Genomic DNA, 144,179 nt, shown 5'->3' with positions numbered 1-144,179 from the left:
GACTAAATAAGGCGACTGAAAACAGTCGCCAAAGTAAATTTGGCGACTGACAGTGGTCACCAGTAACCAGTCGCGGGTCTTAGTCGCCTAATGCAATTCGGGCGACTGATTTCAGTCGCTAAATTTGGCGACTGTCAAATTAGTCGCCAAATAGCAAAACTGGCGACCGACATGTAGACGCCATATTGGCGACTGATTGTCATGGTAGTCGCCAAATTGGCGACTGAAGTCAGTAGCCAATGTCTGACATTCAGTCGCCACTTTTGGCATTAAAAAAAAAACCTGCAAACGTGTAGATCTGCACAAAGAAATCCATTGATCTTAAAAAAAACCGCCACAAATCACCAATTTATATACTAAATTTACATTAAAATCAATTTCTATTTACATATTTCAAAAGTCACTACAATCAATTTACATACTACTTTAAAAAATTTACATTAAACTACCAACACCATAAAGATTAACAACAAGTTCAAGAACACGGAAAAAAAAACCCGAATTTTCAACTTGCCCTTTCCTCGTCGAACATCGCGCTTCTTTTTCCTCTAGTTTCTTCTTTGTTTCCCTGTTCATCTTCCTCCTTTTGCACCAACTACCACAATAATTTTTGAAGTAAAATCAATTTCAATTCAAGATTTAAATAAAAATTGATATGAATGTTAATTTAAAACCAAAATACTTTGAAATTATCAAATCTGAAAAAATGAATTTATAAGATAAATAAAACAATACCCTTTAATTACCTTTCCCCCTCTTACCCTTTCTTATAGACCCCCAACCAAACGCCCCCTAATTAAATTGAGATTGGATAAAAGAGAAGTTTGGATTTTTTTTTGTGGGTTAGCAGGTTAAAAAATAAGATGAAGGAATTTTTAATATAATGAAAAGATCACATTAAGAATAAAATAGAGAGAGTGGGAAAGTTATGTGGAATTTGTTAAAGAAAAGAATGAGGAGGCGTGTTTTTTTTGTTTGTGTAAAGGAAAAAAGTGAGGGAGTGAGGTACTGGGGGAGGTGGGATCTAGTGTGTTGTTTGTGTCCACATAATTTGGCGACTGAATTGCTATCGTCGCCAGTTTTGCGACCGATTTCAGTCGCTATTTTTAATAGTCAGTCGCCATTTTTAATTAATATACGAAAAAGTTCAATCGCCAATTTGGCGACTGAATTTAGTCGCTCGAATTTAATTTCAGTCGCCAAGTTGGCGACTATTGTATTCAGTCGCATTTTATAGTCGCCCGAAACCAGATTTCTTGTAGTGAATGCTAGGGATCCTATAGAGGTAAATGAGGTGAATACAATCATTGTGGACGGAGAAGTGGTAATGGAAGAAGCATGCATGTCCCTTAATCTTGGTGACGAGTCAATGCCAATATCATTTGAAGTGAGTGAAGAGAATAATGACCCGATTGTATCAACTACCCCCGAAATTGGTGAGCAATGAAGGTGTGAAATTGATGATAAATTTGTTCTTGAATAAATAGTGGGGATAGAAGTTGAGAGGAAGGAAGTTGAAACCGATGATGAAGAAGAAGAAATGGTAATGTGGGAGGAAAACTCCTCGGGAAAGCAAGAAGTGGGTGAGTTGGTAATTGAGGAACCCGAGGTTACACCAAAACCTTTTTATGTGCCACCTTTACCTTTTCCTCAAAGGATGAAAGTGACCAACGGAGACTCACGGATCGAGAAATTTACTAACTTGGTGAAAATGATGGAAGTCACTCTTCTATCCACGGAAGAGACACCTCATTACACTAACTTTCTAGAGGAATTTATCTTAAAGAAAGAGAATATCAATGACCACGAGCTTATTGCTTCTACGGAAGTGTGTTGGGATATTTATGATGATGATGAGGAAAACCTCCCACCACTGATTCCTACCAAAATTCGGAAAAATAAAGTGAGTGCCAATGGCAAGTGTGGGGAAGAGGTTAAGACTTGGAAAATGGAGGTTGATGAATTTGAACTTGCCATACTTGGGGAGTTGAGGAGCCGTGAGAAAAACTATAATATTTGTAGTTTTGACACTAGCTTGGAAGATATTGAAACTCTGCTCTTTGGAAGTGGTTCGATTCATTTGGAGGGTCAAGAAAATGGGGATAAGAATGACACCACCATGAATCTCAATGTTGAGAAGTTGACTCCTCCACCTCCCTCCTCCTACCAATTTACTTGCCTTGATGAGCATGAAGAGATTTTCCGACGGGAAGAGTATAGCTCGGTCACATCAAGTAAAGAAACCCCAAAAAAGATTGATAAGAAAGGGGAAGGTGATTTGTTGATGATAGAAGATGAAAAAGGAAAAGGGGAAGTGGAAGCTTATGGTTGGAGAGGATCACCCCAATGTCATCCCTCCCAAATTTGATTTTAGCACTAATACCCCTCCAAAAAAGAAGGCAAGAGTTGATAGAAGAAACCAAAGAGATGGAGAAAGAAACCAAAGGTTAAAGGGAAATTTGACCCCAAACTTGAAAAGGAAGAAGCTCTTGCCCGTGACAAAAAGAAACTTGAAGAAGAAGTTGCCCGTAAATGGTTGGAGATACAGCATGCAATGAATAGTGTGTATGAAATGTTGTCTAAGCTCAGAAACTCTTGTGCCTTGAAAATGAAGAAAGTTGGTAAGGAGATGGAGGGATGCCTAGATGGTGATCCCGGTTGATTGAATCCTCCTTGATGAATAGTTTTGGTGGAGTTACTTAAAAACCACCACATTGTATATACTCACTCCTACTCTTTAATTAGGGTTTTACCGCATTTTGTATTTAGTGGCATGATCCGAATAGGAGCTAATCTAAATTAGCTCTCTTTGCATTCATGTAGTGTAATTTGCATTGTACTTTCAATTTAACATATAGGATAGTTCATGCATTTCATTCACTAAACAAAAGAAAAAAAACCACTAAAAATTTGAAAAAAAAAAAAATCTTCAAAACCATGTATTTCATTTCCAAATTTCCTCCACACATTTATTTCCATTGGAAATATGTAAATAAATAAGTGTGGGGAGGAATTATATCATTTTAAAATACAAAACCATGTTATTTATTTTCAAATATTCAAAAAAAAATCCAAAAACATGTTCTTTAATTTTAAAAAATTCAAAAAACCAACAAAAATATGTTATTTCATTTCAAAATCCAAAAATATGTTATTTATTTTTCTTATTCTCTCCTCATACTTTGTTCCATTGAGGACAATGTAAATTTCAAGCATGGGGAGGAAAATATCCACTTTGTGCATATTGTTTATATTTGTATTTGTATATATTTACTTGTTAGTTTGAGAAAATTATAAAAATGCCTAAAAATTTGAAAAAATTATAAAAATTAAAAAAATTTGCATTGTTAATATATATATATATATATATATATATATATATATATATATATATGAGAAAATTGTTGATTACAGCCTTTTATAAACCTCATTTTGAAAATTACAGCCTTATATAATTTTTTTTGAAAATTACATCCAAAATATTACTTTTCTTCTAAAATTGCACCAACTTGAGGTTTTTGGTGATTTTTGATGATGTTTTTTATGATGTACCCTTTATTATTTGAGAGCCTACTTACCCAAATTTCTTACCTCTCCTTAACACAAACCAATTAATCACCCCAAACATCATAAAAACATCATAAAAATTCACCGGAAAACTCAAGTTGGTGCAATTTTAGAAGAAAAGTAATATTTTGGATGTAATTTTCAAAAAAAATTATATAAGGCTGTAATTTTCAAAATGAGGTTTATAAAAGGCTGTAATCAACAATTTTCTCTCTCTCTCTCTCTCTCTATATATATATATATATATATATATATATATATATATATATATATATATATTACATTTGTCCTAAACATTTTGATAGGCAACACATGAATTATCGGAGAAGACGCTTGGTAAAATTCTTCCAATTCTTTCCCCTTTATCCTTCATCCTTCTTTTTCTTTTTGTAAATATAAGCATGGAGGAGGACGAGATATGTGATGTGGGTGTTCACTTTGGGAACCGTTTTGGATATGCGTGTGTTGTTATGACTAGATATTTGTTGCATATAGAATAGAATTGTATATATGTGTTCACTCTTGCATTCACGTAGTTTGTTCATATGTGTAGTTTGCATCCATACATGTTGCATTTCATTTGTAAATATTTGCATAGGGAGTCTAAATGTGGAGGGCATATGTTGCCAATGATGATAATTTGTTTTGCCCGTGTCATTTTCTTTTTGATAGCTCGTACCTCTTGATGACACATGTTAGGGTTTTTGCTTGCAAAATCCGGAACTCTAGCTTAACAACCAAGTTTCGACCACCTTGTGAGACCGTATTAGGCCCGAGACTTGACCTAGGTTCGACATAGCTACTAAAATGTGAAGATAGAGTCTCCATATGGCTGGTCCATCAAAACGGCCCCGTTTAGGTCATGAGAGTAGTTCTCCTTACGTGGTATGTCATGTCAAAACGTATGAGTATGATGTTCATTCCTTACCATAGAAGTGTCGATGTGCATGTTGAGACAATTTTGTTCAAATAAAGTAGCCTCTCATAGCCAAATAAGCTTATTTTTTGCCATTTGATCATCTTTCCTATTTGTTTGTCCAATTTGTGCCTAAGCCTTGTCATTTCATTTGCCAATAGAATAACTACATTCCATAAACATCTCACCTTTGTTGAGTAGTTCGTCTTTGTAGTTATATTAAGGAGTATAATTGGGAAGGAAATATGATTTTTGTTGAGGTGAACGGTCCGAAATATCACAAAAGTGAAATGAAGCTTGATGGTTGACCAATTTTTGCATTATTAAGAGGTTTACAAGAAAAAGAAGAAAAGAAAAAAAAAATGAAAATGAAGAAGAAAATCAAATAGAAAATGAGAAAAATGAAATGAAAAATAAAAAGAAAAGAATGCTGTATTTGTGTTCAATGAAGGGTTGATGGATTTGCAATTGATCTTGTTTCGAAAAGAAATGAATGATTTTTTGGAAATGGCAATCTTTGCCAAATGTTGTGGAAGAATTCTTTTGCATTGGTACGGTTTAGTGAATTGGTTAGATGTGGCGACTACTCGATCCGATAGCCTCATATGTCATAAAACGGTGCTTGCACCGATCCCTTTTTCTTGCGAATGTTGGATATAGTACCATATTAGATTGCGGGCATGCTTCATAAGTCGAGTTAAGAGAGTGATTTTGGTTACTTTTTGTCACAAAAAACACTCCGTTCTTTCATTTGAGTGACTAGTGAAACCCGTGAGAGTCAGCCTTTGGTCTCCTTTTGGTCAAGGGTTTGATATGGAGTTAAATCTTGCGTGTGTCGTGTCTTTCTTGGGAGTATAGCTACATACTTCCCCTTTCCCGCCTAGAATTTGTTTCTTTAGCATCCCGTGTTGTCAATGTTGGTTACATGAGCTAGAATTAAGGATTTGACACCTTGGTAAGTGATGCGTGTCATTTATATGATGTTTTACATCTCTTTTTACACGCATTTCAGAGCTCATTTGTTTAGTTTATGCTACATTTCTCCCTATTTCCGTCTACTTCCGTATTTTGTGCTTTGTTGCAGAAATGTGAAGAATCCGATGGGAAATCAAGCCAAATCCGTCCCCGAGTAAGCTGCATTGTAAATGACGTGAAGAAATTGCTTAAGGAACGAGCTTGGTGCGCGATCCAAGGCCCAAAAGACAAGTCCACGTAGAATAAAGAAGTCAAGTAGCAGCTAATCCGTTCGATCGACCATCCACATCAGTCGATCGACCACCTATCGGGTTCCAGAAGCTACTGTTGCTGAGGAGCAGTCGATCGACCAGCCTGAGTAGTCGATCGACCAGATTTCGATTCCAGACGGAATTAAAAGATTGAGAAACTCAAGGCCCGTGAAGTTTAGGTTTTAGGAAATAGTTGTTGCGCTTATTTGCTATATAACGTAACATAACTTTCAGTTTTTATCATAAAAATTTCATATCACATACAGTACTTTTAGTTCTAGCTTATTTCCGAGTTAGGGTTTTGGGTTATCGACTTTAACGTTGGATTTCTGCCTTTGCTCTTAATCTTTCCTCTGAAATTCTCGGTAATCATTCTGCTTTAATTCCATTTATTTGTTTCGCTTTTTCATTAGTATTAGAATTGCTAGATTTGTGCCCAAAGCCAATTATTGTTATTGTTATTTGTTATCTATTTCAAATCATGAATTCAGTACCCTATTGTCTTAGTTTATTTGTTGTTTTTACCTTCGTCATGAATAGCTAAACCCATAGTGCTAGGATGTAGGCAATTTATGGCTAGGCGGCAATAGGTTAGACACGGACTGAACCCGCGTGTCGATCGATCGATCGACATTGTTGGTCGATCGATCGACCTTGTAAGGATATCTTCGTTTTAATTGTTTTTAATCTTGTATCGCGAGTTGAATGCATGCGACCAGTTAGATACCTATTTTGTGACCGACCCATTAGACCGAAAGGTAGGGTAGGTTATTTGACCGTCAATTAATTCGACTAAACTGTGCTAAAGATCGAAAGATAGGTATAGTTTAGACCATTAGTCACTTTTCAGGACGAAAGTTAGTATTAGTGACATTAGGGACCTATAGCGAGATCGAGAGATGCTATTTGTTAGGAGTGGACCGAGAGGACCTCTTATTTCCCGCCTTACCTGTGTTTGATTCGGACCGACCTAGTTTGCTGCCGCCGAAGCTGTAATGACCCGACCATCCTAGTACCTTTCTTTTATCTGTTTAAATCATATCTTTAGTTCATTTTCTTCTTATTGTTATTAGTTATAGACCAATTCAATCAACCCCCATAATAGTTACCTCAGACTGATCATAGAACAACTAGAATTTACAACTGCCTCCTTGCGGATCGACCCTGTTACCACTAGCCTAGGTTAGTCTTAATAGGAGATTATAAATATTATCTTTGGTACTCACAGCGACGGGTATCAAATTTTGGCGCCGTTGCCGGGGAGGCAATAGTCCTAATTTTAGTTGTTTTTATTTTTTAGTCTTTCTTAGTTTAAGGAACATCCGTTCCTTAAACTGTTCTTATATTTTGTTGTAGTTTCCTCTTATGCGCAGGTCTCAGGGTGGTCCATTACTGCCGTTTGACCCAGAGATTGAAAGATCTTTGCACGTTAAGAGGAGATTATTTCAAGAGCAACAGCTGGAAGGGCCAAGTTCTCATTCTAGCTTTTACGAGAACGAGCTGTTCGAGGAAAATCCACCTTCTTCACCCGTTTCTACATCTTCAGCCGAGACAGTTACTTCTCCAGAAATTTCAGTCATGGCCGAGGAAGCGAGTATAGCTAGTTTTTCTGAGCCGACAGCCGCCGACTTGTACAAAGGGTTCGAATTACCGGGAGAAGCCAGGAAATTCGAACCAAAGCCTGCCTACATTACTATGGTCGAGAGAAACCAGTTTGGGGGAGCTGCAAATGAAGATGCAGCTAAGCACATGGAGACTTTCATTGACTACTGCAGCGCCATTCCCCCACCAGCTGGCGTCACCCAGGATCAAATCAAGGAGACCATGTTCATCTTTTCCCTTCGTGATGCCGCAAGGGAATGGTATAGGGATTTGGACAAGACCGTTCGGAGATCACCGATTGGAATACACCGGCATTGGCGTTCTACAAGAAGTACTTCTCGCTTCAAGGACGATCGCCATTAGAGCTCAAATTACGGGCTTTAAACAAGGGCCAGATGAGAATTTCCACGAGGCATGGGTCCGATTCAAGAAGTTGGTGCGGACCATACCGCATCATGGGATTGCAAAGTGGAGTTTGTGCAATCATTTCTACAATGGGTTGTACGACGATCAGAGGGCCATTTTGGATCTCTTTGCCAATGGGAGATTCGGCTGAAAATTTGGGAGCAACCAAAGGGTGGAAGATCATTGATGATCTCGCTACCCACAAGGCCGAGTATGGGAATTCGAGAGGGAACCGGAGGAGAGCCGCGAGTCTTCCTCTGTTCTTTGCACTTGAGGCTCTTCTGCAAGATTTGACAAATATGAGCTAGGAGGAGTCTCTAAGGGTGGGATATACCAAGTCAATCTTTGTGTCGACGGTCCCTTCGTGCGTGAAAGGTGTGGAGTTGAGGGCCATGTCTCGAAGAACGCCTAGTCCCTTTGAATCTCGCTGCCTTTCAACACTATAAGCAGAACAACACCTACTACGAGCCACCGCATCCGAACTTGAGTTGGAGGAGCCAGAATGTCCAAAACCCAACTCAACCTCCGCCACAGCAGCAGCCATATGTGCCTCCGCATCAAAAGCAACAGCAATACCAAAAGCCCCCTTATGTGCCGCAGCAGCAACAAACACAAAATTCTGAGTTTTCTGAGCTTAAGAATCTGTTCTTTGAAGGAGTCCCAAGCAAGAGAGGCGGGATGAAGTTACTTGAGAGCCAAATTGCTCAACTAGCTAGCAAAAGTAACACTCGAGCCCCCGGACACCTACCCACTCAACCCGAACAAAAGGAGACCCTAAATGCCATCACCTTGAGGAGCGGGTCCACCCTTGACGGTCCTGCCATGGTTGAGGATCTTTGTCGAGAAAGATGAGCCAGAAACAAGCCAAGAGAAAGCTTCAACGAACAATTCAAAGAAAAGACGTCTGCCGGGAAAATCGATCGATCGACATACCTAGTCGATCGATCGAAACACGGGTTCCAGGAGCTAAGGAATCATGCAACCCGATCGATCGATCGAGGAGGGCGGTCGATCGACCATAATCACTGCTGATCTTTGAAGAATCTCGTCCTTTAATGCCAAATAATCTACGAGACTACTTGTTTCGGGGTACCACGATCCGAAGATTTTGGGGCGGAACCGAGTGCTTTGATGGGTCGATCCGGCTCAAGTTCGACCCAATGACGGTCAATGGGTCTCATTTGAGACGGTCTGAGGAGGGATCTAGCTTCAACAAAGAGAAGGTGACGGACTTTCAGCCTAAGTCCAAGGACGCCAAGCACACGCGACTTAGAAGAGAGGGCTAAGGTGCTCCTTACTGCCCCATATCCAGAGAGGCTCGTGCCGACCAAAGAACAGGTATCTTTCAGTAAGTTTGAGAAAGTTATCCGTAGTTTGAATGTGCAAGTCCCCTTCCTTGAGCTAGTTAACCAAGTACCCGCTTACACTAAATTTATGAAACAACTGTTGTCTAAAAAGCGGTCACTTGAAACAGTGCACACTGTCGCACTCACCAAGGAGTCTTGTTCTTATCTGTCTCACACTGCGCCCCTTAAGTTAGAAGACCCGGGCAGCTTTTCCGTCCCTTGTAGCATAGGTACCTTTTCTATCGAAAAGGCTTTATGTGACTTAGGAGCTAGCATAAGTGTCATGCCCTTGAGTCTAGCTAGGAAGCTTAAAGCGACCGGGTTTGCTATTACCGAGATGACAGATTCGGATGGTCGACCGATCTGCGGTCGAGCCCATAGGAGTCCTAGAGGACATACCCGTCCAGATAGGGAAGTTTTTCTTCCCTGTCGACTTTGTTGTCCTTGACATGCCTGAGGATGACCATATTCCCATCATTTTGGGAAGGCCATTTTTGCACACTGCTGGTGCGGTCATCGATGTCGGTCTAGGTACCTTGACCTTCAAGGTGGGAAAACACTCTATTGTTTTTGCTCAGCCGGCTAAGAAAAAGGATCCTATGTGGCCTGTCACTTGTAACACGGTCTATGAAAAGAGATCGTACTTTGTACTTCCTGACATGCCTATTACTACTGCTGTATTAACCCCTCCGCCCCGGATTGGGAGCAAGATGGAGGAAGAATCTGTTGTTTTAAATAATGCAGGAGCTGGTTTGGGGAAGGGAGTACTACAAGCTGCGCCAGCTGTAAAGCGGCCGATCATTCAAAGAGGAGGCCTAGGACGCTTAAGCTATGGGACTGATGAAGAAGTAGAGGATGAGCCGGCCAAGGTGAGATGGGCTGATTTGGACTCCGATGATTACGAGGGAGTCCTTGATTGGGGAGATGACGACGCCGATCGGTGAATCCTCCATTGTCAATCTTTGAGAAGGGTGCAAGCGATAAGATGGGCACCATTGAGGCTACCTCTAATAGCCAGAAGCCAACGAAGTGGGCCATACCATGGTCCTTTTTGATCAACTACTAGTTGATCAAATTCGTTATAAACTTAAATTTTATTGCTTTCGAACTATTTTTTTATTGCTTTTGTGTGCGCGATAACTTCACTTTTATTTTGTTTTGCTTAGGATTTTAAGTACTTTAGACTTCGTTCTGGGTTTTGCGCAATTTTGGGCGCGTACTATTGTGCATTTGCAGGTATTTAGAGCTTATTAGCTCAAATCATTGAGCAATTACGAGGAAATAAAACACTGCAGCAGTGTTCTCAGTCGATCGACTGGCATCCTTGGTCGATCGACTGAGTTGCGGGTTACAGGAACTACTGTTCACGACCAATTGGTCGATCGACTGCCTCTTTAGGTCGATCGACCACTGCTGCTGCTATATTCGCTCACGACCTCTCCCCTGCTGTGTTTGGTCGATATGCGGACTTCAGGGAGTTTTTCTACTCCACTTCATTTCCGTCGCATTATCTATTTCTTCTTTTGTCTCATTTATGCACAATTTTTAAGTTCAAAATTGTTTTCTTCGGTCTTACGCGTGGTAATTTTTGTCTTTCAGGTACTCTTATCGGTAGCACTGCTGGCTACTGAAACCTCCTAGCTCACGCTGGTTTGGGGAGGTTTCCCTTTGCTGCGCTTAAAGTCTTGTGAGTTCCCAAGTCTTTCCTTTATGTCATTATGTTTTTATTTCCCTTTTCTCGCAAATTCCCATTTCTCTTTGCTTTCATTACATGATTTTGCACAATGGGGACATTGTGCGATTTGGTTTGGGGAAGGGTTTTGCGTCGCATATCATATGTTTGCATTCACGTTTACTTTTTGTTTTGCATTATTTATTTCATTTCACATATATATACAGAAAAATCAAAAAAAAAAGAATTGAAAAATTTCAAAAATTTCCATAAAATGCATGTCTATTTTAGCATATAGGTCGAGTCGGAACGGTAGTATTTCAAGGATGATTTAGCTTTTGCACTGTTTTGCTCGAGCCTTGCTTGACTTACATGTTATTGGTAGAATCGTATATGCATATCTACGAGTTTCCGTTGAATTACTTGCTGAACTTGAGACTTGACTTTAATAATTGGCAAGCTACATCATATTTCTGAGGTTTAGAGCCTATAACTGGTGTCATCTATGACCAGTTTATTTAGGAATGTGAGTAGTTACTCCTTATGAGACATGTTTCCTTAATTTGCATGAATATGAATTTGATCTGCTTAATACCTGTATGCATTCGGTTTGTGGTTAGTCGACACATGTGGTAGAGGTTCCCTTTTCTCATTTTACCCATAAGCTCCACATCTGCCAAAAATATCCTTTTTTGTCCTATTTACTACATACTACACATAGCCTGCCTTTGTCAAGCTAGTAGCCTAGTTTTTGGGATTGTTACGCGTTTTTGGTAGCATTTGCTCATGTTTGAGATATTGTTGGGAAGATGAAAAGAAGGAAACAAAAGAAAAAGAAAAAAAAAAGAAAATGGAAAAATGATTCGAAAAAAGAGAAAAAGAAAGAAAAGTTCCTGTACTGTTCAAAGTAGTCGATCGACTGATCCTTTAGGTCGATCGACTGACGTTCGAGAAAAAGAAAAAAAAAAGAGAGAAAATCAATTCGCATGATTTAATCCTTATCCTTTGGCGATATTTGCTCCCATGATCCATTTATATCTTGTGGGGAGTTTTATTGATTTGATAGTTGGAGATTGTGAGTTTTGTGCTCGTTATAGCACCGTTTCGTTCGTTATTGAGCAAGAAGTTGGATATTGTCACTTGGTTCCGTTTTGGTACTAGCTTGATCACCTGTACCCCCACTTCACCATAAAATGTTTTGCCTCTTCTTACCCATACCTCACAATTCCATATATATACCTCGGCATGTGTCAATGGTCATTTGTTGGTTGGAATGCATATGTACGGTCGTAGAGGTCATCTTCATATTTTATTGCTGGCATGTTTTCATAGGTCGTAGTTAGGTGAGAGTCTTTACAAAATTAATTCTTTCTCTCTTACGAATATATCACCTATGCTTATTTGAGTGATTTGAGCGACCCGTGAGAGTCCGGTTTGATAAGTCTTTACGATCAACGGTTCACAGACCTTTTAACGACTTTATAATTCGTTTGCATGATTCACATTACTAATTGATTGTTGGTTGTGCATTAAATTGGTTTAGGCCCTACGGTTTGCATTTCGCTCTGAGATTGAACTCGTTCCATTAGGTCATTAGATCGAGTCTAGTTCTTGCTTGGGGACAAGCAAGGTTTGGTTTGGGGAGATTTGATGCGTGTCATTTATATGATGTTTTACATCTCTTTTTACACGCATTTCAGAGCTCATTTGTTTAGTTTATGCTACATTTCTCCCTATTTCCGTCTACTTAGTATTTTGTGCTTTGTTGCGAAATGTGAAGAATCCGACGGAAATCAAGCCAAATCCGTCCCCGAGTAAGCTGCATTGTAAATGACGTGAAGAAATTGCTTAAGGAACGAGCTTGGTGCGCGATCCAAGGCCCAAAAGACAAGTCCACGTAGAATAAAGAAGTCAAGTAGCGACTAATCCGTTCGATCGACCATCCACATCGGTCGATCGACCACCTATCGAGGTTCGAAGCTCTTTTATCGTTTGAGAGAAGCGATCGATCGACCACTGAGTAGTCGATCGACCAGATTTCGATTCAGACGGAATTAAAAGATTGAGAAACTCAAGGCCCGTGAAGTTTAGGTTTTAGGAAATAGTTGTTGCGCTTATTTGCTATATAACGTAACATAACTTTGAGTTTTTTATCATAAAAATTTCATATCACATACTGAGTACTTTTAGTTCTAGCTTATTTCGAGTTAGGGTTTTGGGTTATCGACTTTAACGTTGGATTTCTGCCTTTGCTCTTAATCTTTCCTCTGAAATTCTCGGTAATCATTCTGCTTTAATTCCATTTATTTGTTTCGCTTTTTCATTAGTATTAGAATTGCTAGATTTGTGCCCAAAGCCAATTATTGTTATTGTTATTTGTTATCTATTTCAAATCATGAATTCAGTACCCTATTGTCTTAGTTTATTTGTTGTTTTTACCTTCGTCATGAATAGCTAAACCCATAGTGCTATGATGTAGGCAATTTATGGCTAGGCGGCAATAGGTTAGACACGGACTGAACCCGCGTTTCAGTCGATCGACTGACATTGTTGGTCGATCGACTGACCTTGTAAGGATATCTTCGTTTTAATTGTTTTTAATCTTGTATCTGACGAGTTGAATGCATGCGACCAGTTAGATACCTATTTTGTGACCGACCCATTAGACCGAAAGGTAGGGTAGGTTATTTGACCGTCAATTAATTCGACTAAACTGTGCTAAAGATCGAAAGATAGGTATAGTTTAGACCATTAGTCACTTTTCAGGACGAAAGTTAGTATTAGTGACATTAGGGACCTATAGCGAGATCGAGAGATGCTATTTGTTAGGAGTGGACCGAGAGGACCTCTTATTTCCCGCCTTACCGTGTTTGATTCGGACCGACCTAGTTTTTGCCGCCAAAGTTTGTAATGACCCGACCATCCTAGTACCTTTCTTTTTATCTGTTTAAATCATATCTTTAGTTCATTTTCTTCTTATTGTTATTAGTTATAGACCAATTCAATCAACCCCCATAATAGTTACCTCGCATCGATCATAGAACAACTAGAATTTACAACTGCCTCCTTGCGGATCGACCCTGTTACCACTAGCCTAGGTTAGTCTTAATAGGAGATTATAAATATTATCTTTGGTACTCACAGCGACGGGTATCAGTAAGACCCAGATACGACATCCTCCACTAATGACTCTCTTTGTTCGGTTTTTGAAATAAAACGGCCGCTTAGATGAGGAAAACTGTAATACTCCGTATTTATAGCCTTGGGGGTACTCTATAGAGTAGCTCTTACTCTGTCGAGTAAGGGTAAGTGTCGCAGCAAAATAGTTTCTGACCTGTTGGGCACTCGATCGAGTAGCTCGGGAACTCGATCGAGTAGGGGGTACTCGATCGAGTACCTTGGGTACTCGATCGAGCGCCCGGTTTTACGGGGGAGTTTTCGCGGGTTTTGTTAATTATGCGATTAGGGTATTTAAACCAATTCGTCTTTGTTTTAAAACACTTTTACCAAAACCTAAAAACTGTTTAAGAGAGAAAGCAGTCAGTTCTTCTTCCTAATCGCATCCTTAACGATTCCGGAGTTCGACGGTCGATTCTCGTTGTTTTTCGTGTTGTTGGATTCCTTGCGTCGAGGGTAAGCTTCTAGCATAATTTTTATAATGTTTTGCTAGTTTTGGTCAAACCCTAATTTAGGGTTTGGGGGTTTTATGAGTAGTAAGTAATTGGTAGCCTTTATGTGTTATGTGTGATAGGAGGAGAATTCGTAGAGGAGCCGTTTTGAGACAAATTGTTTAGATCGTCTGCGTGTTTGCTTTCCGGGTAGGATTTCCTACTCGGTATTAGTCCCATAATGGGATATTGGTGATGTCTTTGTAGTTAGGTTGTTTGATTGTGATTGTGATTGTGATTGTGATTGTGATTGTGTTTGGTTGTGATGGTTCTCGAGATGCGTTCTCGGCTGAGTGGGGTCACTTGCGGGAGTGATCTCACGCCCTAGTTTCGCCCTTCGTGGAACCCGCCACGAAAGGGGATGTGCACATTAATGATACAGGGTTATCGCTCGTACGATGAGCGGGGCTTAGGTGGGAACGGCTGCGGTCCCCCAGCTGGGGGTGGTGGTCCGGTGGACGGTCGGTGTTGAGATGATGATGGGAGTTGGTGTTGTGTGTATGTGTGTGATTCAATTTTGTCTGTTTGCCTTATTGTTATTATCTGTTTTGATTGTGTGATTAGTATCGACCCGGTGTTGTTTTGTAAAACTGCGGTGATCCATTCGGGGATGGTGAGCAGATATTGAGCAGGTATAGAGATGGTACTTGGATAGTCGGGGATGGCCACGACATGACGATAGAGTCTTCCATTTGTAGTTTAGTCTTTATTTATATTTCATTTGAGAACAGTCAGTTGGAATAATGTATTGTACTTTCAGTTGGTTTGAGGATTGTAACTTTTCATTAAAGCACTTATAATAAATGTTGTTTCTATTTTGTCTATTTGATTATCATACCTCGGGCAACCGAGATGGTGATGTCTCCATACCTGAGTGGTCCTGGTAAGGCACTTGGAGTATGGGGGTGTTACAAATGGTATCAGAGCGACGATCCTGAAACCTGTAACCAATGAACTTAATGAACATTGGGAGTCAATTAAAATGAACCCGGGGTAAAAGTTGTAGGAGCTAGTGCAAAGGCTTGGGAGACGTCCTAAAGTCGCGAGGGGTCGCCCTACAGGTTTGAACCGGTCACGTGGGGTAAATACGTGTTGAGTCATGTGTGTGCTTAGTAACTTGTGTAACAATGTGATGGAATGTGATGATGGATGGATGTTTAAAATTGAAAGTTGATGAGATGAAAGGAAGGTGATGATATGTATATAAACATTGTTGATAGCATGATGGAATGTTTTATAACGTGGCAATTAATAGCATGAATGTTATGATGTAATGTGATTTTATAAAGTTATCATGTTAGTATATGACGTAATATGCGGGTAGCTTTTACGTATTAGTGATACTTGATCGAGTGAGGCTGACTCGATCGGGTAGGTTTTTGGCAATTTCGAGGCCAGAATCGAGTTTTGGGGCACTCGATCGAGTAACTGGGGGTACTCGATCGAGTATAGCCACTCGATCGAGTAGCCAAGATACTCGATCGAGTGGGTTAGAGATCAGAAGGTCTGTTTGGTTCTGGAGTTTGGGTACTCGATCGAGTACATAGGGGCACTCGATCGAGTAGCCTGTCACTCGATCGAGTGGGTTTGGGTACTCGATCGAGTGGGTTCTGGGCATCGTGTTTTCGTGTTTTGAAGTTTAGTACGTATGTTCATATCTACCCTTTCTTATATATGTATAGTTTCAAGATGCCGCCCAAGAGAAATGCCTTGTATGCACGAGCTGAGGTTATGACCCCAGATGATATCGTTAAGATGCTAGAGCACCAGGATGCTCTTACTGAGACCTTGAAGAGAGTGAATGAGGAAAAAGATAAGAGTAAGGAGAGGGAGGTTGATCCTTCTAAGATCAGTCTCTACATTGCGAGGTTTAACCCGAAAGAATACAAGGGGATTGAGGAACCTAACTTTCTTGATAGTTGGTTGAGGGAGATGGAGAACATACTGGATTTGGTGCGTTGTCCTGATGAGATGAGAGTGGAGCAGCTGCATTTTATCCGAGAGAGGCGGCAGGCAAGTGGTGGGATTCGGTGAAGGTGAGCACTAAGGATATATACATCAACCAAGGCTTACCTGCAATACCTTGGGGAGAGTTTCGTAGAGATTTGTGAGGAAGGAGTTCGTACGGAGCATGTGAGGAGTAAGTTGAGGGAAGAGTTTGATAAGTTTAAGATGTCAAATTTGAGATGTACGTGGCCGAGTACTACGGGCGGTTCAATGAGAAATCTAGATATCGAGGATATGGGTTTGAGTGAAGAGAATCGGCTTTGAGGTTTGAGCGAGGGCTAAGCTCGCGAAAATTATGGATAAGTTACCCGTGGGAGTCCTTGCGACGTAAAGGAAGCATATGAGAGGGTGGGAGAGCGAGAGGCTAGTGGAGATGGCTCGGGAGAGGTCGGGAGGAGAGAAGAGGAAGTCCGAGAGTGAGGGTGGTGGCCAATCTAATTTCAAGAAAGGCAACCATAATCAATCTAAGGGATTTTCTTACGGATGCGGATTTAGTCTTTGGAACTTCCTTTGGGCGTGGCCGAGGGAGTGTGAGTAATAGTTGGGGAGTGACCTGCTTTGGATGTGGTGGCGTAGGCCACAAGAGGCATGAGTGCACGAGTGCACCCGGATCTTTTCGAGAGACTGCATTGAGCTTCGCGAGCAATGCAGGCCGGGCTGGATCATGGCCAAACCGAGGAGGCCGAGCTACCGAGTGGAGGCAACCGCAACGGCGGTAATTCTTATCGAAGACACCGACGAACAACAACAATCAAGGGTCGGGTGCTAAGCCGACCGCATCGCCTAATCTTGTCCGGGGAGGTGGGCGGAAGACCGATGGCAAGTTGTTCATGATGGACAAGACGGCGGTGAGGAGGATGCGCATGTTATCACCGGTACATTCCTTGTTAATGGTATTCCTACGTTTGTTTTGTTTGATTCGGGGGCTTCTCAGTCGTTTGTGTCTTCGAGTCATGTAAAACAGTTGGGTTTGAGAGTATATGAGTCGGTTAGTGAGCAAGTTTTCATACCTTCGGGTGAGTCTGTACCATGTGGGAAGTTATTTAGAGATGTGTCTTTGATAGTTGGGCAAGTCGATTTCCCTGTAGACTTGTTAGAGTTTCCTTTTAATGGCTTTGAAATGATAGTTGGGATGGATTGGTTAGGAAAGTATAAGGCTAAGATAGACTGTCATCAAAAGAAAGTGTCCCTAAGAGGTCCTAAGGGTGTTAGTGTGTCTTACCGTGGGTTTTTAGTCAAACCCAAGGTTAAGTTGATTGCGGTTTGTTACCTTGAAGTCTTATACGAGGAAGGGATGTCCTTTGATCTGTGCCATGTGAGAGATGATCGGATAGTGAGTCCAGAGTTGATGAGATACTGTGGTGGGAGAGTTTGCGGATGTTTTTAGGAGGAGATTCCGGGGTTGCCACCGAAGAGGGAGATAGATTTCACCGTAGAGTTGAAGCCAGGGACGGGGCCAATCTCTAAGGCACCGTACCGTATGGGTCCTAAGGAGATGGAGGAGCTTAGGAAGCAGTTGGATGATTTGATAGAGAAGGGATACATTAGACCAAGTGTATCGCCTTGGGGAGCACCAGTTCTTTTCGTGAAGAAGAAGGATGGAACTTTGAGGTTATGCATAGATTAGGGAGTGAACCGTGTGACGATAAAGAACAAGTATCCTTTGCCAAGGATAGATGACTTGTTTGATCAGTTGAGTGGTGCAACGGTCTTTTCTAAGATCGATTTGAGGTCGGGGTACCATCAGGTGAAGATTAGAGATGTGGATATACCGAAGACGGCTTTCACGTCGAGGTATGGCCACTATGAGTATGTGGTGATGCCGTTTGGGTTATCTAATGCACCAGCTGTGTTTATGGATTTGATGAACCGAATCTTGAGACAGTTCTTGGACCGATTCGTAGTGGTGTTTATCGATGATATCTTAGTCTATTCTAAGACTAAGGAGGAGCATGAGGAGCATCTGAGGATCGTGTTGCGAGACCTTGAGAGATCATGAGTTGTATGCTAAGTGTCCAAGTGCGAGTTCGGTTAGAGGAAGTTGCTTTTCGGGGCATGTAATCTCTAAAGATGGAGTATTGTGGATCCGGCAAAGATTGAAGTGTGACAAAGTGGGAAGCAGAAGAATGTCGAGGTTAGGAGTTTCTTGGGTTTAGCCTGGATATTACGGACGGTTCGTGAAAGATTTCTCCAAGATAGCTAGACCGATGACGGCGTTGATGAGGAAAGAGAACAGGTTTCGTTGGGATGAGAGTTGTGAAAAGGCGTTCCAAACCTTAAAGGAGCGTTTGACCACGCTCCGTCCTAGCATTACCCGAAGGAGCGAGAATTTCGAGGTTTATACGGACGCTTCGAAGAATGGGCTAGGATGTGTGTTGATGCGAGAATGGTAAAGTGATTGCCTATGCTTCTAGGCGAGTTGAAGCCTTATGAGGAGAATTACCCTACTCATGACCTGGAGTTGGGTCTTTGTGGTGTTTGCTCTCAAGATTTGGAGACATTACCTTTATGGAGCAATCTTTAAGGTATTTTCGGATCACAAGAGTCTCAAGTACATCTTCACGCAGAAGGAGTTGAACATGAGACAGAGGAGGTGGATGGAGTTGATTGGCGACTATGATATGGAAATCATCTACCATGAAGGGAAGGCCAATGTTGTTGCTGATGCTTTGAGTAGAAAGAGTGTACATTCCTTGTGTACGGCTCTATCTTTGATGAGGCTGAGGGAGGAGGTAGCGAGTTTTGGAATTCATATGATGCAGAAAGGAGATGCCATGGGTGATATGACGGTACATATGGAGTTTTATGATGACATTCGGGATAAGCAGGCTTTGGATCCTATGATAGTTGAGTGGAGAGCTGGAGTAGAGAAAGGGACAGTGTCCCGGTTTTCCATTCATACAGATGGTAGTTTGAGGTTTGATGGTAGGTGGTGTGTGCCTAATGATGAGGAGTTGAAAAAGACAATCATGACAGAGGCTCATTGCACACCATATTCAGTTCATCCGGGTGGAGACAAGCTATATAAGGACTTGAAGAACACGTTTTGGTGGCCTGGGATGAAGAAAGAGAAGTGAGTTTGTGTCCCGTTGTTTGACGTGCCGAGAGTTAAAGGGGAACAGAGAAGACCACAAGGTAAGATTCGGTCTTTGGAGGTGCCTGAGTGGAAGTGGGAATCCATTTCCATGGATTTCATTGTGGGTTTGCCGAGGAGTCAACAAGGTAACAATATGATTTGGGTGATAGTGGATCGTTTGACCAAGTCAGCTCACTTTGTTCCAATGAAAGATACATGGACTAAGGCACAATTGGCTATGGCCTATCGAAAGAACGTGCTTAAGTTACATGGAGTCCCTAAGGACATAGTGTCTGACAGAGATGCGAGGTTTATATCGAGGTTTTGGAAGGAGTTGCAGGAATCGTTGGGAACGACTTTGAAGATGAGTACAAAGATTTCATCCTGCGACGGATGGGGACAGAGAGAACAATCAAGACCCTTGAGGATATGTTGCGGGCCTGTGTGATGGATTTTGGTGGCAGCTGGGAGCAGAGGTTGGATTTGATAGAGTTTTCTTACAACAACATGACTATCACACCAAAGATTGGTATGGCGCCGTTTGAGGCTTTGTATGGGAGGAGATGTAGGAGTCCAACCTGTTGGGACGATAAGCGGCGAGGCGATGGTCTTAGGACCAGAGATGGTACATGAGATGGTGGAACAGATTAAGATGATCAGGGAACGGATGAGAGCGCCCGGGATCGACGTAAGAGTTATGCGGATCTACATCGTCGGGACATAGAGTTTCGGAGTTGGGGACAAGGTTCTTCAAGGTATCTCCGATGCGTGGAGTTATGAGATTTGGGAAGAAAGGCAAGTTAAGTCAGAAGTTTATAGGGCCTTATGAGATCTTAGAGCGAGTCGGGGAAGTTGCTTATCGTTTGGCGTTACAGTGCATTGGAGAGAGTGCACAATGTGTTTCATGTATCGTTGCGGAAGTATGTGAGCGACCCGTCACATGTGTTAGAGGCAGAGAGCTTAGAGCTGGATGAGTCCTTATCATACCTTGAGGTGTCTAAGAAGATCCTAGACCGGAAGGTTAGGAAGACCAGGAGTGGGGAGACAGTGTTGCTTAAGATCCTTTGGTCTAACCACGAGACCGAGGAAGCTACATGGGAGTGCGAAGATATCATGAAAGAGCGTTACCCTTTTCTCTTTGATCAGGTATGTATGGTTACGAGGACGTAACCTTGTTTCTTTTAGGGGGGTAGGAGAGGATCGCGAGAGTTTTTAAGAGCTTTTACACCCTTCTTTTTCATGTTGTGTCGGTATGTTGTCGGGATAAGTTGGGTTAGTGTCATGCTTTATGTTGTGTTTTGTTTGACCTTCGAGTCGGGAGGCTTATGGGAGTACCTTTGTTTAGTAGTGGTTTGAACTTCGGGGACGAAGTTCCTTTTAAGGAGGGAAGACCGTAATACTCCGTATTTATAGCCTTGGGGTACTCTATAGAGTAGCTCTTACTCTGTCGAGTAAGGGTAAGTGTCGCAGCAAAATAGTTTCTGACCTGTTGGGCACTCGATCGAGTAGCTCGGGAACTCGATCGAGTAGGGGGTACTCGATCGAGTACCTTGGGTACTCGATCGAGCGCCCGGTTTTACGGGGGAGTTTTCGCGGGTTTTGTTAATTATGCGATTAGGGTATTTAAACCAATTCGTCTTTGTTTTAAAACACTTTTACCAAAACCTAAACCCGTTTAAGAGAGAAAGCAGCAGTCTTCTTCCTAATCGCATCCTTAACGATTCCGGAGTTCGACGGTCGATTCTCGTTGTTTTTTGTGTTGTTGGATTCCTTGCGTCGAGGGTAAGCTTCTAGCATAATTTTTATAATGTTTTGCTAGTTTTGGTCAAACCCTAATTTAGGGTTTGGGGGTTTTATGAGTAGTAAGTAATTGGTAGCCTTTATGTGTTATGTGAGATAGGAGGAGAATTCGTAGAGGAGCCGTTTTGAGACAATTGTTTAGATCGTCTGCGTGTTTGCTTTCCGGGTAGGATTTCCTACTCGTATTAGTCCCATAATGGGATATTGGTGATGTCTTTGTAGTTATTGTTTGATTGTGATTGTGATTGTGATTGTGATTGTGATTGTGATTGTGTTTGGTTGTGATGGTTCTCGAGATGCGTTCTCTACCGAGTGGGGTCACTTGCGGGAGTGATCTCACGTCCTAGTTTCGCCCTTCGTGGAACCCGTCACGAAAGGGGATGTGCACATTAATGATACAGGGTTATCGCTCGTACGATGAGCGGGGCTTAGGTGGGAACGGTGCGGTCCCCCATCGCGTGGTGGTCCAGTGGACGGTCGGTGTTGAGATGATGATGGGAGTTGGTGTTGTGTGTATGTGTGACGATTCAAATTGTCTGTTTGCCTTATTGTTATTATCTGTTTTGATTGTGTGATTAGTCTCGACCCGGTGTTGTTTTGTAAAACCTGCGGTGATCCATTCGGGGATGGTGAGCAGATATTGAGCAGGTATAGAGATGGTACTGGATAGCTGGGGATGGCCACGACATGACGATAGAGTCTTCCGCTGTAGTTTAGGCTTTATTTATATTTCATTTGAGAACAGTCAGTTGGAATAATGTATTGTACTTTCAGTTGGTTTGAGGATTGTAACTTTTCATTAAAGCACTTATAATAAATGTTGTTTCTATTTTGTCTATTTGATTATCATACCTCGGGCAACCGAGATGGTGATGTCTCCATACCTGAGTGGTCCTGGTAAGGCACTTGGAGTATGGGGGTGTTACAAAAACGGTTTGATTTTTTGTAGATGCATCCATTGTTTTTTCCGTGCTTCATGATATGATGTGTCAAAATTTTCCGCAAGCCCCTAATCGCCTTGCATCGGAATGCATACGTCATTGTGTTTTGGTGTGAGTTGAAGGGACAAAGAAGGCACGTTAATTGCCTTTCATAGGATATTATTAGTTTAGCTAGTCCTTTTATATTAAGGGTCGTTGTTTAGTTATTGAGGTTACTCGAGGACGAGTAAGGTTTAAGTGTGGGGAGATTTGATGAGTAGTATTTTAGTCGCTTTTTACCTCGCATTTATAGCTTATTCCGACTCAATTTTACGTGCTTGAAAGGTTAAAAAGCTCATTTATTAACTAATTTATAATAATTAGTCGTATTAGTTATATTTAATAATTAATCTTATTTATATATAATATTAGTATTATTATTATTTTATTAATTTTATGCGCAGGTGTAGATACCTCATTTCTGCACCTCCCGCAAGCCACCCGGTGATGATTGGGCTGCATGTTTGGTACGCGGAACGATTTATGACAGTTCGTAAGTTTATCTTCAAGTGATAGCTCAAATACTTGTGTCTACCCCTTGGTTGTCATCTGCGCGCCGATACGGTCGTTTTGACAGTAATTAGAGTTCATTTGGAGTCCGGGTAAAAAACCGCTTCGTTTTCTAATAAACCGTTTAAAATGCCGAGTCGGAATGTTCTAGAATATTTTGGATTTTCTTATTCCATAATTTAATTTTAAATCTTTTGGCAAAGTATATCTCAAAAATCATATTTTAAGGAATAAGTAAGTACAGATCTACCGCAATTCCATAAAAGAAACGCGGAATCATTCTTCCGCAGGAGGAAACCTCTGGGAAAAGGACGCAGCACCTGCTGCGCCTCTTCCCCAGCTCTTTTCTGCATATTTTAAGATCTTTTCGAGATTTGTTTCCAAAGTTTGAGTTATTCTATAGTTCCTCCGTGTGATTAGTATAAATAGGAACCTCCGTCCTACATATTTTTCACGCGAGTGTCCGCCCTTCTCTTCTTCCTTTGCATTCTAAGACCGTGCTCTAAGCTATTGACGTCTACGTACTTGATCAATCGACCACGTAAGCTCAGATCATTCTGAGTATCAGTCACGTTGCAGACCGACCAATTTGACCACTACACCATAATCAATTCAATCAACTTAATCTAAGTCCTCTCACGAGGGCACTTTCTTCATACATTCGAGTCGAGCAATCACTAAAACGTTAACTTAGTTAATCTCGTTTCGTCAAACATGTAGGTCTGAGGGTGTAAACCCCATCTTTTTATGTATTTTATTTTTGTACCAATCAATGTAAGATTTACGTCAAAAGTATATTTAAAACCGATTTCTAAAACCCCTTTATTAAATACGGATTAACAGAAGACAAATGTCGAGAAGAAACGCAGAAACTGCTGCGCCTTTTCGAAGAGTCACAGCATCTGCTGCGCCTCTTCCTGAGGCTGCCACAGTTCCTGCCTTTCTTCTTCTTCCTTTGTTCTTTGTTAATTCGTCTCTTTTGTTTCGTCTTTTCTTATTTTCTTCTTATTTCCTTCGTATAAAATAATTCTAACATATTTTAAATATTTATCATTCGACTTAAATCCCTAATAACCAATATTTGCGGGTTTTCGTCATTAAATCAAACCTGGTTTCTAGAGACTCGATTTGTTCATGTCAAGTTTCTGGAATTCGACTTTTGTACATGTTTTCATTGCTGTCTATCACGTCTTTTGCATCGTTTCCATCTTCATAGTTTAACCTAATTCGTTTTAGTTAATTCTAACTCGTTTATAATTCGTTTTAATTAGTTTTAATCCGTTTTAACCCATGTTTTATTGCTTTCATGACGATTTCATATGTAATTAATGTATTAAATCACTTTCATCCGAGTCAAATAGCGATAATCAACAATTAAATACACCAACGAGCATTAACCAATAGCAGTTCTGACTTCACACCTAGAATTCACCTCAGGAACAAACGCAGTAACCACTGCGCTTCTTCCAAGGGACGCAGCAGTGATGCGCCTGTTCCGGGTTGATTTCTGTCTCTGAACATCCCTTCTTGCTTTGACCTAATTCATTAGTTTACGTATTAATCGACTAATAATTATAGTATCACCATTAATCTGTCCGTATTTTCTAACCTATTTTATTTTCTCTTGTTTTTCTCAAATTATCCGTCTTAAATATATTTTTGACGTAAATCAATTAATCTGTTGTAATTATTGCATTTATTTATTTTATTGTATGATTTATTTACTTGTCTTCACATGTAATTAATCTAAGCCCTAATTCGACATTAATGAGTGTTAATTACTTGTTAACCGACATAGTCTAATCTCACATGCTAGGATTAAATCTGTGTTTGTTGCATTGCATGCATTACATCGACAACATATCAAATACGAACGATTTCCCTAATCATTAGTAGACGCCGCTATTGAGGCGGGCGGGATTAGGTGTTCAGTAAAAAGGACTTCCTAATATGTACCCTCACCCCTTACTCCAGATCTCTGTGAACATCCGTGTTCAATGGCATCCACGAGAGTCATTCTAGACATAGAATGCTAAGGGTAACGAGTTCTTAGTGTTCATGTCACTACTTTTTGTCTTGACATGACGCGAGGTATTCGAACGGTTCCAATTTCCCATAAAAATTGGTGGCGACTCCACAAATACAAACGCTTGTTCCCAAGTGCCCTATTGGGCTCATGTTCACAGTTTGGCGACTCCGCTGGGGAGAATACACTTACGTGTTGCAAAGGGAGAAACTTGAACAAGGTTAGGGAATAGTTTATATGAGACAGTTGTCAGTTTTTCATTACTCGATCTTCTTAGATCGTTATATTCGGCCTTCCTAGGCCCAACTCAACCCATTCGACCAATCGTGCCGTCTGGACGGTCCAAATTCTTATCTGGGCCTAAAGATAGATAGCGATTGACGTCAACCATACCGTGATGCATACTCATGTTTGTATCAAGGGCTTTCACTACTCGAGGAAATGGACTAGGAACCGACCTTACTCATGTTTGGCACGGACCTCTCCACAGACCAGGGTTTGATTGCTTGGTATGGCAACCCACCTTTCTAGTCAAAACCCTTCTAAATGCACTCAGCATACCTTTATAATACTTGTATCATATGTGATCACCATTTTGTAAACAAAACCATGACAAAATTTCTGTAAAATCAAAAAACTTTTAAAAGTGTAAACCTTTTTCGAAAATGGCCTAAATTAAGCGCAAAATGAGTCGAAACTCTGTCCAAATATCCAGACAAAATTCGGGCCTTAAAACCCATTTCAAAACCTCACTTCGAGTCATCACTCCTACAACTACACTATAATTGTTAGGACAAACATTACAAAACTTTGTCATTTTCAAACCTCACTTAACACAAGTGGCACACTCCCACTTCATAAGTCGAGTCTTTTCTTTGAGTAAGTGTGCTAGAATGGTCGATCGTGTTTTGATTCGTCGTCGATCTCTTATCCAGTTTCCAAGATGCCTGAAACTAGTACCACGAGTACTAGTGATCAACTCCCAAATGGTAATGATCAAATCCTAGCTGCGCTCGCCCGTCTCCAAACAAGCCAAGACCAAGCATATGATCGCCTCAACGCCATTGAAGGCCGAATTGTTGCTGTCGAAACTAGACTCCCTCCTGCAGAAGATGATATTCCTAGTGAGATCGTACATGACAACCTTCCACCCTATTGGACAACAAGAAACCAACCCTCCAATAGGTCTTACAGAAGCTGAAAAGCGATTCCAATACTTGGAGGAGAAACTAATGTACCTTAAGGGAGATGACATCTACAGGGAGAACAATCGCAAGTATAAGGCCGTGAATGCTCAATTGCCAACCAACTTCAATATGATTAACATCCCAAAGTTCAAGGGGCATGAAAACCCTTTGAACCACATTTGTGCTTTTAAAGACTACATGTCTATCAAAGGCATCAAACCAGAAATGTTCTTAAGGATCTTTCCTTCATCTCTCGACACCATTTCTAAACAATGGTTCTACTCTCTAGAACATAAGAAGATTGCTACTTGGGCCGATGCCGCAATCGAATTCACCAAGCAATACGCGGATAATACTGAGATCCAAGTCAATATGCGTACTTTAGAGGTTCTTACCCACAATGAAAAAGAAGGCTTCACCGACTTCCTAAGTAGGTGGAGGAAGACTAGCACACAACTTGTCGAACGCCCAGACAAGGCCACTCTTGTAGAGAAGTTCGTGGATAACCTGAGACCCATTTATGCAAACCATTTGAGATATCAAAACATAAAGTCTTTCAAAGATTTGACTGTACTAAGAACGAGAATTGAAGATGACATCCGTAAAGGACTCTTGTCCAAAACGGTGGGTCGTGGATATCAAGGCTCAATGAGTCATTCTTATGTCTCTACTAGCAAGACTGATGAAGTTAACCTTGTGGAATCATCTAAGAAGAATAATTCACAAAGGAAGTTCACAAACATTGGGGATACATACTCCAATGCCCTGAAAAGGTTGATGAAACAAGGTAAGCTCCAACCCATAGGACCTACACCTGACCCAGAAAAGAAGTCTAAGTTCTCGGACGAAAATGCATACTGCGAATATCACAGAGGCAAGGGACACGACACAGAGAAATGTTTCAAGCTAAAACATGTCCTTTAGGACATGATCGAAGATGGTCGTTTACCTATACCCCCTGGAGGTAAGCCTAACAATACTCAGAATCCTCTTGGAGTTCTGATGATTACGAATGAAGAATCCACCTTGGATTTTTCCCAACTCATGTCTCCAATCGAAGATGAGATTCATGCATTAGAAGATGAGGGGAGTTATTCCACCATTTCTTTTACCATCGCCGACTTTATTACATGGGCAAAGAGCGTGCATAGGCAAGTTTCAGAACTGGAAGAAGTAGTAGCATCCCTCCACGATCCACGCACCATACCCAAGGAAAGCGTGCCACTAAACCTATCTCGAGATGCTACAATGTAAGAGGTAGTCGTTATAGTTGATAGTCTAGTCGATCAAATAGTCAGTTTAGAAGCTGAGATCATCAAATTGTGAGAGCTTACTATCGTCAATGGAATATGGGCCGATGACGATGAAGATGAATACTGTGGGATTAATCTGTATGAATCCCTTTATATTCAAGGATTATAACGAATTTTATGAAGATGATCACTAGTCATAAAATAAAATTACATAAACAAAAGTAAAGGATTAAGAAGTAACCTTCGGTCCTAGCAAATACGGCCTATGAACAATATCGCAATGATATTCTCCTATCTGTTGCACCCAAGATGATATGAGATATGCCCTTTAATTGTGCTAGAATCGATCCAAATTTTCTGTAAAAATTTAGGTTATTGTGTTTTCTGATGAGAGAGGAGGCTCGAATGGCTTAGAAAAATTAGGTTAAAAATTCTATCCCTCATCACCCTATACAACCGAGTATATAGATGATTAGGGTTGATTTTCTTGTTTTATTTTTCGGCCCATATGCTAACCGAAATAAGAGAGATCCATTCCTCTTTTTTTCGGTTTTTACAAAAATGTACAAAATGTGTTAAATTGTCATCTAGTGAGGACCGAACCCATGACCTCTTGGTTTGTGTACCCTCACTATTACCACTATGACAGATTCATCTTGTTGATATTAAATATAAACGATTACATTTAATTACGAATTAACAGATTAATTCGTCCAAGCTAACATTACATACATTGAATTAAATATAACTTATTATATTCAATTTACGAATTGACAGTTAATTCGTCTCAACTAATATTATTTAATCTTCATTAAATAATTATCTCATCAACACAGTTTATTACGCCAATTACTTTTTCACATACGAATTTTACTTTTTCACATATCATACCCCTTTTCTAAACCTAATCAAATTTATTTTTCTATGTACCTTTTCTTCTAAAATCGTATTTAATTGATATAAAAACTTGACAATCGATCTTAATTCTCTAACTACTGATGTAATTTAATTGTTATCAATTATTAATATGTTTGTTGTAATTATTAGAGTTTACCATTTAGTGAAATTAATATATTTAGTTATTTATCAATTAGGGTTAGTGATGGTATGTTTGTGGAATGTTACTAATTATCAGTCCATGTACAAATTAATCAATAATTGAGTACCACAATCTTACTCGTTAGATTTGTTGAAGGGGTGGTCTTGCTCCTAAAATTTTAACGTAATTAAATATAGATGCCAAAGCTAATTAATGCAGTGTTACGTGCAAATGTTTATCTTTGCCTCTTCCGAAGGCTTTCTTGAGCATTTTGCACAAGGGTGACTTTGGGAATTGGTATGAATTGTTGAAAGAAATAGAGGAAATAATCAGCATACAAATCTTAGTTTTCAGAATTGTTGAAGGGTGGGTTGCGGGAAGGTGGATTGCCGGAGGTGAGCGGAGGGAGATGAAAACAAATCAATTAGGTGGAGGGAGGGGAAAAATGGATAAGGGTAAAATCGTAAAAAGCGTAGGTGAAAGAGTAAAATGCGTATGTGAAAAAGCACGTCCCTTTATTATAAGTGCCTTTTGTTTAAGTTTACTCATTTTACTTTTATTTAAAACGGTATATAAAAAAAAAATTTAAAGGCCCAAAAAACGAATAGGCCATCAAAGCCCAAAGTGGAAGAAGTTTTATCAAAATATTGGAAAAACATGTTTGGTAGAAGAAGCGAACCTGGGTCTTGTTTCTGTTAGACAAACAACTTAACCACTACACTACTCATGCAATTTGTCTTAGAAAGTACTAAAAATAAATTTTAAACCTACCAGGCCAGGGCCCAATCTGGCCCTGAGGTAGCTACGTCACTGCCGTGAAAATTCACGGATTGTTCTAAATTTTTTGAAATTAAATCTATTTTCCAAAGTTGTTAAATAAATATGTTTCTCTAGTAATTATGAATCTGTTTTTCTTATTGTATGGTGTTGGAGTTATATGCCTCACCTTTAATTCTCTCCTAAAAAGTTAATATGAGATTGTAATGTTTTATGGTAACTTCATGCAATTGAAGTTTGGAGTTAAGGAAAACTTATGCAACAGATGCTAAAGTTACGCATTTGATGGAGTAATGAAGGGTATGTATAGCATAAGTTTTTTTTTGGCAGCCGAAAAAGAAGATTCCTAATAACACTCATAGCCCTGGCACTAATTAACATGAGACAAGTAACATACTAATTTATTCCAAAAGTAAGTGTATAATTGCAAATCGAGTTATTAATTGAATCAAATAAGAGATAAAATATGGGGTTAAAACATGTAAAATAATGTGTTATCAAATCTCCCAACACTTATCTCTTACTCGTCCTCGAGTAAGCTCATTAATTAAACTAAGACCCTTTATATAAAAGGATTAGCTAAACTACAAATATCCGATGAAAGGCAATTAACGAGCCTTCTCCGTCCCTTCAACTCACAACGAAACAAAATGAGGTATATGCTCCGTTGCAAGGCAAGTGGGGGATTGCGGAAAATTGAGCACTTCCTAACATGAAGTACATAACAAGCTGAAGAGTTAAGAACGATTAACACCTAAGAGAGGGAGGAGGTGAATTAGGTGTACCTTTTAAAAAATTTATCCTTAACTTGGTTAATTAATTAACTTAAGCAAGGAACATTGAGGTACAAGACTTGAGAAACTTAATTGAATGTAAGTTCACAAGAAGGTACAGCAGTTCTATGTCACAGTATAGGTGACTGTGACACAGAACTTGATTAGGTACATGCGAGAAATAGCAAAGTGGAAGAAGTAAAAGTAAATGAACAAACAAACAACATTTTAAAAATTGGTTCGGCCTCTACTCCGAGGCCTACGTCCAACCGTTATTTTATTGCTTGTTTAGAAATTTACTCAAACTTACTAAACCCCTTACAATGAAAATAACTCGCCAACCTACTCCGGTTGCACTCAAACTTAAAACTACTCCACTTCAAGAGTTTGTGGGTTCTATCTCAAGGTGTTACAGAATCTTGAATCTCAAGAGTTCACTAAATGAACATGGAGATCACAATTAAGATCTAACACGAGAATCATGGAACAAACTCATTATGTCACATTACAGCGAACTGATACTTGGAGGTTTTACAGCTTTTTCGAAAACAAATGAAGACTTTAAAATCTGAAAAACGTTTTGCAAACACTTGAAGAAGAAAGCTTTAAATGCACAAATGATTTGCAATATTTTACAATAAATGCTTTGGAAGTCTTAAGAAATAAATGTGACTAAGACACTCTATTTATAGTGGATTTAGTCTTAGGTAAGTACAACTTGGGAAAATTAAATCCATTATAAAAATAGTAGTCTTGAGTGATGGTAAGTGTTAGACTATAGGCTTGGGGCTTAGGAAATCAGAAACCTTAAGCTTCTACACTTAACATGTGACATTTTACCAAAATGGCAAAAAGCTTTTCTTACTTTAGAAGTTTGACAAGTCATTCTTACCATTTTAGTAAAAGGTGTTTGCACAAATCTAGAGGCTTAGTCAAGTGGATTTGTGACTCCAAAATTTCAGATTGTTTTTCAAGCTTTTGAAAATTCAAATGTTTAAGGTTTGAAATTTGCAAAGTTTTAACACTTAAAACATTTTGGTCGAAATTCCTCCTCCGTACGGTAGTACCAGAAACCATAGTACAACGTACTATTGCATGGTTTTGCCATAACTTGACTTAAATGAGAATGTTACACTTACTCTTACATTTTTCGACTAAGGCTTAGAAAATATCATTATCTTGACTTTCTTGATTATCTTGATCATCTTGAATCATTGTTGAAAGTCCATTTGATTGCTTCAATCACTAAGCATTCAACTAAGAGCAAACAATCAAATAACAAAGGGGGCTTGGCATCATCAACTCAATGTGTTCTAACAAATTCCCCCTTTGATGATGACAAGTCCAAACATGTGTGATATTCCCCCTTAGCCCATGGTTAGTCGGTCTTTGGTCTTTTCAACATAGAAATAAATCATAAACATGATCAAGGTAGTCGAAGGGTGCAACATGCTTGGCCAAGGTAAAACATCTGATCATAGAAGCTAAGACATAATCACGGTGAACGCTAGCCTAAGAGTTAAAAGATCACACATAGCATAGTTTGAACTACTTCCCCCTCTTGACATCATCAAGGGAGGATAAAACATGTTCAAGTTTAGCAACACGATTTAAAAACACACATAAATTGTTCAAGCAAACTAAATACACAAGCATCCAAAGAGTGCAAAAGAGTCTTAAAACAACAAAGAGCCAAGGTTCAAATAAGAGAGAAACGGGTTAGGAGGGCATGAGTTCAAGTGGAGGAGTTCGGCTTCTTAGCATCAAGACGTTCAAGAAGATATTCATTCATGGTACGAAGATCACCCACCTCATCCCGCAACTTACCTTGTTCTTTGACCAAGCGATTAACAACTCCAAGAAGCTCATCCAACTTTGCGAGCACCACACCCAGTTCAACAGTAGACCCCATTGTAGCACCACTGCCCGACTGATTTTACCGCTCCAATTTCCCATCCTTAATCTTCAAATTCATCCGAGAGAGAAGACCCGGTGTCATTTCATCACTCAACTTCTCAATGGAGGGACTCCCCTTTATCACTAACCCCTCCTTCATAAAGATAATAGAGAGCCACATACCATAAGGCACCACGACATTTTTGTCGAAATTGCCGCTTTGAAATTCAGTGGACATCTTATGAATTCGGTGAAACATAAGGCAAGGGAGGTTTATGGGTTTGTGTTTGACAATGTGATGGATAAGGAGCATATCAAGGAGGGAGCATCTTCCATGGCTATTGTTGCTAGGGACGAGATTGCGAAAAACAAGGTTAAAGATAAACCTAGTGGGTGCGGTTAGTTCAAAGGCATAGATGTTGGTTGGGCCATTGTTATCATGAGGTCGAAGAACCTTCATGACTTGGTTGGATGTGACCTCGTCAATTTCTCCCCAGTCACGTTTGGGAAAGGAGGTAAGCCCGACATTACATACATCAAGATGGGCAGCAAGTTGGTCAATTGTAAGGACAAAGGGTTTCTGATTTATGTAGGCGGAAAGGGTTCTAGATGCAACATCGACCTTGACTGTTGCATAGAATTGAATGATCTCGGACAAGTACATGGGGTTATACTTGTCCAACAGATTCACTCAACCCTGTGCATACATAGCTTCCTTGAAGTATTTGAAGGCAAGAGAAGTATCATACCAAGATTTTTTGTATCTCCTTCCACTATGAAAGCAACATAACAGCATACCGTGGCATAGCTTGAGGGTCTCATCCGGGAGGTCGAGAGAATTGAGATGGTTGAGGACGTCATTCTTGAATGATTCTCTAAAAGAAGCAACAACTAAATCCATGCATGTATTGAGTGGAACCTTCTCCTCAATAATCTCATCCTCATCTATTCTTGGCAAATCCCGATGATAACGAGGCCGTTTGGGTGCCTTGGTCTTTAAACCGGATCCCCTTTTCCTTTGAGTGACTTTGGCTTTTGGAGGCGATGCTTCCGGTGTCACATCATCATCATCACCGAAGATCTCAATCATCTTCCTTTTAGACCGAGTTCTTGATGCCGGTTTCAAAAATAATGGGTCAAACTCATCATCAAACACTTCCTCGGCATCACCATGATCCTCAACATCAACTAATTCTTCAACATGTGCCGTCTTTGTTGAATCACTTTTTGGGTTTTCATCAATTTTTTCAGCATTAGGACCAATTTCACCTTCAACAGTGGAAGCCTTAGTTGCATCCATCTCACTCGTCTCATCCTTATCCAAACTTTCACTCACTAAAACTTTCAAAAGCACATCATTACCATCATTCTTCTCTTTATCAATTTCATCATCACCATCACTCTTTTCATCATCACCATCATTCTTTTCCTTATTAATTTCATCATCACCATCATTATTTTCTTTTGAAACTTTCTTTCCTCTTTTTGATTTTTTCGGACTTTCCTTTGAATCTCCCTCATTTTCTTTTGATTTTTCTTTTGAATCTCCCTCTGATTTTTCTTTACTCTCTTTTGATTTTTCATTTTCAAGTTCCCCCTCTCTCATCTCACTTGAGTGATCCTTCTTTTCACTTGACTGCACAACATCACTTCCTTTTTCAATTTCATCTTTCTCGATTCCCTTAGAACCAGATTCTTCCTTATCGGTGTCAAAGTCCACCTCAGCATCCAATTGGAGAGAAATAGGAGGATTCCTACCTCGACCTCTTCTGCCACGACCACCGCCTCTTTTGGCGGTTGTCTTCTTTCGTGCAACGGTTGGCTTGGCAGTGGCAGGGATGGTCTCATCTGTTTTGGCAGCGGTTTTGGGAGGCATTTTCTTTTTCGCGATATATTTTGGGTTAAAGGTATTTCTGAGTTGGAGAACCTCTTTTGAGAATCTTTGTTTTGGGGACATTTTAAGAGAATGGAAAGGGAAAAGGTGTTGACGGTTTGGGAGTTCGAAAAAGGTGAGGGGTGGTTTTTTGTTTAGTGGGTAATAGGGAGTTTTAGTGTGGGAACATGGAAGTAAATGTGGGTTTGGTGTGGTTAACAAGGTGAGTGGACGATTGAGTGTTGAGAGTTTAAGGCTAGGTAGTAGGCTTTTAGGTGATTTGACATAAAGTAGTTTTGTTGGCTCAAAGCTATTAACTCAAATGCACAAGGAATTTTGATGTTCATTTTTCTCGACCCATTTGCATGCATCAGACGGATTAGCTAATTTTATAAACACGTAGATACATCCTCTAATCAATCATTGCGGAAAATAGTTTAATTTAACTACATGTCACCTAGTAAACCAATTTACGACCGAAGTCTTACGAATTGTTCTCTTTCCAACGGTTTTGTGAAAATGTCCGCAATTTGATTTTCCGTTTTACAAAAGCTTAGACATATATTACCCTTTTCAACTTGATCACGTAAAAAATGATGTCGTATGTCGATGTGTTTAGTTCGTGAGTGTTGTATAGGATTCTTTGATATATTAATCGCACTAGTATTGTCACAAAATATAGGGGTAGTCTCGAAAATACGGCCATAATCATGTAATTGTTGACGTACCCGAAGAATTTGTGCACAACATAGGGCGGCACTCATTCAGCCGTGGACAATGCAACGGTGTTTTGCTTCTTAGAAGCCCATGAAATGAGACACGGACCAAGGAAAGTAGCAATGCCCGAAGTGCTTTTCCTATCCAATGTATCACCGGCATAATCCGCATCCGAAAAACCTACAAGATCAAGTTCTTAGTGAGTTGGGTACCAAAGATATAGCCCTTGTGTTCCAATCAAATACCTAAAAATCCGTTTAACGGCTTTGAAATGTGATTCCTTAGGATTTGCTTGGAAACGGGCACAAGCACACACATTAAATTGTATGTCGGGTCGACTAGCAGTTAAATAGAGTAAGGAACCGATCATACCTCGATATACCTTTTCACTAATACTCTTACCGTTTTCATCCTTGTCAAGTTTGACTTTAGGCACCATTGGTGTAGGCATAGGATTAGAATTAGTCAATCCAAACTTACTTAGCATTTCTTTTAAGTACTTTTGTTGATGGATCATTGTTCCGTTTTTATTTTGTTTGATTTGAAGACCAAGAAAAAATCCAAGTTCTCCCATCATACTCATTTCAAATTCGGAAGTCATTAAATCGGAAAAATACTTATAAAGAATATTGTTAGTTGCTCCAAAAATAATGTCATCGACATATACTTGCACAATCAACAGTTCATCTCCTTGTGACTTGATAAACAACGTTTTATCCACGAACCCACGTAAGAAACCATTTTCCAACAGAAACTTTGAAAGCCTATCATACCAGGCCCTAGGAGCCTGTTTTAAACCATAAAGTGCTTTATCAAGTTTAAAAACGTGGTTGGGAAACTCGTTGTTTACAAAACCCGGAGGTTGTTCAACAAACACTTCTTCATCAAGGTATCCATTTAAAAATGCAGTTTTGACATCCATTTGAAAAAGTTTTATACCTTGATAAGATGCAAAAGCTACAAGCATTTGTATGGCTTCAAGTCTAGCTACCGGTGCAAAGGTTTCATCATAATCAATTCCTTCTTGTTGGTTAAAGCCTTGCACCACTAGTCTAGCTTTATTCCTTACGATTTCTCTAACATCATCTAGCTTGTTGCGAAAGACCCACCGTGTACCAATTACAGCACGTTGGGAGGGCCTAGGGACAAGATGCCATACCTTGTTCCTTTCGAATTGCTACAATTCCTCTTGCATTGCAATCACCCAGCATTCATCAGTCAGGGCTACTGTAACATGGTCTTGTTCGATTTGTGAGATGAAAGCATTGTGTGCACAGAAATTTTGAAGCGAAGATATGGTTTTTATTCCAGACGTTAGGTCACTGGTTAAGTTTGATAGAGGATGTGAGCTTTGGTGTTTCCATTTTTTTGGGGATAAGTGAGTTGGAGGATTCGGTTTGTTCGTCTGCAACAGTAGAGGGGACTGTTGCATGAGGATTGTTTGAAGGAGGTGATTGTGGTTCGTTTATGATTTGATTTGGCTAATCTTCACCATCCTTGTTCCCCCTGGATGAGCTAGCATCATCTTGTGTAGGAGGACGATTAGTTCCCCCTGAATTTTGTACATCCTCCTCATGCAACAGTGGCTCCAATTGTTGCTCAGCTTCTTCCACCACTTGATCCATATCATGTCGTGTCATACCAATCTCAAAATTATCATCATATTCATCATCCTCATCATCAACCTGTGTGTTTGACACAAAAAGACTAGATTCGTCAAATATTACATGAACGCTTTCTTCCATTTTCATAGTCCTTTTGTTATAGACCTTTTTTTTTGGGGGCAAGTAAGCTGATCTCATTAATAAAAAAGATTCCCAATTACAAACTTGTTAGAGACTTATAACAACATCTCTTTTTTTTGTTATAGACCTTATAGGCTTTACTATGATCAGAATAACCAACAAAAACTCCTTCATCACTACGAGCTTCAAATTTGCCAAGGTTGTCTTTTCCATTATTGTGCACAAAGCATTTACTACCAAGGCATTTTAAATGTGAAAGATTAGGTTTTCTTCCTCGTAGTAGTTCATAGGGAGTTTTCTCAATGATTTTTCTAATCATGACACGGTTGTAAATATAACAAGAGGTGTTTACGGCTTCGGCCCAAAAATTCTTAGGAACTTTAGAGCTAATGAGCATGGTCCTAGCCATATTTTCAAGAGTTCGATTCATTCGTTCCACAACCCCATTTTGTTGTGGGGTTCTTGCGGCCGAAAAGTTATGACTAACACCATTCTCATTACAATAAGACTCAAATGACAAGTTCTCAAACTCGGTTCCATGGTCGGATCTCAATGAGACAAGTTTATAACCAAATTTGTTTTGAACATTTTTGACTCAAATTAAGAACTCATCAAATGTTTGGTCCTTAGAACTTAAGAAGAGAAGCCAAACAAATCTTGTGAAGTCATCTACAATGACACAAATATAACGACTTCCACCTCTACTCACAATGCGCATGAGACCACATAAATCAATATGAATGAGTTAAAAAGGTAAGGAAGTGCTAACAACCTTTTTGGATTTAAAAGAGAATTTAACTTGTTTTCCCTTAAGACAATCATCACAAAGTGATTTAAACTCAAACTTAATGTTAGGAATGCCGTCAACTAGATCAAGTCTCTTGAGGGTGTTAAGTGTCTTAGCATTTACATGACCAAGTCGTTTGTGCCAAAGCCAAGGGTCGTTCTTTTGAACACTCATGCATGATAGTGATTGACCCGATAATGAATATAAATTAGTCATGTAGACATCTTTGACACGTTTACCTTCAAGTATGAGTTCTCTAGTTTTACCATGGATGCTAATACATTCACTAGCAAGAAATTCAACAATATTACCTCGATCACATAGTTGTGAAATGCTCAAGAGATTGTGTTTCAAACCTTTGACAAGCAACACTTTGTCCACGCATAATGACTTTGACTTACCAACTTTTCCAATACCAATGATTTCACCTTTCTTGTTGTCGCCAAAAGTCACCATGCCACCGTCGTAGGCTTCTAGCGAGAGGAATTGGCTTTCATCTCCCGTCATGTGACGAGAGCATCCACTGTCTAAGTACCAATTGCTGCTGCCCCTCACTAATGCCTATAAGAAATCAAACATTTAGTTTAGGAACCCAAACAAGTTTGGACTCCTTCTTGACAACGACCTTTTTGACTTCCTCTTTCTTGATCCATACTTGTTTAGCATTTTTAGTGTTTCTTTCTAAGTCACGGACTCTTTTTTCAAAACCATTAAACTCATGACCTATTTTACCACAATAGTTACAAATGATGTACTCAGGAAGACCAGCATAGCTTGGATCCTAGTTTCGAGTGCAACAGTGTGTGCTACTGTTGCATTTGAAACCAAGTCCAGCTTTCTTTGCAAAATTTTTATATTCTTGTGATTGCTTCAAGAGAAACACCAAAACATTCTGACTTCCTTCCCATTTTAAGTAGAAAATCTTAGCCTCATCTAGCTCTTTAGTCAATGTTTCGATTTTAGCAAGATGATTAATATTCAATTTACCTAAATTGTCGAAAGCTTGTTTTGCAAGTCTTGCTTCATCACTAAGTAACATCCCAATTTGTTCCAATTGTTTATTATCCCTTTGACACAGTGTGAGGTCAGCTAGAAGTGAGTCACATTCCTTAGTCAAGGAAGACACTAATTTAGTGAGAGTATCTATTTCTTTTCTTGACTCAGATGCCACAGTAGAGACCTATGTGGCATGAGTCTGTTCAACCCTTTTTAACATCTCAATTTGAACAAGAAGGTCATCATTTGATTTTTGAACACGTTCTAAGGCACTTTTGACATGACTAGACTCATCGTTCAACATTTCAGCAATCTTAACAAGATCATCTTTTTCATTGTTACGAGTAGCTAAGTCAATCAAAAGTTAGTCACGTTCTTGAGTTAGTGACGACACATTTCCTTTGTTAGAACCGGATGCAATAGTGTAGGGATCTGTTGCACCCGTTTCATCGACCTTGTTGGCTAAAAACAAATTTTGTTTTCGAAACTTTTTGATTTCTTTCTCAAGACTCAACATGGAACTAGACTGATCATTCTCATTTAGACTTTCTTTTAAGACGACATTTTCCTCAGCTATGTCCTCAATTTCAATTTTCATAGCTTCCAACTTATTAGTTTGGACACGACATTTGTCAATAAATTGATCTAGGAGGAGACAAACTTTGTCTTTAGAGAAGGATCGAACCTTTTTCTTGATCTTAATTACCTCATAGTCTGAATCAGAGTCTGAATCCGCAGAGTGAGCCATACGACACTTGATGTCTTCTTTCTTTGAGGATTTGGAAGCACTTTTTGGGGAACTAGACGAGATGTAAAGTTTGGCGTCTAATTCATCCTCAAGGACATCGTCCTCTTCAGAATAAGACATGCCCCCAAATAGCAGTCATTACTTTGTTTTTGTACTCACGTTTGGCGGAATCACGTTTTTCTTTGGATTTGATATCGTTCCACTTGGGTATTCTTTGATTTGGTGACCTTTGTCACCACATTTAAAGCAACCAACAGTGGAATTAGACCTTCTCCTAGGAAAACGACGTTTGCTAGAATTATTGCTATACCTTTGAGAGTTTCGACCATTTATCATGCCAACAATGTTTTTAGTGAACATTGCAAACTCGTCATCTTCATTCTCCTCATCAGTTGAGAGAGCATTAAGAGTGAGTCCTTTCCCTTTAGAGCTTTCACTAGAACGTTTCATGAGAGTTAACTCATGAGCTATAAGTGAACCCATAAGTTCATCAAGGGTGAGCAATGAAAGGTCCTTAGCTTCCTCAATAGCCGTAACCTTTGGTTGCCACTTTTCAGTTAAGCTACGAAGAATTTTACGGACTAAATCCTCGGATTAAAAACTTCTACCTAAACTCTTAAGGTCATTGACAATACATGAAAAACGTGAGGACAAACTATTAATTGACTCGTCTCTTTCCATATTGAACATCTCATATTGTTGCATGAGAAGATCAATACGGTATTTTTTGACTTGTGACGTTCCCTCATAAGCAAGGCTTAGGGTGTCCCAAATCTCTTTGGCCGAAGCACATCCAGATATACGATTAATCTCTTGGTCACCGATCCCATATTGAAGAATGGACATGGCCTTAGATTTTTTCTCGATTTTCTTATAGTCGGCCTCAACATACTTATCCTCACTTTTCAAGGTACTAGTGCCATCAGCATTAGTCACTTCGATTTTGAGGGGACCCTTTTGAATGATTAACCAACATTCATAGTCCGCACTTTTGACATAGTGCTCCATGCGATGTTTCCACCAGGCATAGTTTTCTCCCTTGAAAATGGGATAATTAGTGTGTTTTGAATCATCCATAACTATAGGATCAACTCTTTGGATTTAAGCAATATCAAGAGCACGAGGCTCTGATACCAATTGAAGAGTTAAGAACGATTAACACCTAAGAGGGGGAGGGGGTGAATTAGGTGTACCTTTTAAAAAATTTATCCTTAACTTGGTTAATTAATTAACTTAAGCAAGGAATATTGAGGTACAAGACTTGAGAAACTTAATTGAATGTAAGTTCACAAGAAGGTACAGCAGTTCTATGTCACAGTATAGGTGACTGTGACACAGAACTTGATTAGGTACTTGCGAGAAATAGCAAAGTGGAAGAAGTAAAAGTAAATGAACAAACAAACGACATTTTAAAAATTGGTTCAGCCTCTACTCCGAGGCCTACGTCCAACCATTATTTTATTGCTTGTTTAGAAATTTACTCAAACTTACTAAACCCCTAAAAATGAAAATAACTCATCAACCTACTCCGGTTGTACTCAAACTTAAAGCTACTTCGCTTCAAGAGCTTATGGGTTCTATCTCAAGGTGTTACAGAATCTTGAATCTCAAGAGTTCACTAAATGAACATGTAGATCACAATTAAGATCTAACACGAGAATCATGGAACAAACTCATTATGTCACAATACAGCGAACTGATAATTGGAGGTTTTACAGCTTTTTCGAAAACAAATGAAAACTTTAAAATATGAAAAACATTTTGCAAACACTTGAAGAACAAAGCTTTAAATGCACAAATGATTTGCAATATTTTACAATAAATGCTTTGGAAGTCTTAAGAAATAAATGTGACTAAGACACTCTATTTATAGTGGATTTAGTCTTAGGTAAGTACAACTTGGGAAAATTAAATCCATTATAAAAATAGTAGCCTTGAGTGATGGTAAGTGTTAGACTATAGGCTTGGGGCTTAAGAAATCAGAAAACTTAAACTTCTACACTCAACATGTGACATTTTACCAAAATGGCAAAAAACGTTTCTTACTTTAGAAGTTTGACAAGTCTTTCTTACCATTTTAGTAAAAGGTGTTTGCACAAATCTAGAGGCTTAGTCAAGTGGATTTGTGACTCCAAAATTTCAGATTGTTTTTCAAGCTTTTGAAAATCAAATGTTTAAGGTTTAAAATTTGCAAAGTTTTAACAAACATTTTGGTCGAAATTCCTCCTCCGTACGGTAGTACCAGAAACCACAGTACAATGTACTGTTGCATGGTTTTGCAATAACTTGACTTAAATGAGAATGTTACACTTACTCTTACATTTTTCGACTAAGGCTTAGAAAATATCATTGTCTTGACTTTCTTGATTATCTTGATCATCTTGAATCATTGTTGAAAGTCCATTTGATTGCTTCAATCACTAATCATTCAACTAAGAGCAAACAATCAAATAACAAAAGGGACTTGTCATCATCAACTCAATGTGTTCTAACACAAGCAATAAGATGCATCAACAAAATGAATAGCGACTTTCCTCATCTAAGTGGCAGAGTCAAGTAAGAGGGAACAAATATATGGGCATATACTCCGTTGTAGATACCCAGTATCTGCACCTTCCAAAAACCACCTGATGATGATCGGACTATAACGTGTTTTTGATATGCGTGCGTGGATTGGCTATATATGAGGTGGTTTAATGCACTACTCAGATATGAAAAATGATTTCAAAAGTTTTCTAACTTCATTTGCATTAAAATAACACTATTTAGAGTTAAAACCATCTTCGGACCCAAAACCGACTCAGAAACCCGCAACTCGAGTCAACCTGAGTCAACACGAGTCAACCCAAATCTCGAATGTCAAAAATAATGCCATGAGTGTCTTTATCATGTCATATCCTTAAAAACAACACTATTTAGAGTTAAAACCGCCTTCGGAACCAAAACCAACTCAGAAACCCGCAACTAGAGTCAACCCAAATCTCGAATGTCAAAAATAATGCCATGAATGTCTTTTTATATGTCATTTCCATTAAAATGACCCTAATTAGAGTCAAAACCGACACCGAGCCAAAAACCGACTCAAAATTCAAATCCCGACTCACACGGGTCAAACCCGAGTCAAAGACACAAATTACCTACCTCAAGTAACACCAAAATCATCTTATTAGAAGTCCATATTGTTACACGACATATTATATGAATGCCACATATCAACAATGCATGGAGAATTTGCCACGTCCAAATTGAAAGGGACAATACACCCACTTGTATCACTAGGTGGCTCACGCCTAAAGCAGGTGTCTGCTTAGCCTCTAAGCAAACACAACCGACCTACCATCCCACATTTCTCTATAAATACCAACCATCATACATTATAATCTTTACGCTAGTGCCCGCCCCTTCACCTCTCCCTTAAACTTCTAGACCCGACTTCCTAAGTCACAAAATCGACATGTGTTTACGACCTACCGATCGTAAACACAAGCCTTACACATTTTGTTTGGTACCGTCGCCGTGCATTCGACCAACTCAACTCATTAATCAACATGTTTTAATTAACATATTTTCAACTCATTTTCAAAACAAAATCCTTTTTTAAGGCACTCGTTTAAACTTCTTTGATCGCGATTAGTGACAACGAGAAAACCGTCTCTAAAGTCGTCTACTTCGCAAACATCAATACACGCAAGTTTGAGGGTGTAAATATCTCATTTATTTCATGTATCTACAGTTTTTATGAGTTTATATGCATGAACAATGCATAACACGATTCAAATATAGGTTAGACAGGAGCTCCTTGCTATGCAGGGAGGCTCGCGCCTCTTGTAGGTGTCCAGGTCAGACTCATTCGTGTTTGTTCTCGTCTTTCCTCTTTATTTCATCTCTTATTTGCAATCGGTTTTTACCATTTCAAATGTTTCAAATCGTTTTTATGACAAACTTTTTAACCATAAATCATAATCACCCTTGGTTCCTAATACCATGACGGTTTAATCCGTGACTCGGTGATATTAATTGGTTAATTACATTTTAAAAGAAATTCTTTTCTTTTATTTACCATTTTAATTCATTTTTATGATAAACATATTTTGACCATTATAAAAATCATCCTTGTTTCTTTATACCATGATGGTTTATTCCGTGACTCGATGATATTATTGGTTAATTACATTTTAAAGGGTATTTTAACCTCCTTTTATTTTATTTACCATTTTTATCATTCGTTTACATTTGTAAACATATTAGTCATAATCCATAATCATCCTTGGTTCTTTATACCATATCGGTTTAATCCGAGTACGATGACAAACTTGACTAATTACAAAGAAATGAACTTAACACGATTAGTTCAAATCAAACATTTTACATTTTTATTTGTAAACTATACTTTTCAAACATGCAAATCCGACAACGAACATTACTAACGCAGTAGTAATTATTCCGAGCCATGCAAACAACATTTGCAAATCTTCCATCATAAATACGGTTTTAAATAACCTTTTCAAAAACCAGGAGACGCCCCCTTAGGTCGGCTCATGGCTCGCGCCCCAAGCGGCCGTCTGTTTCCATCTTTCAAAACCAGGGCAGAGCCCTTTATCTTGCCAATAGGCTCGCGCCTTAACAAGGCTGCCTGGCACTGTTCTGTCCCATTTTGGTACTTGTCTAGGACGATCTCGATTACGGTTTATCCGAATACGTGACGGATCAGATTGATAAGTTTACGTTTTTTTACACTTTGTCATTTGACACCCTTTTTCAATAAATGGATCGTGTTAAGCATCATAACCCGAACTTGGTAAATGGATGTTTAATTTCCATTTTCACATGCAAATCAATCTAAATCCAACTTGACATCTTATGCTTGATATTTGGATTAACAAACCGACTTAGAAAGCTCCCATGTTGGGTTAACACTTTTGGATGTGCATTCAGGCATTTACACCGTTTTATCAACTTTTGCACTTAAACAACCACGATCGATCAGTAGAGGCGCTAACGCGGGCGGGATTGGGTGTCCGATTAAAGGGCTTCCCAATACGTACCCTCACCCCTTACTCAGAACCTTTGGATAGTGGATGGCCTTATACAGGGCGTACGAGAGTCATTTTAGGCATAAACTGCTAAAAGGGGGACGAGTCCTTATCTTTAGTACTGTAGATACCTCATTTCTGCACCTCTCGCAAACCACCCGGTGATGATTGGGCCGCATGTTTGGTACGTGGAACGATTTGTGACAGTTCGTAAGTTTATCGTCAAGTGATAGCTCAAATACTTGTGTCAACCTCTTAGTTGTCATCTACGTGCCGATACGGTCGTTTTGGCAGTAATTAGAGTACATTTGAAGTCGGGGTCAAAAAACCGTCTTCATTTCCTAAAATCGTCAAATCCCGAGTCAAAGCAATGTGCTTGTCTAACTAAGGTTAGGATGTCATAAAATGTTGAGATTATATCTCATTTTGAGTCACATGTCACTTCATTAGGCTAAACTAAAAGTTTACATTACAAAATGTGCATTTCATTTAGCTAAAATGATAACCCGACCTTTAAGCCCATTTTACGAGGTGATAAAGACTTTTTTGGGTCAGGCCTATTTCACAGAAAGTTCTAGATCTCTTTCTTAGCTTTCCAACGCCACCAAAATCACCTTAATCCGAGTCTTGTAGAGAAAGTTATGCCTAAAATACGACAGGCTGTCGAACGCGCTTTCTTGCGCAGGAGGAACCCGCTGAGGAAAGGACGCAGCAAGTGCTGCGCCTCTTCCAAGGGACGCAGCACCTGCTGCGCCTTTTCCTCAAGACTTTCTTTTTGTCCAAGTTTCCGTGTTTAACCTAAGTCGGTTATTTCCGGATCTTTCTCTCCTTTCCTAAACCCTAATTCCGTGATTAGTATAAATAGAGACCTTCGGTCTCACATATTTCTCACGCGAGTGTCCGCCCTTCTCTTCTCCCTTTGCATTCTAGACCTTTGTTCTTACTTTTTGGCGTCTACGTGCTTGAACATTCGACCACGTAAGCTCGGATCCTTCTGAGTACCAGCCTCGTTTGCATGACCGACCAATTTGACCAACTACACATCAATCAACTTAATTAATCTAATCGTTTTCCTCTTACGAGGGCACTTTCATATTTGCATTATAGTTCGAGTCGAGCATCGCTAATCGATAACTTAGTCCTTCTCGTTTCGTCAAACATGTAAGTCTGAGGGTGTATAATCTCTCTTTTATTTATTGTTATTTACTTTTCGTATTATCATATTGTAAGGTTTATGTCGAAAATACCAATTAAAACCGATTTATAAAACCTTGTTTAAAAACCCTTTTTACGGATTTCCAGTAGACAGACGTCGAGAAAGGACGCAGCAACTGCTGCGCCTCTTCGAAGGAGCGCAGTACCCTGCTGCGCCTCTTCGTGAGGCTGCCGCAGTTCCTGCTTTCTTTCTTCTTCCTTCGTCCTCTGTAATTCGTATGTTTTTATTTGTTTTATTTGTTTTCTTTAATTCTCTGATATCATAGCATAATAGTTCCATATGTATATTGTTCATCATTCATTAGCATATAATTCATCATAAATCCGACTTAAATCCCTTATAATCCAATATTTGCGGGTTTTCGTCATTAAATTCAATCCGGGTTGTAGAAATTCGATTTGTTCATATTGAGTTTTTGGAATTCGATCTTTGATATATTTTAATCTGTCTTTTGTCATATTCATCGCATGTTCGTTATTAATTTGTCATTAATTCATCATATTTAACCTATTTTATTCACCTATGTCACTAATCCATCATTCGTTCATGTAATTAATTCGTTTGTATCCGTCTCATCTGTGTTTTATTGTTTTATGACCCCTCAATCACATGTAAATAACCTATTAACCACTTTCATCCGAGTAAATAATTTAATCAATCATTAAATTTACCAACGAGTATTAACAACACGCAATTCCCGGCGGTGGTGAGTCGAAACAGAACAGACGCAAAGAATCGCTGCGCCTATTCAAGAGACGCGACTCTGCTGCTTTATTCGGTTGATTTGTCTCTAAACTCCGTTGTTGCCTTGACCTAGTTTAATTAGCTTACGTATAATTGACTATTAATCGTATTATCGCCTTCTGATTTGTTCGTTAATTCATTCTTTTATTCTTTTTCTCAAATCGTCCGTTTTAAAGGTATTTTCGACATAAATCGCTAAGCCCAATGTAATTACTATAATTTTCTATTATTGTATTATTTATCGCATTTGTATGATTTATTCACTTGGCATTCACATGTAATTGAGCATTAAATCCTACTTCGACCCAATTGTATGCTAAACTATGTGTCAACCGACTTAGTCTAATTCTCACATGCTAGGATTAAAACTTGGATGTTGCATTGCATGCATATAACCGACGATATATCGAGTATGAATAACTTCCTTAATCATTAGTAGAGGCCGCTATCGAGGCGGGCGGGATTAGGTGTTCGATCAAAAGAGCTTCCTAATACGTACCCTCACCCCTTACTCCAGATCTCTGTGAACATCCGTGTTCATTGGCATCCACGAGAGTCATTCTAGACATAGAATGCTAAGGGCAACGATTGCTTGGTGTTCATGTCTCTACTTTGTGTCTTGACATGGTACGAAGTATTCGAACGGTTCCAATTTCCCATAAAAATTGGTGGCGACTCCACAAAATGCAAACGCTTGTTTCCCAAGCGCCCCCGTGGCCCATGTCCACAGTTTGGCGACTCCGCTGGGGATAATACACTTACGTGTAGCCAAAAGGGTGAAATTTGAACAAGGTTAGGGAATAGTTTGTACAAGACAATTGTCGGTTTTCATAACTCGGTCTTCCTAGATCGTTTCATTCGGCCTTCCTAGGCCCAACCCAACCCATTCGACCAATCGTCCCGTCTAAACGGTCCTAATTCTTATTTAGGCCTAAGGATGGATAGCGATTGACGTCATCCATACCATGGTACTTACTCTTGTTTGTATCAAGGACTTTCACTACTTGAGGAAATGGACTAGGAATCGGCTTTACTCTTGTTTGGTACGAGCCTCTCCACCGACCCCGGGTTTGATTGTTCGGTGTGGCAACCCACCCTTTAAACCAAAACCCTTTTAAATGCACTCAGCATCCCGTTGTAATGCTTGTATAAATGCTTGTACCTTACGTGATCACCATTTCTAAACGAAACCATGACGATTTTTGTAAAACCAAAATCCTTTTCTAATTGTAAATTTCGGCCATGATTAGCGCAAAACCGAGTCGGAACTCTGTCCAAATGTTGAGTCAAACTTCGGGCCTAATACCCATTTCAAAATCCGTGTAAAATAAAAATCCAAAAAAAAACGTAAAAAAAAAAAACAAAAAACGTTTAATTCAAAATATTTTCAAACCGTGTAAATGTAAATGTGTAAATTCAATTGGGCTAAGTTAGAGTCAAAGTTCAAACCGACTATGTCCTAGTCGGAACTCTGTCGAGTCATAAACCCGTCTTCCTTTACATGTTGGGTCTTTTCAAAATTCAAGTCAAGTCCTAAGGCGTCACGCCGTCATTTTGGACTCCCTACCCTAATTCAGTTACGATCTAATCATTTTCGACACATCGAGTCACACGTTTTGAGGCTCAACACACGAGTCTCTATGGGCCTCGTATTTGAGTCTAAACTACAAATAGTCTTCTTAACACCTATAAGCAAACCTCGAATCCAGAATCAACATGTGTCATCAATAAAGTCAATCATATTAGGGTCACTCCGTCAGAGTCAACACTCGAGTCTAAAGTCAAAGTCAAACACCGTGAGTTCAAACACGAGAGGTCACTCACGACATCTCCTGGATTCACAAATCTAGAGTCTAGTCATCGCATCTCGTTGCATGTCCTTTGTTTGTTGCCTTAGTATGCGTGATCCCGTGTCAAATCAAGTTGTAATGCGCTTCATTTTCTTCTCGGTAGGAATTCCGCAATTTCCAATGAAAGTATTCAAGAACGTTTATCTGTCGACAGCATGGGACTAAGTGCTGTAATCATTAAGCTTCAGGCCACCATCGAAGACTTGAGCGCTCGTGTCATCAATATGGAAAACAAGATAGATATGATGAAACCTTTACCATCTTCTCATACCCCAAGGCCAGGGCATAGCTTCAACACAACTAACCCATCTAAGAAGGCCAATGAAGACAAGGGAGTTAACCTCTTGGAAACTCCACCCGTAAGGTGGGACGAGCTTATAGGGAATTCGTTGACCTCGGAACCACATATGAAGTAGCTCTACGAAGACTGGTTTCCCAGGGAAAACTTCATCCAATCGGACCAACCCCAGACCCTGAAAAGATATTCCCTAGATGGAAGGGCGATTCATATTGTCAGTACCATCAAGGTAGGGGACACGATACGGAGGAATGCTTTTGTCTAAAGCATATTATTCAAGATATGATCGAAGATGGCAAGCTTCCTGTGCCACCTTCCGCCAAGAAATCCAAGAAGACCAACCCTCTTGGGTCCAATATCACTAAACGTGATGAAAAATCCTTCCTGGATTGCTCTCACCTCCTCGCTCCACATGGTAGTGAAGAAATAAATGTCCTCGAAGATGAAGATATCCAAAATGGAATGCTCATGCTTTCCATTGCCTTCAACAACAAATTTTCCAAAATAGAGGGAGCTATTGATAGCCTAAACTCTCGGCTTTCCAACATTGAAAACCAGTTCGCCGAAATGGGTAAGAAGCTTGATGCCCAACCTCTTAAGATGAAAAATTTCCAGACAAACCCTCAACTTGACAGTCCTAAGGAGAAAGCAACAAATGGACAATCTATTCTTAGTTCTTATCATCGAGGGATCAAAATCAATAAAGGCATCCTCATGGATCCTTCATCAAAGAAATCTAACAACCCTCCAAGGTCATTTACAAAGGCTTCCGAAAATAAGGGCACACCTCCTAGGAAATTTACCAACATTGGTATTAGATACGCCAATGCCTTTCAGAGACTCATGGAACAACGAATGTTGAAGCCTATAGGACCTACACCCGAACCAGAAAGGAAATCCAAGTTCTGGGAAGAGAACTCATACTGCGAATACCATAAAGGCAAAGGGCATGATACAGAGAAATGTTAAAATTTAAAAAACGTCATTCAAGATATGATCGAAAATGGGAAGTTGTCCCTCTCAACTTTTAACCCACAAGGTAGCTTAGGCAATCCTCATGGATATGCGACTTATCAAGAAACTCTTCTTGATTGTTACCCTTTCAATGTTCCCAATGACAAAGACGGGGTGCTCAAATGGGTGAATGCTCAAAGCCGGATGTTGAAGCCAGTTGCTGGAATAGAAAATGTTCAAGCATGGGCCGATGATTACGAGTCTGGATCTAAGATCGCGTCAAAGTCCGAGTCCGAGTCCGAGTCTTAGGCTTTCTATCCCATATTTTTTCTAGTATCTTTCTTTGTGTCCATTTCATTCCTAGTGACAACCTGGGGGTTGTCCCATGAGTCACATGTCTTCTCGAGTCTATGTTAAATACATTTATTATCCATTTCAATAAAAGCACACTTTTCAATCCACATATTCTATCATATCTCTTCCTCTACCCTTTTCCTGTGACAACAAGAATTGGTTTGAGACATTTTTTAAAATGACAACAACAACACATGACAGTCAATGTGAGTGCACTTATATGATGTTCCGTTCAAAGTTGTAGAGGACCTGAAACTTCGTGTTCTTTTCTTACCTATTCCATGTCTGGCAATAGAAACCACAATATAACCCTAGTCTAGGACGAGCATATCTCAAGAGATTCTAGGACGAATCCAGACCGTCTCCCTTGTTGACGATCCATGACGGAAGGCAAGCCCATTCCCCACAATAAAGAACCTGTGTTACTAAAGACCAACCCGTTTCACACCAAAGGTGCAAGTCTGACCCAAATCCATGATACAAGCAAATCCAAGACGATACGAGCCATGATCAAAGACAAAAGGCTCACTCAAGAGAAACCGAGATCAATATCCAAAGCCGTAGTTATGCCTATAGCCCAAGACAAAAGAGACAAAAGAAGAAGGCTCAATCAAGCAAGTCAAGTCAATATCCAAAGACAACGTTATCCTTCAAAACCTGATAAAAAATCTGAGCAGAAATCCAAGATATACCCTAGACCAAGAATCCAAATCTGAATCAAGAACAAGCCTGGAATCAAATGCTATACAGAATACTGCTGAAGTATAGGTAGAATCAAGACATCAATCAAGATGGTCATTTAGCATCCTCACTTAGCCTTTCACACATCACACACCCTAAGTCCTTCTCGAGACCGTTACGGGGAGATAGTTAGGAATTTTGAGAATCCTCTCGAGCTCGTCAAGTATACCTATCCTTTAAGGCCAAGACATGGAAACTTGATCCCACGTCATTTTAACCTACCTTTATGTGCTCAGGCTACATCAAGCCAAGAGACTCCATTTCCAAGCCATATTACAAGCCATAATCCCTATCAAGCCTTAACACCACAAAATCAAACTCCAGAGATTTGTTCATCAAAGCCTCTTATCTCCAAGCTCCACATTCCAAACATCCAATCCAGTTTCACCTTGACCCATACACGGAGTCTTCAAATACTTTGCTACCTAGGACGAGACATGCCCATATCATCCTTAGGGTCCACTTTTAGGTGTGCTCACACGACAAGGAAATTTTTTACAAACTTAATTATACCTCTTTGGTCTATGATCAGAGGGAGTTATCTCAAATAGATTCTTCGAGTCACCAAAGGAATATACTCTCCTGACCCATGCACTTTAAGGCCCTGACAACATAAGCTTAGGCACACACACACCTGAAATACGATCTGGTTTGATTTCACCTACTCAGGTGGATACGTAGGCAGTCCTTTCTTACCCAAGAAGGATACAACCACAACACCCAAACAAAATTAACCAAACCTCAGAACTACGATCTGGTTTGATTTCACTTCACGTGAATACGTAGGCAGTCCTCAAGGACACAACCATCCCCACTTCCAACTTTCAACCTCTATTTCAACCTTCCAAGCCTCAATTAACATCCCATCCTCAACGAACACCTCTATACTGGGGGCTCCTTATTGTCGCCCAGCCTCGTTTTTTTACCAAAGTCCAGAGTCATCTTCTTATCCTGGGGGCTTCTCTTCCAAGATGCCACCCCTCTTTTATTCCTCTCTCATTTTAAGTCTAGCTAGTGCTCGGTCTAGGCGATGACGAGGTCTTAGATCGATTCTCCAAGTCATCGTGCCTCAAGAGGGGTCTCTTTTACAGCAAACGGTGGTGAAAGAAGTCCTAGTAGACAGCTGCTCCACGGCTCATGCCTTGCCTTTATATGCCTTCATCATTCTTGCAATTCTTATACCTTTGGAACTGATACGCGTTACCACCCACATTTGGCTAGGGGTTGCGCATACTTAAACAAAGTCTGTCAAAGTCATCCCTGTGTCGCGTCAAATCTAAGTTAGTGTCGCGTCAGTCAAACCTAAGTCTACATTTCGCGTCGTATCCTAGTAGGTCTGTGTCATGTCAAGTCTTATGTCTAAAGCCCATTGAATATGCATAACGCATTACAAACGAAAAATTTCTTTGAGCAAGTTTTAAACGACTGTTAAAAAGAAACAACTTTTGGAAAACCTAGGTGTTTCCTCATTCGAGGTCCATGTAATAATCGCTTACGTGCATATATTAGATTGCATTCTTGTGTGGCTACTAACCATGCAGGTAAGTATCAGAAGCAGTACTTTATCAAGACCTCGCTTACCACAACGAGCGAATACTCTTTGACAGGTGTTTCGACACACCTCTATTCTGTTCCCCCAACGAGAGTACACGGACAGACATTCCCTCTCAAGACATGAAGATCAGTTCCCAAGATTTATTCCCCAACGAGAGTTTGCTTGAGGACAGAAACATGCAGATTCCCTAGAGTAATCACCCAACGAGAGTTTGCTTGAGGACAAAAACATGTAGATTCCCTAGAGTAATCACCCAACGAGAGTTTGCTTGAGGACAGAAACATGCAGATTCCCCAAAATCATCGTTTTATTCCCCAGTGAGAGTTTGCTTGAGGACAGAGAGAGGCAGATACCCCCAGGTGATCCTTCATATATTTAGGTAACCCTTTTCAGGATAAACCCTCATATCTTTCAGGTAACCCTTTTTTAGGATAAACCCTTCAGATCTTTCAGAAACTTACTTTCATATCCTTCAGACAACCCTTTAAATAGCCTTTGGGATAATCCTTCCTTGAGCCTTCCTCCCTTCAGATAATCCTTTTTTTCTTCAGACACTTCAGGATAATCCTTTCAGTAACCTTCAGATAACTCCTTTTCAGTTAAGTCCCCTTTCAGTCCTTTAGAGAGAGTTGTCCTTCAGCCTTTCCTTTGGTGAGAGATAGCCTTCAGAGTTAGCCTTCGGAAGTGTTAAGAAGTTTCTTGTAATCCCCTGTGACCCCTAGATTCTTAGATCCCAAAATGGCTTCCCATAGGTTCATAAGCCTTTAAGCTCCCGCACCAACATCCTTAGGTTCATAAACCCATAAAATGCTTTTGGAGTTCTCATACCTCAGAAAGCTTAAGCGCACGCGTTTAAAACAAGAATTAGTAACCCAGCAGTTCCTAAACTTAACCCTAGGATCCCAAATCCTCTTAGGTTCATAAGCCTTTAAGTTCTCATACCAGCCGTCCTTTTAGGTTCATATACCCAGGTTCACACCCCTACCTTCTTTTAGGTTCCCAAAATCCCTAGAATTCATACACTTCTACTCTTAGGATCATATTCCTTAGGATCACCTTATACCTTTAAGGATCATATTTCTTTAGGATCACCTTTTCCTTTTAGGATCATATTCCTTTAGGATCATCACTTCCTTAGAGTTCCTACACTCAAACCTTGGTTACCCCTTAAGTTGAACTTATATTTGACCTCCTTCCCGACGATGCTTTCCTTTAGGGTCCCACACCCTAGCACAATCCTTATATATCTTTTAGGTCTTACCCTTAGCTCCTACGCTTACCCTTAGCTCCTATGCTTACCCTTAGCTCCTACGCAACTCCGGAAACATCTCGAGAAAGAAGTCTCAGGTATGGTCTCTTCTTATGGCTAGCGAGCTTCCCTACGTAGTTTAATGGACTTTAAACGACCCTCCCCGATAGTCGACAGACTCTAAAATGTTCCCGACGACAGGTCCTTGGTTCAGACCCATTGAGCCGCCTCGCGTCGCCATAGTCGTCAGGTTGTAATCTTCGATTGACCTGATGGCTATACTTTGACTTTCGCCTTGTCCAAGCCTTAGTCAAAGTGGGGGCTCTGTAGATACCTCATTTCTGCACCTCTCGCAAACCACCCGGTGATGATTGGGCCGCATGTTTGGTACGCGGAACGATTTGTGACAGTTCGTAAGTTTATCGTCAAGTGATAGCTCAAATACTTGTGTCTACCTCTTAGTTGTCATCTACGTGCCGATACGGTCGTTTTGGCAGTAATTAGAGTACATTTGAAGTCTGGGTCAAAAAACCGTCTTCATTTCCTAAAACCGTCAAATCCCGAGTCAAAGCAATGTGCTTGTCTACCTAAGGTTAGGATGTCATAAAATGTTGAGATTATATCTCATTTTGAGTCACATGTCACTTCATTAGGCTAAACTAAAAGTTTACATTACAAAATGTGCATTTCATTTAGCTAAAATGATAACCCGACCTTTAAGCCCATTTTACGAGGTGATAAAGACTTTTTTGGGTCAGGCCTATTTCACAGAAAGTTCTAGATCTCTTTCTTAGCTTTCCAACGCCACCAAAATCACCTTAATCCGAGTCCTGTAGAGAAAGTTATGCCTAAAATACGACAGGCTGTCGAACGCGCTTTCTTGCGCAGGAGGAACCCGCTGAGGAAAGGACGCAGCAAGTGTTGCGCCTCTTCCAAGGGACGCAGCACCTGCTGCGCCTTTTCCTCAAGACTTTCTTTTTGTCCAAGTTTCCGTGTTTAACCTAAGTCGGTTATTTCCGGATCTTTCTCTCCTTTCCTAATCCCTAATTCCGTGATTAGTATAAATAGAGACCTTCGGTCTCACATATTTCTCACGCGAGTGTCCGCCCTTCTCTTCTCCCTTTGCATTCTAGACCTTTGTTCTTACTTTTTGGCGTCTACGTGCTTGAACATTCGACCACGTAAGCTCGGATCCTTCTGAGTACCAGCCTCGTTTGCATGACCGACCAATTTGACCAACTACACATCAATCAACTTAATTAATCTAATCGTTTTCCTCTTACGAGGGCACTTTCATATTTGCATTATAGTTCGAGTCGAGCATCGCTAATAGATAACTTAGTCCTTCTCGTTTCGTCAAACATGTAAGTCTGAGGGTGTATAATCTCTCTTTTATTTATTGTTATTTACTTTTCGTATTATCATATTGTAAGGTTTATGTCGAAAATACCAATTAAAACCGATTTATAAAACCTTGTTTAAAAACCCTTTTTACGGATTTCCGGTGAAGAGAGGCGTCGAGAAAGGATGCAAAGAATCGCGCGCCTCTTCGAAGGAGCGCAGTACCTGCTGCGCCTCTTCGTGAGGCTGCCGCAGTTCCTGCTTTCTTTCTTCTTCCTTCGTCCTCTGTAATTCGTATGTTTTTATTTGTTTTATTTGTTTTCTTTAATTCTCTGATATCATAGCATAATAGTTCCATATGTATATTGTTCATCATTCATTAGCATATAATTCATCATAAATCCGACTTAAATCCCTTATAATCCAATATTTGCGGGTTTTCGTCATTAAATTCAATCCGGGTTGTAGAAATTCGATTTGTTCATATTGAGTTTCTGGAATTCGTCTTTGATATATTTTAATCTGTCTTTTGTCATATTCATCGCATGTTCGTTATTAATTTGTCATTAATTCATCATATTTAACCTATTTTATTCACCTATGTCACTAATCCATCATTCGTTCATGTAATTAATTCGTTTGTATCCGTCTCATCTGTGTTTTATTGTTTTATGACCCCTCAATCACATGTAAATAACCTATTAACCACTTTCATCCGAGTAAATAATTTAATCAATCATTAAATTTACCAACGAGTATTAACAACACGCAATTCCGCTCACAAATGTATTGGAGTCAAACAGAAATGACGCAAAGAATGCGCGCCTATTCCAAGAGACGCAGCTCTGCTGCGCCTGTTCCGGGTTGATTTCTGTCTCTAAACTCCGTTGTTGCCTTGACCTAGTTTAATTAGCTTACGTATAATTGACTATTAATCGTATTATCGCCTTCTGATTTGTTCGTTAATTCATTCTTTTATTCTTTTTCTCAAATCGTCCGTTTTAAAGGTATTTTCGACATAAATCGCTAAGCCCAATGTAATTACTATAATTTTCTATTATTGTATTATTTATCGCATTTGTATGATTTATTCACTTGGCATTCACATGTAATTGAGCATTAAATCCTACTTCGACCCAATTGTATGCTAAACTATGTGTCAACCGACTTAGTCTAATTCTCACATGCTAGGATTAAAACTTGGATGTTGCATTGCATGCATATAACCGACGATATATCGAGTATGAATAACTTCCTTAATCATTAGTAGAGGCCGCTATCGAGGCGGGCGGGATTAGGTGTTCGATCAAAAGAGCTTCCTAATACGTACCCTCACCCCTTACTCCAGATCTCTGTGAACATCCGTGTTCATTGGCATCCACGAGAGTCATTCTAGACATAGAATGCTAAGGGCAACGATTGCTTGGTGTTCATGTCTCTACTTTGTGTCTTGACATGGTACGAAGTATTCGAACGGTTCCAATTTCCCATAAAAATTGGTGGCGACTCCACAAAATGCAAACGCTTGTTTCCCAAGCGCCCCCGTGGCCCATGTCCACAAGTACCTATGTCAAACACTGCTTTGTGCTTCGTTTGACCGAGATATAAAGTGGATTCGAACGGGTTCCAAGCATCCCACAAACGCTTGGTGGCGACTCCGAACATCTTTGCATCGTTTCGAGACCTTTACCGAGACGAAACCGACCGATCTAAAATGATCCGGTCGAAAGAATTTTTATGCCGCCGAGCGTGGCTTTCAAAAGACCGCTGCATGTCCACAGATTGGCTTGGCGTGCAGGTGGCCCGTGACCGCAGATCGGTAGGTGGCCCAAATCTACATACCGGCCTGTGGCTCATGTCCACATCTGTCACAAATACTAGTTCAACAAACCACTAAGTCTAAGAGAATGGAACCAAATCACCTCCAAATAGTGTTAAACTAGACTACTTTCGTCCTCAATTTCCAAATGCTTTCGTCAAGGGTGATCGGATAGCGTGGAATGATGATCCCCATGATGCTGCTAGTGACATAAGACGCGACAAGTCTCGAATTCTCTACAAATGTAAAGGTCATGGATTGTCCCAAGCTCGACAAGATGGCATAGCAAAACGATTTTTGGGAATGAATGCTCAATTCAATGTACAAAAAGGTGGATTTGACTATCGTTCAAAGTTTGACCTCATTCAACTTTCACATTTCAATATTTAAGATGAGGTTTGTCCCTTTTTGTGCTAGTGTCTTTTGCTTTCTTCAATCGCTTATTAGGCAACTGGTTAACCTCTAGACAATAGCTTTACGGGGTAATATTCACTCTGTCTTTGGTTGGTTGAATTCACAACCATTTGGGGGCCCAATTCAATGGATCCCTCTTCAAATCACATCAAAGTGGTACGCCTCCATCAAAACGACTTACTTTCGCAAATTTCAACCTTTCAAAATACTTTGAGGTTTCATTGGCAATTAAAACGTTTTCACATTACAAAATCTTTGAAATGAGCACTTTAAACTTATTCATGAAAAATATTTTTGGGTTGCCATACCACCAAGTTAATCAAGGTCACCTAGACAAGTTAACCAAGTCCATATCGCATCACGGGGTTGGATAGGTGACTCACATGCAAACCCTTGACTAGGCTTTGGGTCATGGGTCAAAAGACACTAGTATGACACAACCTAGGGTGTTTTAAATCCATTCTAGTAGGCAAAGTCTTAAGTTGAAAAAGTATTTGTAACCGCCTAAACGCTCTTGTCAAAGTTCCCAATTAGGCACTTTTCCAAAATATTTCACCTAATACAACTACATGCCATAGGATGCAACTAGTATATACATGTTACTATACAAGTGCAACAATCAAACTATATGCCAAAAAGACTAATGCAACTAATCCTAACAACACATAGACACACATCACCAAGTTCCAAAATTGGAACACTACTAGAAAAAAGGTCTCTTGCGGCGCTTTTATATGACTTTTAGCAACGCTAAATAGCGCCGCAAAGGGATATACTGATGCTTAAAAAGCGCCGCATTTGCTCATGCCGCTAACCCCTTTCGCGGCGCTTTTCATTTGCGTCGGTATAAGTCATGTAAAGCGTCGCGAAACTAGCAGCGCTATATTCTTGTAGTAGGTGCGCTTTTCAAGCGCCGCTAAATAGAAATCGTGCTTGTTATAGCACTTCAATTGTATTGTTTGGCTACCTTCTCATTACCAGTAGTCGCGCTCTATTCAAGCTTGTCACAATGCCTTATATAATTGACATTCCAATTTATGAAGCTAATTCAAAAATATGAATTCCCATAAAGAAAAATAATATTTCCATCTTATTCATTATCGAGTCAATTAATACGTAAGCTTTGTGTACACATTCCAATCCAAAATAACCAAGTTCAAGTAAAATTGAAAATGTGAAACAATAATTAAAATAATAGCTATGATACTTAATTGAACTACTTGTTCATCACCACTATTGAGATTAATCAAATTAGTCTTCTTTGAGTTCTTGAAGCATCTTGGACGTAGTGTCGTCCGCATAATAGACCTTCCAACCCCTTATAATGCAGCTTGACGATTGAATTTTTAACATTGCTAAGAATCCATGTGAAAATAGCTATGATACTTAATTGAACTACTTGTTCATCACCACTATTGAGATTAATCAAATTAGTCTTCTTTGAGTTCTTGAAGCATCTTGGACGTAGTGTCGTCCGCATAATAGACCTTCCAACCCCTTATAATGCAGCTTGACGATTGAATTTTTAACATTGATAAGTAGAGGTCATATCATCAAAAATAAAAAATTTGACTTCATTTAACAACTCTAAGTACGTGAACATAACAACCAAATGCTCATACCAACATATTATCATCAATATTTTCACCAATGCTGAAAATTAAAACTATCAATTATTGATATATGTTCACAGCAAAATTTCATCACAACAAGCATAATTTAATAACCTACCAAATAGAGCTTTAACAATATAATAAACCACCTGAATACAGTAGCGAATCTATCAGTTTATCTAAAGTTTCAATTCGGAATAAAAATTCAAAAAAAGTAGATATCCACACACATGATTATAGAAATTCAGAAATGAAAATAAATCAATAAAACATTCCAACTTCCGGATCTTGGCATCTTCCCTAACTCCATGAAAAGATCAGAATATTCAATTAGGCCCAAAATGTAAAGCAATTGTACTATAAAACCAGAAGTTAAAGTTTGTGTTAATTAGGGATACTACTTATCATCTGCAAAACGTAACAAATTACACATCCACCATAAGCGTTCAACGAAATTTATTTACATTTTCCACTCAAGAGATAGAAATGGGAGAGGGTGAAAGGATTAAATGACTGAAAGATAGTTAAATACCTCAGTATTGTCATTATAAGAATATTTGTTGGAGGAAGATTCATAGGAACTATATTTGCTAGAGTCAAGATCACTTGAGCTGAAGGCCAGATAGATGAACACAGGGTTACACTGGCTTCCTTTCCATGATGCTGAATTCTAAATGATCGACCTTCAAGGAAAAAAAGTATGCACAATCAGACAGCAAAAACTTGTTCATAATCTTCTAAACAGTTGAAAGAAAGCAACTTTGTCCATCAACTAATGATAAGTATTGCAAAATAATGATCTAGTGCCAACCACCATATTTCAACAAGAACAATATGTAGTTTCTGAGACAACTTAAAAAAAACAAAGTTGTTATAGTTTCTCACTACAGCGAAAACCAAACAGACAAGTCTAGGAGTTCGTCATTTTTCAGGTATTATCTATGAGAACTGTTTGATAGATAACAAAGGAAGATTCAAATATAAATAGTACCATATTCATTTCATTTAAGAAACTACACAAATTAGCTAAAAGATATTAACAACTTACGAATAAGCAATGCACGATGTTTATCTGGATACTAGCATAGGTGCAGAGGAGACTAGAGAAAATCAAAGATAATTTCTTTCATTCACAACGAATAACCAACACATATGGGAGATTATTAAAACAAGCGCACAAAACAAAGAAAACTATCTCACAAAGCATTGTATATACTTCATCCGTTTTTTCATTTGTTTACCTTCCGATTCATCATCAAAGCATCATATTAATGATGTAATACCCCTCACCTCATTTCATATATCTTGTTAAAGACTTAATGAATCCCGCCATTTAAAAAAAAACAAGTAATCCGCAGTATTCAGCACCTCATGAAAACAGTCGCACAATAAGTAGTACTCCGTATATTTCAAGTGACAGGAAAACAAGTAAATCAGCATCTATTGTTGTTATTAGATCATTTTATGGGTAAACTTGTGGTCTTGTACTACTCCAATCATCATATTAACTTAAACCATTGAAAAAAAGAATGCAATTTATACAGAAATCATCAAATTAAAAAAAACCCAAAATTTCAATTGAAATTTCAATTGAAAAACATAAGAAACAATTAATTAGTGCTAAAGATAACTACAACATTGAAAGAGAAAGACAAGTAAGGAATAGTGATACCTGATTGTGCGATTGAAGATCTAGATTTCTAGATCTTGAATGGTTGTGCTAACTTCAGTGCTCCATTCCCGGTGAAAGAGGTTATTTTCTAAGGGTTTTCTAGTATTGATAGGAGTCATGGGAATATGGGATATTATATGGCGCTGAGATTATCCCGCGTTTTGTATTCTAATTTTTGGGGTGGCGTTTGTGTGAGGCGCTATGTATAAGCGCGTCTTTTTTGTGTTAATTAGCCAGACTCAGCACTTTATATTGATAGCGTCGTAATAAAAGCGCCTCAACATCCCGACTTTGTAGTAGTGGAACATCCTCCTCAACATACAAAGCCCAACTTCCTCAATTATAAATAAGAGAAAAGAGAGGGAGAAAAAAGAAGATATAGGAGCGATTATACCAAGCGTCTTCTAACTCCTTAGCACATGTCTCCGATATTCCAAACGTACTTATGCATTTTATTACACAAAAGCAACAATATATACAAGACATGTATGAAAAATTTCCTCCCAATACTTATTTATATACATATAGGAGGAAATTAAAGACACACAAAAACATGTTTTTTGAAAAAATTCAAATTTTTTTGGATTTTTTTTTTTTGAAATTTTATCAAAATTTACAAGTTTAGTTACAAATATATACGAAGTAGATATTTCCCTCCCCACACTTATTATTCACGTCGTCCTCGATGGGATTGGTGTAGGGAGAAGAATGGTGAAAATGAGTAACATATTTTTGTAATTTTTCAAATTTTCATAAAAAGAAGAACATATTTTTGGCTTTTTGATTTTTTGAAAATGAAATACATGTTTTTGGATTTTTAGAAAAATTTATCAAAAAGAAAAAGAATGCATAAAAAGTTTGGGTTACCTCCCAAGAAACGCGGTTTTAAGGATACCGCGAAACCTAAGCTTGGTCCGAAAACTAACCGGGATCCCACAACCTATGAGGAAGGCCACTTAACTCCTTGCCCAAGTCAATAAAGCTCACTTCTTTGAGCTTCCTCCAATCATCAAGGTTGTGATCATTCTCCTCGACATTTTCAAACTCAATTTCATAAAATATTTTCTCCTTCGTTGGAGGAGAATGTTCAAAAACGATGATTTCAGGACAATCAACAAGATAAAAAACTTGGTTAGCCTTCTTGCCCCTCATTCTCTCTTCTTTCCTCTTATCCTCAAATTTCTCCTTCAAGCAACCGCCAAGAGCTAAATAAGGAGCCACAACAACCTACTCGGAAAGATTGTCATACTCCTCCTCAATTATAAACTCGTAAGATGAGGTAAGAAAGTGAAGTGGAAGAAAATCAATGGGAATAAGAGAATCAACCTTAATAAAAGGGATAGACATCGAGGGTTCTTGGAAGAATTTCTCAAAGGTGGGTTCTCCGAAAGAATCAATATCCACAATATCATCATCCCACTTCACCTCAAGACTATCATCTAACATGTTTAGGCTTTCTCTTTCCCAAGACTCATTGAAAATACCATTCTCTTCAAAACACACTTTACTCAACTCCTCCACCATCTCATGGTCTACCTAAAACGACATGCTCTCATACTCACATATGCCAAATTGCTCAACCTCGTCCATAACAAGTGTATCACTCGGGTTACTTAACTCATGATTATCGTGAAACAACATAATCTCAAGCTCACACTCGCCAAATCGCTCAACCACATCTTGGACCAAAGAAAAAGACTTATTAAGCACAATAAGAGCAATTGCAATGGGAGGTTTTTTGTCTTGAGATTTTAAATAAGAACTTTTATAAAGGGTTTGTCCCATTGCGTCATAAAGTTTGTCTTTAAACAAACTATCTCAGTTTGATAAAACAATCTGGGTTCTTCACTTCTTCCAAAAAGAAGAAAAGTTGACTAACACATAAAATAAGACGCGCGGAACATATGTACCAATTATCACAATATGTGTGAGACAAACAACTTGTCAGATTCCAAACAAACAAATTTAAGGAGGGGCCCACGTTCATCATTTTTTGCAGGGTAAATTTTTCCAATTTCCAGTATTCTCAACGTCTATTTTATTAAATGTATCAATTTCTAGCGTCTAATTTTAAAAATTGAAGTGTGTTTTTTAAAAAAAAAAAATTTACCATAATTTCAGTATAAATAGACAACAGATTTTGATGTATATATTCATTATCTACTCATCTTGTATAAGATCCAATATATCAACAAAAAAATATTTATGTATTGTTCATTATAATTTTAACTAGGGAGAATATATAAGAGATAATATAAATTTAAATATTACAACCTCTCAAAACTCCCTAAATCCACAAAACTTGCAAAATATTATAAATTATCAATTTCAAAATCTTCAAAATACCCCATTTCTTCAAAATTTACCATATTTTGGATTACCAAATATCCAAATTTGAAATATAAATCCTAATGTCCAAAATACAGTCAATTCACAAATGGCAATGCTCAATGTACCGAGATTGCACAAGTGGCAATGCTCAATGCACAAATTAAGTTTAAAAAAAAATACACAAATAAAATGTAGATTGTAAAATAAACCATAAAACGATAAACTAAAATTGATAATTAAATAGTGTAGCCCATTCAAGACTTTATTTAAAGTTCTATTGTGATAAAAGGTTCTTAATTCTTGAGAGTGTCAAAATATGACATGGCAAAGGAAGAACTTTATAAAAAGTTCTTCCATTGCACATGCTCTAATATCATCAAGAGGTGACATATTATCATCATGAGAAAGCACATAATATTCCACAAAATCATCACCATTAAACATGTTATCATTTTCCAAGAAAGACAAAGGATATTCATTCAAACCATGTTTATATGTGAGAGAATCAAGAAGCAAGATCACATTATCATTAAGAGCAAATTCACAAGATTTCACAAAACCATTATCATTATCATTCAAGACATCACCCTTAAACTTTTCAAAGTTTTCTAATTCACTTGAGCTATGAGCAAGAGTGTTGATGTATTGTTTTTGTGTTTCAATAAAAAATTTCCATCATGATCTCAAGGTTTGATTTAGGAGGTGAGGTATTCAAATCCCGTTGGCATGTGTCATTAGCCAACTTTCTAAAAAGTTCTCAATTCTCCAAATAATTTGTGTCAATGAATTGCCCACCACACATACAATTGACTATGGTCCAAGTCTCTTGATTCATGTCATAATACACAACAAGGCAAAGTTCCCATGTTTCAAAACAATAATCAAATTGACCAACAAATTCACCAAGCCTTTCATAATAATTATAAAACGGCTCATGCTCAAATTGTGGGAAATGAAAGCTAGCCATCTTATCACAAGTAACAAGTAACAAATACGTAGTCTAGCAAACCTAAGTCTAAATTAATATCAATAATTCGTTGATCTCCCCGGCAACGACGCCATTTTGATAGTGAAGTTTGTCGCACTCTCCCAATCAAACAATTTTAACTCAAGTAACTAATGTAATAAGGTAGTCGATGTCGAAACACAAGGAGATCAATTTTGAGTACTAGTTTTGTCTTAGATTATAAGTTAGCTACGTGATCATGAAATTGGTTGATATTAAACTAATTTAACTAAATTAATAACTAACTAAGACAACTAAAGTAAGAAAGCAAGTAATAGAAATAATAATGGTCTAAGCAATAAAGAAAGGCCTAGGATCCGATTTTCTTCACCAACATGTTCATTTACTATCATAAATACGTCAATTAGTTGTCAAGGAGACGTGTTAAGGGGAAACGCCTCTAATTCGCCTATTAACTCCCTCTCAGACTCATAATAGGACACTAGTCACCCCGACCTACCTCCCTCTCGGGTTCGTAAATCGGACTCCCTAATTAAACACCCAAATATCCGAGTATTGATCAAGGTTATTAAACCCGTGTTGGTTTCCAAGTCATCCCACTCCTTATTTCGAGGGTCGATTTCAAACTCAAGATTAAAGGCACCCTCCCTCGGTTCTCCCTTTTGGGTTCAACCTAGGTCGACAACTAATCTAAATGAGGTGGTCTCACTCCTAATCTAATTGGTTCTTACCAATAATCAAGGGTCAAAAGTCAATCACCAACAACAAATAAGAGAATAACAAGTCAAATCCTCCCATCATCCCTAACCAACATTCCAACAACTAATTGAAATGGATTTAGTCAAGTAAATTACACATGTCGGGGACTAATCGAATCCTAGTGAAAATACTACTCACTAATCATACTTAAATTAACATTAAACATATTACCACTAAACTAATCACAACATTAAATATAGTGAATTCAATAAAGACTAAAACTTTAAAGTAAACTACACTAAGAAAAACATAACAATAACACTAAATATGGTGAGAGCAATAAAGACTAAAACTTTGACTAATTAAAGATGATTAAACTAATTTAAACATAACAACAATCTAAGTAACCATAAGAAAGAGAAGGGAGAAGAATTGATACTAAAACTTAAGAGGAAAGTGCATATAAATGGTAGATCTAGTCTTACAATATGTACAAATTGAAACGTGAACACTTAATAATCTACCTCTACACTAATTAGAGAGTAATTTTTGGGAGAAAACTTGTCTTAAACCCTTATTGAGAACTGAAAATGGGCTCTCTCTTGTCTCTTTGCTTTCGACCAAAAAGTGACAGCTCTCCTCACCTACTGACTTCGAACCACCCCCCTTAAAAATCCCTCTGCTAAATGAGTCATTTTCTTCTTTTTATATGAGAACTTTAGAAGGGCCGCCTTGGTATTCTACTTGTGTTCAATCATTTGTAAGAGCCCAATTTGAAGGCTAGTGGGCAGCAACATGACGAACCAACGAGGCCCAAGTAAGAAATCCACACGTACATCAAACTGCTCCACTTGAATTGCCTTCACTTGACCCGGTTAATTGTTTGGTTTCCGCTTCTCATTTAGTACCTACGAAGTCAAACATACAAAAGCAGTACCAACTCCAAAATAATATATAATTGACACTAGTTAACATAAGACAAGTAACATACTAACTTATTCCAAAAGTAAGTGTATAATCGCAAATCGAGTTATTAATTGAATAAAATAAGAGATAAAATATGGGCTTAAAACATGTAAAATAATGTGTTATCAGATGGCAAGAGTTAATAGAAAAGAATTACATGTCAACAAGAAGACTAGGAATGGTTCTTCCGGTACTCCGATTACACTGTCAAGTTGTACAGCCTTAGGTTAGTTACGTTACTTTTAAAGATTTCGGATGTTCTTCAAGTATTATGTATGCCTATATTAAATTAATGTTGATGTTATTTTTATTTTTATTAGATAGCACTGGTTCTCGACCAAGTTGTCCGAGTTAAAAAGAACCTGATCCCGTAACAAGATTAGTCAATGAATTGATCAACGAGTTAACTACAACCAATGGAGGTTCATCGAGTTGTATTGATCCAAAAGAAGGTTTAACTTCGTATTTTATTTATTTTATCTGATTGAATGGATGTTTTAGTTCTTAAATAGGTATGTGATATTGTCAAAGTCTTTGTCAATGTTTAAGTTGATTTTTTAGGTACCATTTCCCAACCAAACTCTTCACGTCAACAAGCTCTCGATCCTGTGGCTAGATTGGTCAGTGATTTGGTTAGAATTTTAAGCGAAGAATATGGTGATCCATCAAGTAGGGAGCTAACGATAAAGGTATAAGTTCTTAAAGTTGCATATTATTTATTATTACCGTTATACTAATCGTTTATAAGTCAAATGTATCATCCCTTTTTTTTCAAAATTCTATAATTATTTTATTTTTTACTGTAGAGTTTGAAGGATACTGGGATATTGGAGACCTCGACGTTTCATGTAACAAATGCGGTGCAATGTTATGGTACTTAGAATGAGTACGTAAGGAAATGAATAATTTACATCCTACATTCTCATTGTGTTGTTCTGATGGCAAAATTCATCTTCCTCTTCTTAAACAACCACCTCAATTGTTGTTGGATCTTTTAAGTCGGCGACACCTTCTAAGCAACCACTTTATTGATAATATTCGAGCTTACAATATGATAATTTCGTTCACATCAATTGGATAAAAGATTGATAATTCTGTAAATCAAGGTCGAGGACCATATACTTTTAGGACGGGTGGGCAAAACGTCCACCGCATCAGGAGTTTGTTGCCGCCGGATCGAATTACGCCAAAGTTTTGTCAGCTTTACATATATGACACAGAAGAAAAGGCTCAAAACCGTAAGAATGCTCACGGGTATAAATGCAAAGTATATGTTATTGCGAATTTAATATAATATACGAGTGCACCTCATGATAACCTTTATGCGGAGTAATTATTCTTTTAAATTTTGCAGCTCAAATAATCCGGAATGGTTTAATGATGACCTAATTTGTTTGTTTCAAAGAATAATCGATGAGGAAAATATATTAGCTATGAAATTCAGAATGGTGAGAGATAGATTGTCAGCTGATATAGAAAGAGATGTCTCTATTAAGCTTATTTTAAGACGAGAATCCGATGGTAAAACATATAATCGTACTACATCTTCTGAGGTCGCTGTTATTATTGAAGGAGACATATTGAAACGCCGTCGAAAAGAGGGATATTATTATTGAGAAGAAAAGTGGTGAACTGCAGCGTATATCCGAGTTTCACCCTTTATATTTAGCGCTCCAGTATCCTTTGTTTTTTCCGCATGGTGAAGACGGTTGGAGGTCGGGCATCCTACATAGCGAATCTTCTCTCAACAGAAGTAAGAGGAAAAAAACACGTAATCAAGTAACAACGAGAGAGTGGCTTCGATTCGTCTCCAAGACAAATCTCCGTTCCTTCAATCTCTAATTCTTTTGTTACTGCTAAATTACTTCAACAATTTATGTCGATGGTTATATGATGGTGGAGTCACAGAGGTTGTCATTTCTTCGTCATAATCAACCGTTGCTCCGTGCGAAAACTTATAAAAATCTTGCGAATGCGGTCGACCGTGAAGAAACCGAACCATCCTCTACTAGGAGTCATATTTTCATATCTTTGTCGGTTTTGCAATCAGATGGGTAAACTATAGGTAATTTCCAAGATACTATGACCATTTGCAAGTGGTACGGGTATCCATATTTGTTCATTACATTTATATGTAATCCAAAATGGCCAAAAATAATGAAATTTGTCTCTAAAAGAGATTTGAGGCCGGAGGATCGACCTGATATTCTTAGTCGTGTATTCAAGATGAAACTTACGGAATTAATGAAAGACTTGAAAGACCGTCAAATATCCGGACGTGTCATAGGAGGTAAGGTTACACATAAATCTTTCGAGTAATATGATCATTCATGTTTTTTTCTAATGTCGTACGAATAAAAAAACTTAAGATTGTTTTGGCTAATCTTTCAGGCACGTACACTATTGAATTTCAGAAACGTGGGTTGCCACATGCTCATATTCTAATATTTCTTCATCGTGATGACAAATTCCCGGGGACCGCAAATGTAGATAAATTATTAGTGCTGAGATACCCAATCCTGATAAAAACCCATTGTTATATGCTCTTGTGAAGGAGAATATGATACACGGTCCATGTGGCAAAGACTTCCCTACTTGCCCGTGTATGGTTGCATCTAAGTGCTCGAGAAACTTTCCGAAGAGGTGCATCAAAAGCACAACGGTTGACGACGACGGGTATCTTGTATATAAGAGGAGGGAGAAGGGATTTACCGTGGTGAAGAGTGGACGCAAACTTGGCAATGAGTGGGTAGTTCCATATAATGCGCAATTATTGTTGAAATATCGTGCCCACATAAATGTCGAGTGGTGTAATCAAGCTCGATCAATCAAGTATTTGTTCAAGTACATAAATAAGGGCCCTGATCGAGCCACAATGCAATCTTCATATCGTCGTCGAAACGAGGAGAATCCCACCCAAATAGATGAGATACATAGGTTCCATGATTGTCATTATATCTCAGCATGCGAAGCTGTGGGAGAATCTTCGGCTTTGAAATCCATTATAGGACTCCTCCTGTTTAAATATTGCGCTTTCACCTTCCTGATGAGCAAATCGTTGTTTTTAACGACGAAGACTCTATTGATGCGGTCATCGACAATCCCACAATCGGTATGACCAAATTCTTGGCTTGGATGGATTGTAATAAATTTAGTGAGGAGGCAAAACAACTATTATATAGCCAGTTCCCGACAAAATTCGTGTGGAAACAACAAGGACGTGCTTGGCATCCTAGAAAAAGTGGTTTTGCTACTGGAAGAATGCATAATGTTTCCCCCAATTGTGGTGAACTATATTATATGAGAACCCTATTAAACTTCGTCAAGGGTCCTAAATCTTACGAGAATTTAAGGTGGTTTGATGATGTTTTGCATCCTACATTCAGAGAAGCATGTTATGCGCGTGGGCTGCTTGGAGATGATAAGGAGTACATTGACGCTATATAGGAAGCAAGCCGTTGGGGTTCCGGGTCTTATTTAAGAAACCTCTTTATCACTTTATTGTTTGCTACTATCGCGATGTCAAGTAAAGTGTGGGAGAAAACTTGGACGCATATTTCAGATGACATCCTATATCGACAACGTAATGCGCTTCAAAACCAAGGTTAGTTGTTAAACAAGCATTTGTTGAATACTGCAAATTCATATAATATTATAGTAACTCCCCTTTTATTTAAGCACTGTTGTGTAATAATTGCTTAATATACATTTAAAATGGTGTGCGCCTATTAAATTCACAGCCTTGCGATTAACGGAGGATGAACTTAAGAATTATGCGTTGCTAGATATAGAAGCATGTCTTCAACGCAATGGTTGTAGCTTACGTAGGTTTGAAGACATGCCTTTTCCCGAATCATCCAAACCTCATCATGTGAACACGTTAGTTTCCAACGAGCTATCTTATGACAGAGTTGCTTTAGGGGAAGAACATGTGCACCTTTTATCTTCCATGACTAACGAGCTAATTAAAGGTCGTCTACAATGAGATAATGGACGTAGTACGTAATAATCGCGGAGGTGTTTTCTTTGTATATGGATATGGAGGGATGGGTAAAAATTTTATTTGGAGAACCTTATGTGCGGCATTGAGAAGTAGAGGACAGATTGTGCTTCCTGTAGCATCCAGCGACATTGCAGCTACCTTACTTCCCGGTGAAATGACTGCTAATTCGAGACTTAGTATCCCAATCAATGTAGTTGAAAATTCTACGTGTCCAAGGATTAAACCAGGAAGTGATTTAGCCGAACTCTTAATTAGGACAAAGCGTATTATATGGGACGAAGCACCAATAACGCACAGATATGCTTTCGAGGCAGTTGACAGGAGTTTAAGAGATGTCATGCGTTTTTCAAACGACGAAGATGTCAATCAACCATTTGGTGGTAAGATGGTCGTATTTGGAAGTGATTTTCGACAAATACTTCCCGTTATCCCTAAAGACAGCAGATCGGAAATCGTGAATGCGTCACTCTGTGCTTCAAATTTGTGGTCTATTTGCAAGGTGCGAAAAAAAATGCACGAATAAACTGTTTTTAATGTAACGATTATAAATTTACTTTACATTATATGATCTCATAAACTAGATATTTGTTTAATCATACAAGGTGTTGAAATTGACAAAAAAAAACATGCGCCTTCGAGGCGGAGATTCGTGTTTCGAAGTTGCTCAGATAAAGGATTTTTCAGAATGGATACTAAAAGTTGGAGACAGGGAAGCTGGAGACCCGAATGATGGGGAAGTTGAATTAGAGTTGTCGAATGACATTTTTGATTCAGCACACTGTAGATCCTATCGGTTCGATTGTATACGCCATTTACCCATCCCTCGAGAATCAACTATCGAATCCCGAGTAGCTTCAGGAGAGGGCCATCCTTGCACCTACACATGAGTTCGTCGATTTAGTTAATGACTACGTATTATCTCGAATAGATGGAACAGAGAAAATTTACTTTAACTCAGACGAGGTTAGTAAAGATGAGAGCAATATTGGGGTGTGTGATCTGTACTCCACAAAATTTCTTAACTCTATTAAGTGTTCAGGGCTCCAAATCACGAATTAAAGCTGAAGGTTGGTGCTATAGTTATGCTTCTTCGGAGCATTGACCAATCTCGCGGATTGTGCAACGGCACTTGACTGATAGTGACAGATTTGGGATTACGTGTGATTGGAGCAACAGTCTTATCGGGCAGTCATAAGGGCGATAAAGTGGATATTGCCCGTATTACATTTACTCCATCGGATTCCGGTAAGTTCCCGGTACAGTTTGACATAAGACAATTCCCCGTTGCGGTGTGCTTTGCAATGACAATAAATAAGCGCCAAGGGCAATCTCTAGCACATGTTGGGCTTTATCTTCCAAGGTCAGTGTTTACGCACAGTCAGCTCTATGTGGCTATTTCAAGAGTCACAAGCAAAAAGGGATTGAAAATTCTAATTTGCGATAATGATAAACACGTATCCATTAGAACAAATAACGTAGTGTATAAAGAAGTTTTTGAGAAGCTATAATTCAATCAACTTATGACTGTACCCCATGTTGTATTTATTTCTTTCCAATTTCTACTTTTGTTAACTTCTCAAATTTTTGAGAAATTATTTTTATACTTTAATAATTCCGAAATAGATATTATAGTTAAAGAGCACAACCTATTAACAACCCTTACCTCTTCCACCAAAATCAACAACCCCGTGCAATATGCACGGGTACAACAAAATTGATTACTACATTGTTCACTGTATCTCACAGGTTAGGAGTTGGGAGTCATCATCTCAGAAAAGGCAGTGTCCTCAACAAGTTACAGATGTGTAATCTATAAATATAAATGTTTTACTTTAGCCACCTCAACGTGGGTATAACTTTGCGAATAAAACATGTAAAATCGGGTTCAACAACAGCGTTCCCTGAAATGTCAAGTTGAATTAAAGTTAAATCCCTAAAGATGAGAAAAGCGTCAAAGTATTTGACCAGCTGGAGATCATGTATAGAAGAAATGGAAGAAGGATGTGCCTTCCAGTCATTTGACAGAGGTGAAGGGCACAAATAATAGCGGGTGGTGTCGATCGTGTGCTGCCCAATCTCATTGTTTGAAATGTTGAGCACTTTCAGCAGCTTCAGATGTCTTAACGGAGCCAAGGCAGTAAAACTCTTCATCTTGTTGTTACTAAGGTTTAAACATTCCAGAAGTTGCATTGCTTCCAACCCTGATACAGGAATACGTACCATTTCTTAGCATTTGAAGCATAATGGAAATAAAGTATCACAAATTCCAGCGCAACCAAGTAATGCCGTTACCTTCAAGAGATCCAAGTTCGTTGTGGCTGAGATCCAGGTTTTGAACCCACAACAATCTCTCTATGCACCCAATCTGTGATAGTGATTGGTTATTCAGTCGAACCCATACCACACTCCTGTCATTTAATAGCCCCGAGTTTTTGTAGCACCCCAACAATATCTCAACAATCTATCCTTGCTGCTTGTAATCTGATATCAACAATTCACTCATGTCATCAAACAAATAATACTACAATATAGAGATGAGATACATCCATTATTAAGTCAAACTAAGGAGCACCAATTCAGACTTCACATGCTATCAAATATTGTCAAAACTTGGTTTATAGAACAAAGATACTGGACGACTTGGGAATATGAAGCTTGATGCATTCATCATCATTACACCAATGCCTATACAAGGTTCCCATTACAAGCATCAACTACCTAAAATGTGAGCTAACAGTTCTCGTGCAGTTGGAGAGGCTACGAAAACGGGACAACCACCATCAACTACCTTTTGGAAAGCAATTTTATAAGGTACCTAAGTTAATTTCAGTTGATTTCAAAAAAAAAAAAAAAAAAAAAAAAGTCAATTTCAGTTGGTCCATAACCTCCTTCTTTGTATATGTTCTTTATCGGTTTTCAAACACTCTCTCTTTTCTCTCTCTCATAAGTCACCCAAGCATCCTTCATTAAACATCTATCTACTGCTTTTACAGGAAGAAGAAACTTGATCAAATGTTCAAAACCAATGAAATGCAAAGACCCAAATTAAATTTTCTTGTATAAGCAACAAGGACGCAGATGCCAGCTAGTTTCCAAAACAGAATAGACATGGCAAAATAAGTGAGTAAAGTTTAGCACCAAAAGTAAACTACAACAAAAGGTCTTGAATAACCTACATGAACAGCTTGAACCAACATTTAAATATTTGATAACCCAAGGTCAAAACTCAAAAGCTCCCATGAGGAATCGATTTAGACTATCCACGATCCAAGAAATCTAGCTAATATCTTAACTTTCACACATTGTCTTGCTCCTCAGACTAGCAACAAAAGAGAGGGAATGAAGACTCCAAATATAAGGTGTCACAGCTATTTTATTCCTATTAAACATAGAAAACATGGGAACATGACACATTAAGTACTCACCTGCTGCAGTAATGCCAAACTGTGTTGTTCTTTATAATAATGCAAATGGGTTGGGTCCAATTTCATTAAATCGCTATACAAAGCCAAAATTTCTTCAACATGAACCATTTTATAAGACCTTGAACCACTGCTCTCAAAAAACATTGTTTCAAGAGCCATCAACAGCTTGGCAAGTGTCAGCTTCCCAATTTTACTACAAGAAAAAGTAGGAATGCAAAAGGTAAAGATGCAGTTTTATAATATCCTTGTTTAATCTATTCTAATGTTAGAACGTACAAGGTTGAAGGAGCTATAAACTGTAAGGTAAGTTAAATACTACCAGTCCATAGCAGACAGCAACTCACGAAAGAGAGCAATCTCATCATTCAATATATCCATCTGCCATTTAGAAGCAACAACTTCCTGATCCTTGTTTATTTGCAATTGGTTGAATGAAGGAATCAGATCTGACTCCTTGAAACTCCTTTCAGCTTTTTGGAAATTCGAATCTTCCCATATAATAGGCTCCTGCTCTTCAACATGTTGTCTATCAGGCTGCTGAAAGCGGACTACAAACTGTTTCTGAAAGTCATTACCAAGTGGACAGCCACCCAAAGAGACAATCTCAAGAGAATGTCCAAGGTTAATTTCAACGGGATAAGCCGTGTAGTCATCACTCTGCAAAGAAGGAAATTTTAGAAGTGCCACCCAGCTAGGGGCACCCTCAGTATTGTTTAATGAAAGAGGTATCCATGTGAGAGCTTTACTTTCAGCAAGTTCAGTTGTGATAGTAATGCTTGACGAGTTAACACCTCTAACAGGTTGACTAAAATACAAAACCAAAGGTAATGTATTCCCATCAGCTGAGTGGAGCGGTGAGACAGTAGAACCAGAGGCGGGCCACGATGAAATTAACCAAGGCGACTCATCTTTCACTGTTTGCTCCAAGAGCCAAAGATGGTAAAACCAGCCACTTTGGTCATCCGGATCGGTAAAGATTGCTTGGTGAACAAGTTCAAATTCATTGGTCAAGATCTTCTCTTTGGGGAAAAAACCCTCGGCTTTTCTTTGCAATAAATTCGAGAGAAGGACACTGCGGAACAATTGGATAGCACCTATAAGTAAAATGAAATGTGACCAACGCCAGACATGCCATCATAAGTTTTATCTCACAACAAAAGGCCCGCAACACAGTTTTATATTTGGCACACATGAAAGAATAAGCAAAATATTACCTGCGATTATGCCAAGCAGAGTAATTACTGAAATTTTTCTCTATCATATCTGTCGTATACTTCAGCTCATCCTCTTCTGCAATGTTATTTAGCGCAGCTACATATCTGAAAGATGATTAAGACGGTAAGAATCGTTTGCTGAACCAACTTGCAAAAACCTGATATCTCAATTCTCAAATACAGCGCAGTTGACCTGCGATAGTTCCACGCATGAAAATTCCTTGGATCAGCCTTCTGAAACTTATCAAGTAGATGTAATTCAAGGTCGACAGATGAATGACCCTTGCTAAGAACCCATTTGCAATGATGCCATGCCCCATAATGTTGTTCGTAAATTCTGTAGCAGCAAAGAATTACGAAAGGAATAAAAATGCAGTGACGAAATAAATGCCAAAGATCAGAAATACCGACAGAGGAAAGGTAGTGACACGGTACGGAACCGCTGCCTTAAAAACTATTTCTCCGGTACGACCGTGGTGGCGATCAGCACTGACCGGTAGTCCCCAAGGTTTACACTACTGCCGCCTTACAAACTCGCCTTACAAACTCGCCCACTCAAGAATGTAAGGCCTGGAACGACATCAATTAGCAATAACCAGAAATTTATGAGAGAGCAGAGAAGACGAGAGAAGAGAGTTTATGTTTCTGTGTGTTTTGATAGAGAAGTCGGGCTCTTATTTATAGCAAAAACAGAAGCAACAGTGTAACACCCCGTAATTTTGGACCGTTATTATTTTGCGAAAGTAATTTATTAATTAAGTTGAATTTAATATTAATGTTTTTGAAGTAAAAATAATTCAAAGAAATATAATTTTATTATATTTTGAGGTAAAGTATTTATTTTGATAGTTTCGAAATGTTTAAAAATAGTTTAAACCGTGTAAAAACTTTTTATTTCAAAAAATGGGCATATCGGGAAAAAAATTACAACTCTTTTGAAAATTGAGTAAACGATTTTGGAAATGGGTCGTATGAGTATTCAATTTTCTTGTAATCTCGTGTTTAAGAACTTTGGTCTTGTCGGAATTTGCGTTTGACAAACGGTTTTAATTATTATTGAAACGAGCCAAAACCGACTCGTAAAATCCCGACTTAAACCCGCTCCTTTCCTTCCTCCTTTCCTTTCCCGCGGACACCTCCTTCCCCCTTCTTTTTTTTCTGATTTTCTCACCTTCCTTTACATTCTTTATCTTTCCAAAACCAAAACACCATTAAAACTTAAGAATCCAAGCTAGTTTTCGCCATAATTTCTTCATTTCTTGACGGATTTTCACATAATTTATATTTTCGGAATCCTCTCTTCGAGATCTACCTCCTGGTATATTTTAATTTCAGTTTTCTTGAAGTTGTTTTAAGACGAATTTTGGTATAATTTCGGTATTTATACTTATTATTGTGTTTTTATTGTTTATTTAGGTGAAGAATTGGAAGACGAGTTTGGGGGACTCGTATATTGTCGAAGATAGCGGCTAGTTGCTTGTTAGGGTTTGGTTTTTAAGGTGCTAATTGCTCATTTTCTAGCTTAAGGTAACATATTTCGAGTTACTCGACGAATAATCGTCACATTCTTTGCTTTTTGTATGTTTTTGTGATTTTTGGTTGAGTAGTAAATTTTCACATGTTTAAAATGGGTTGCATGCATGTCTTTTGTTAGTTTAAGATAACATGTTAGTATTGGGAACGATTAATTATGTTTCAGACGGTGTTAAACTGAACAAAAATGGAGAAATTGAGGTGTGGGGGTGGCGCAAAGAGCCCACTACTGGTCGGGTCACCCGTTGCTTGTTTCGCGGTTTTTCATGCTTTGTTCATCACTTTAGGTTCATTAATGTCATAGTTAGAATAAGTAACATATGGTTAAACCTTTGAAATGAATAATGTTAATGGTGAAAATTATGTTTATATTGGTAGTTGCACATGTTAGGATAGATTAAAATGAAATTATAATGAATAGGCTCAAAAATGAATTTTATAGCAATAAATGCAATGTTTTGATGATTATCTAAAATCGAGCCTTGGTCCCTTTGTCGATTCGATGTCATCAATGTGTGATTGGTCACCGTAATTTAACCCGCACTGCCGCAGGTGGGGTTGCGGGTAAAAATTCGGTTGGATGAAATTTTATATGAATTGGATAATCGGCCTTTTTCTTGTTTAGGCCATTTATCAAGTTTTTATTTCACATATGTAGTTAGTTGATTTAAGTAGCTTGTTATATTGTAGAAACGGCCCTAGATTCCCCGAAACCTTTGATATGGTTAATATTGTTAGAATTGGAAATTGGTATTGAATACTTATTGAGGATATTGTTGGATTGTCTGCTGAATAGACATTTATATAGCCTTTCACATGATAGAATGTTAGCATTTATGTTGGTAAGTTGGACTCTTTGCCCTCTTATGGTTAAGTGGGTGTCTTACTTGTCTGGTGTGGTGTGGGCTAAAGTATTCAAGTTGGGACTAGCTGGGACTAGGTCCTAGGTGAGTATTTCGGCCTTCATCATAGATAGGTCTTTATAGTCTCTGACGAGTATATGTTCACTGCTTAATAGCCTTTGTGTTTCCCGACTAGTGGGTTTATATCCAAGTTGGGGCATGACCTCGTTACTTATTTTGATAGTAAGTGGTCAGCTTAAGTACTAGCCAACCCTTTGGTGGACTCCTTAGGGTACTCACTTTGTTTTAGAAAAATTGTGGGTCTTGGGTGCGGTGGTGTGTATCCGCATGTCTAGGTCTCTCTGTGATTTTAGGCTAGGGTTGTGTTGTGTCTTGGCCATGTTTTATTAATATTAACCGCTGAGCCAAGATACCGATTCGATTACCTTCCCTACCTCGTGGTATAGACTCGAGTTACAGAGTGACTATTGACCGTGCTAAGAACTTATGCCTGTCTTTGATATATTGCCCTTTCTTATATGGTGACTTTATGAATTGTAATAGGTGAGATGTAAGCCGGTTACAATTGATAAAGTTTGGATTACTACTTGTTATATGTTTCACATGATAGTTTAGTTTGGTCAGTTTAGGGCTCACATGTTAGAATACTTGATAATTGAATTACTTACCATGTTGTTTACATGTTTCATTACATGTTACATTAAATATGACGTTTCGTGGCTGGGAGGACTCGAAGTTACTCCCCACTGAATTGTGGCTTTCGTGTTTGTATAAAATGCGATTGACAGGTTGAAGATTTAGATGGGGACACAGACGAGCTAGTGAGCAAAAGGAACCTTGGACCTAGTTTGGCTGTTTTTGTAGTAAACCTTTAGACTTTTTCTTTTGTATATATATTTTGAAGGGACATATGTCTCCCTCTTTTACCTTGGGATTGTATCTCTATGTTCTCGCAATTTTTAGTTTGGTTATGTAAATTAGTTGGTTTGCATTTGCAGGTTTTGGGCACTCTTAAGTTGGAATTGTTTGTGAATGGTTTAGGAAAATTTTAAAAATTACAGGTTTTGTCTAGTTGAACCAATTACAAACATATCCTGTCAGTTTTTCCGTAGATTTTACGTGTTTAATTAACGCTAATTTAAGGGTGTCACAGTTGGTATCAGAGCTTGTTGCTCCCGACGCACGTTTGTGCACCCCACTTAAAAGCTTTTGACCCTTAAATAATAAACTTGAGAGATGGGTAGGATGGGTAGATTTAGGATTTTATGTGGTAGTCTGTTTGTGATTGCTAATTGTTAGGTACTAATTAATTTTCTCTTTTGCAAGATGGCTCTCCAAGAAATGTAGATAATGCAATCTTACAAGCTAAGTTTGTTGATTGTTAGTTATTAATTTTGGTGCCGTTAAAGATTGGTTTTGCCAAATGAAGAATGCTTCCACTTTCTCGATATTTCTATCCGTATTCAGCGTATCTTACCTTAACCTTCCAATCTCGTGGTTCGTCTTTCAAATTCCTTTACTCTCGCCCTGGGTAGCTACTCTTCAATTCTTTCCCCCGATTCATCCTTAGTTCGTTTTCTTCTTATAATAAAAGTCCATGTGGACACCTTCCTTTTATTCCGCAGGATAGTCCCTTTGTTCAAGAGAACCCGGTTTTGAGGAAATGTATCATTGGAGGGCGTGAATGAGTTGAGAAATTGATTGTTTAAGGTTTGAGTTGTATAGGAGAATATAACTTGGGATCCTTTGGTTAGTCTTGTTAGTTGTGCTTGATATGAGAGCCTAGTGAGTTGAGAAACACCTTGGGATTTATGTCTATTGAGAGCTTGTTTGTTATAGATGATTGAGCATAGGTACTACCTTAGCACATAAGATGGAATGAACTTGAGCTATTTCATTTGAGAGTCTCGATGTTTCTTTTGGAGAATTAAAGGAATAATAGTTAGCCCTAAACCTTGTAGACTTTGAAAGGAATACAATTAGACATTGACGTTGCTTAATGGATTGGTATCGTACTTTGGAATTAGTTAGTTTGTTAAACCTTTTGAGTTGACTAAATCTAGTATAGAGTAGCCCTTGTTGACCTTTCGAAATTTGAGAACACGTGGTTGACCTTATTAATCATATCTGAATTTAGGAATTTTGGTGGAATGTTGTTCGATGTAGTTTGTGAGTTCAAAAATGTGATTCTAATTTATGGTATCGGAGACTAGAAGTATTAAGTGGTGAGATGATGGAGTAAACAAGCCATGGTACTTGGGGATGACATAGTAAGTGAAGTTCAATGACGAGAATTGTAAAGGAGATACTTTGGGACATGGATGGTAACAAATGAATTTGTGGGGTGAATTGATTTTGGCTCTTAGAACCAATTGAGTTGAGGAATACCTACCATTGTGGAGTCCTTGTTAGTCCTATGATTTGGTAGACATTTGGGGCTTTGTTGAGCACCTTAGTGAAGTAACCTTATCATATCGATCATAAGCTTTGATGAGTGTTTGGTAAGCGGTAACCTTTTCATTATGCCGCTTTTGTTCTCCTTTCCTTCTCTTTAACGTTAGTTGAACACTGTTCTTATGCCAAAGTTTACGTATCTTCTTCTTGCCCGAGATATCTTCTTAACTCGAATACCTCTTATTTTTGTCAACCGTTATCTTTACGGTACGACTCCTTATTTCCTAACATGTCATTTGTTCCTTGCTTATCCTTCCTTAACGCCTTTTTATAATACCATTTCTTTTGAGAAATGTTGGCCTTGGTTGGACATCATGACCTTTGAAGGGATTGTTGTGTTTGACCCTTTCCTGATTTTGAGAGGATTTGATATTGGAAATACTTAGGTAGTGTGATGAGACATACTTGATGGTTCTTATACCTATAGATCCTTGATAGAGTGAGTACTTTGGATTGGTGGATTTTGTGTGTCAAGTGTGAGTTGCATTGGTTACTAAGGTTATGGAACATGGCATTGTTTATGTTTAGGGTACTAGTGTTTAGTACTTGACTTAAAATGGATGAAACTGAATGGTGGATTTGAGGATGTAAGATTGACTAAGTAAGTTGAGTTGTGATTGGCTTCCATAATCACTTTGGACATGAGAGTTTGATAATGTGTATGACCATATGAGAAAAGCTAATGGTGGGTTTATTAGTTGATTGTAGTGAGTGATATTGATTACTACTTGAGGTATGGTATGAGAGTGAAAGTAAGCTACAATGTTGGAAGTCTTAGCACTTGTTTTGGTAACTAGAAAGGGTAATGGTATGGTTGACACCAATTGTTAGGTTAAAGAACATAGTTTCAATTTATGTTTTAGGAACTCTGAGGTGATAAAGTGTTGTTACAATTAAGACCTTGTTTCTTGGGAATTTGATGGTAAGTAAGTTTTAGGATGTCAAATTTGAAAGAATACTCCTTGGGATGTTGATGACCATAATGGATTGATGATGTGATTTGGTATTAGTTGGCTCTTGGAGTTATAGCTTGGTATTGGGATTCTTGATTAAAGGTTTATTTGTTTTGAGGAACCCATAGTTGACACTAGTTGGATACGAATATCCTTGGGAGTGATGTGGTTATGAGTTTTGTTGTTAGGAAGTTTTTGGAACCGTTTTGAGTGATGTTGTTGTTTGAGATAAAAGTGTCCGGCGTTTCCTTGTTGATTAATTTCCCTTTTTCTTTGATCATGAGCGTTACCGCTCATACCTCTCTTCCTTATTTTATCATACTCCTCTCATAAGTTTGATGTTGGTAACCTATGAAACTCCATCCTTGACACCCTTTTAGGTTCGACTTCAATTCTTACCCCATGAAATTCATACAGCTCTTTTGATTAGTTAAGCTTGAATCCTTTTAGCATAATTGCTCCTATGATGTCTAAGTTACTTTTTCCTTCGAGGAATTTCTAAATATTTCAAGCTACCAGTTTCGATTCATTCTTGAAAATTTATGTCACTTCTGCAAACCTAACCTATTTTTGAAGACTTGAAAATGAAAATTTGAGTAAATTACCTTTCTCTTACTTTGATTTTAACATTAATGAGTGTTAAATCTCGTTATTGGAGACGTCCCGATAATGGGTTTTCTCATTTATTGGTGTAGAAATATTTTTATATCTTGATATGAATGTGGATGTTCTTGTCTGATCAACAAGAGTATCACCGTTTCATTGAAAAGATACCTATATTTTCTTATAACTATAATTTCTCCTTTTAAATTTCGAGGACGAAACTTTTTAAAAGGAGGGGTGATTGTAACACCCCGTAATTTTGGACCGTTATTATTTTGCGAAAGTAATTTATTAATCAAGTTGAATTTAATATTAATGTTTTTGAAGTAAAAATAATTCAAAGAAATATAATTTTATTATATTTTGAGGTAAAGTATTTATTTTGATAGTTTCGAAATGTTTAAAAATAGTTTAAACCGTGTAAAAACTTTTTATTTCGAAAAATGGGCATATCGGGAAAAAAATTACAACTCTTTTGAAAATTGAGTAAACGATTTTGGAAATGGGTCGTATGAGTATTCAATTTTCTTGTAATCTCGTGTTTAAGAACTTTGGTCTTGTCGGAATTTGCGTTTGACAAACGGTTTTAATTATTATTGAAACGAGCCAAAACCGACTCGTAAAATCCCGACTTAAACCCGCTCCTTTCCTTCCTCCTTTCCTTTCCCGCGGACACCTCCTTCCCCCTTCTTTTTTTTCTGATTTTCTCACCTTCCTTTACATTCTTTATCTTTCCAAAACCAAAACACCATTAAAACTTAAGAATCCAAGCTAGTTTTCGCCATAATTTCTTCATTTCGACGTGATTTTCACATAATTTATATTTTCGGAATCCTCTCTTCGAGATCTACCTCCTGGTATATTTTAATTTCAGTTTTCTTGAAGTTGTTTTAAGACGAATTTTGGTATAATTTCGGTATTTATACTTATTATTGTGTTTTTATTGTTTATTTAGGTGAAGAATTGGAAGACGAGTTTGGGGGACTCGTATATTGTCGAAGATAGCGGCTAGTTGCTTGTTAGGGTTTGGTTTTTAAGGTGCTAATTGCTCATTTTCTAGCTTAAGGTAACATATTTCGAGTTACTCGACGAATAATCGTCACATTCTTTGCTTTTTGTATGTTTTTGTGATTTTTGGTTGAGTAGTAAATTTTCACATGTTTAAAATGGGTTGCATGCATGTCTTTTGTTAGTTTAAGATAACATGTTAGTATTGGGAACGATTAATTATGTTTCAGACGGTGTTAAACTGAACAAAAATGGAGAAATTGAGGTGTGGGGGTGGCGGCAGCAGGCCCACGGCTGGCCCGGGTCAGCCCGTTGCTTGTTTCGCGGTTTTTCATGCTTTGTTCATCACTTTAGGTTCATTAATGTCATAGTTAGAATAAGTAACATATGGTTAAACCTTTGAAATGAATAATGTTAATGGTAAAAATTATGTTTATATTGGTAGTTGCACATGTTAGGATAGATTAAAATGAAATTATAATGAATAGGCTCAAAAATGAATTTTATAGCACTAAATGCAATATTTTGATGATTATGCCGAAAACTGAGCCTTGGTCCCTTTGACTGATTCGATGTCAGTCAATTGTGTGATTGGTCAGCCGCAATTTAACCCGTACCTGTCGCAGGGCTGGGGTTGCGGGTAAAAATTCGGTTGGATGAAATTTTATATGAATTGGATAATCGGCCTTTTTCTTGTTTAGGCCATTTATCAAGTTTTTATTTCACATATGTAGTTAGTTGATTTAAGTAGCTTGTTATATTGTAGAAACGACCCTAGATTTCCCGAAACCTTTGATATGGTTAATATTGTTAGAATTGGAAATTGGTATTGAATACTTATTGAGGATATTGTTGGATTGTCTGCTGAATAGACATTTATATAGCCTTTCACATGATAGAATGTTAGCATTTATGTTGGTAAGTTGGACTCTTTGCCCTCTTATGGTTAAGTGGGTGTCTTACTTGTCTGGTGTGGTGTGGGCTAAAGTATTCAAGCTGGGACTAGCTGGGACTAGGTCCTAGGTGAGTATTTCGGCCTTCATCATAGATAGGTCTTTATAGTCTCTGACGAGTATATGTTCACTGCTTAATAGCCTTTGTGTTCCTGACTAGTGGGTTTATATCCAAGTTGGGGCATGACCTCGTTACTTATTTTGATAGTAAGTGGTCAGCTTAAGTACTAGCCAACCCTTTGGTGGACTCCTTAGGGTACTCACTTTGTTTTAGAAAAATTGTGGGTCTTGGGTGCGGTGGTGTGTATCCGCATGTCTAGGTCTGCGCAGATTTTAGGCTAGGGTTGTGTTGTGTCTTGGCCATGTTTTATTAATATTAAACCGAGCCAAGATACCGGTACGATTACCTTCCCTACCTCGTGGTATAGACTCGAGTTACAGAGTGACTATTGACCGTGCTAAGAACTTATGCCTGTCTTTGATATATTGCCCTTTCTTATATGGTGACTTTATGAATTGTAATAGGTGAGATGTAAGCCGGTTACAATTGATAAAGTTTGGATTACTACTTGTTATATGTTTCACATGATAGTTTAGTTTGGTCAGTTTAGGGCTCACATGTTAGAATACTTGATAATTGAATTACTTACCATGTTGTTTACATGTTTCATTACATGTTACATTAAATATGACGTTTCGTGGCCGGGAGGACTAAAGTTACTCCCCACTGAATTGTGGCTTTCGTGTTTGTATAAAATGCGATTGACAGGTTGAAGATTTAGATGGGGACACAGACGAGCTAGTGAGCAAAAGGAACCTTGGACCTAGTTTGGCTGTTTTTGTAGTAAACCTTTAGACTTTTTCTTTTGTATATATATTTTGAAGGGACATATGTCTCCCTCTTTTACCTTGGGATTGTATCTCTATGTTCTCGCAATTTTTAGTTGGGTTATGTAAATTAGTTGGTTTGCATTTGCAGGTTTTGGGCACTCTTAAGTTGGAATTGTTTGTGAATGGTTTAGGAAAATTTTAAAAATTACAGGTTTTGTCTAGTTGAACCAATTACAAACATATCCTGTCAGTTTTTCCGTAGATTTTACGTGTTTAATTAACGCTAATTTAAGGGTGTCACAAACAGAAGCAGCAAAACGTGCTCCTAAGAAGTTGCAGTCAAGGGCTAAAAACGTGGAGCATGACCCTCCTGTTGACAGTCAGTTGGACTGACTGATTCAACTCAACAAAGAACACAGCCCAAAACAAAACTCGGATGCGGCCCAAAAAGATAGGCACAGCCCGCAATTCCCAATTCCCAATTCACGAATCCGGATCCGGGCGGGGATCGGGCTCGGCACGCGCGCGCGCGCGTGTGAGAGCTGAATTAAGCACCTCGCAAAGTCTCTACAAAAGACTCCCCATGACCACTAGTGATAAGGTAAGGGAAGGGGTGTTATATAAACCCATAAAACACCCACTTCGTCACCAATGTGGGACAAATGGAAACTTAGAAAATGGCTCTCAAAGCCTCTATTTCCAACAATCCCCCACTAGAGGCGCCAGAGAAAGAAGAATTCCTGGGTAAAGGAAGGGTGGATACTTAGGTATCAATATCTTTCGATTTGAATTGACACTTTAGTGAAATGAGGAAACAACTTACTTACAACTAGAGAATATCTTGAGATTTGAATTCCTAGCTGAACTTCGGTCGATACCCCCCACTACACATATCATACCTTCAAATTAAGATCGTCCCGCGATTTCAGAGTGCAACGCGCTCTTTTAGAGCTTATGCGTTACCTTGGTACTGATAGGTGTGACCACAAGACTTCTCATAGTCTTAGGATCATTACACCTACGTAGGTGGCTCAAGTGCTTCTCATCAGCACTTCTCACACGAGCCATTAAGGACATAAGTCCAACCTAGAGTATAATTCATCAAGTGCGTCTCAAAAGCACCACCATAAAGGCTATGAATCATACTACGCCATAGGAATGGAAACTTTGGACCTAGTCAATCTCAACCTTGACTCAAGGACCTAAGCCCCATTCCCCTCGACGTATTAACGACTAATCTCTTCGTCAACCCCTTAGTAAAGGGATCAGCAAGATTACTTTCGGACTTCACATAGTCCACAGTAATCACTCCATTCTCAAGGAGTTGTTTAACTGCAGCGTGCCTTATTCGCATGTGTCTCTTTTTCGAATTGTAGACACTATTCTTTGCAACGCCAATAGCAGCTTTCGAGTCACACAGCATGGAGACCGGTGTCAGCCGTCCTCCCCATACTGGTACATCAGCCAATAGGTTTTTCAGCCAATCAGCTTCTTGTCCTGCCAACTCAAGAGCTATGAACTCCGACTCCATGGTAGAGCGTGCAATACAAGTCTGTTTAGAAGACTTCCACGATATCGCACCTCCACCCATGGTGAAGACATAACCACTAGTAGAACAAATCTCATCGTTACACTCCGCAACCCAATTTGCATCACAATATCCTTCTAACACAGCAGGAAATTTACCATAATGCAAACACAGATCAACTGTTCCTCTTAGGTATTTTAGTAAACGACGAAGAGCATTCCAATGTTCATTACCAGGGTTATGTGTATAACGACTCAGTCTACTAACCGCATATGCAATATCTGGTCGAGTACAGTTCATAAGAAACATCACACTCCCTAGGATTTTAGCATACTCTTCCTGGGAAACACTGTTACCCAAGTTTTTACTCAAATGTATACTAGAATCATAGGGTGTTCTAGCAGGCACAACATCAAAGCAGTTAAACTTTTTCAACACCTTTTCAACATAATGAGATTGACTCAAAGAAATTCCATTGGAGTTTCGGATAACCTTAACCCCTAGGATAACATCAGCTTCTCCTAAGTCCTTCATCTCAAAATGTGATGACAAAAATTCTTTGGTTCTAATTATCACCTCTAAATTATTACCAAGTATTAACATGTCATCAACATAAAGGCATATAAGCACACAATCAGATTCTATTACTTTTAAATAAACACATGAATCAGAATTGTTAACCACATAGCCATTACTTATCAAAGTGTTGTTAAATTTCTCATACCACTGTTTAGGTGCTTGTTTCAGTCCATAAAGAGACTTGTTCAGTTTACACACTTTACTCTCTTGACCCTCAATCACAAAACCTTCAGGTTGAGACATATAGATCTCTTCCCTTAGTTCACCCTTCAAAAAGGCAGTTTTAACATCCATCTGATGTATAACAAGGTTATGAATAGCAGCTAAGGCGACAAGAGTCCTAATGGTCGAAATTTTGGTCACAGGAGAGTAAGTATCAAAATAATCAATACCCTTCTTTTGTGTAAAGCCTCTGACTACAAGTCTAGCTTTGAACCTCTCTATTGTACCGTCAGGTCTCATTTTCTTTTTAAAGATCCATTTACTCGTAATGGGTTTACTACCTTTAGGTAAATCAGTCAACTCCCAAGTCTGATTTGACACAATAGAGTCAAGTTCACTTTTAATAGCATCTTTCCAAAAATTAGCATCAATGGATTTCATTGCCTCACTATAGGTTTTTGGGTCATCTTTTATTAAAAAAGCTGAAACAAACTCATCACTAGCACAAACAGTGTATCCAAGTTCAGATAACATAGTTGTATCATAATCATCACCAAAGTTATTTGGGCATCTAGGTCTTTTACTTCTTCTAGGTTCAACAGAAACATCAATAGAAGTGCTAGTACTAGCATGTGAAGACAAATCAGGAGATGCAACAGATAAACTAGGAGATGGTACAAACGATTTTCGAAAAGGAAAACATGCTCAAAAAATTCGGCATCTCTAGCCTCAGATATAGAACGGTCACTCAAAGACATAAATCTATAAGCAGAGCTATTTTGAGCATAACCTATAAACACACAATCATAGGTCTTTGGTCCAACGGTAGGTCTCCTAAAGTCAGGTAAGCCCACTTTAGCCAAACACCCCCACACTCTAAGGTAACTTAGGTTAGGAGGATAGCACTTCCAAATCTCATAGGGTGTCTTGTCAATTTTCTTATGAAGTACACGGTTAAGAATGTGACAAGCAGAAAGTATTGCTTCCCCTCACATATCGTCAGATAGGCCAGAACTTAAAAGCATAACATTCATCATTTCTTTTAAAGTTCTATTTTTACGTTCAGCTACACCATTGGATTGGGGTGAGTAAGGTGGACTAGTCTCATGTATTAAACCGTTTGCAGCACAAAAGTCCGCAAAATAACTGGATTTATACTCACCACCTCTATCAGACCTTACCCTTTTAATCTTCCTGTCAAGTTGGTTCTCAACTTCATTCTTAAAGTTTATAAAAGATTGTTCTGCTTCATCTTTAGTCTTAAGCAAATAGACACGGGTGTATCTAGAACAGTCATCTATAAACGTAACATAATAATTCTTGCCACCTCTACTTGCAACATTTTTGAAGTCAGCTAGGTCGGTGTGGATTAACTCAAGAAGACTCGTGTTCCTAGTAGTCACAGGTTTACTAGGTTTCTTTGTAAATTTAGCTTCAACACAGCTGGCACATTTAGAGAATTCTTGACTCGTCAAACTCGGAATTAAACTCATAGTTCTAAGTTTTTTAATATAATCCACATTCACATGACCTAACCTACCATGCCAAACATCAATAGACTCAGCGATATAAGCAGAAGAAGATGCAATATTATTAATAGCAGAATCAGAGTTCAATACAAAAAGACCCCCAGAAAGATAACCCTTCCCCACAAATTCCCCATTGCGCGACATTACAACCTTGTCAGCCTCAAAAACAAGTTTCAAGCCAGCTTTGTTTAACAAGGCACCAGACACGAGGTTTCGACGCAATGTAGGTACAAATAAAACATTATTAAGGGCAAGTGTTTTCCCCGAGGTGAGTTTGAGAAAGATCTTGCCTTTGCCTGTGATCTTTGCAGCTGAAGAATTACCCATGTAGACGCATTCCCCATCAGCTATCTCCTCGAACTCAGCAAATAACCCCTTATCAGCACAGAGGTGTCTGGAAGCGCCAGTATCCAAGACCCATTCAGCAGCATTACCCACCAGATTAGCTTCAACAACCACAGCAGCAATGACATCATCAGTCACAGCATTGGCTTCAGCTTCAGCAGTCTTCTTATCAGTGCACTGGTAGGCTTTGTGACCCGGTTTCCCACAAACATAGCAAACCAAAGGACCCTTAGGCTTCTGAATCTTTGCAACCGGCTTGGTGTACTTCCCTGGATCAGTCTTCTTTCCTTTACCCTTACCCTGACCAACCTTGGCCTTACCCTTACCCTTGAACTTTTCAGCAGCATTTGACGGACCACCAGACTCAACCAAATTAGCTTTGACAGCAGCAACAGATGCATTCACAGACTGGTAAACAGTAGGGTTGTCTTTGAGGCGATTTGCCTCTTCGGTCCTCATATGACTGATAAGTTCCATAAGGGACATGTCTTTCTTTTTGTGTTTTAGCTGATTTCTATACTCAGACCAGGAGGGAGGGAATTTTTCCAACAGCACATTAGCAACAAAAAGGTCGTCTAATTTCATGCCCTCACTAACAATATCAGCACACAAATTTTCATAGACATGGACCTGTTCCATAATAGATTTCCCATCCACCAACTTAAATTGCAGCCACTTACCCACAACATATTTCTTTTTCCCAGCGTCATCAGCCCCATATTTTTTCAGTAAGGACTCCCAAATGACTTTAGCCGATTTATTATCAGCAAATAAATCGAACAGCGGGTTAATCATGTTATTAAGTATGTGACACCTAGCAGTTTTGTTGTCCTTAACAAATTTAGCAATTTCATCTTCATTTGACTTAACTGCCTTAGCCGCAGGAGGGGTAGTCTCAGCATCAGACGGAACAATAGGTTTTGGCGGGTCATTAAATAAAACATAATCAATTTCCAGCTGCTCAAAAAACATCAACAGTTTATTGCTCAATTTTCGAAATATCAGGTACAATTTTCGAAATAACAGACATGGCAACTGCACTAATTAAATAGTTTTTAAATTGTTGTTCGTAAATTTCAGTGAGCAGAAAGAATTACGAAAGGAATAAAAATGCAAATGACGAAATAAATGCCAAAGATCGAAATACCGACAGAGGAAAGGTAGTGACACGATGCACGGAACCGCCTTAAAAACTATTTCTCCTAAGACGACCGTGGTGGCGATCGAAGACTGACCGGTAGTCCCCAAGGTTTACACTCATCGCCGCCTTACAAACTCGCCCACTCAAGAATGTAAGGCCTGGAACGACATCAATTAGCAATACCCAGAAATTTATGAGAGAGCAGAGAAGACGAGAGAAGAGAGTTTATGTTTCTGTGTGTTTTGATAGAGAAGTCGGGCTCTTATTTATAGCCAAAACAGAAGCAACAGAAGCAGCAAAACGTGCTCCTAAGAAGTTCCAGTCAAGGGCTAAAAACGTGGAGCATGACCCTCCTGTTGACAGTCAGTTGGACTGACTGATTCAACTCAACAAAGAACACAGCCCAAAACAAAACTCGGATGCGGCCCAAAAAGATAGGCACAGCCCCCAATTCCCAATTCACGAATCCGGATCCGGGCTGGGCTCGGGCACGCGCGCGCGCGCGTGTGCGAGCTGAATTAAGCACCTCGCAAAGTCTCTACAAAAGACTCCCCATGACCACTAGTGATAAGGTAAGGGAAGGGGTGTTATATAAACCCATAAAACACCCACTTCCTCACCAATGTGGGACAAATGGAAACTAAGAAAATGGCTCTCAAAGCCTCTATTTCCAACACATAAGACTTGAAATTTTGTCTTAGTGCACTCTCGGCCTAAATAAGAAACGACTCTTTTGATTAGAAACATGATCCTACTGTTGCAAGAAGAAGAAGGAGAATATGATATCAGTGCTAATTCGGAACTATTTTAGCTACGAAGATTGCAGTGATCCAGTGAACAACAAGACCCAAATCAGAAATTTTATAACGACCATCTATCACTTGGAAAATCAATAATGTTTGTTCAGGAAGAGAAGCATAGTTAACAATACCACCCGAATCAAAAACCTTAGCTAAACACTCACTTGCAAAATCAATAATGTTGTTTTGGAAACGAATTAATTAATGAAATGAAAAAGAAAGAAGTAATAATAAAAAGAGGGAGCATACGACGCAGAGCTCCTCATTGAGAATAGAGAGGGGATCGGCGAGAGGTTGGACAAGGAGATGATCAACAACAAGCTTACGGAAATTCCAAGCGGTGTAGTATTCAGGGTTCTATAGCTTCTTTGTCATATATCTATACATAACATTCATGGAAAGTTGATTAATTTGAGTGAAGACATGAAGTAGGTAGAATAAAAAGAAAGACATAATAATCATACATGTGATTGTGATGGAAATGGAGAAATTGAGATTAGAAGCTTTGGTGGCAGAAGCAGCTTCATCTTCTGGCTTTGACGCCTTTCTCGGTCTTCCATGCATTTTTTATGTCTTCTGCACATTTGGATATGAGAGATCAATACATTCACTAATCTGGGATTTTACACATGGGATTTTGGGATTTCGTTTTCTCACTTAGTAGTCTGATTTAGGAAGACTAGCTTGAAAGCTCGCGGTATCCAACTTTTCTTATGTGCTGCACTAATTCTATCTAACGTAAAAAGAGGGATGTACGTCAAGTAGAAGGCGATGAATGTATGTACATCCATCGCATTTTATATAAAGAACTATAAATCTAAGAGAAGCAAAGGATATTTTGGGTACTTATTACATCTCTAAACTTCTAGTGACATGATTGTTCTGTTTACACTATGTCCATAGATAGTCAATCGTTGTCTAGTGGCTATGTACTGTAGAAACGATATAAATCTTGCAAAAACTTTGTAGCTTTGCTAGCGTAGTTATGCCGAGACGAGCAAATGAGCTTTGACTATGATCCCATAAATTTTACCATTTCAAAGAGGGAGGCCAACGTCGGGTATCTAGACATTTACTTTAAACTCCTCTTATGTTACAGCAAGAATGCAAATAAAAAGAGACCACCTTTATTCATAAAAACTCCTAGAGTTAAAATGTTATTATCCAAAATTCAAAAATAAGAATTGTTTGAAATACCGTAAATAATATATGAATAATGAAGAAACTTATGAATCTTGATCTAACTAATAGCGATATCACCTTAATATGTATGTAGATGACGTCTGTCTTAAAACCCGAATCGATATATTACCCCATCGTAAGCCTAATCCTAGCTACAAAGAAAATTGATTAAATATAAGGCCTTAACTTGTCCGTCGCATAGTGTTGTACATTGCACTTAGCAAGTTCAATGCTAAGCTAGTTGTTACTAGCTTAATTTGTTTACCATCATATTTTGAGCTACAACATTGTTTAGCTACCAAAGTACTCCAATGGTTTAGCTTACTTTTATACTAGCTTGATTGGACCCAAATAATTTCTTATTGGTTTTTTTTTGTGGGTTCATTTAAGCTACTAGCTTAGTGGAACTACTTGCTTAAACCAAGCTATCTTAATTCTTCCATGGCCAACTCCAATGGTTAAGCTAGGGGACTTGCTTGCAATTTCTTCCCCTAACTAAACCATTGGAGTTGGCCATGTAGGATAGCTTGGTTTGAGCAAGTAGCTCCATTAAGCTAGTAGCTTAAATGGATCCACGGCAAGGAAACAACTAATAGGAAATTAGTGATCGAATATTCCATTATTCAAGCTAGTACAAATGTAAGCTAAACTATTTAAGTAGTTTGTAGCTTAAAATTATTATAGCTCAAAATATGATGTGGCAAAGTTAAGCTAGTAGGAAGTAGCTTAACCATTGGACTTGCTAATAAAGCTCATAGTTTAGCCAGAGAAGTTGTGCACATAAAATCTCTTTTTAAAATTGGCAAACAAAAAAATAAATTGCAAAAGGTTCAACAAAACCAAATGAACATCCACCAAAAAAAGGTATGAAATTTCATACCTATGACTCCATCCCTATCACCCACCTTCGTATCCCATATTTTCCAGTCTCGGTTGTGTGTGTGTGTGTGGGTGGGTGGGGGGGGGTGACATAAGGTGTCTCTTTAGGGAAAAAAGCGAATTTCTTTCTCTTCGTTTTCTTAACTTAAGAAATCATTAGTTATTTTAAAAGTGCCTTTGTATCACCAAGATGATATAGTACTAACTTGGTCGTTTGGAGCAACTTCATTCTTCTTGAATTTCTTTTCAAAGTCTTTGGTTTTCTGCATAATTAGCACAGTTTCCACCATAATTGAAGGAGATAAAAATCGGGTTCATAGCGGAAATTATGAATTGCCAATTCCCTTTACGGAAACCAGGTGTTCGATCGATAGGTATGTTTTCATGAATTGTCGATTTATTATATATGTTAGTGATAAGCTTACAACCCACCCTCTACCACAACATACATTCACTGGAGAAAAAAATATGACGCTAAAACTCCAACCCAATAATGAACTTTAGATATAAATTCTGCAAATAAACAGCTAAACCTACCATGATAAAAGGTTTATAAACGAACTCATTGACCATAAGCATCAAAGAGCGTAAAAAAAAGGGTACCAAAAATAGATACACATGGAACTCTGAAAAATGTATCCATACCACATCTTTGAATCTAAGTAAAATATACACGCGCGCGCGCACAAGCACACACACACACGATATTTCCGTCAAACACAATAATATGTGTTGTGATGTATGGGGGGCGTCTAATGTTTCTTATTGGTAGAAAATTTCGTAAGGATTTTTCCAAAGAAAATCCGAAGTCCATGATTAAAAGTGTAGCAAAACAAAATCAACGTTTTGTTTTTCGAAATTAGACTACAGAATGAGGTGGAAAAGTGATAAGAGGGGAAATGGGAGGGGTAGTGGTACAAAAGGGTTTTCAACCAAATATATCCTATGTTAGAAGGATTTTGGTGTAACACCCCCATACTCCAAGTGCCTTACCAGGACCACTCAGGTATGAAGACATTACCATCTCGGTTACCCGAGGCAATGATAATCAAATAAACAATGAAGAAACAACATTTAAATATAAATACTTAGTGAAGAGTACAATTCTCAAAACCAAACCAAAATGCAATACATGTTCTCAAACGATTGTTTCTAATCGAAATGTAAATAACTAATAAGCTACAATGAAGACTCCTATCATCATGTCGTGGCCATCCTAGCTATCCCAAGACTCATCTCAATACCTGCTCAATATCTCGCTCACCATCCCCGAATGGATCACCGCAGTTTACAAAACAACACCGGGTCGACTAATCACACAATTCAATATATACTAACAATACGATAAACAAAAAACTTTAATGTCACACACACACAATCACGCCAAACCCAATCATCTCAATCATCGATCGTCCACCTTTGGACTAGCCACCGATGGGGGACCGCAGCCGTACCCACCAAATCCCCGCTCCACATAGTGAGCGATAACCCTGTCCATTAATGTGCACATCCCTTCGGTGGCGGGTTCCACATGAAGGCGAAACTAGGCGTGAAGCCACTCCCGCAAGTGACCCCACTCAGCCGAGGCCACGCCTCGCGAACCATCAATAACGATCACAACCAAAATCACAATACAATTACTATATCAAACAACCAAACACAATACATCAACCAATATCCCATTATGGGACTAATACTGAGTAGGAAATCCTACTTGGTAAGCACACAATCAGACGGTCTCTAGTGCTGAATCAAAAAGCTTCTTCTATGAACCCTCCTCCTATCATACACCACATAAAGGCTACCAAATCACATACTACACATAAAACCCCCAAATCTCTAAATTAGGGTTTAACCAAATCAAAGGAAAGACAATAAAAAAGGGTACATAGATCTTACCCTCGACGCAAGGAACTCAACGGTATAATCAACGCTAAGAACTGACCTTCCAAACTCCGGGTATTGCTAATAATGCGATTAGGATGAAGAACTTGCTTGCTTTCTCTCTTAAACAGTAATTTAGGTTTTGTAAAAGTGATTTAGAATAATGACGACAAAGCTTATATACCTTAATCACATAATTAACAAAACCCGAGAAAACTCCCCGTAAAACCGACTACTCGATCGAGTACCCGAGGTACTCGATCGAGTACCCCCTTACTCGATCGAGTGCCCCAGCTACTCGATCGAGTACCCAACAGGTCAGAAACTTTTCTAAAACGCAACTTACCCTTACTCGACAGAGTAAGGCCTACTCGATAGAGTACCCCAAGACTTATAAATACGGAGTATTACAGTCTTCCCTCCTTAAAAGGAACTTCGTCCCCGAAGTTCAAACCACTACTAAACAAAGGTACTCCCATAACGTTCCCGACTCAACAACGACAACAAAATTCAACATAAAACATGTTACTAACCCAACTCATCCCGACAAACATCCCGACACAACATATAAAAGGGGTATAAAACTCTTAAAAACTGTTCGCGATCATCTCCTACCCCCCTAAAAGAAACAAGGTTACGTCCCCGTAACCATACATACCTGATCAAAAGGAAAGGGTAACGCTCTTTCATAGCCTCCTCTGGCTCCCATGTAGCTTCCTCGGTCTCGTGGTTAGACCAAAGGATCTTGAGCAGAACTGTCTCACCACTCCTAGTCTTTCTAACCTTTCGGTCTAGAATCTGCTTAGGCACCTCAAGATATGATAAGGACTCATCTAGCTCTAAGGTCTCGGCCTCTAACACATGTGACGGGTCACTCACATACTTCCGCAGCTGCGATACATGAAACACATTATGCACTCTCTCTAATGCACTGGTAAAGCCGGACGATATGCAACTTCCCAACCCGCTCTAAGATCTCATACGGCCCTATAAAATTTCGACTTAGCTTGCCTTTCTTCCCAAATCTCATAACCCCACGCATAGGAGACACTTTGGAAGAACCTTATCCCCAACCCGAAACTCTATATCCCGGCGATGTAGATCTGCATAACTCTTTTTTGTCAATCCCGAGCCGCTCTCATCCGTTCCCCGATCATCTTAACTGTTCCACCATCTCATGCACCATCTCTGGTCCTAAAACCACTTTGCGCCTCTCAAAGACTATCGTCCCAACAGATTGGACTCCTACATCTTCTCCCATACAAAGCCTCAAACGGTGCCATACCAATACTAGTGTGATAGCTGTTATTGTAAGAAAATTCTATCAAGTCCAACCTCTCGCTCCCAGCCTACCACCAAAATCCATCACACAAGCTCGCAACATATCCTCAAGAGTCTTGATTGTTCTCTCTGCCCGTCGTCTGTCGCAGGATGAAATCTGTACTCATCTTCAAAGTTGTTCCCAACGATTCCTGCAACTCCTTCCAAAACCTCGATATAAACCTCGCATCTCTGTCAGACACTATGTCCTTAGGGACTCCATGTAACTTAAGCACGTTCTTTCGATAGGCCATAGCCAGTTGTGCCTTAGTCCATGTATCTTTCATTGGAACAAAGTGAGCTGACTTGGTCAGTCGATCCACTATTACCCAAATCATGTTGTTACCTTGTTGACTCTTTGGCAAACCCACAATGAAATCCATGGAAATAGATTCCCACTTCCACTCAGGTACCTTTAAAGACTGAATCTTACCTTGTGGTCGTCAATGTTACCTTTTAACTCTCTGACATGTCAAACAACGGGACACAAACTCAGCTGTCTCTTTCTTCATCCCAGACCACCAAAACGTTTTCTTCAAATCCTTGTATAGCTTGTCACCACCCGGATGTACTGAATATGGTGTGCAATGTGCCTCTGTCATGATAGTCTTTTTCAACTCCTCATCATTAGGAACACACCACGTACCATCAAACCTCAAACTACCATCTGTATGAATAGAAAACCGGGACACTGTCCCTTTCTCTACTCCAGCTCTCCACTCCACTATCTTAGGGTCCAACGCCTGCTTACCTCGAATATCATCATAAAACTCAAGTCAGATCTTGTCATATCACCCATGGCATCTCCTTTTCGCATCATATGTATCCCAAAGCTCGCTACCTCATCTCTCAGCCTCATCAAAGATAGAGCTGCATACGGAGAATGTACACTCTTCCTACTCAAAGCATCGCCTACAACATTGGCCTTCCCTTCATGGTAGATGATTTCCATGTCATAATCGCCAATCAACTCCATCCACCTCCTCTGTCTCATGTTCAACTCCTTTCGAGTGAAGATGTACTTGAGACTCTTGTGATCAGAAAATACCTTAAAGATTGCTCCATAAAGGTAATGTCTCCAAATCTTGAGAGCAAACACCATGCCCCCAACCCGGATCATGAGTAGGGTAGTTCTCCTCATAAGGCTTCAATTGCCTAGAAGCATAGGCAATCACTTTACCATTCTCCATCAACACACATCCCAACCCATTCTTCGAGGCATCTGTATAAACCTCAAAGTTCTCGGTCCCTTCAGCAATGCTAAGACAGGAGTCGTGGTCAAACGCTCCTTTAATGTTTGGAACGCCGTCTCACAACTCTCATCCCAACAAAACCTGTTCTCTTTCCTCATCAGCGCTGTAATAGGTCTAGCTATCTTGGAGAAATCCTTCACGAACCGTCTGTAGTATCCCGCTAAACCCAAGAAACTCCTAACCTCGGCAACATTCTTTGGTGCTTCCCACTTTGTCACTGCTTCTATCTTCGCCGGATCCACAGCTACCCCATCTTTAGAGATCACATGCCCCAGAAAAGCAACTTTCTCTAACCAGAACTCACACTTGGATAGCTTAGCATACAACTCATGATCCCTCAAAGTTTGCAACACGATCCTCAGATGCTCCTCATGATCCTCCTTAGTCTTAGAGTAGACTAAGATATCATCGAGAAATACCACTACAAACTAGTCCAAGAACTGTCTGAAGATTCTATTCATCAAATCCATAAACACTGCCGGTGCATTAGACAACCCAAACGGCATCACCACATACTCATAATGGCCATACCTCGACGTGAAAGCTGTCTTTGGTATGTCCACCTCTCTAATCTTCACCTGATGGTACCCCGACCTCAAATCAATCTTAGAAAAGACTGATGCACCACTCAACTGATCAAACAGGTCATCTATCCTTGGCAAAGGATACTTGTTCTTTATCGTCACTCGGTTCAGCTCCCTGTAATCTATGCACAACCTCAAACTCCCATCTTTCTTCTTCACGAAAAGAACTGGTGCTCCCCACGGCGATACACTAGGTCTAATGTATCCCTTCTCTATCAGATCATCCAACTTCTTCCTAAGCTCCTCCATCTCCTTAGGACCCATACGGTACGGTACCTTAGAGATTGGCCCCGTCCCTGGTTTCAACTCAACGGTGAAATCTATCTCCCTCTTTGGTGGCAACCCCGGATCTCTCTCGGAAAAACATCTGCAAACTCTCCCACCACTGGTATCTCATCAACTGTCGGACTCTCTATCCAGTCATCTCTCACATGGCACAAGATCAAAGGACATCCCTTCCTCAGATAAGACTTCAAGGTGACAGCTGCAATCAACTTAACTTTGGGTTTGACTAGAAACCCACGATAAGACACACTAACACCCTTAGGACCTCTTAAAGACACTTTCTTTTGATGACAGTCTATCTTAGCTTTATACTTTCCTAACCAATCCATCCCGACTATCATCTCAAAATCACAAAGGAAACTCTAGCAAGTCTACAGGTAGATCAACTTGCCCAACTATCATAGATACATCTCTAAACAATCTCCCACAGGGATCTGAGACTCACCCGAAGGTATAAAAACTCGCTCACTAATGACTCATATACCCTCAAACCCAAACGTTTAACATGACTCAAGACACAAACGATCGAGAAGCCCCCGAATCAAACAAAACAAAGGTAGGAATACCATTTACAAGAAAAGTATCGGTGATAACGTGCGCATCTTCCTCAGCCGCTTTCTTCTCCATCATGAATAACTTGCCACCGGTCTTCCGCCCACCTCCTGGACAAGATCTTGGTGATGTGGTCGGCTTAGCACCGACCCTTGATTTGTTGTTGTTCGTTGGTGGTTTTCGATAAGAATTACCGCCGTTGCGGTTGCCTCCACTGTAACTCGACTTCCCCGGTTTGGCCATGATCCGGCCCGGTCCGTTGCTCGAAGCTCGCGCAGTCTCCGGAAAGATCCTGGTGCACTTGTGCACTCATGTCTCTTGTGGCCTACACCACCACAGCTATAGCAGTTCACTCCCCAACTATTACTCACACTTCCACGGCCACGCCCAAAGTAAGCCCCAAAGATCGAACCCGACCAGGAAGAAAACCCCTTAGATCGATTGTGGTTGCCTTTCTTGTGATTAGATTGGCCACCACCCTCGCATGCAGACTTCCTCTTGTCACCACCTAACCTCTCCCGAGCCATCTCCACCAATCTCTCGGCTCTCCCGGCCCTCTCATAAGCTTCCTTAACATCGTAAGGACTCCCACGGGTAACTTATCCATAATCTTAGGGGTCAACCCCCTCTCAAATCTCAACGCCGAGTTCTCCTCACTCAAACCCATATCCTCAAAGATACCTAGACTTCTCATTGAATTGCCGTAGTACTCGGCCACAGACATCTCGGCGGTCATCTTAAAGCTGTCAAACTCTTCCCTCAACTTACTCCTCACATGTTCCGGACAAACTCCTTCCTCACAACCCCTATTTTAACTCCTCCCAAGGTATAGCGGGTAACCCTTGGTTTGTATATATCTCCTTAGCACTCACTTTCATTGTATCCCACCACTTGCCACCATTTTGCCTCCCTCGGATAGAACGCACTGTTCCACCTCATCTCATCAGATGGTGAACCAAATCTAATATGTTCTCCATCTCTCTCAGCCAACTATCAAGAAGGTTAGGCTCCCCAACTCCCTTGTACTCTTTCGGGTTAAACCTCGCGATATAGAGGTTGATTTTAGAATGATCAACCTCCTTCTCCTTCTCCTTATCCTTATCCTTCCCCACAGTCTTTAAAGCCTCAGTGAGAGCATCCTGATGCTCCAACATCTTAACGATGTCATCTATGTTCATAAGCTCAGCTCTCGCGTACAAAGCAGTCTTCTTGGGCGGCATCTTGAAACTATATATAAGAAAGGGTAGACATAAACACACGTACTAAACCTCAAAACATGAAAACACGCGCTTCAGTAACCTACTCGATCGAGTTCCCAAACACACTTGATCGAGTAACGGGCTACTCGATCGAGTGCCCAACATACTCGATCGAGTACCCAAACATCAGACCCCAAACAGACCTTCTGATCTCTAACATACTCGACCGAGTAGCTAGGCTACTCGATCGAGTGACCCCCTACTCGATCGAGTACCCCTAGTTACTCGATCGAGTACCCAAAAACACGATTCTGGACTCAAAATCGTCAAAAACCCACCCGATCGAGTCAGTTCCACTCGATCGAGTCATGCCAATTTATAAAAGCTACCCGCATGCTACGTCATGTGCTAACATGCTAAACTTTATAAAACCACATTATATCATAACTAAACATGCTACGCATCTTTTCATACGATCTACGAGATCACTTCATCATGTTATTAAATGCCACATTGTAAAACATTCATCATGCTATCATACCATCAACAGTTTCCACACATCTCCAATTTTTCTTTCACATTCTTAACTTTCTACTTCAACATCCAACAATCACACATTTCATCACATTCTTACACAAGTTAACCAAACACACATACGACTCGACAAACACTCCCCCCATGTGACCGGTTCAAAATTGTAGGGCGACTTCGCGACTTTAGGACGTCTCCCAAGCCTTTGCATTAGCTCCTACAACTTTTACCCCGGGTTCATTTTAATTGACTCCCTACGTTCATTAGGTTCATTGGTTACGGGTTTTGGGATCGTCGCTCGATACCATTTGTAACACCCCCATACTCCAAGTGCCTTACCAGGACCACTCAGGTATGAAGACATTACCATCTCGGTTACCCGAGGCAATGATAATCAAATAAACAATGAAGAAACAACATTTAAATATCAATACTTAGTGAAGAGTACAATTCTCAAAACCAAACCAAAATGCAATACATGTTCTCAAACTGACTTCTAATCGAAATGTAAATAACTAATAAGCTACAGCGGAAGACTCCTATCATCATGTCGTGGCCATCCCAGCTATCCTAGTACTCATCTCAATACCTACTCAATATCTGCTCACCATCCCCGAATGGATCACCGCAGGTTTACAAAACAACACCGGGGTCAGTACTAATCACACAATTCAATATATACTAACAATACGATAAATGCATTAATAACTTAATCACACACACACAATCACGCCAAACCCAATCATCTCCATCATGACCGTCCACTTGACCACCGCCCGCGGTGGGGACCGCACTGCACCCACCAAATCCCCGCTCCACATAGTGAGCGATAACCCTGTCCATTAATGTGCACATCCCTTCTATGGCGGGTTCCACAGAAGGCGAAACTAGGGCGTGAAGCCACTCCCGCAAGTGACCCCACTCAGCCGAGGCCACGCCTCGCGAACCATCAATAACGATCACAACCACAATCACAATACAATTACTATATCAAACAACCAAACACAATACATCAACCAATATCCCATTATGGGACTAATACTGAGTAGGAAATCCTACTTGGTAAGCACACAATCAAACGGTCTCTACTGCTGAATCAAAAAGCTTCTTCTATGAACCCTCCTCCTATCATACACCACATAAAGGCTACCAAATCACATACTAGACATAAAACCCCCAAATCTCTAAATTAGGGTTTAACCAAATCAAAGGAAAGACAATAAAAAAGGGTACATAGATCTTACCCTCGACGCAAGGAACTCAACGGTATAATCAACACTAAGAACTGACCTTCCAAACTCCGGGTATTGCTAATAATGCGATTAGGATGAAAAACTTGCTTGCTTTCTCTCTTAAACAGTAATTTAGGTTTTGTAAAAGTGATTTAGAATAATGACGACAAAGCTTATATACCTTAATCGCATAATTAACAAAACCCGAGAAAACTCCCGTAAACCTGGGCTACTCGATCGAGTACCCGAGGTACTCGATCGAGTACCCCCTTACTCGATCGAGTGCCCCAGCTACTCGATCGAGTACCCAACAGGTCAGAAACTTTTCTAAAACGCAACTTACCCTTACTCGACAGAGTAAGACCTACTCGATAGAGTACCCCAAGACTTATAAATACGGAGTATTACATTTGGTTATGCCTAGAGGAGGGGAAAATGGAACCCTCCATTTTACTCCTACCCTACTGTTTTTATCCTTTTCTTCCCTCTCCTCTCTTTCCCTGGATTCCTGAATCCAAATAAGCCATGATTAAGAGAAGTAAACTACGCTTAAGCAGATTTATGACTACATGAAATAAAAATAGAGAGATAATTAATTCAAAGCTTTCTTTCACGATAATGTTTAGTACTCCTCTCGCTAGGAACCCTTGAAAATATACCTTGCATCAGTCTACAAAAATATGTGAACAAAGGTAATTTGCACTTCTAACCCGGCACGAAAGAGAATACATACAATGCTCTCACACTCATCAGCTGCCCCCCACATGGGACAAATAATGTCATCCTCACATACTATGTTATCTAGAATTGCGCAGAAAAATTCCACTATTTTTGCAGCAGACATAGTATTGTGGCTGTCAACACGTGTCGTCTGTTGATAGTCACTATTTGGGATTTTTTTTGCACATTACCTTTACAAATAGTATTGCCTACGCTCGAAGGGGGAAATCAGTAAGCGTGTTGTGCTTATCACACCACAAAAGATCGCAACATTTTAAGAGAAACTAAAACCCACGAAATAACATAAACATGCTAATAACAAATCTATACAATCTAGTTTAAAGGCTCTTTGTGTCATTCGGACATCACTCTATCTTAAAGTAGGTCGTAGGCATGAGTCGTGACCTACCAAAACGCATTCACAATGGAAGCAAATCATCCACTACCTAATTCTTGAATCGTAAATAGAGCCTATATAGGAACAAATTAGTCAATGAACTACACTTAGACATTGCCATTGTTGTATTTTGGATAAGTCTTAGGTTCTCAAGCAAGCATTCTAAGAACTATCATACTCGAGCCCAAAAGAAAAATGAGGATTGTGGAAAATATAAAAAAACTCAGATGTCAGCTGAAATAAAGCTCCACAATTATGGACCGCGAGTGTGACAGTCAATTTACGGCTACAAAGTGAAAATCAACTGTGTCATTTAAGAAATATGTATATAGAAGTGTGAATTACCTACTATCAAACTCGGAACTCATGCAACTTCCGTTTCATGCACTTGGTTTGTTCACACTTTGAAGTTTGTAATACCTACACAAATTTCAATGGCCACACAATTGCTTAGTTAACAAAGAAAAAAGACGAATTTATATGAGTAGTTGTATTTATACAAAGGTCCCATGACTCTCATCTCATGCTATATGTTTCATTTTGCAGCTGTGTTTAATATTATTGGCATACACAATACAGTCTCACAAAATAAATGGAATGAATAGGAAAAATGCAGTTGTGGCAATTCATCGAACACCTGGTGACCGTAAAAGGAATCGGGCCGAGCCAAAACGGCAACCAAAATGTGAAATCGATGCAGTCTTTTAATATCGTGAGCCGTTTTTTGAGGGAACATTGGCAAAGACAATTTAGTTGCGTAGATGAAAATACAAGAATATAGAAGTCAATAGTGAAATCAGATACTCACAATTTAGTAACAAAGACAATTAGTTGCGTAGATGAAAATCAGCAAACCGGAGGTTTGCGTAGATGAAAATCAACAAAGCGGAAATATAGTAATCGGTGGGGATCAAAGATGATAGATTGATGGTGATGAGCGGGGATACAAATAGATTGGTGAATAAAATTTTTTTGAGGGAACATTAACAAGAAAATTGCAGTACATTATTATTCAGGGGAAGGGGTGATTTAGCCCAGAACTCTTTACAATTGTGAAATTAATCCCCATAATTTTCAAGAGTTATTTAGGTGCTGTTTGCTCAAGCTTTTCTAACGGAATAAGTAGAAGTTAGGCCAAACACTATAATTTAGGTGTGTATAAAATAACTTTTGAAAGGTCAAAATCTAAAAATAAGCCACTAAAAGCAGAAGCACCAAGTTTCTACTTCTACTTCCACTTCTCACATTATTAATTATTCATCAGATCCCCTATAAATTTCATTTTTTATTTTTTGCATTTTTGTATGGTTTATACTCTAAAATAATCATAATCTTCTTTGACTCTATCACTACAAGAATATCTGTTAAAGGCGTCTAAAATAGGCGACTGTAAGTCCAGTCGCCAATTTGGCGACAGGAAAAAACAAACGAGCGACCGAAAACAGTCGCTAATTTGGCGACTATGGAATCTTATCCCAAAATCCGTATGAAATCCAAAGGCGGCGCAATAATATCCAAATTGGTGACGGAAAACAGTCGCCAAATTGGCGACTGAAAACGGTCGCCAAAATGGCGACTGATGACGGTCACCAATTCTCTGATTATGAATTTTTTCATCTCCTTCCTTCATTTCACCCGTCATTTGCATTACACCCAAAAAGAAACAAAAAAAAAACGCAACACACACACCCGACGCCACCACCACCACCGGAGAGGCAACCCATCCATCGGAGAGGCAACCCATCCACCGTAGGCACCACATCACCACCCACCACCGGAGTTTCCTTCACTATTCTTCTTTTTTTTTCTAAAGGTTTGTTTTTGACTCAAATTGATTTAATTACTTCAGTCCTTAATTTTTTTTATTTAATTTATGATGTCTATTAAGTATGTAGTTGTAATTTAAACATTAGTGATGACTATTAAGTACGTAGTTGTAATTTAATTAGTATTTTTCTTAATTAATTGTAGTTAGGGTTAGAAATTGGGGGTTTTGTTAAATTGCTAATGTCATATGATTAAGGGATGTAATTGAAGGTTATCTTGATAGTATTAGTATTATTGAAGGTAGTAACTTAGTTTTAGTAATATTGAAGGTAGTATAATGTTAGTATTGTTGAAGGTAGTATCCGAAACAGTTTTCCGAGCACAAGTAATGATAGACAACAAAAGCAATGGTGGGCGGTCTTTAAAACAAAGGCACGATCAGAAGTTGATACATCCTTTTTCCAAGAAGAAGTTGTATCAGAAACAGTTTGGTCCCTGGTTGATGATGAAATTATTTACGCAAATGAGATAGAAGCGGAGAAGGAGTTAGAAGAGGATGAAGAAGAAGAGAATGATGAGGAGGGGGGTGAGATAGAAGAGGAGGAAGAAGAAGAGAATGGTGAGGAGGGGGAGGAGGAAGAAGAGGAGGAAGAAGAAGAAGATGAGGAGGAGGATAATGAGGTTGATGATAATGTTGATGATGATGATCATGATGATGAGTAAGAGAACGTATTGAAAATTTACATATCAAAATGTGGAAACAATTATTAGTGGTTTATCTTCTTCTTTTATATCTGTTTATTAGGTTATATTTTTTTTGTATCTTATAATAATTATTTTGTAATATCTGTTGACACTTTTTTTGCAATTGTAGTTCACATGGCTCGTGAAGGAGGTAGGCAGCGGGGCGGCTCCAGTGGGGGTATTAGCACCGCCCGAGAGCAGGAGGACGACGTTGACCGTTCTTTGGAGGAGTTGAGTAAGGAAGAGTTGAGTGGGGAGGAGGAGGAGGAGGAGGAGGAGGAGATCATTATACCCCGCCATACTGACGGCAAGATGATCCTTGATCCGCCGGGTCTTTGTTAATTTTTTATTCACCCTAGTTTGTAATTTTTTATTTAGTAATAAATGACTTTTTTTACTTAGTATGTAATAAATGATTTTTTTTCCATAAAATTATGTTTTTAACATGTTTGATTTCAGGTTTAAGAGTCAAACGGTCATTCGTGGCGTGACTTCAAGCACCCAAGAGAACATGACGCATGTCGTCACTTGTTGGACTAAAGCTAGCGATGAAGATAAGGACATGTGGTTCAACAACTTCCGGGTATGTATTTTCTATATATATTATTAGATATAATTTTATTTATTCTAATTTTCTTATTATTGATTTGTTTCTCATGAGTTTTTTTTTAGCGTCTATTCTATTGGCCAACCGACCTTGAGCGCCTAGTTTGGCAAAGGTATAATGACATTGGCAAGAAGAGGCTAAGGGACAACATGTATAAGGTGTCTAGGAGGAAGAAGGCGCCATCTTTCATGAAAGGTAGTTAGTTCATATTAATACCCGTATTTAGTTAAAATTCTTTACATATTTTGAATCTATATTAATAGTTGAAATTTTATTGATTATAGGTACGTCATATGAGGAATTAACCAAGTATCGGAACAGTCCTGAGTTCAAGGAAGCGTCAGCCCGGGCAAAGATCAACAAGAGGGGAGGAGAAAAGGACGCGGAAGTTGAGCCTACTCATTACGGGGGGTCTCAATCTTTCCACGATCTAGTGTTGTCAAGTGTAAGTTATTAGTCTTAGCTTTTAATTTAATAGTCTTGTAATTTAGTCTTAGCTATTATATTTAATTCTTAGTAACATCTCCTTGTTTAATTGTTTGCGTAACAACTCCTTGTTTTTTTTTTCCCCGGAAGGCCAAAAAGAATAAGGGCAAGATGCCCTCGGTTGTAGATCTCTTTGTTGACACCCACGCCAAGAAGACAAGCAAGGGCAAGTTGATATTCACGAAGGCAAAAGATCAAGACTTATATGTAAGTGTCAAAAATTTAATTTCTTAATGTGTTAATTATATGTTTTATCCATTTTTAGACAAGTAACCTCTAACCATTAATGTTTTATCAATTTTGTAGGATCGATTCCTTGTCCGAAAGAAGAACAACCAGGAGATTGCCGACAACGAGCTATGGTTTGATCTTGTTGAGGAGTTCCAAAGAGGAGATGTGTACAGAACCAGGACGGCAAAAGAGCTTTACTACGACCCTCCAACAAGAAGAGGTCCTCCTCCCAACAACAAACTTATGCCTCGGGTATCATAAGTCAGCTCCAATCTCAACTAGCCGCCAAAGATAAGCGGGACGCCGAGAGAGATGAAGAAATAAGGAGAATGAAGGAGGAAATGGAAAGGATGGACTCCTATTTCGCCAATTACGACAGTGGGTGGCGCCCGTAAGAAAAGGATCCTAGAGATCCTAATTATGGAGGTAGTAGTGGAGCGGGAGCAAGTTTCCCGGTTATGTAGTTAGGTTATTAGAGAAAACGTTATTGTCGGATGATGTTAAGGACCCAAACTCGTACTTGTGTGTATGAAACTTGATTTTATGTATAAAATTTGGACGTGTTTGGCTTCCCTTGTGTTGTCTGTTGGTGTTGTTGGTTTCTTTGCAGGTTTTTACGTATTTGGCTAGGTCAACAACGTTTTTTAGGCTAAAAAACATGTAAAATTGGCGACTGAAAATGGAAAATTGGCGACGGATATCAGTCAACAACCTTCTGATATGAAATTCAACATGGCGACAGATTGGCAACTGTTTGTCAGTCGCCAAAATGGCGACTGATAACGGTCGCCAATTGACCACATAAAAAATGACGTGGCTACTAAATGGCGACTGATAACAGTCGCCAATTTGGGGACTGAAGTAGAATATCAGTCGCTAATTTGGCGACTGTTATCAGTCGCCCGCTTTAAAAAATACAGGCGCCAAATTTGGTGACTATGACCCGTCGCCAAATGCGACTAAACCTTGCTACCAAGTGCGGGCGACTGTTCTTAGTCGCTAAATTTATAAGGGCGACTGAAATCAGTTGCCTTCCTTAGTCGCCCTTGTCGTGATTTCTTGTAGTGTATTAATGCCTACGAAGTATTTATTTTACTAATCGCTCCTAGAAATTGATTATAATTGTAGTGGAAATACCCTTGACTTAGTGGATGATAACACCATTTTAACCCCCATATTTTGATGACCCGGACCCATTCTGTCATGATAAATCAAGCATTATGAACTCATTTAGTTAGTATTAGCCTAGTCCGAGTTCTTTTCCCTCATGCTTAGTGTAAGACCTCTTTTGAGCATTTTCTCCCGTACTTATGAACCCTTTGTAGGTACCATGCTTGAAGATGTAAGAGGGACGGAACTTAAAGCGGAATTTACTCAAAGAATGGAAGCAACTATGAGGAATTACAGGCGAGGGAGTCAACTTTACCCGACCGGGCACAACTTTACCCGGTCGGGTACCTCTCGCCCGTTTGGTGTTTCTAGCGTTTTTTAGCCCATTTTGACATTTTACCCGAGAGGGTATAATTGTACCCGCCCGGGCATAATTGTACCCGCCCGGGTACAATTTACTCCCTCGACTGCAGTTGTTTTCGTCTTCTCTTGTACTCTCACCTAACTTTTTATAAGGGATATAAATACTTGATTTCCCAGAAAATTAGGGATCTAATCCGAGTTTGAGAGGAAATTTGTGAGGTTTAGAAAGGAGAAACTCAAATCCTTTGTAACTTGGCAATCATTCTTCATCAATCAAAGATTAATATTATTGTTCTTATCTTGTTCTTCCTTATTGTTCATCCTTTCAATAGTTGGTATTGCTTCTTTCCTTTTTCTCTTTTCTCTCTTGTTCTTCAATTGTTTTCCATTGTTGTTTGTTGTTGTTAGATTTCTTTTTGTTGGAATTTGTTGAGACTTGTTGTTTGTTGATAGTTTAGTCAAAATCTCTCTCTCTCTTGTTTGTTGTTCATGCTTTTGATTGGAATTGTTCATATAAAGCTTGAGACTTTGATAGATTTGATAAAGCTTGGGTCTTTTTGAGTTGATTCATTTACTCTTAGCCTTATTAGTTGATTTCCATCATCTCTTATCACCATTACATGCTCTATCATAAAATTCATAATATCCCCATGTTTGTTGTTAAAGTATCCTCCTTTATTGCTTGTCTTGCTAAATTGACCATGATTAGTGAGTAGTACCCTTACTAGGGTGCGATTGGGCACTTACATGAGTGATTAAAATGCTTGATTCCATTTAAATAGTCATTAAGGGGAAATAGGTGGGGTTTACCTTAGGATTTATTTTGTTAATGTTGTGATTTGGGATTTTGGTTGATTGATGACCCTTGTCCACCAATGGGAATTGGTTAGGTCCTAAGTTGACCCCCCTTTTTACATCCTTTGCCTATTTGGGTTGAACCCGGGAGGGCGAGCCTAATAAGGGTGCCTTTGGGGACCGGTTTGACCTTCACCTTTGGGAAAAGGGTTGGGAAGGCCGGGAATTTATCGTATACTTAGTGACTCCTAGCATAAATCGACTACCTTGGGGATGGCGCGCGTTCCTAGGGTCTTAGAATGTTGTATAGGAGATTCCGAGTCATGAGCCCGGGAGGGAGTTGAGTCGGTAGGTCTAGTGTCTTATTGTGAGCCCGGGAGGGAGTCAATAGGCGAGTTAGAGGCGTTTTCCCCCGCCTTGTGTACCCAAGATGACTTATTGCCGGAATTAGCATGATAATCATGAATGTTTGTAGCCTAATCGTGCCCTAGTCCTTTTATATCTTGAGTAACACTTCTTTCCTTTTAGTTTTCTCTTTGAATTTAGTTGTTGCTTATTTAGTTTAAATTGTTAGTCATTTAGTGTAGCCTACATAGTTATTTCACTAATCAATCCTTTTCCTTTGACTTAGCTAAACTTAAGAATAACAACAATCAGTAGTCTCCCAAACTCCTCGTGTTCGACCCTTACTAGTGCAACGCATCGTTCACTTGCGAGGTTTAACTTGAAACCATCAAGTTTTTGGCGCCGTTGCCGGGGAGTTACGGCTAGATATTAATCGTTTTTGTTCTAGTTTAGACTAAGTCCTTTGTTACTAATCCTTTCTTTCAAGTGCTTAGGTCTTTTGCATGTGTAGGCGACGAAGAAGAGGTCAACCAACATATCCGCTTGATCGCGAAATTGAAGCCACGGCAAGAAGACTTAATTCTCTAAGAAGAAGGGGTTTACTAGATACACCACCAATAGAAGAAGGTAATCACCAAGAAGCTACCGAAGTGTTTGAAATCCTTTTGGAGTTTTAGAAGAAGAACCTAACATCATGGGTGATCCGGTTCCGATAATAGAGACTATGGCTCCTAAGCACATAGTCAATCCAAGCATCCAAAGGCCAAGAATTGAAGCTAATAACTTTGAAATCAAAAATGCCTTGCTCAACCTTGTTCAAGACAACCAATTTGGAGGAGGTCCCTTGGAGAACCCAAATGATCATCTAAATGACTTCCTTGAAAATTGTGATATGTACAAGTCAAATGGGGTCTCCGATGATGCGGTACGCCTTAGGTTGTTCCCCCGTTCACTTAGGGGTTCGGCCAAGGATTGGTTGAAGAATTGTGACCCGGATTCCTTCAAGACATGGGATGAGTTGGCTTCGGCATTTTTGAACAAATATTTCCCACCCTCAAGAACGGCCAAAGTCAAGAGTGAACTACAAAGCTTTACTCAAGAGGAGGATGAGACCTTATATGAGGCATGGGAACGGTATAAGAAGCTCCAACGGTTATGCCCTCACCATGGCATCTCCGAGGCTGAGCTAGTGAACAATTTCTACAAGGGGTTGACTCAAGACCTTCGGCTTTCATTGGATGCGGGATTGGGAAAACGTGCCTTAGACATTTTGGGGCATAAAGCGGCAAAAGAGCTAATTGAGGAGATGGCCTCAAGAACTATGGAATGGAGAAGTGATAGGCAATTGAGAAAGGGCAAGAGCAAGGATTCTAATTCGGTTTTGAATGTGGAGGTTAAGGGTATGCTAGATGAACTCACCCAACAAGTTGCTTTGCTAAATTCAAAACCACCAAGCTCTGATATGAGACAAGTCTTGTCTTGTGAGTTGTGTGGGGAACAAGGGCATACTCCCATTGGGTGTCCCTTGATTTCACCCCTCCAGGAGGAATGCTATGAGCAAGCAAATAGAATTTGGGAATCCACAAGTGCAAGGCAAGGGTTCAACAATAATAACAACAACCAATTTGTCAATGGAAAAAGAACTCACCCTTTCTTGTCTTATGCTTCACAAAACATTCAAAATCCAACCACTTCCCAACCTCAACAACAACAAAGGTTCAATCAAAACTCTCAATTCCAAAGACAAATTCCACCCGGTTTCCAAGGGAAACAATTTGTCACCCAACACCAACAACCATTTGGGGGTTTCAAGGGACAAAATTTCAATCAACAACAAAACCAAAATTTCCAACCACAAAACCAAAACTTCCAAACCCCTCAAAAACCATCTTGGGAACAAGCCTTTGAACAATTGGTTATTGCAAATCAAAAATCCGACTCAAAGCTTGATAACCACATTGCCTCACAAAACCGGGTTAATGATGAAATACGGGCATCCCAAAAGGCTACGGAAACTCATGCCCAAATTTCCCAACAATTGAGTCAATTGGCTCAAAATTCGGGGAAGTTTCCGGGTAATACGGTTAACCCAAGGGAGGTGAATGCGGTATTTTTGAGGAGTGGGAAGCAAATGGAGGAGGTTGAGAAATCTCCTAAGTGGAAGAGGAAAAGGATGTCTAGTGAAATTGTGAAAGAGCACCCGGTTGAAGTAGTGGAAGAAGGGGAGATTAGGGTGGAGAAATCTAAGGAGGTAGAGATGGTTGATGCTCCAAAGCAAGATGAACCTATTGCAACTAAGGCCAAAGAATGTACTCCACCCCCAAGGGAGTATGTAGCACCGGTACCCTTTCCACAAAGGCTTGCAAGGCCTAGGCTTGAAAAGAAATATGAGAAGTTTGTTGAGATCTTGAAGGGAATGAATGTCACTATTCCTTTCCTTGATATGCTTACCGAAATTCCATCTTATGGTAAGTTTCTTAAGGAACTTGTCACTTTGAAAAAGAAGAATGGAGAGGTACAAACCATCAACCTCTCTAAGGAATGTAGTGCTATTCTTACTCACGCCAACAAGCTTCCAAACAAGCTAGAAGATCCGGGTAGCTTCTCTATTCCTTGTTCTATCCAAGGGGTGGCTATTAAAAGAGCATTGTGTGACTTGGGGGCTAGTGTGAGCCTCATGCCACTTTCAATATTCAAGAGGCTTGATTTGGGAGATTTGAAACCTACTAGAGTTTCACTTCAACTAGCCGATCGGTCGGTTAAATTTCCCATTGGTGTGATTGAAGATGTACCCTTGGTTGTTGGGAACCTTGTCATACCATGTGATTTCTTTGTTATGGATATGCCCGAGGATTACAATGTGCCTATTATTTTGGGGCGACCTTGTCTTGCCACCGGTGGAGCTATGATCGATGTAAAGAGTGGCAAGCTATCTTTACAAGTGGGTGAAGATAGAGTGGAATTTGAACTCCACAAGTCCATGGACGCTCCATCTCTAGGTGACACTTGTTGCATTGTAGACATTCTTGAGAATCCCATGGAGGAGAATGACCCAAAAGCTTCCTCTATGGATCCTTTGGAGACTTGTCTTGTTAGTGGGTATGAGGTCGATGACAAAGATGTTGAGACTCTTGCATATGTATGGATGTTGGATTTGGCTCCAATTCATGAACAAGCTCCCAAGTTTGAAGTGTTGGAAGTCGGTAAGAAGGAGGAGAGTTCCACGCCTCCTCCTACGGTTGAACTTAAACCTCTTCCCTCTTCTTTGAAATATGAATTCGTCGGTGATAATTCCACTTTTCCCGTCATCATCAATAGTGCACTTGATGACGCCCAAACCTCAAAACTAATTTCTTTGCTCAAAAGGTTCAAGGGTGTCCTTGGGTACACTATTGGTGACCTCAAGGGGATTAGTCCCTCTTTGTGCACTCACAAAATCTTACTTGAAAATGAGGATATCATCCTCAATTGAGGCACAAAGAAGGCTTAATCCCATAATGAAAGAGGTTGTAAGGAAAGAGGTCCTTAAGCTACTTGACGCCGGCATTATCTATCCTATTTCGGATAGTAGGTGAGTAAGCCCGGTTCATGTAGTTCCCAAAAAAGGAGGCATGACGGTAGTGCGAAATAACAAGAATGAATTGATTCCTACAAGGACGGTAACCGGGTGGAGAATGTGTGTGGACTATAGAAAGTTGAACAAATCCACCCGGAAGGATCACTTTCCCTTACCGTTCATGGATCAGATGCTAGAAACATTAGCTCAACACAGCTATTTTTGCTTCTTGGATGGCTATTCGGGATTTTTCCAAATCCCTATCCATCCAAGTGACCAAGAAAAGACCACCTTTACTTGTCCATTTGGCACCTATGCATATAGGAGGATGCCATTTGGGCTATGTAATGCTCCATCTACCTTTCAAAGAGCTATGATGTCAATTTTCTCCGATTTCATTGAACAAGAAATGGAAGTTTTCATGGATGATTTCTCGGTTGTTGGGAAAAGTTTTGAAAGTTTTTTAACGAATTTGGAGAAAGTTTTGAGCAAGTGTCAAGAGTCTCACCTTGTGCTTAATTGGGAGAAGTGCCATTTTATGGTACAAGAAGGTGTTGTGTTGGGACACATAGTGTCCAATCGTGGAATAGAAGTTGATAAGGCTAAGGTTGAGGTCATTGCTAGTCTCCCACCTCCCACCAATGTCAAGGGGGTGAGAAGTTTCCTTGGACCTGCGGGCTTTTATCGCCGCTTCATCAAGGACTTCTCCAAGATTGCGAGACCTTTGACCGAGTTGTTACCCAAAGATACTCCTTTTGTGTTCTCTAACCGATGTCTTGATGCTTTTCATAGGTTGAAAGAAGCTTTGACAAGTGCTCCAATCATACAACCTCCGGATTGGAGCTTGCCGTTTGAGTTAATGTGCGATGCTAGCGAGCATGCCTTGGGCGCGGTTTTAGGCCAAAGGAAGGATGGAAAGGTGCATGCAATTCATTATGCAAGCAAAACTCTTGATGACGCTCAAACAAATTACTCAACAACGGAAAAGGAGCTCTTGGCCGTGGTTTTTGCTATGGAGAAGTTCCGGACCTACTTGGTGGGAGCTAAGGTTATAGTGTTCACTGATCATGTTGCTTTGAGACACTTGCTCATCAAGAAGGAGTCCAAACCTCGGTTGATTAGGTGGATATTACTTCTCCAAGAGTTTGACATGGAGATTAGGGATAAAAAAGGAGTTGAAAATGTGGTGGCCGACCATTTATCCCGGCTAATCAACCTCAATATTGACAATGGGCTCCCTATCAATGATTATTTGCCCGATGACCACTTGTTGTCCCTAAGTTTGGGTGAAGCACCGTGGTATGCGGATATTGTCAATTATTTGGTCTCCGGGATAATCCCTCATGATTATAACTATCACAAGAAGAAGAAGTTCTTTCATGATGTGAAACACTATTATTGGGATGACCCATGTTTGTATAAGTCTTGTGCCGATGGGATGATAAGAAGGTGTGTTCCGAGAGAGGAAGCTACCTCCATAATGAGCCATTGCCATGACTTACCTTGTGGTGGCCATGCAAGTTCCAAGAAAACGGCCGCTAAAGTACTTCAATGCGGTTTCTTTTGGCCAACTCTATTCCGTGATGTTGCCTTTTATGTTAAAGGATGTGATAAATGTCAAAGGAGTGGAAATATCACAAGAAAACATGAAATGCCAATGAATTTCATGCTTGAGGTTGAGCTTTTTGATGTGTGGGGGATGGATTATCAAGGTCCCTTCCCATCATCGTTTGGAAATCAATACATACTTGTGGCGGTCGACTATATAAGCAAATGGGTTGAGGCCATCCCGACCAAAACTTGTGATGCTAAAGAAGTGATCAAGCTACTTCAAAAGATCATTTTTCCAAGGTTTGGGGTCCCGAGAGTCCTCATTAGCGATCGTGGCACGCATTTCGGAGAAAGAGCATTAGAAGCCTTGTTGAGAAAGTATGGTGTGCAACAAAGGAAGAGTCTTGCTTACCATCCACAAGCAAATGGGCAAGCCGAGATTTCTAACCGGGAGTTAAAGACTATACTTGAGAGAACCGTGAACAAGTCGAGAAAGGATTGGTCCTTAAAGATTGATGATGCTTTGTGGGCTTACCGGACGGCATTCAAAACACCAATCGGTACCTCACCATTCCGATTGGTGTATGGCAAGGCTTGTCATTTGCCGGTGGAACTTGAACACAAGGCATATTGGGCTATTAAGCATCTCAACTATGACTTGAAGGCGACCGGTGAGAAGAGACTTCTTGATTTGAATGAATTGGAGGAATTTAGGCTAGAGGCCTATGAGAATGCCAAGTTATACAAAGAAAGGACGAAAAGATTTCATGACAAGTGCATCATTAGGAGAGAGTTCAAGGAAGGTGAATCGGTTCTACTTTATGATACCCGTTTGAAGCTTTTTTCCGGGAAGTTGAAGTCGAAATGGTCCGGACCATTCACCGTTGTCCGATCTTTCCCTCATGGGGCGGTTGAAATAGCCCAAGGAGACCGAACTTTTAAAGTAAACGGTCAAAGACTAAAGCACTATTACGTCGGCAATCCCGTCCAAAGGGAGATGAAGATCCTTGAAACCTCCCTAGTCAATTAAGCTATTTCGTCTTCTTCATGAAAATTGTTGGCTTGTTTACTTGGTCGAGCCTACGACGTTAAACAAGGGCGCTTCTTGGGAGGCAACCCATGTAATAAAATTTGATGAATTGAAGAGGGATTTTTGATGATTGATCGAGATGAGTTGCTTGTGTTGTGTCGAGAGAGGAATCACCTTGAGAGGGCAAAGTGGAAGGAGGCATAATGGGTGGAAGTGATAGTGGGGATTGAAATTCTTGACTATGGAAGCCGATTTGACATTGGAAGGTGCTATCTTGCCTTCAAAGGGTGCTAAGTTCATTGATTTTAAGGCCGAGGGACCCAATTGTACCCCAGAGGGTACAATTATACCCGGACGGGTGAAACCTATACCCGATCGGGTAAAGTTAACTCCCTCGGCTGCATGATAAAAACTCAAAAAAACAGAGCAAAAAGGCACTTTACCCGACCGGGTATAATTGTACCCGACCGGGCGTAATTGTACCCGACCGGGCACAATTATACCCGTCGGCTGCTGCTTCTTTTTCCACCCGTTTTGAAGCCTTTATCCCTTATTTCCTTCATATTTTTTTTATCATATTTCACCTACCTCCTTCAACCTCAACACTCCCTCTCTCCTTAAAACACAAAACACCATTAAAATACCACCAAAACTCAACCTTCTCCTTCAATTTTAACCCACTTCCCTTCATCAAATCTCTCCCAAATTTCACTATTGTGATCCTCACCACCTCTAGTTTATGATCCCATAAAAAAATTCGAGTTCCCTCCACTCGGATTTTTGGCTTCCCAAAATACCCTTGGTCCAAAAACTCAGTTTTTTTCGTTTTTCTTTGCTTGGTGGCGGTCCTAAGGCCATTGTGGTGCACTTGAAGAAAACAATTCGTGCTTTTGGTGATTTTTCGGGGTATTAAGGCTTATCTTCACTTCCGGGGTCTAAGCTTTGAGGTTGGTGAGTCTTTGAAGACATTCAAGCTAGTAAAGGGTGAAGCATGACAACTTCTAGGCAAAGGGCCGCCTTAAAAAATGCATTATCATCTCGCTCTAAGGTAAACACTCCCCCTAGCTATACTAATAGTTCTTTTGGAATTTCTTTTAAAGATAAAAAGAAATTAGCCTTTTTAATGAATTTGTGGGAAGGAAATGGGAGCCAACTAGGTGGGCTTATGGTGAAACTATGGATAGAATGGGTATTAATAGGGAGGTAGAGGCCCTTTGTGAAAGAATTGGTATTAGCAAAATTTTCAATGCCGATGTCGAGACCTACGCCCCCCTTGCTTCGGAATTCTTCGCCACCTTTGAGGCGGTTTTTGCTTCTCCATATAGCAATTCGACCGTCTCCTTTCAATTGGGAGGAATTGAAAGGAATATGTCCTTAGAAGAATTTGGCCGACATTTTGGTTTTAAGATTTTCTCTTGGGGTGGGTATAGGCCGGCTCAATCTAGTGATGACATTGCTTCCCGTAGTGCCTTTTGGAAGCTAATTACCCGGAGGTCGGAATTTTCTAGCGGGAAAGAAAGTTTCGTTAAAATTAGGAATGCTGTACTTAGGTACCTTGCCCGAATTCTAGCTTCTTCCTTATTTTCCTCGACCGAGACGCACCACAATTGTAGTGTCTTGGCCCTCCACCTTTTACAAGATGCCGTCTACGGACGAGAGATGACCATAGACCTTGCCACGGCGCTAGCCAAGCATTTCCTTGGCATTATAGCTAAACCGAAACCGTTGATATCTTGTGGGGGTCTCATCACAATTTTGGCTAACTCTTTGGGAGTAGTGCACAACTTTGAAAAGGTGGAGGGAGGGATTTGGCTTGAGGAGGTTCATTTGCCTTGGCTACGGGAGGTTAAAGGTCGTCTAATGTATGCTATTACCGATTCTCGATATCTCTTTTTACCCAACCTTATTGCCGTGACCGTTTCCAACCCATTAATTGGGGGATGCCTTACCGGGACAATGAATTTGAGCTTGTGAACCGAAAGTGGAAGAAGTTAACTCATCAAGGGGTAGAGGGGTTTATAGTGTATGGACCGGGGGACATGGAACCTATTGAGCAAGTTCCCAATATACCCCAACCCGAGGTGTTCCGGGATGACTTGGGGGGAGGGAGCAACCAAGGACAACCCAACGTCACCCAACCCGAGGTGTTCCGGGATGACTTGGGGGGAGGGAGCAACCAAGGACAACCCAATGTCACCCAACCCGAGGTCCATGAAGAGGAACCGAATGTAGAAGGGTCGGGAGGTGTTCATTACTCTACTTATGATCTTGGAGGGGGTTCTACTCACATGGAAACCGACCAACAACCTAGCATTTCACAACCATCCCAAAACCCCGGGTCCACCTTTGACTTCTTTTCCACTTGTGACTTTGGCACCCCCTTGAACCAAGACACCGAATTCCACTACCAACCCCAACCCCAACCACAACCTCATCAACCTAGCCGAGCTTCCTTCCATGTACCATCCTCTAGTCAATGGGAGGACATGTTCGGCATGGTGAGGGAGACTAGAGACTTTGCTAGGGAAGCTAGGGATATTGGGACTAGTAACCGAACTTATAGTGAGGAGACCCGGAGGATAATGCTTGAGAACCAAAGAATTTTTGACGAAAGTCGTGGCTATGCGAGGGACACAAGGAACATGGTCATGTCTTCCCTCCTATATGGGAGACGGAACACGGACCGTCTCCATGCCTTGTCCGGGACCCAAAATGAGATGATGAGACAATTGGAGGAGCTTAGAGCTAGGAGCTTTGCCGTCACGAAACCCTCAAACCAACCACCACCCGGATTGCAATAGGTGGTGGGTTTTGCGGGAAGCTTGCTAGTTGTCTCTCCGTGTCATTTTCTCCTTCTCTCTTTCTCTCGTGGTGATTGGTGTGTTGGTATGTTTAATTCTCTCTCTTGGTTATTTCTTGACTTGTTGCCCTTTATCTTGATTTTATTTGGAATTGGCCCGGTGCGTTTCACCTAGCACCTACACCCTTGATGAAGTCGGGTGTGTTCTATTGCTCCCAAATTTAAAATCCAAAGCCTTCGGTATGCTCCCCGTATTCAATCCAAATTTTATTTAAACCTCCCACATATCCAAATGTCACATATTAATTTTTGCATTTATATTCTCTTGTAATATATCTAGTATTTATCATCATTTAGTTTGCATTCACGTAGGTTGTATTAGAATTTAAATTTTGTAATATATTGTCACATTTAGTTGCATTCATAAAAAAAAAAGATGAAAAAGCCAAAAATATGTCCTTTATTTTGAACTAAAATGCCTCTTAACCACACTTCATCCTCATTGGATGTTGTACATAATAAGTGTGGGGAGGAAGCCCAAAAAAATATACAAAAACAAGTTCTTTACTTTTTCGAAAATTCAAAAACAACAAAAATATGTATTTACTTTTCGAATATCCTCCACACATTCATTTCCATCAAAAATTATGTAAATAAATAAGTGTGGGGAGGACATTCTCAAAATTTAAAAATACAAAAACATGTATTTAGTTTCAAATATTTAAAAATCCAAAAATATGTTATTTAGTTTTCCTATTCACTCCCTATGCTCTTGTCCATTGAGGACAATGTACATTTCAAGTGTGGGGAGGGAAATATCCACTCTTGTGAATATTTGTATATGTTTGTAAATGCTTGTAAATTTAAGAAAGTTCTAGAAAAATGCCTAAAAAATTCAAAAAATTCAAAAAAAATCCAAAAATATTGCATTGTATATACATGTATTTGGCTAACAAAGTGACATAGGTACATTGACATTCCGAGGCAAAAAGGAGACTAGAAGACCGCTTGGTATACACGTTCTTATCTCTTTCTCCTTTTTCATTCTCTCTCTTTTTATATTGTTGTATAATATGGAGGAGGATGAAATTTTTGTGCCTTGGATGTTCCTTTGGGGAACTTTGGATTGTTGGTGTTGATGTGTTGCTGGGATTAGCCAACTTGTTGCACGTTTATTTTCATGTTCATTCGATTTCCGCATGCATTTGTTCACATGTGCATATGTGTTGTTTTTAGACTTAGTTGCACTTAGTTTGTAAATGATTTGCATAAGCACGGTCGAGGAAGGGAACCAAGTACCCCCGTGATGAGTTATATGTCCAATTGTGCCTTTCCCCTCCCCGTGACTTGCACCCGTGGCCTCTTAGTTAGCCGAGGGAAGCGGGCTTGACCAATGAGTTTAGACCGATCTTGTGAGACCTAGGACCGTAGACTAGACCTAGGGCTTGACTTAGCCACTCAAAGGTAAGGGTAGAGCCTCCTAGGGTGGGTACATTCATACCCCGCCCTCATCTAGGTTTGAGAGTAGGCCTCCTCGCGAGGCATGTCACATCAAGACGCATAAGTGTGTCATTCCGTCCTTAGACTATGATTTGCATTTTATTTTTTGTGCACATGTTATGAAATAAAATATGTTTTCACATGCATATGAACCTCACATAGCCAAATTGCCTTGTTTAGTCCCTTCCATTATCTCCATTTTTGATTTACCCCTTTGAGCTTTAGCCTTTCCATTTGGCAAACCCACTAAAATAGCTACATTCCATAACCACCTTTCCTTAATCAAGAATTGATCGGTTTTGTAGTTGTGTTGTAGGAGGTGATTTGGGGCATAGTGATGGATAGTATACATATCTATTTGGGTCGGAATTTGGTATGATTTGGCATTATATATAAATAAGAGGTTTTGAAAAAGAAATGAAAAACAAAATAGAAAAGTGAAAAAGTCATGGAAAAAAAATGAATGAGTTGTGTTGTATATATGTTGTGAAGAAAAGAAAAAGGCAAGCAACACCCCTCCTCATCATTAAACGGGGTAAAAAAAGCCGTTGCTAAATAAAGGGCAAATTGATGTTTTTCCAAAATGAGTCGGGTTTACACATTCTTTGCATGGTTTGGGAAACCGAGCCTTTGTTACGGTGTAGACGTTACCATTTTTTTAAATAAGAGGAGTACTTTTGAGTTTTTCTAATTTGAGTTGGGTTTATGCAATTTTTGCATAGTTTTGGTGATCCATGCTATGTTAGGGCATAGACGTGTCTTATGTGTTGCAATAAGAAATGGGTTACGATGTGTCGGCAATTCTTGATTTGAACTCCACATATCCAAATGGTGCTTGCACCAATCCCGTTTCGTCCTACTCCCTAGCCCCGTTACAACCCTTGTTTCATATTGTGTGCATTGTACCATTGTTTGCATTTCATTGGACATAGGACGGTCTTACACATTAGATTGCGGGCACGTTTTCGCTAGTCGAGTTAGGAGAGTGATTTTAGTTACTATCTGTCACAAAAATCACCTTGTTCTTTCATTGAGTGACGAGTGAAAACCGTGAGGATGTCGTTGGCCTAGGTCCCCTTAGTCATGGGTCTTTTGGTTGAATCTCGTGTCGATTTTGTAATTCTCGGCGGACTTGCCTACTTCCCCTTACCCCGCTCTTGAATGTGTTTCTTGAGCATTGGTCACACTAGGGTTGCTTGAGTCATGCTTAGGGGGTTGGCACCTCCGTTGGAACTTCTGAGATGGTACTCCCGACCAAGATCGTGTTTTGTTGCTTAAAAATCCGGCCACTTAAATGAGGAAAGTGGACCATTTTTGTTAGATGCATTCTATAGCTTGATTATATATTTTCATGATGGATGCATCGCAATTTTGTAGCAAGACCCAACTTGCCTTGCAATAGGGCACTTTTCCCTCATGAGTGTCAAATTGTGAGTTGAAGGGGCGTTGAGTGCGCTAATACTCGATCGGCTATTAATTTAGAATAATTGAGTGTTGCTTATATTGTGCACACACTCTTGATGGACATTATGGTAGTCTCTTGTGCATTGGTTTGGGACTTACTCGGGGACGAGTAAGGGTCAAGTGTGGGGAGATTTGATAACACCATTTAACCCCCATATTTTGATGACCCGGACCCATTTTGTCATGATAAATCAAGCATTATGAACTCATTTAGTTAGTATTAGCCTAGTCCGAGTTCTTTTCCCTCATGCTTAGTGTAAGACCTCTTTTGAGTATTTTCTCCCGTACTTATGAACCCTTTGTAGGTACCATGCTTGAAGATGTAAGAGGGACGGAACTTGAAGCGGAATTTACTCAAAGAATAGAAGCAACTATGAGGAATTACAGGCGAGGGAGTCAACTTTACCCGACCGGGCATAACTTTACCCGGTAGGGTACCTCTCGCCCGTTTGGTGTTTCTAGCGTTTTTTAGCCCATTTTGACATTTTACCCGAGAGGGTATAATTGTACCCGCCCGGGCATAATTGTACCCTCCCGGGCATAATTGTACCCTCCCGGGTACAATTTACTCCCTCTGTAACACCCCGTAATTTCGGACCGTTAATATATTTCGGAAATAATTTATTAATCAAGTAAAATTTGATATTAATGTATTTAAAGTAAAAATAATTCAAAGAAATATAATTTTATTATATTTTGAAGGAAAGTATTTATTTTGATAGTTTCGAAATGTTTAAAAATAGTTTAAACCGTGTAAAAACTTTTTATTTCGAAATAAGGGCATATCGGAGAAAAATGAAAACTCTATTGAAAATTGGGTAAACGATTTTGGAAATGGGTCGTATGAGTATTCAATTTTCTTGTAATCTCGTGTTTAAGAACTTTGGTCTTGTCGGAATTTGCATTTGACCAACGGTTCTAATTATTATCAAACGAAGCCAAACCGACTCGTAAAAATCCCGACTAAAAACCCGCTCCTTCCTCCTTTCCTCTTCCCTTCCCGCGGCACCCCTTCCCCCTTTCCTTTTCTGATTTTTTTTTCTTTTCCTTCTTCATCTTTCTTAAACACTCTAAAGCATCATAAACAAAAACCACCATTTTTATACAATTTCAAGCTATTTTCACCATAACTTTCTCGTTTCTTGACGGATTTTCACATAATTTATATTTTCGGAATCCTCTCGTCGAGATCTACCTCCTGGTATATTTTAATTTCAGTTTTCTTGAAGTTGTTTTAAGACGATTTTGGCAAATTTCGGTATTTTATACTTATTATTGTGTTTTTATTGTTTATTTAGGTGAAGATTTGGAGGACGAGTTTGGGGACTCGTATATTATCGAAGATAGTGGCTAGTTGCTTGTTAGGGTTTGGTTTTCAAGGTGTTAATTGCTCATTTTCTAGCTTAAGGTAACATATTTCGAGTTACTCGACGAATAATCGTCACATTCTTTGCTTTTTGTATGTTTTTTGTGATTTTTGTTTGAGTAGTAAATTTTCACATGATAAAATGGGTTGCATGCATGTCTAATGCTTGTCTTTTGTTAGTTTAAGTTAACCATTTGTATATTATTGTTTAGAACAAATTTGGATGAGTAATTATTTGATGGGACAAATCCGCGGGTTGGCTGGAACGTGTCAGTACCGGACCGAGACATTTTCCAATGTTTCCAAAAATATGACAGATTGAACGGCGTCGAAAAATTAGGTGGTTTAGCCACTTGAATCACTCAATTCGGAGTCCGTATGAGTATTTGGCGTCGTTTTACCGAAAAATTTATAGAAAAGTTACTGTTCACAGACCCGCGGTACTGTTCACAGCTGTGAAACAGGGCCGTGGCAGGCCCGTGCTTGGCCCGGGTTGGTCCGTCGCTTGTTTCGCGGTTTTTCATGCGTTGTTCATCGTTTTAGGTTCATTAATGTTATAGTTAGTATAAGTTACATATGAGTACACTTTTGAATTGAATCATATTAGTAGTAAAAATTACGTTAATGGTAAAAATTATGTTTATATTGGTAGTTATCACATGTTAGGATAGATTATAAAATGAAATTGTAATGAATAGGCTCAAAATGAATTTTATAGTGATAATTGTAATGTTTTGTTGATTGTAAAAATCGAGCCTTAGTCCCTTTGATCGATTCGATGTCGATCAATTGAGTGATTGGTCACCGTAATTTAACCCGCACATGCGCCGCAGGGTTGCGGGGTAAAAATTCGGTTGGATGAAATTTTATATGAATTAGATAATCGGCCTTTTTCTTGTTTAGGCCATTTATTATATCTTTATTTCACATGTGTAGTTAGCTGATTTGAATAGTTTCTTATATTGTAGAAACGGCCCTAGATTCCCTGAAGCCTTTAATATTGTTAATATTGCTAGAAATGGTAATGGTATTAAATACTTTCTTGCAGGTTGTTGTGTTTGTCATAGATAGGTCTTTATAGTCTCTGACGAGTATATGTTCACTGCTTAATAGCCTTTGTGTTCCTGACTAGTGGATTTATATCCAAGTTGGGGCATGACCTCGTTACTTATTTTGATAGTAAGTGGTCAGCTTAAGTACTAGCCAACCCTTTGGTGGACTCCTTAGGGTACTCACTTTGTTTTAAAAAAATTGTGGGTCTTGGGTGCGGTGGTGTGTATCCGCATGTCTAGGTCTGCGCAGATTTTAGGCTAGGGTTGTGTTGTGTCTTGGCCATGTTTTATTAATATTAACCGCTGAGCCAAGATACCGGTTCGATTACCTTCCCTACCTCGTGGTATAGACTCGAGTTACAGAGTGACTATTGACCGTACTAAGAACTTATGCCTGTCTTTGATATATTGCCCTTTCTTGTATGGTGATTTTATGAATTGTAATAGGTGAGATGTAAGCCGGTTACAATTGATAAAGTTTGGTTTACTATTTGTTATATGATTCACATGATAGTTTAGTTTGGTCAGTTTAGGGGTCATAGGTTAGATTATATGATAATTACATTGTTTATCATATTGTTTACATGTTATACTACATGTTACATTAAATATGACGTTTCGTGGTCGGGAGGACTCAAGTTACTCCCCACCGAATTGTGGCTTTCGTGTTTGTATAAAATGCGATTGACAGGTACTTGATGCTTAGTTGGGGTTCACGGACGAGCTAGTGAGCAAGAGAACCTTGGACCTAGTTTGGTTATTTTTGTAGAAACCTTTTAACTTTTGGTTTTGTATATATTTTGAAGGGAAATATGTCTCCCTCTTTTTCTTTGGGTTGTATCATTATATTTTCTTATCGTTAGCTATGGCATGTAAATTAGTTCGTTAGCATTGCAGGTTTTGGCACCCTCCTTTTGGGAATGTTGGAAATGTTTGTGAATGGTTTAGGAATGTTTTAAAAATTACAGGTTTTGTCTAGTTGAACCAATTACAAACATATCCTGTCAGTTTTTCCGTAGATTTTACGTGTTAATTTAAGGGTGTCACACCCTCGACTGCAGTTGTTTTCGTCTTCTCTTCTACTCTCACCTAACTTTTTGTAAGGGATATAAATACTTGATTTCCCAGAAAATTAGGGATCTAATCCGAGTTTGAGAGGAAATTTGTGAGGTTTAGAAAGGAGAAACTCAAATCCTTTGTAACTTGGCAATCATTCTTCATCAATCAAAGATTAATATTATTGTTCTTATCTTGTTCTTCCTTATTGTTCATCCTTTCGATAGTTGGTATTGCTTCTTTCCTTTTTCTCTTTTCTCTCTTGTTCTTCAATTGTTTTCCATTGTTGTTTGTTGTTGTTAGATTTCTTTTTGTTGGAATTTGTTGAGACTTGTTGTTTGTTGATAGTTTAGTCAAAATCTCTCTCTCTTGTTTGTTGTTCATGCTTTTGATTGGAATTGTTCATATAAAGCTTGAGACTTTGATAGATTTGATAAAGCTTGGGTCTTTTTGAGTTGATTCATTTACTCTTAGCCTTATTAGTTGATTTCCATCATCTCTTATCACCATTACATGCTCTATCATAAAATTCATAATATCACCATGTTTGTTGTTAAAGTATCCTCCTTTATTGCTTGTCTTGCTAAATTGACCATGATTAGTGAGTAGTACCCTTACTAGGGTGCGATTGGGCACTTACATGAGTGATTAAAATGCTTGATTCCATTTAAATAGTCATTAAGGGGAAATAGGTGGGGTTTACCTTAGGATTTATTTTGTTAATGTTGTGATTTGGGATTTTGGTTGATTGATGACCCTTGTCCACCAATGGGAATTGGTTAGGTCCTAAGTTGACCCCCCTTTTTACATCCTTTGCCTATTTGGGTTGAACCCGGGAGGGAGAGCCTAATAAGGGTGCCTTTGGGGACCGGTTTGACCTTCACCTTTGGGAAAAGGGTTGGGAAGGCCGGGAATTTATCGTATACTTAGTGACTCCTAGCATAAATCGACTACCTTGGGGATGGCGCGCGTTCCTAGGGTCTTAGAATGTTGTATAGAAGATTCCGAGTCATGAGCCCGGGAGGGAGTTGAGTCGGTAGGTCTAGTGTCTTATTGTGAGCTCGGGAGGGAGTCAATAGGCGAGTTAGAGGCGTTTTCCCCCGCCTTGTGTACCCAAGATGACTTATTGCCGGAATTAGCATGATAATCATGAATGTTTGTAGCCTAATCGTGCCCTAGTCCTTTTATATCTTGAGTAACACTTCTTTCCTTTTAGTTTTCTCTTTGAATTTAGTTGTTGCTTATTTAGTTTAAATTGTTAGTCATTTAGTGTAGCCTACATAGTTATTTCACCAATCAATCCTTTTCCTTTGACTTAGCTAAACTTAAGAATAAGAACAATTAGTAGTCTCCCAAACTCCTCGTGTTCGACCCTTACTAGTGCAACGCATCGTTCACTTGCGAGGTTTAACTTGAAACCATCAGTGGAATTACCCATAGTGTAAGACCGTCTTAAAGCATGAGATGATCATTTTATATGTAAAGATAAGATAATGAATGTTTAACTTAAATAATATCTCGTAGTGTAAGACGGGGTCCTTTTATATGTAAAAATATGAATGTTTAACTTATAGAAGTCTTACATTGTGAGACCGTTTTACGGTGTGAGATCGTCTTATAATTTGTGCTATAATTTGTGTGACCGTCTTATAAATAAGTAATATAGTTAACAAAAAACAAAGTGCAAAAATAGGATAAAAGTAAGTAGGCCAATCAAACATATCAATTTTTTAAGAAACTACTTTTACAAAATGATGTTAGGCCAAACAATTTAAGCTTTTTCAAGAAGTAGTTTGTTAAAAAACTTATTCTTAGAAGTAAAAACTTTTTCACATAAACTTGGTCAAACAACACCTTAGCCCCATACTTTTTACATAAAGTGCAATTTGGCCTCAATTCAAATTGTATCTAGTATCTCCCTTGAAATTAATATCTCCTCAATTTTTCCCTAAAAAAACAAGAAACAAAAATATATACTCTCCATATACCGTACTACAATTTCACATTTTTCATACATAATTGTTTCTTCATAAACCCGCTGCATCAGTGTATAAGAAAATGGTGGCCAAAGCACATAAGGTACCCTGCACACCTCTCGTATAACTGTATAAGTGAATTGAATGACCATGTACAGCAAAATAATGACCATGTACGGTAAACTAAGATAAGGCACAATGAATTTGACGCCCAAAAAATGAATTGAATGACCATGTTGTACAACAAAAATGAAAAATCTATGGGATAATACATGTCTATATATTGACAATCATATAATACACCAAATATTGAATATAAACATTTCTCTAATAACCTAATTTACTAACAAAATAAGACGATTTAAATGATAATAACCAGAATATATTAACTCTTGAGTAAGGTAAGATTAGATTTGGGGTAGAAATTGAGGTTTAGCTATTGAGGCACTTCGAGTTGCAGATCACTCTTGGGCATGGAGCTAAGAATACACAATAGAAGCTATTATTGTTGTATATGAGAGCTTGGAGTTCCAGTGGAGTAGATTCCTTGGAGGATCAGAGAATCGATTGTAATGGAAATAAAGTCAGTGAAATAGCAAAGAGGAAATTATGGAAAGAGAAAAGTTACACACTGAATGTATATTAGATTGTATGTATACCGTGTAATTTCAGTATATACTATATACCTCTTGCTATACAATGAGATTTTGGTGAGATTTTGAATTGGGGCCAAATTTTACTTTATGACTTTATGTATAAGTAATTGGGCTAAATTACTCCAATTGAGAGTTATAGGGTTAATTTCACAATTGTAAAGAGTTATGAGGCTAAATCACCACTTCCCCGCATTATTAAGATAAAGTTTTCGAGTTTTATTTTAATTTTTTTTTTTTTTTTTTTTGCAAGAAATGAGCTCTTCCATTAATAGAAGAAAAACAAGGCTTACAAAGTACATCCCCTAAAGAAACCACCAGCTCTATCTAATAAGAAATAGAACTAAACTAGAAGATCAACCTCATTAGCTTGATCGTGTACATTAGCTAAAACACGAACTCTAACTATGTTTTTGATCATATAAATAAGCTGATCAGTAGTTCTATAAGCCTCCTGAAATAAACGCATATTACGCTCAGACCAAAGGTTATAGACTACAGCAGCTAAAGCACACTTTGCCCATTTCTTACGCCAACTCTTCCCAGTTCTCTCAGCTAGCCTTCGAATTTCATGATTAAGACTCAAGTGTCTTCTAGAAATCCCCTGCCAAGTGGAGATTTCTTGCAGTACCTTAGATGAATAGGAGCAAGAGAAGAATAAATGTCGTGCTGATTCCTCTGCTTGCAAGATTAAGGAACATCTACTCACTATATGGAATCCTCTTTTCTAAAGATTGTCAGTGGTAGCTAGACAGTTCTGTATAGCAAGAGTAAGAATAAACCTATGCTTAGGTATGATGATGGAGTCCTTCGTAGCTTTAGTCCAAAAAAGATCAGGAGAAAGCCCTCTGAATAGCTGGTAGGTTTTTCTCAGTCTGACAGCAGGGGGCCATTCATCCTGAAGCTGTTTGACAACAGTCTCTCCCACAAGCTAAATGAGGTTATCCCTTAGCTAGATGATATGTTTCCATACTGGAGAAGAAGTAGCATGGGGTTGTATAGAACAAATGTCAGCATCCTTAATGATATAGGAATGCATCCACTCAGTCCAAACAGTCCCAGAAATGCCAGTAAGCTTCCAAAATTGCTTCATCATAAGAGTTTTATTCCAACTAAGGACCTCTCTTATGTCAAAGCCCCCAGCACGAGTACTTCTGCAAATTTTAGTCCAACTAAAGAAGATGAGCCTCCTGTCTCCTTGAGTATATCCCCATAAGAACTGCCTACAAAGCTTCTCAATATGTTTAATAATGGCAACAGGAAGAAATAAGCAACAACACCAGAAACTTTCCAAACCAAAAACTGCAGAATTAATGAGTTGAATTCTTCCAGCATAGCTCAAGTTTTTGCTGGCCCAATGAGTAATTCTACTCTGAATTTTCTGAATGAGAGAGTGGTACATAGCAGCAGTGAGTCTAGAAGAATGCAAAGGAGTGCCAAGATACCTAATAGGAAAAGTGCCCTGGGTGAAGTGAGTAGCTTGCAGTATAACATCTTTAATTCGCTGTGTGACTCCTCCAAAGTAAATGCAGGATTTCTGAGCATTTGCTTTGAGACCAGACCAAGTGGCAAATTGAGCAACCCCATTAATAGCAGTTTGAACAGAGGCAGGATCCCCCCTTGAAAAAATGAGAAGATCATCTGCAAATAATAAGTGAGAGAGACCAATTCTAGCACACTTAGGATGAAAATTAAACTCAAGTTGTCTAAGGTGCCTAGATAGAACCTCCATACCGAGGACAAAAAGCAAAGGGGAGAGAGGGTCTCCTTGTCTCAAACCTTTCTGGCCAGGGAAATAGCTAACTATGCTGCCATTAATTTTCAGGGAATATTGGGCAGTGGTGACACAGGTCATCAACCAATGGACAAAAATTGTAGGGAAACCCATAGCCAGCAGCATTTGATGAAGGAAATTCCAATCAACAGAATCAAAGGCTTTCTGAATCTCTATTTTTATCATACATCTAGGGGATGTTGGGAAATGTGTCCTCAACAATAGTGCGATCACATGATTTAAATATCATTATTAAATCTCATTTTAAGAATACATGTGGGATGTAATATTTTACAGTCAACTGGTCCACACATATCGGTAATGATTGGCTGACTAGAGTTTGACATTACTGTCGTGCGACGGTGGTGATCAGTTGATCCCCTTAGGTCATACCTATAGGGAAATACTCTTAATTGATTATTTAATTAATCGTATACCGATACGAGTTAATTAAATTGCTTAAAATTGACGGATGATTTTGTGAGTATAATTTACGTATCTTATTGTAAATATGATTAAATGAGACACGGTCTAAGTAATCGAATTGTTTTATTACTTAGATGAAATTATTGTTTACAAAAACAATTGAAACGGAATGAATAAATTATTATAAATACATAATGTTGTAGTTTATAATTTGGAAACATTTTTGGTACGAGTAATTACGAATTACTAGTCGATTTTGTAAATGACATATTTTATGAGTATGTTGATTTTTAAAAAATACATTACATTGTGACATGTCATGTAACATGTTACATGTGACAAAATTGACAAATGACAAAATATAAAATGGACTTTTCATTTTATAAGTGCCGAAAAATTAGAGGGTTTTAATGGAAAAATTGTGTTGATTATTTTAATACGAGAAAACACAATGATGACCTACCTTTATGTAGCCATGCAAGCCTACATTTCTTGGGTAGAAAAATTAGCCCATGCATTGGGCTCTCCTTCCCTTCCAATCGGTTTCTACATAGAAAAGACAAGGGGCTTTTCTTTTATTCATTCACTACTTCTTTACATAATTTTCTAGTGTAAGATTATTATGTTTTCTCTACATTTTGGTGAGACATTTTTAGAGAAAGAAAAACCACAAAAATCATTTACTCCTCTTGGCCGAAATTATAAAAGAGAAAATACATTTTTTTTGTATCAATTTTTAAGTAAGATTAGTATTATTTCTAGTACAAATAATATTAGTTATTATGAGTGTTCCTTGGGTATATGTCTTTGGGAGAGATTCTACCTTTGAATCTTGTTCATCCATAAGGAAAGATCAAGAACTAAGTAAGGTAGGTGACCTTACTAGTGCCCAAATATCCGAAACATGCAATGTAAGGAACCGATTTATTCTCTTAACTATTGATGTTTGCATGCATAAGATTAGTAATTTATTTTATGACTAAATAAATTTGAAACATATATGAATATGTTATATAAAGAGATCTAGATTTCTAACAAGCGGTATCATGAGCACAAGGTTGTTTGCATGCAAATCGGTTATTGTTTTTCCGAGTTATATGATTAACAAACAAAACTTGTAAATTTGTGATATTATGATATATCACGAAAATAATTTATGCATGTTAAATTTTCTGATCCTAAAATATATTTAGGATATTTTGGTTAATTTATGAATTTTTATTGTTCATATTATACAATAATGGCATTAAAATATGATTTTATGAGTAAAAATGTCATTTTCGGACTAAAATTAGCTAAACTTCGAATTTTCCAGTGATTTTTGGATATGTTGTCACATATATTATTTTGAGATGACCTGTAAATTTTCATAATTTTTGGACATCTTATGCTCGAAAAATGGATTTTTCATTATTAAAATCGGTTTTAGATGTAAAATAGGTTAATATGAGATATATTTCGAATATGGTCATAGAAATTTAGTATGTTGTCACATGCAATTTTACAAGATGTGTGTAAAATAATAGGCTATAATGAAGTCTTCATGCATGATCTATGGATTTTTGATGAAAAATAGCATAAATAGTGACTTAATTAGTGAATAATTGCTAAAACATACTTCATGACTAAGGAAAAACGTCACATGTTGCATTTTAGTATCTTTTTCAGATCTAAAATTTAAAAGTTGATGAATATAATTTTTCTCATGTTTTTATGATTTTTATTGATAAATCCGATAAACCGCAACATTGTTTTTCCCGATAACTTTCGAAATTTTTAACCTATTTTTTGAATATTATAAGTGTCATGGTATTTTTCCAGAATATTCATGAGTTTAAATTTCAAATTTTGAATTTATTTGAAATTTTGTGATTTATTTGAAGTTTATAGCTTTTTATTGTAAATTTTAAGTCCTTTTATGAACAATATTAAGAAATATGAGTTAATTATGGTCAAATGGTTAGTGAAGACTAATTTTTGAGTCCTAAGAAGTTAGGGTAATTAACTTGTGCATAAATATGAATTTATGTAATTTTAGTGATTATAAAACGTTGAATCACGCAAGTCCGTAAAAACCGTGTAATATACGATATTGGCTCCTTAAAGGGGATTTAGCATAAAATTGGGCATGTTCATACATATTATAATGCTGCATTTTATTTATGATTGTCATAATTTTATTTTATGTAATTTTGAATTATGTAATTTTTACTTAGTATGGCCTTAGTTTTAATTGTTATTACCCGAAATGTATGGGAATATCGATTCGGTTGTATTTTTTGTGATCTCGTATCACCGTTTTGTAATTTAATAGATTTATTTTTATTTTAATTACAAATGTATAATAGGAAATTATGTAATTCATTATGTAATTTATTTATTCCGAAGTTCCTTGAATACGGTGTCATTCAAGGAAGACGATACATAAAGACGGTGTTACCTCGAGATGCGTGCCTCAACCGAAGTTCAAGGGACCAATGGAGTTGGTTTCCGAATATGTAATAGTTAAATAGTTTTTTCTATTTTAGGAAGGCCATACTAGGATTATTTTATTTATGCTTTGCATTTTATTTATATGTCGCATGCATCGCTAAATCGCATAACTAAAACATACATTATCTTTTAATCGAGTTTATCGACCGTGTCAATTATAATTATCATAGTTCACCGCTTTAGTTCACTTAAAACGTGATAGATAATAAATTGACATGACCTCTCGCTGAAACAAACAATTGAGACATAGCCTTACCAAAAAGTAGAAACCATAAAAACCTATTTCGCGAGGGAGTGCACTCGGCCCTACCGGGGTACAAACCTTGTTACGTAGGGGAAGTGGGTGATAAATGTCTATCCACCGAGTTCATGTTGATGAGGGTTTCATTGGCCATACCGTGCCCAAGTTGACGTGGATTTGGATCATGGACACATTTATTCGAAATTTGGATTGAGCTCAACGGAAGTATTCGCGACCGTAGCCGCATGTGTTCCGGGCTATAGATAAAATTTTAGAGTAATTTTATCGACCGAGAGTTCTAAAAGTAGAATCGATTAAAGAGTTAATCCACCGAGTTATATTGATAAGGGTTTCATCGGCCCTACCGTGCCCAAGTTAATATGAATTTGGATCTCGGAATCATTTATCATAGTTGGGTAGAGGTCACTATGTAAATGCTATACTTGTTTACAAGTATTAATAAAACGATAAATGTTAAGTTTTCCACTATTTCGTTATCATATTGTTCTATTTCTTTACCACAATTCATATACGATATCATTTCGTTTTTGATTCAAATCTCCATTAAAACATCGTAACTAAAGACAAATATGAATTTGCTTCTAAAACCTCAAATGAACCATTGCTAAGGATCTCTTTTAAAGAGTATAGATAAAGGTTATTCATATCAAACAGGTTTTTGATTCTTGACTAACACATCTACTTACAATGGATTGTTATTCATATACTTAATTGAATTAAGTACCTTGAAGCAATAAATTGTTTTGGTAACTAGATTTGTTGGAAATCAAAATTGACCAAAATAACGCAACCACTTCAATGAAAGTTTTAAGACTAAAACGAACAAATGAAGAGTAATCTTCATGAATTCAATTTTGCTTCTCAAAGCAAAGACTCATTGAAATGAGTGGGAGCATTCTCTTAAACCGTTAAGATGAGGACGAGGTTCAAGAAGTAAAAAAAATTATAATGGAATTGATACAGGTAATGTTTAAAGTAAAGTTATTGAGAAATAACGATACTAAACCTATGAATCCCGACCGATAAAGTTTCCATTGTCTTAAATGTTGGACACTAGAAAGGAAACTACCCCAAATTATTGAAGTATCAACAAATTAGTTGTGGGACATCTAATAGGATCTTCTTCTTTAAATGTTTATATCATTAACATAAATTTTGCTAGTACTACTTCGTCAATATTAGAAACCAATGGAGGTTTTCATCATTGTACTTGATACATAGGATGATTAGAATATGACGACTAGCAACAATAATGTCGAGAGATAGAGTAATTGTGTACTCAATCTAGTTTTTGGATTTACAATTGTACTTAATTGTGACTATTAAGTGCATAAACTCTAAATAAGAATATAAACTTGTTAAGATACAAAAGAGGTTTCACTTTTGTGACCCTATACACCACGATTTGATGTATGGCTAGCCCATTATCAAGGTGATAATATTCTAAACCAAACTAGAATGATATATCATAAAGATGATGCAAGACTCAAAATTGGTAACCCAAAATCAAACCTTAGATTTTGGAATGATAAACGCAAAGAGTTATCGAGTACTCTTGAAACCATTAGATTGTTAATGGTATATGCGTATCTTGTATTCAAAGCAAGATGTCTCGTGCCTTTTGGTTGAAAAGGAGATCGAGGTTGTAAATCATCGATCCAAAATAGGTTGATCATTATCTTTTACCAACGATTTAAGTTGACACTAATATGTTCACTTAATAAGGTAAATACAGAAATCTTTGAAGAATTTCAAAGAGTTCAAGGAATCACGATTTAGTCGTGATGGGATTATCAAAGTGAAGACTTTGATATAAGCCAAATGAATTGTTTTATAGTATCACAAATTAATCTCTCTTAACACGCATTATGGGATAATGTATGATTGGATAAGAATTCAAACGCTATTCGATAAGGTTTGGACTTCGATCAAGTTACTTGATCCTTTTGGGGATTTTATCATTTTGTCTAGATTATTTTTCCACTAAATCGAATCATATGAGATATGAAATGGTAAGAGTTGCCGAAATAGTTTGTAAGTTTTCACAAGAAACAAATGCTCATTTTTCCCTTTTCAATTATCACGAGTACGACGGGTTTGCGGCTCGTGAAGCTGTCTTTCTAAAATACAAGTTTATTTCTAGAAGACAGAGTGGGAGAAATTATTCAAGAGCCACAAAGAATGCCACAGAGAATGTTATGTCGCAAGAAACTGGTCTTTCTTGGCTACATGAGACGTTTTGTGTAAGACATTGTTTCTTCAAAACCTAGGAGGTTAAATTCAAACCTAGGAGTTTAAATTCGTCACTTGTTAAAAATGATGAATTCATGCTACTTTTAAGAAAATAAAGAGCTTATAACTTACAAAAGAAATTGTTTGATTCAAGTTGATTACTTCTAGAAAGTAATGAACATATGACTTACATAAGAGTGTTTAAGTCACAACTCAATACAAGGCTTAGAGCCATGAAAATCCGAAACAAAAGGGCTTGATTAGTGACAAAGGGTTTTGCACTAATAAAGAGAGATTTCCAAGCAATATTGGTTGCAAAGGGTTTTGCACTAATTGAAATGCTTAAGTCTATTTGGATCTTCTTAGGGATTGTGTTTCATTATGAGGATACGCATACAACATGTGAATCTAAAACCCACTTCTTCAAAAGAAGGAATGTATTCAATACATGTCTTGAGTTTAGTAGATTCTTGCAATCCTAAGATAATGTGAAACTTAAGAGAAAATCTTAAGTAGGACATCAATGAGTTGGAATCAATGTTTTGATCATGTTATAAAACTTTTCTCGATAAGTCAAGAAGTTGTGTTTATACATGGAGTTTAGTGGGAGTTACGGAAATTTTATTTAGTCCGATATGTGGATGACATATTGATCATTGAGAATGATTTAAGACTTTTGGAGTAATATAATACATCTTTAATATCCAAATTTATGAAGATAAATCTACATGATATTAGCGTCAATAAGAAGTCTTATGTTGATAAGATTCATGACTAGTTCAATTAAATTGAACATATTTGATTGATTCCATTTGCTTACGCTGCCGGATCAATTAAATAAGTAATGATGTATAACACTTCATATACTTTGAGTATGATGAATTATTTTCAAAATCGAATTTAAGTAATCTTTACCATGTAAGCCATAAAGATTACCCTTAAGTGCTTGCAGAAGCATTAAGGCTATGATGCAAAGTGTTTATGATGCAATTTTGTGTAAGGGTGTTACACAAGTGACAATTGACAATTGAGATTGCGCATGGTTTCCGACAAAACCATAATCAAAATACATTAGGATGGTTAAGATACCACTGTGACAATGTTAAATAAGAAGTATATTTTCTAGAATCGTTCTAGGCAATAAAGAACAATGAGAGATATTTATAACGGAAATTGAGTACACTTGCAATCATGAGATGTGCAAGAAGGATGAGTCCCGCACACTGTGAAAACAGTGGGAGCTATTCTTAGGCTAAAGGGCCTATGTCTTGATTGGATCTCGACACGTACTCAGAAAGTTTTGTAATGCAAATGTATACATTACAAAGGAAAACGAGTATGTAGTAAGGTTGAGTAAGGTACAAGAAATTGATAAAACCTACTAACCAAAGCCTTCTCAAAGGCTAAACATGATGAGTCATGTCATTTCAATTGAATTTAAATGAACAACTACGTACAAGATCAAATTAGATTATAGAACATGAAATAGTAATCAGGCATTGACTATTCATATGTGATAATCGCATTTGTCGTTCGAGTTTTACTTTAAAACTCTTTTATTATACTTTGTTACATCCAAACGGGTTGTAGAGACAACGTTGAACCCCGTTAAAGTGAACCCGGATTAACATAGTATTAGCCCATAGTCACTTGTATGAGGTGACGTCTCGAAGTGACTAGAGTGTGATGCGATTGATGGCTAGTTCAAGTGTCATAGAGTCATGTGAGATGACTAGTCGATCACATAGGCAGACTGTTAGGAACACTTTGTTGGGCAGTGACCGCTTATAGAGTTCTGGCAAATTTATATAGCCTGGTCATGGCGAGAGCTACTATAGTATTCTAATGAGTCGATTCTTTTGACTAAAGACTATTCGCCTAAGATGGCACAGTTTCAGATTAACTTTGATTTGTGTTACTACGACCTTCGTAAATGGGGTCAAATGGGCATATTTTGGGTCATGATGGTTGTGGCTAGTCGAAGGGAATAAGTGCGATAGGAATTGTCCACCTCCTTGTCAGGGTTAAAACAATATCTCAAGGCCACTCGAGGAGTAATGAACTGGAAATGCGTGGCCACGCTCGGAAGGTATCTATGATAGATAAATCCGGTCAAACAGTTATTCTCCAGATCGAGGAAACCACTCTCGATATGATCACTTGCAAGTACGACCTGAAAGACACCTTGCATTGAGTGGGAGATAGTAATAGGACAAGAGAATTGGTGACGCACACTTGTCGAGGACAAGTGTGAGATTGTTGGGAAATGTGTCCTCAACAATAGTGCGATCACATGATTTAAATATCATTATTAAATCTCATTTTAAGAATACATGTGGGATGTAATATTTTACTGTCAACTGGTCCACACATATCGGTAATGATTGGCTGACTAGAGTTTGACATTACTGTCGTGCGACGGTGGTGATCAGTTGATCCCCTTAGGTCATACCTATAGGGAAATACTCTTAATTGATTATTTAATTAATCGTATACCGATACGAGTTAATTAAATTGCTTAAAATTGACGGATGATTTTGTGAGTATAATTTACGTATCTTATTGTAAATATGATTAAATGAGACACGGTCTAAGTAATCGAATTGTTTTATTACTTAGATGAAATTATTGTTTACAGAAACAATTGAAACGGAATGAATAAATTATTATAAATACAGAATGTTGTAGTTTATAATTTGGAAACATTTTTGGTACGAGTAATTACGAATTACTAGTCGATTTTGTAAATGACATATTTTATGAGTATGTTGATTTTTAAAAAATACATTACATTGTGACATGTCATGTACCATGTTACATGTGACAAAATTGACAAATGACAAAATATAAAATGGACTTTCCATTTTATAAGTGCCGAAAAATTAGAGGGTTTTAGTGGAAAAATTGTGTTGATTATTTTAATAAGAGAAAACACAATGATGACCTACCTATATGTAGCCATGCAAGCCTACATTTCTTGGGTAGAAAAATTAGCCCATGCATTGGGCTCTCCTTCCCTTCCAATCGGTTTCTACATAGAAAAGACAAGGGGCTTTTTTTTTATTCATTCACTACTTCTTTACATAATTTTCTAGTGTAAGATTATTATGTTTTCTCTACATTTTGGTGAGACATTTTTAGAGAAAGAAAAACCACAAAAATCATTTACTCCTCTTGGCCGAAATTATACAAGAGGAAATACATTTTTTTTGTATCAATTTTGAAGTAAGATTAGTATTATTTCTAGTACAAATAATATTAGTTATTATGAGTGTTCCTTGGGTATATGTCTTTGGGAGAGATTCTACCTTTAAATCTTGTTCATCCATAAGGAAAGCTCAAGAACTAAGTAAGGTAGGTGATCTTACTAGTGCCCAAATATCCGAAACATGCAATGTAAGGAACCGATTTCTTCTCTTAACTATTGATGTTTGCATGCATAAGATTAGTAATTTATTTTATGACTAAATAAATTTGAAACATATATGAATATGTTATATAAAGAGATCTAAATTTCTAACAGGGGAGACATTTGCCCTTGCATACCCTCTAACAAGCTCCTGGATGAGAAGAGTATTATCAAAGATGGACCTACCTTGAATAAAGGCAGCTTGCTCCTTACCAATCAAAGCTGGCAAGACCAGTTTAAGCCTATTATCTAGGATTTTACTAATAGTCTTGTAAGTGGTATTACAACACGAGATAGGCCTATAATCCAGCACAGAATTAGCATTGTCCTTCTTTGGGATCAGGGTGATAACAGTAGAGTTAATCTCCTTGAGAAGCTTACCCATTTTGAAGAAATCAGTCACAGCTTTAGAAAGTCATTTTTTATAATATCCCAAGCCTATTTGAAAAACCCAGAGGAGTAGCCATCAGGCCCTGGGCTTTTATTTTGATCAATAGAGAATAAAGCTTTTCTAATTTCATCAGGAGTGACATCCTTAGTAAGCATCCTCTGTAAGTTCTCAGTGAGACATGGGCCAGTCTGAATGACTGCAAGATCAGGTATGACATTAGCATCTGCAGCACCTAAAAGCTTTTTATAGTATCCCTCAAAAGCATTACCAATAGAATCAATATCCTCACACATGTTCCCATTAATGTCCTAAACCTTAGCAATAGAGTTTATATTCCTTCTGGCAGCAACATTAGAGAAAAAGTAAGCAGAATTAGCATCCATAGCTTTAATGTCATGCTCCTTAGCTCGTTGACTCAACATACTCAGCTCAGATTTCTTGAGTTGACAGTATTTCTTATTGAGTTCCAATTCTTCCTGCTGCAAAATCTCATTAGTGGGATGTGCTAGCAGTTGAGTTTGGCACTGGTGAAGCTGGTCCTGAGCCTCTCTGACTCTAGCAGAAAGTTGAGAGAAGTTGTTCTTATTTAAGTTCTTCAACAAGGGCTTCAAAAGTTCCAATCGAGATGCTAGCTGGTACATAGCAGTACCTGACACCTTTGTGGACCAAACCTGAGCAACAGTATCCATAAAGAGAGGGTCATCACCCCAGCAATTAAGGTACTGAAAAGGCTTGGGCCTAGAAAGTATATTTGGATCCGTAGTAACAATCAAGGGTGAATGGTCAGAGATTCCAGATGGGAGAGCTTCAACAAATGAAGAAGGATAAGAAGATAACCAACCCAAATTGGATAGAACTCTGTCAATTTTAGTTCATTTCCTACTATCAGGCTGTTGTTTGTTAGTCCAAGTATAATAGCAACCAATGGTAGAGAGATCATCCAACCCTACATCATCAAGACAAGACTTTAAATCATCTAACTCATAAAGAACCAGAGGACAGTCACTTATTCTTTCATCAGTGCTTCGAACACAATTAAAATCCCCTAAAATGAGCCATGAGGAAAGACTAGATGAGGTTCTTAGGTGATCCCAGAGTTGTCTCCTTTCGCCACCATCATTTGAACCATAAGCAAAAGTAATAAATCCTGAGAAGTTGTTCATATATCCCACTTTGATTGTAATCCATTGGCTACCTTCACTGAGAACACAAACAAAAATAAGAGGATTTCTCCACAAAATCCATATTATGCCATTGTAATGTGAGTTGTAATTATTCTACGGGGCAAAGTGCTTGAAAGTAGAGCTCATTGCTTTATTCATATTACTAACTTTACTTCTTGTTTCTAATATTCCAATAATGTCCAGCTTATTTTTATAAAAAAGGTCCACTACTTCCTTCTGCTTGAGACATTCATTCATGCCTCTGATATTCCAGGATCCAATCTTCATGGGGAGGGTGGGATGTTGTCAGTCCCCTCAATAACCTGCTCATCTGAAGGCCTCCTATAAATCCTTTGCCCAGTATCTAACCATAGGGGAGTAGGCCCTTTTGCATATTCTGAACAGGTTTCTATTGACTCAGAAATAACCTCTGGGATCTCTTCTAGAACCACCTCACCCCCAGTGTCTGAGTGCCTGAGAGCAAAAGAATCATGATGCACTGAGATTCCCAATTTGTCCCCCTGAGTTGTATTAGGATCAATCACCTTAGAGCAATCCTGTACAGGAGTTATAAGCTTGTCATGGTTCCCCTCAGAGGATTCCATTACATGTTACTTAGGAGTTGGTGCCCTTGGACTGACTACCAGAGGATCCTGAACTTCCTCTTGAGGTATGAGCTGGTCTTGAGACCCCTTCTCAGCCTCACTGCCATGCTCAGGTTGTTCAGAGCTCTTTGGTTGGGTAGTATTCTCCACTGATCCTTTGTTTTGGACAACAGCAACATAAGTTTTCTTTGTGACTGGTCCCTTTTTAGGCTCAACTTTCTTCAGTAGCCCGCAATTTCCCTTTTCATGCCCGAGCTTCTTACAATGCTGACAAAAATATGGCATCCACTCAACCACTATCCTCTGCAAGAAAGATCCCCCAAAAGGAGAGTGCAGCAACAGTTCCTCTGGGATAGGTTTAAAAACATCCAACTCAACAAGAATTCTAGCAAATCCCAATCTCTCCTTATGGGTAGTAACAGGGTCAGCATATAATGGCTTCCCTAACTTACTAGCAATTTTACTTAAAGCCTTAGGAGACCAGAACAAAGGGTCCAAATCCATTAACAAAATCCACACCGTTACAACAGAAATTGTATCCAACTCACGACCAAAATTAGGATGCCAATTTTTCAGAACAAGCACACTATTATTCCAATTCCAACATCCCCCACGTATAATTGTTTGCATAATGATTATCAAATCGAAAATAGAACCATCCCTTTTTAAAATAAAGAACATCAGGTTTTTTAACATGATTCCAGTGCTTCTACACCAAATCGCGAACCTGAATCAGAGAGGATTTGGCTCCAAGGAATTGTCCTTCTAAAGTATGCTGCCAATAATCCATCACCCCTTGCACATCCGCTATATCAATCGTAACTTCATTCACCTTTTCCTGTGAGTTTGATAGAGAAAACAGCTCCATACCTAGTTGAGACCGAGCCATGATTCTGTCTTTCCACGTTACCTTAGGAAGGGGGTTTTCTCCATTAGACGGAGTTGAGTGAGCCTGGATATCCTTCGGGTCAGTTGGCGAAGGAGTCCGGGCCAGGGGAGCCACTGGAGTAGCATTTTCTTAAAGCCTTATTTTAAAAATTACTCCCTCCTATTCACTATTTTCTTCCCTATTTCCGATTATTCAGGTTTTCTTCCCTTTCTTATTTTGGAAACTTTTACTCTTATTTTATTTATTCCTCTCTTCTATCACCAAACTCCACCCAACTCTTTTACTCATATTTTATTACTTTCCTTAATGTTTTGGCCCCACAATTCCTTATTTAATTCCTAAGTATTCATCCATCATTCCTATCATCAAACCTCACACAACCCATTTACTCCTATTTTATTCATTTGTTTAATCCTTGTGCCCTTAGCAACAGGAAACAATTTATAAATTTTTTAATTTATTCTTTTAAACATAAAATAAAAAAAAATTATAATATAACTCAAAAATATTATAACTCAGAAATATTTGAGTTTTGACATAAAAAAAAAAAAAGAGAATTTTGTATACAACCCCCTTTTATGTAACAATTTTTACAAATAACCCCCTTAAATATAACTTAATCCTATAAATTACCCCCTAATGTTGATTACGCTAACGATTTTTATAAACCCGGTCTATATACAATATTACGACTTAAACTTATGTAATATACCTAAACTACCCTTACCTTACTCATAACACTACCCAACCCAACTAATTAATAAACCACGTAATCCTAAGATTAAAGTTGTGATTTTATAGATGGGGATGCTCGAATATGCGGAGACCGTGGATTGTGAGCTACAACTCTACAAGCAAACCGTGTCTTCAACAATTTCTTGCTCCTCTACTGGTCATCTCCCCTTGTTTTAGTGGAAAAGGAGTGTCGAAATTAGGGTTTAATGGATTGATTGGGGAATTGATTTGGGGGTTTATAGTTATTCGCATAGACTGTAAACATGAGAATCAATTTAGGGTTTATTTTCTAATTCAGGGATTTGTCGATTAAGTGAGATTAGAGAATGAATGGGTGTGTATGTTTTTAAGAAAAGATGACAGCGAAGGAGAGTGTCACTTGGCTTGCTATCATCAATTACGAGGAGAGCCTTGCTCGAGAACTTTACCCTCATCTTTTCCCGCTTTTGATTGGAGCTTCCAATGAGTGTTCTTATGTGATCAATGACCATGGTGAGTATGATGTCGAAGGTTATGTCGAGGAACCAAACGTCGAACTACAAGAACAAAAGGTTGTGTACTATGAGATTGGAAACCACGAAACTCAGCCCGTGATTCTTCAGATGCCGAATCAAATTAAGGGAGAAACGATTTTTGGTGACGATTTTACTGGACAATCATCAAATGATTGAAATACCTGTGATTAACGTTCAGTTGAAACAACGTATTCCGAATTTACGCTAGATCAAGATAGAGATGAACAATTGATTTGGGTGTTATGTTTGTCAATTGATTTGGGTGAGGGAGTGAATGAATTGGTACGTTTTGATTTGGGGATTTTGTCTGTTATATAAATTAGATGAGTGAAATGAATGGGTTTAATTAGTTGGGTGGGTAGTGTTATGAGTAAGGTAAGGGTAGTTTAGGTATATTACATAAGTTTATGTCGTAATATCGTATATAGATCGGGTTTTATAAAAATCGTTAGCGTAATCAATATTAGGGGTATTTTTAGGATTAAGACCCTGTTCTTTTGAACTTAATTTGATTCGATTGACTCGATTCGATTGATTCGATTATCAATTGATTGATTGATTCGATTCGATTATCAATTCAGTTCAATTCAGTTATCAATTATTATTATTATTATTGTTATTATTATCATTATTATTATTATTATTATTATTATTATTATTATTATTATTATTATTATTATTATTATTATTTTTATTATTATTATTATTATTATTATTATTATTTATAAAAAAAGGATGCGCGTAGCTTTCATTAAAAGAGAAATTAAAGTTTACATGAAATTGGTGGGGAACCGAGAGACAATCTGGGCTCTCACAACCTTAGCAACAGCAAAACTAAGTCAAGCTAAGTCAAAGAAATTATTATTATTATTATTATTATTATTATTATTATTATTATTATTATTATTATTATTATTATTATTATTATTATTATTATTATTATTATTATTATTATTATTATTATTATTATTACTTCTTCTTCTTCTTCTTCTTCTTCTTCTTCTTCTTCTTCTTCTTATTATTATTATTATTATTATTATTATTATTATTATTATTATTTCTTCTTCTTCTTCTTCTTCTTCTTCTTCTTCTTCTTCTTCTTATTATTATTATTATTATTATTATTATTATTATTATTATTATTATTATTATTATTTATTACTATTATTTATTACTACTATTATTATTATTATCGTTGTCGTCGCGGCCTCTACCACCACCACCATTGCAGGTGTCGTCATTGCTGTCGCTTACACAACCGTCACTGCCACCATTCCGCCACCTTCACTGTATCGTTTTTTCATAAAATTAACACTTTTTTAATTAAAATAATAATAATAATTATTATTATATGATTTTTTGGTTCTTTGAAATATATAAAACTAAACAGGAGTGTGCAATAACAAAATGTTTAGTTCAGAAATAGGATTAATGATAATATTAAAGAAAAAAATTATTAACGCCAATACATCAAATGCTTGCAATTGTGAAAATGTTTAGATTCAACGCAAATTACAAAGTTTAGTTATCCGGATCATCTACTTCCATATGTTCTTCTTCATTGTCATTTTGCGGCACTCCATCTTCATGCTCTTCGGGATTGATATCTTTCCAAATAGCTTTAGCTATATCCATTCTCAATTTAGACATAAGGCTCATTCGATCTTTATCATCCAAATTTGTATCTATTCTCCCAATAGCTGCATCATGTTGTACAATTGGAATACCAAGCTTATGTATTCGTATGAAATTATGAAGTGTGAAACAAGAAACGATAATTGACATCTGATACTTTGGTAACATCTGGGGCATAGTTTTCAGCACCTTCCTCCTTTTCTTCAATTGACCAAACGCACATTCAACTTTCATTCTTAATGAAGAATGTCGGTAATTGAAATGTTCTAACATTCCTATAGGTGGTCCGTGTTTAAATTCCGGTAAATGGGATCTGACATTGGGATCGCAAATAGGAGACAAATATCCAATAGTATTAAGATATTCGGAGTCCACCAAATAGTACTTACCTTCAAAGTAAAATAAAACTTGTGTGAGATTCGCAAAATAATGAGCTATAAAAAAATAAAGAAAATTAGTTAATACTTACCTTCAGGTGGATGAGAAAAAACGTATTTTGAGGTAGTTAGAGAATCTCGCCATACTATAAGATCATGGGCACTCCGTTCCCAACCCACGTTGATAAATGTGAAAATCCTATCAAATGAACAACAACCCAACACATTCCAAGTCTTACGACCATTGCGATTTCGAAATGGTGTACCAGTACGATCACTAATAACTGCTTCTATATGCGTTCCATCTATGGCACCAATAGCATCCTAAATAATAGTAATAATAGAGATGTTAAAACTGAAAGATATAAGGTAGTAATAAAATAAAAAAATAGCTAAATGTACAAGGTACAATATTACCTTAAAGTAAGACCAATAAAGTGAGTTATTTTCTACCTCCGGAGGCACCTCAATTAGATCGCGGTGTGGTCTAATGATATCATGCGACAATATAACCAAGGCATCCAACACTTTTTTTAAAATACACACATATTGTAGATATGGAATGCTTGAATCTATCAGCAACATCACGATAAGAAGAGCCTTTGGGCAATATGTATAAACATATTCCTATTTGTTAGTCCACTTTTATATACTTACCATCGACTAACAAATTCCTTTCAATCATCAAATCTACAAGTTGTAGAAACATAACCCTATCAAGTCGCAGTTGTTCAAAATATGATGTAGCGTTTTCATTCAACAACCTATGAATGTATTCAGCTCCACTTTCCCCTCTTTCTCTTCTAGGCCACCTACTTGATGACTTCCGTTGGATACTAGCGTCACTTGGTTCAAGTCACCTTCGCAATTCTTCTAATACAATAATTATAGATGCACGTCTCACATTATCCATTCTACACTTGAACAATTATAACAAAATTATAAAGACACAAAAATCAGAATAGTGCAACTATCAAGTTCAATTATTTTGATATTAAAGTTCAAATATCTTAACCACAAAGTCAAGACACATGAAAATGAAAAGTTCAAACACATGAAAAGGAAAAGTTCAAACACACAAACTTAAAACTACAATGTGCTTACTAATAAAACAAACTAGCAAAGTCGAGTAAACAAAGGATCTATGTCCATCATCCTCAAACAGATCCGCTTCTGATTATCATTTTTAAGGGCAAGTAATACTTCGGTACGTGTTTCTTCACTTAAATAATTGACAGCGGAAACAAAGTATGCATCACCCAATTCTTCTGCAATTTTCATTCTACTCAATTCTTCACTAATCATATGAGCTTTAGAAGCCTTACTTGATGAACCAACACTAGTTCCTGACAATAGTGCAATAACACTATAAAAACTAGTTTCCCTTCTCTTACGTTCTTCTGGACTAATGGGTTCTTCAACTTTTCGTTTACGTGAGGTTCCCACAGAAACTTTTCGGTTTACTAAAGTTGGTGGAGATTTATCCTCATCACCCAACATGATTTCCTGAAATTCATTGTCACCTAACACTTCATTGTCTTCAAATGTTTCATCAATAGTAAGATCCTCAATTTGCCTACTCAAGTAAGATGGCCCTTTTGCCATCGCCGGAGAAAAACAACCACCCACCTCATGTGCAAATTTTCCATCAAATAGTTTTGCTCATTTCATCAACGTTTGCCAATTCTTGTCTAATTATCTTTAAACCATACTTTGCATTCCGCTGTATAAACAAATTATGACTTAAATTTAGATTTAATTAATAATATAGCAAATTAAAGGTAAGAATTATTATGAATACATGTATTATGGATGTCCATAATGTAAGATGATTCTAGAATTTTTCCTTCACAATCCCATGGCATAACTCGTATTTGTAATCCTGTATATATACCCCTTTGTACTAATAAGAATTACACACTTCTCTACCATCTCTCACTCTCATTCTATATCTTTTATAACACGTTATCAGCACGATCTATCCAATCTCGCTAAGGGGTTGCTTATAGAAGAATTATTTGGTTTTTCTTATATTCGATTCTTCTTTATAAATCTTACGATTTTAATCTATCTGATAATCAGGAGGTTCATATCAGATTTATTATTTACTCCGCTTATCAAGGTATGTTTCCGTTATACTTTGAAATTGTTTATTGAGATGTACGGTACAATTATTTTATTATTGTATTTGGCTGTTATACGTAGAAATCCAATTTAGCCATTGTTTTCCATGTTAACCATAAACTCATTGAAACAAAATCCAATTTGGACGTGCAAATCCTTAGTAATTTATGGTTGTTAACCATACATATGATATCTATGTGCATATGTTGTCGATCTTTGGAATTAAAAATGGTTTTTACATGTCGAATGCCGGTTATATTGCTTCTATTCGTTGAACTTTTACATGAGATGTTTAATATTACTATGGTATTCTCCTAAACCGTTTATAAACTCATTGATGATGTTGA

At 38.4% G+C, this 144,179-nt stretch overlaps 3 protein-coding genes, 1 long non-coding RNA gene, 1 other non-coding gene and 1 pseudogene across 5 annotated transcripts; 2 read left to right on the top strand and 4 right to left on the bottom strand.

Annotated features, from left to right (window-relative positions):
• Positions 1 to 68,397: 68,397 nt before the first annotated feature.
• On the top strand, positions 68,398 to 70,227 carry LOC141655489 (ATP-dependent DNA helicase RRM3-like). The gene is made up of 4 exons (XM_074462568.1): positions 68,398 to 68,910; positions 69,014 to 69,191; positions 69,588 to 69,771; positions 70,158 to 70,227. The coding sequence occupies exons 1-4, from the start codon at positions 68,398 to 68,400 to the stop codon at positions 70,225 to 70,227; spliced, it is 945 nt and encodes a 314-aa protein (XP_074318669.1).
• Positions 70,079 to 87,030, bottom strand: LOC141655488 (geranylgeranyl transferase type-2 subunit alpha 1-like; annotated as a pseudogene).
• Positions 87,031 to 88,581: 1,551 nt separating this feature from the next.
• Positions 88,582 to 101,326, bottom strand: LOC141656142 (uncharacterized). Its single transcript, XR_012548383.1, has 4 exons — positions 101,159 to 101,326; positions 100,696 to 100,770; positions 88,797 to 88,908; positions 88,582 to 88,711 (listed from the first exon to the last, which is right to left on the bottom strand). It is a non-coding gene; the product is annotated as an uncharacterized LOC141656142 (long non-coding RNA).
• Positions 101,327 to 107,492: 6,166 nt separating this feature from the next.
• LOC141655487 (uncharacterized) lies at positions 107,493 to 112,935 on the top strand. Its single transcript, XM_074462567.1, has 3 exons — positions 107,493 to 107,723; positions 108,744 to 110,164; positions 111,147 to 112,935. The coding sequence occupies exons 1-3, from the start codon at positions 107,493 to 107,495 to the stop codon at positions 112,933 to 112,935; spliced, it is 3,441 nt and encodes a 1,146-aa protein (XP_074318668.1).
• Positions 107,865 to 107,971, bottom strand: LOC141658145 (small nucleolar RNA R71). Its single transcript, XR_012549048.1, has one exon. It is a non-coding gene; the product is annotated as a small nucleolar RNA R71 (small nucleolar RNA).
• Positions 112,936 to 136,097: 23,162 nt separating the features above from the next.
• LOC141655486 (uncharacterized) lies at positions 136,098 to 138,446 on the bottom strand. The gene is made up of 6 exons (XM_074462566.1): positions 138,285 to 138,446; positions 137,597 to 138,028; positions 137,276 to 137,509; positions 137,121 to 137,134; positions 136,712 to 136,989; positions 136,098 to 136,594 (listed from the first exon to the last, which is right to left on the bottom strand). Exons 1-6 carry the CDS (start codon positions 138,444 to 138,446, stop codon positions 136,098 to 136,100), a joined length of 1,617 nt encoding a protein of 538 aa, XP_074318667.1.
• Positions 138,447 to 144,179: the final 5,733 nt, after the last annotated feature.

The sequence above is a fragment of the Silene latifolia genome, chromosome 5 (assembly GCF_048544455.1).
Source record: "Silene latifolia isolate original U9 population chromosome 5, ASM4854445v1, whole genome shotgun sequence".
Classification (NCBI taxonomy): Eukaryota; Viridiplantae; Streptophyta; class Magnoliopsida; order Caryophyllales; family Caryophyllaceae; genus Silene; species Silene latifolia.
The sequence above is the reverse complement of the archived record's forward strand: the minus strand, read 5'-3'. Positions and strand labels throughout refer to the sequence as shown.

Coding starts and splice junctions, on each gene's coding strand:
- LOC141655489 (XM_074462568.1), top strand. CDS start 68,398: ATGGACGTAGTACGTAATAATCGCGGAGGTGTTTTCTTTGTATATGGA. Junction 68,911..69,013: donor ATTTGTGGTCTATTTGCAAG/GTGCGAAAAAAA, acceptor TAATCATACAAG/GTGTTGAAATTGACAAAAAA. Junction 69,772..70,157: donor GTTGGGCTTTATCTTCCAAG/GTCAGTGTTTAC, acceptor TGTATCTCACAG/GTTAGGAGTTGGGAGTCATC.
- LOC141655487 (XM_074462567.1), top strand. CDS start 107,493: ATGGGTGATCCGGTTCCGATAATAGAGACTATGGCTCCTAAGCACATA. Junction 107,724..108,743: donor ATGGGGTCTCCGATGATGCG/GTACGCCTTAGG, acceptor TCCGACTCAAAG/CTTGATAACCACATTGCCTC. Junction 110,165..111,146: donor CTAATTTCTTTGCTCAAAAG/GTTCAAGGGTGT, acceptor TGCTTTTCATAG/GTTGAAAGAAGCTTTGACAA.
- LOC141655486 (XM_074462566.1), bottom strand. CDS start 138,446: ATGGCTCGGTCTCAACTAGGTATGGAGCTGTTTTCTCTATCAAACTCA. Junction 138,029..138,284: donor CCAAATCCTCTCTGATTCAG/GTTCGCGATTTG, acceptor TGGTCTCCTAAG/GCTTTAAGTAAAATTGCTAG. Junction 136,595..136,711: donor GGATGATCTCTCTACCATTG/GTTGCTATTATA, acceptor CATTTGTTGAAG/CTCTCCCATCTGGAATCTCT.